This window comes from Garra rufa, chromosome 1 (assembly GCF_049309525.1).
Source record: "Garra rufa chromosome 1, GarRuf1.0, whole genome shotgun sequence".
Classification (NCBI taxonomy): domain Eukaryota; kingdom Metazoa; phylum Chordata; class Actinopteri; order Cypriniformes; family Cyprinidae; genus Garra; species Garra rufa.
Genome location: NC_133361.1, coordinates 26,787,432 through 26,931,610, shown reverse-complemented (window position 1 = coordinate 26,931,610; position 144,179 = coordinate 26,787,432). Strand labels below are relative to the sequence as shown.

Here is a 144,179-nt window from a genome sequence, read left to right as displayed (position 1 = left end):
CGTTTTAGTTTGTTTTTCGATCTCTCATCTTTCAGCTCTTTTATCGTAAGTCATGTTTTTCATGTTTTCCACATCCTAAGACCAATTCCATGCTGGCTGAGCTACCGAGCAAGCTTGTTACGTCTGGAAAGTGAAACATATGGAGCCGTAATCATAACTGTGTACAAAAATTATTACAAGTGCTCACTGTTAAACTGCATCTTGTGTTCATTTCTGTCTTCCTAGGGTAACTTTTGACTGTTATTGTATAATATAATATTGAGAACTTCTCTAATCTCCAGAGAACCATAAAGTCAATTTTGGTGGAGAAACGTTCTTTCCTGCAAATAATGATCAAAACTGTTGTGCTGATTAATATTTTTGTAGAAACTGGATACATTAAATTCTTCGATTTACATAAAATAAATAACATTATAATTGTCTTCTGTGTCGTTTTTATCAATTTAATGCAACCCAGGCTCATTGGAAATATGTGCCTCTACATACATTTTTGCAACACCGTAATACGTACCTTACTGCACATTCCTTGGCAGTTTTAAAGTGAAATGTACAAAAAGTGGCGCTGACATTGGCACGTTTTTATTACGTTGTTACAAAACTTATGCATATGAAGATATATACAGGTGCATCTCAATAAATTAGAATTTCATGGAAAAATTCATTTATTTCAGTAATTCAACTCAAATTGTGAAACTTTTGTATTAAATAAATTCAGTGCACACAGCATGAAGTAGTTTAAGTCTTTGGTTCTTTTAATTGTAATGATTTGGCTCACATTTAACAAAAACCCAACTCAACAAATTAGAATACTTCATAAGACCAGTAAAAAAGTGAATTGTTGGCCTTCTGGAAAGTAGTTAATTTACTGTATATGTACTCAATACTTGGTAGGGGCACCTTTTCCTTTAATTACTGCCTCAATTCGGCGTGGCATGGAGGTGAACAGTCTGTGCTGAGGTGGTATGGAAGCCCAGGTTTATTTGACAGTGTGCTTCAGCTCATCTGCATTTTTTGGTCTCTTGTTTCTCATTTTCCACTTGACAATACCCCATAGATTCTCTATGGGGTTCAGATCTTGTGAGTTTGCTGGCCAGTCAAGCACACCAACACCATGGTCATTTAACCAACTTTTGGTGCTTTTGGCAGTGTCCTGATGGAAAATTAAATCGGCATCTTTAAAAAGCTGGTCAGCAGAAGGAAACATGCTCTAAAATTTCTTGGTAAACGGGTGCTGTGACTTTGGTTTCAAAAAACACAGTGTACCAACACCAGCAGATGACATTGCACCCCTAATCATCACAGATTGTGGAAACTTAACACTGGACTTCAAGCAACTTGGGCTATGAGCTTCTCCACCCTTCCGTCAGACTCTAGGACCTTGGTTTCCAAATGAAATACAAAACTTGCTTTCATCTGAAAAGAGGACTTTGGAGCACTGAGCAACAGTCCATTTCTTCTTCTCCTTAGCCCAGGTAAGACGCCTCTGACATTGTCTGTGGTTCAGGAGTGGCTTAACAAGAGGAATACGACATCTGTAACCAAATTCCTTGACCCGTCTGTGTGTGGTGGCTCTTAATGCCTTGACCCCAGCCTCAGTCCATTCCTTGTGAAGTTCACCCAAATTCTTAAATCGATTTTGTTTGACAAGCCTCTCAAGGCTGCAGTTCTCTTGGTTGGTTGTGCATCTTTTTCTTCCACGCTTTTTCTCTTTTCCATCACTTTCTGTTAACATGCTTGGATGCAGCACTCTGTGAACAGCTTCTTTGGCAATGAATGTTTGTGGCTTACCCTCCTTGTGAAGGGTCTCAATGATTGTCTTCTGGACAACTGTCAGATCAGCAGTCTTCCCCATGATTGTGTAGCCTAGTGAACCAAACTGAGAAAACATTTTGAAGGCTCAGGAAACCTTTGCAGGTGTTTTGAGTTGATTAGCTGTTTGGCATTTCACCATATTCTAATTTGTTGGGGTTTTGTTAAATGTGAGCCAAAAGCTACTTCAGTCTGTGTGCGTTTAATTTAATACACGAGAATTACTGAAATAAATGTACTTTTCCACATTCCGATTTATTGAGATGCACCTGTACCTGCACTGTAAAAAGTTTTCACCAGTTCCAACTTAAAAACTTAAAAAAAAAAAAAAAGTTTAGCAGCTGCTTTAAAATGTTAAGTTAAACCAACATAAGTAATTTAAACTCACAAGTTAAATCAACTAATTTTAATTGTAATAAGTTCAAATGACTTGTAGTTTTAAGCTGATTTAACTTAAAAAACTTAAGGTAGCTGCTGAACTTTTTTAAGTTTTTTCAAGTTTTTAAGTTGAATCTGGTGAAAACTTTTTACAGTGTGTGGGAACTTTTTCACAAGACGGGAAATATGTACCGCCATTTACGTTTAATGACATATTCGATGTGAAATGTCCAATGAGTGACGCTAAAGATGGTATGTTTTATTTGACGTTGGTCTTGTATGTGTCACTGCAGTGAGGGGTTCTGTAACTCGTTTTTCGATCTCTCATCTTTCAGCTCTTTCAATGTGAGTCGTCAAATAGACATCTCAGAGATGTACATGTGCTATCAGGGGAAACATTTGGAGCTGTAATCATAACTGTGTACAAAAACTATTACAACTGCTCGCATCTAGTGTTCATTTCTGTTGGAAACTGCAGTGCTATGTACTTATCGGTATGTATTTCTTGGTAAAAGTTCCCACAGGTACGTTTTCATCTTGCGATCAGCTAGTTTGGAACAGTATTTGACATTTATAAATGTTCTGAGATAAACAAGTGTCCATAAATGTATGGTTATTTCTTCCAGAGATTGCAACCCCTCACGTGGGCATATATGCTAAATAGGTGGGGTATTATTCTCACAGGTAGGACCCACACAAATCTGCATGTGAAATGCTGTTGTCATGGAGACTAGTTACTGTCATGTGGACAGGCCGGTGGGGACTGGTGTTGGGATCAATAGGCGATCTGAAGACAGAATGTTTTCTTTCATTCCAGATCGCGTGCCAGCGTGGGGCTCTCTCTACCCCTCAATTGTGATGGAGGAACTAGGAAGAGACCGTTTTAGCTCTTACAACGGCTGAACTAGAGGAGGGAAGACATATGAGTGAGTGAGCTCTCCTGTTTTAGCAAAATTGGCTAAAATTGGTCCCCTTGAAGAGAAAGTCAAAGAGAGACGTGAAGGCACTAAAGTGGTTTTTCTCTTCTTCCTTTTTTTTCTTTTTCCGCCTCCTCCTCAGAGTGATATGTATTCACTGTAGACTGTTTCATAAACCGCTCATGGGAGCTTCAAAAGCCAACTGATTTATGCCTGTCAGCGTGTGTAGAATCTGCTATCTTTTGCTGCGTGTGATTGCATATGTGTGTGTGTGTGTGTGTGTGAGAGAGAGAGAGACTGAAGTGTTCCAGTCTAGGGAAGGTACTGACCACTCTAATTATCCTCTATTTTCTTCAAACATGGCGGAGCTTTTGTGCGGCTGTCTCCTGAGATTCGCTCCCCCTTCTCATTTTCTTTGAGATTCAATTCCACTTCATCCCTCTCTGTCTTCTACATATAAAACACCTTCTTCAATTATTCCGCTGACGTTCATATCTGTATTATTTGATGGCCAAGTCCGGTCAAAGGGGCCGTGCGGCTCGCTCTTCTGTCAGTGACTACAATCAATCTGAGAAAAAGGTCCATTTTCTGAGCATCTGTGTGTGACAGAGAGATAGAGAGAGTTAACATAAGTACAAAATGAAAAAGTAAGGGAGGGTGAGGGGGAAAGGTTGGGCAGCACCCCTGAATAAACAGCCATCTTTACGCACTATGAATCTTTGCAGCTCATCTTGTGTTGTTTCTCTGGTGCTCTACCCTTTATTAGACCTCTTTCACACCACATGCATAAGCAGCATGCAAACAGAGAAAAAGCGTACAAACAAAAGCAGGGTCGTGTCGAGATTTCAACTAACGGAATACAGAACTACAAAGAGATTGAAGTGATTTCTGTGTTACTAAATTGAGAATTCCTTTAAATAACAACTCTAAACAATAAAATCATTTTATGGGAATGGGACATTGATATTTGTTCTTCCATCAAAGATACAAATCACAAATATTCATATAAATTATATATAATATTTTACATATATATATTTAGATTAATTGCATGCAAAAATACATTTGTTTACATTCTATATGTGTATGTACTGTGTATATTTATTAGGTATATATAAATACACACACATAAATGTATATAATTTACATTATATATAAATATACATTTTGTATATATAAATCTAACATATTTTCCCTTAATACGTACATGTATGTGTGTGTATTTATAATAATTGAATTTAAATGTAATGTATGTTTTTTTTATGTTTAATTTAACTTAACCAATAATGACAATAAATAATTAAATGGTTATATGGGAGTGGGACATCGATATCTGGTAATATTTCTGTATTTAAATATAGTACATATATATATGATTAAAACTGTTCAAACTGTTCAAGTTATTGAGAATTTGTATATATGTATGTGTGTATATATATATATATATATATATATAATGAACTTAAATAAATTTTTTAATGTCTAATTTATATTTATAATATTTAAGTCAAATGTAATTTAATTCCAACAATTATCACAAGCCACAAATATTTTGTGGTTACATATCGTGAAAATTATTATTAGTGACCACTACTATATAACATTCAATTAAATTCAACATTGATTAAAATAAAATAAAATAAAATAAATACTCAATGACCAATCCCATATAACCATTTTATAATTTATGGTCATTATTGGTTAAATTAAATTAAATTAAAATTAAATATTTAAATTAGAAATAAAACATTAAACATTACATTTATAATGTTCACGATAAATTTAGATTTAATATTTATTTACATTAATGACCATGTTTTTTGTTTGTTTTACACCGTTATTAAATTACACACATTGTAAAACAAAGTGCAGCAAAAAAAATTATAATAATAAAAAAAATAAAAACGTAATAGTCTGGAGTCAGATTTACCGAAAAGACAGTGCTGTTTGTGTGCGTATTATTACTTGAGGTCAGTGTCCCGCTCCATAATTTTATATTGCCTATATTTCAACAGTTTGCGCAGCTTGTGTAGCTAGAGTGCTGCATAAGACAAAACATACAGTAGGCTCAGCAGCGATACTCTATTTATTGTACACCTATGCTTATACAGCACTGCTCACATAAACAGTTCATATGGGCACCAAAATAAATAAGCACGCTTACATGTGTGGTGTGAAACAGGCCCTAGGGATCAAATTGAGCTGTAATTATGCAGTGGATGTCTCAGTCAATAAACCAACAATAGAAAATTTCTGTCAGCGCCGTTCATGCGAGGACCTCTTGGTTCTTTCTTCATGCCTTAGGTATCTGTACGTGTGTGTGCTGCTCTCGAAACACTCAGAGACGTGTGGGCTTGAGCATGAATAAACGAACACTTGAGTCTTGGAGAGCGTTTTTCCAGAGTGAGGGTTACTGCAGTAGACCGAGGTGAGTAGATGCCAATTGCTGAGATTGAGAACAATGCTAAAGGCTGAGTCTGTCTCATTCCAGGGTCAGTTCAGAGTCAAGGAGCCTGGATCCATCTCAGGAGCCACAGGTTAGGGAGATGAAGGGATTGCGAACAGATTGTGTGTGTGCTGTTTGTGGAGGTTCGGGTCTTGTGTGTGTGTTGGCAGTTCCAGTCTGTTGGCTGACAGGCTTCCTGTTAATGAGCAGCTGTCTAGCATCACTATTCATGAGACCTGGCTGTCACACCTCTCACTCAGAGCAGCAACACATGAACCCCCTTGGCTCTTATTACTGAAGCACTTCAGCAGCAAACACTCATGCACACACCTTTACTCTACAGCAGTGTGTACCCCATTAGCTTCACACTTTTGCTACCCTTCATAAGACCCAGTTATTTACCTGGAGGATCAGAATTTCAACGTTATCAGAGTAGATCAAATATCAAATACGGTTCATATTTGTAAGTATTAGCTCTTGCTCTATAACCTAAAAAGACTGCGTTTTAAGGTATATTAAGAGGTTTTGCAGCAGCACAAAGTGAGCTTTTCAAGGTAAGCACAACTCTGTTGCCTACTAAGATGGCTTCTCTTGGTTAAACACCAAAAACATTGCAAAAAAATTGAGCTGAGTTTGGAATAGCATACTGTTCCCTTATGGGGGAAAAAGTGCACTTAACTATATTGAATGTGCCAACCCGATCTCAGGACGAAAACATGCCTGTGGGAACGTTATCACAAGATGCAAAATACGTACCGCCATGTTTGTTTCATGATGTGAGTGGCGCTAAAAGAGTGTTGGGGAAAGTTTAAAGTTACTTTTAAAAGTAATGCAATATTGTGTTACTCCCTAAAAAAAGTAACTTATTACTTTACTTAGTTACATTTTATGGAAAGTAATGCGTTAAATTACTTTTGCGTTACTTTTTATATTTGGGCAGGGCTTGCTTGTTTGTTTTTTAAATAAAATGTTTGATGCTTAGCAAATGTAAAAGTGCAGTAGAACTGTAGGAAAAGGAAGTTCAACACTCTTCAGCAATGAGAAAAATGAAATAAAAATAAAGGTAAAGGCAAATAAAGACGACCTTTTTTTGTTTAAATGGTTCCATAAAGAACCTTTAACATCTGAAGGTTCTGTGTGGTGAAAGAAGGTTCTAAAAAGGTTCTTCAGATTATAAAAAGGTGGGAAAGAGATGGTTCTTTAAAGAACCTTTGACTGAATGGTTCTTTGTGGAACTAAAAATGGTTCTTCTATGGCATCGCTGTGAAGAACCTTTTAAAGCACCTTTATTTTTAAGAGTGTAGTATGGTTGAATTGGATCAACAAAGATCAGCAGCAAAGACATTGGTTAATAAAACGGGATTAAATGCATTACTTTTTTGAAAAAGTAACTGAATATTTTCATGTAAATTAAAAAGTAATGCGTTACTTTACTAGTTACTTGAAAAGAGTAATCTGATTACGTAACTCGCGTTACTTGAAATGCGTTACCCCCAACTCTGATAGCAAGCACACTGTTTTAGCTTGTTTTTCAATCTCTCATCTTTCAGCTCTGTAATCATAACTGTCTACGAAAATTATTACAAGTGCTCGCTGTTTTACCACCTCTATTGTTCGTTTCTGTTGGAAACTGCAGTGATATGTACTTCTTGGTTACTTATTTCACGTCTTGCAAAAAAGTTCCCACAGGTGTATTTTTGTCATGACATCAGGTAGTTCTTAAAGGCAAAGTTCACCCAAAAATGAAAGTTCTGTCATTAATTACTCCCATTCATGTTTTTCCAAACCTGCAAGACTTTTGTTCATCTACGAAACACAAATTAAGATATTTTTTATTAAAAATCCGAGAGCTTTCTGTCCCTGCATAGACAGCATCGCTACTACCACGTTCAAGACCCAGGGGCCAGTTATTCAAAAAGTTTAATCTGGATCAGAATGTTCTGGATTTGGAAGTCCCATGTTTTGCTATCCAAGATCAGGTAACCCATCTTACTTTTGTGCCGGTTTTTCACAGCAAATTTGATTGGATCCCCCTGATCCAGATACATACAGTGCATTAAAGCATTAAAGGTTCACAGAAGCATTATCCATAATGGAAGATGATTGGAACAACTATGACTCTAAAAATGTCTGCCAGCTGAGGTGAAAAGGTGAGGCAAAGAATGGCAGATAATTGCCAAATGCAGATGTGCAAAGCTTGTCACCTCATACACACAAAGACTTGAGGCCATAAAGGTGCTTCAACTATGTTCTGAGTTAAGGGTATAAATACTTATGCAATGTACTTATTTCAGTGTTTTATTTTTAATAAATTTGCACAAATGTTAAAAACCAATTTTTTGCTTTGCCATTATAGAGTAGGGTGTGTAGATTGATGTTGAAAAAAGTAATTTAAAGTAGTTTAACATAAGGCAGCAACATACCAAAATGTGAAAAAAATGACGGGGTATGAATAATTTCGCAAGGCACTTTACCTTTTCAGATTTCCAAATCTGGATTACTAGTGCTCTACGGAACACCTAAAGGGACATGGTGATGGAAAAAATGGTTGGTTGCATTCTAGTTTTGCACTGGATTTACACAAATAACTACATCTGACTGGTCTATCTCCGATGATTATGCCAATGTAGTTTACAAACAGTGGTTAAAAAAACCCTTTAAATTAAATATAATATTTTTAATATTATATTTAATGTTAAAAACCAAAAAATAGGTTTTTAACATTTGTGCAAATTTATTAAAAATAAAACACTGAAATAAGTACATTGCACAAGTATTCATACCCTTAACTCAGTACATAGAAAGCTCTCGGATATTGACAGCTGTTTGGGGATATATTACATGCCAAAATGTTTTATTACATTTTTGTTCCTGAAATCCACCCTGGGGTTCAGAATAATTCATTGTTTTTGGATCAAATGCATCCCAATCTTACTAAAACATTTTGAACAACACAAACTGAGGATTAATCCAGATCAAAACCAAGATTGGATTTTGTGATCTAATCCGAATTCAGAAGATTTTTAAGATTTGATCCAATGCGATGGCCAAAATCTGATCAGATTACTTTTGAACAACTGGCCCCAGAAAGGTAGTAAGAACATTGTTAAAATCCTTAAGGTTTAACCACTTTTATGAAGCTATGAAAATACTTTTTGTGCGCAAAGAAAACAAAACGTATGCGTGTGGTGCTGCTAATGCAGGAGCCGGTGTTCTGACGTAGAACGTCTATCTCTCTTAGTTCATCATCTGTATATTCGGTTTCAAATAAGTAAGGTTGAGCAAAAAAATGCACGTCATCCTCTCGATCGAAATCTTCAGACATGTTTGCAATGCAGTTTATGTAGCGTCTTCTTCTGGTTGTAAAAAAGGCACAACGCACAACCACACACATGCATCTCGTAGCTTCATAACATTACGGTTTAACCACTGTTGTCACATGGACTATTTTAATGATGTCCTTACTGCCTTTTTGGGCCTTAAACGTGTCAGTTGCATGGCTGTCCATGCAAGATCAGAAAGCTCTTGGATTTCATCAAAAATATTTGTGTTCTGAAGTTGAACAAAGGCCTTATGAGTTTGGAACAACATGAGGGTGAGTAATTAATGGCAGAATTTTAATTTTTGAGGGAACTAACCCTTTAAGTACACTTTTAAATTTTATTTTAGTAAAATGTAGACTCATTTTGATGTATGGACTGTCTATAGCACATATGACTGATAGTTTCGACTAATTCAAATGAACAATTTTATTAAATATGTATATGTGCTATGCATTTTTAATGCTTATTAGACTATCATGTTGTAAGCACTGCAACATGCCATCAAACTCTGAATCAAAACTGAATCAATTACCAGTCATCTGTGCAATTTATGTGTGCATTTGGAATCAGTCACTTATGAGGTTCCACAATTAGGATGCTGCCTTATAAGGCAGTTACCTACTGTATGTAGGCAGTAGACAGCAGGGTTTAAAGCAGAGTGATTGTGTTTGTTTTTTAACACTATTAAAATGCAAATGGCTCAGCTGCAAAATATTACTGTGATAACATCATGCTTTTTTAAGGTACCAGTGTGAATTAGCTCATTTTGCATATTTTTTGGCTGTGGCAAACATCGAATTTATGTAAGTAAAGAATACAACACCCACAAACAATGCAAAGCTGTTATAATTATATTTCAGGTATTGCAAGTATATACTAAATCTTTTACAGTCCTTTTTTTTTCAGCTTCTATGTTGCATTGTTATTTCGTCATTTGTGCCTTGAAACAAAACGCACAGTTTTACTGACTCCACACACTATAGTAGGCCTAATACACAGGTATGCAAACATTGTTGTTGAGCTCACACAGATGTCTAATTATTAATAAGCATGTTAATCCCCCTTAAATAACATGACACCCAACACGCCGGGAGTGTTGCACACACTGATGCTGATAAAAACCAGCACTGCGTCTGCCATTCCTCTCAGGAGCTCTGCGCTTTCATCTTAAGAAGCAGACGAGCTCTAGAGACTTCACTAAAGCAATTTTTTCTGATGTCCATGAGGGGACAGATGCAAGTCTGCGTCACACCCCACAGGACAACCAGTGTATATCAGCGTCTGTGTGTGTGCGAGAGACGAAATGAGAGAGCTGTGTTAATGGCCTGAGTGCAGGCTCTGCTATAGACAGACTGATTTATGCAGGTTCATATTCAGCTCTAATTGTGTTTGTCCAAAATCCTTTAGTGTATATGACTGGCAAACTATTCGACAAAAAACTACTGTATAGCATTTTAAGGTACGTAATTGACAAAACCATTTATTATTGTCAATGTTGATGCATTTTTCTGTTGAAACAGGATGTTTGGGTGAAGCATTACAAAAGATTATCTTTTTTTTTTGTAACCACAAAGAGTATACACATGATTTGCAGTGGGACATTCTTATTCTAGAGAGCATTAGTTTGGACTAAAATCTATGATGTGCAAGATGAGTCATCAATATTTTTGGTCTGTTTTCCTGGAAGTGATTAAACTAGCAGAACACTCAATTTTTTATGTAGTGGCTGCAAATGAAGAATTACAGCAACTTACTCATTTGTTCTAACTTATTCATTTACAGTTTAGTAAGTTAAAACAAGAAAACAAATTAGTACAGCACAGCCACGTTTAACTAAAATGAAAACAAATGAATACATTACAGGAACACTTTCTTAATTCATGGCTGTTATATTTTGTTTTGTTTTGGGTTTTTTCCCTCATGTCATATGTGGAGCTCTTTAAAATAGAAAAACAAAAGCCTTCAAATAATATTGTTATCTCTTAGCTTTACAACCTCATATCAAAACAAGTTATTTCCAGCATGTTCTGTTTTTTCCAGTCATAACGGTGCAGAACAAAACACTGCAATATTGATAAATAAATTTAGCAGTGTTTTTTCTGACAACTTTTGACATTCTGTCACCATCATAATAAGTTGCTTTCAAATCAATGTACTGAATAGACACACACAAATGCTTTAAAGACAAAATGAGAGCAAAACAGAAAGGGATAAAGACAAAGTGGTCCATCATGCTTTCTTAGGAGCAGTCACAGCTATACGAAGAACAATTTATTATGTATTGTGGGGCAACATAGAATGGATTCTCATTATAAACAGATTTCTGGTAACTCGATTTTCACATTTTGAAGACAATGTCAAAGCTGCTAGCCTGTGCAAAAATTGCCACCAAGACAGTACTTGGGTATTTCACTGATTGCTATGGTGTTCTGGGTCGATGCTTACTGGTCAATGTCAGAAGGTGTCTATCCACCTTATTCTTAAATGCGGAAGTAAGCCTATGGACGAGATTTCCAGTTCATTAGCTGCTAAAGGGAAATAACGAAAATAATAAAATAATATGGTAAGACACACCAATTTGCAATATCAAGCAGCAAAACAAGCTGTTTTGTACAGCTAAAAATAGCTCGATGCAAGACCTGAAGCCAGACCTATACAATTTTAAATGGCCGTGCGCACACTTACAGGACAAATAAGGTGGCTAGGGCTTTTCACACTTTAAATAGTTAATTCTGGGTCAACATGTTTGAAAGCTCTAGCATTGCACATTATATATTGCCGACTCTACACTGTAAAAAAAAAATTCCAGAAAATTTAAAGCAGCTGTGGTTGCCAGTTTTACCGTAAAAAGTATGGTAGCAATGTGTCAGGTTTTACGTACCTTAAATTTACATTTAAATACCGTAATTTTATTAACTGATAAAATGTAATTTACCAATCTATTAAAGTACTGAAATCTGTTTTGTACCTTTGTAATACACTGATAACCACCAAAAGCAGGTGGTGATGAGGAAAGTCACATGATGTTCCAAAGCCCATCACAAGCAGCTTTTAAATAGTGACATATATAGAAGGTGCATAGTGTCATTCACACAAACACTAAACACCATCATGGTAAAACAAATGAACCTGAAATAATGCAATAAATATTATTTTAACAACATTAGATGTAACATACAACCCAAATGTACAAAACTAAGAAGAAACATTGTTATTTCAACAACAAAAACCATCAAATTTGAAATGTAACGCACAGAATTCTGAGAATGTCAATTTACGGTTATTCACTATAAATTTGACTTTCTTTTTCACTTCTAAAAATGGTATCCTACCGTAAAGTTACATGCAATGTCCAATACAGTTTTTCACCATATACTGTATAGTAGGGAAACTTTTTACTGTAGCATTTTTACAGTCTTGTACAGTTAAATTTACAGTCTTTTTTCAAGGTTTTCCTGAATGGAGTTGTAGGACTACAGTATAATTGTAAGAATAGTCTCTTCTTTGTTCAAAATCACGTGTTTTCCATTAAAATTAAAAAATTTTCCCTTCACATGCCTGAAACGCCTGTTTGTACAACTCGCTGTGTTTCCTCACGACTGTCCAATCTTTGTCTGTTCTGACCAATCGTAACGCCAAATCCACAATTTTGTCCGACAGGAGAATAGATTAACTTCGTACTTTATTTCATGCTTTAAGTAAATATGAAAAGAGGATCGGCTCACGTGCCGTTTGAACTGAGGCAATGTCACAACAGTTTGAATGATTTAAGTGACGCATTTCTAAAAGTAGTTCGCGGAGACAGAGAAAACAGAGAAATCACCCTGCTTGTTTTCTTTATTCTAAAAAAAGCACAACGTTCTGTTGCTCTTGTAAGTGTGCACAAATAAAAGTACACACTTAACAGTTTCCAATGATGTATAGCTCTAATTTGTATGACTGAAACTGAGAAACTGAGAGTATTTTTAGTGTCTTTTGCACTGATCGTACAAAAAGTAAGCTGGTCACGCCGGCGATACCGTCGACCCCAGAGAGTTAAAGAGCCACAAAATAGTATTTATTATTTGAATTTCATTTAAAAAAAAAAACAAAAAAAAAACTAAGACCTTGTTTCATACCAGAAGTAACCTGCTCTGTCTTGTCTGTCGGCATGTTGTAAATTTCTTCTTTGAAAGTCGTGACGAATTGTCAAGAATGGTGAACCAAACTTGCAATTGGTGCTCTGCATTTAACCCATCCAAGTGCACACACAGCAATGAGAAGTGAAAAAACACACACACTGGAGCAGTGGGCAGCCATTGCTCAAGCGCCCGGGGAGCAATTGGGGATTCGGTGCCTTGCTCAAGGGCACTTCAGTCATGGTATTGAAGGTGGAAAGAGTGCTGTTTATTCAAAATCCCCACCTTCAATTCCTGCCGGTGTTGGAATCGAACCGGCGACCTTTGGGTTACAATCCCAAGTCATTGGGCCATGACTGCCCCAACCCCCCAACCAATAATAACGCCGCATCCTCCATTCTGTTCAACAAATAGATCAGGCAGGAGAGTAGATTAACTTCGGTGGACTTAAACTTGAAAAATTGTGTGTATTGACATCTTTCCACGGTTGAAATAAAATACATTCTGAGGGTCATTCATGTTTTTTTCATGCTTTAAGTAAAGAAGTAAATACGATTGGTTCATGTGAAATTGATTTAATAAGACAATACAGTTATCTGTCACAACACATTAAAGAGCCACAAAACGGTATGGTTTGAAATTCTTAAAAAATGACAATATTTTTAAAGAACCCTAGGTATTAAGACTTGGCTTTATATAATGTAAGTGATGTCTCTTACTGAAATATGTAGTAGAAAACCCATGGAAGATTTACGTTATTTAAAAAATCTACAAAAGATGTAAACATGCCAATTCTTGTCATGACGCCGCAGCCACTGAAGGAGTTTCTCAGCGCGGATTTCACTTGATATCTGGGTGCATTTCGGCTATTTGTGAGAAGAATTGATGGTACAACATTTGGTTAAAATCTATGCTTATATCCATCGCTACATGTAAGCTCTTTTAGTAGCTGTGGTCAGAGTATAAGTATTTTATTTTCCAAGTTGTGTTGTGGTAGAAATAGCTTAGCTCAGTAGCGCACTGAGTGCAGCCGTTCTACGTAATTAAAATAATGGTGCTCCCCACACTGCCCTCCAAAGGCAAAGTGCAGTAACTATGCGAACACTGAAACTGAGCAAAATGCCTTTAAAGTTTTAACAACAGCTAAACATGTTGACACTCTCATTTCTCTGAACGTTTCTCTGAAACGGGACAAAATTGAACCAGGAGACTCTGCCACAAGACAAAACAGTTGTCACAAAGTCCATTTTAAGCCTTAACTCAATTTTGACCAAATGTGTAATTACTGCGCTTTGCCTTTGGAGGGCAGCATAGAAATAACCTGCTCTGTCTTGTCTTGTCGGCGTGCTGTCAGTTTCCCTTTTGCGCCGCAATGTATTTTTCATTGCGAGAACATGATGTGAAGTGTGAGAGCGACATTGTTTGTCGGACAAAGCAACAGTAACTAAGGAGGGCAGGTTTTTGCGAGGGGTCAATTGGGTGGGTTTTGTTGTAAAACCTGGCAACCCTGCTACCAGGCGTTAAAAGCGGGATTTAGAACGACGACGTCAACACAGGGTTAAGCGCAGTGTGAAAAGCCCTTGCGATGTTTTGGTCCCTAGATGGCTGGAGTCCATTTATTAGATTGTCAGGTGAACATTATGTCCAGAAAGGCACACCACATTATTTGAGATTCCATTTGTGCTTTGGTCTTGAATGATATGGGATGGGTTAAGTGCTGAAGCAAGTTCAAATACCTAGCCATAAATATCAACAACAATAACTGAGTCCAGTAGAGTCAGTAATATGAACCCTTTCCATTATATTTCACACTAATCCTGCTAAATTCATGTCGATTTTTCAATATGCATTCTTTTCCCAAACAAAGTTGAGTAAAATTAGATTTCGCTTTCAATCTACCGCTCACTGCTGCCTGGTAATAATGATGTATTACTGTAGCCATTTAGGCCAGTGTCTCTTAAGGGCCTCACAGGAATAATCCTGCAAATTACATTTTAACTTGCTCTTTTATCATGTACTGCTTGTGCGGTTAGTGGCTGGTGCAGCACTCAGTTGCATACACAAACTATCTATTTAGAGCCCTACAGTTGCAGTAATTAGTGCCAAAAACCCTTCACGTTTCTATGGTTAAAACACAGAGCGTCGTTCTGCAAGATTTCAGTACCACTATGTCAAGAAATTATTTTCTTGCCTCAGGGAAACATTCTGCAGTAGAGGGTTACCGGTATGAATTGTATTTTTTATTAAAGCCTAGCTGTACGTGTTGCGCTTTTGTAGCTGATGTTACAATTAACATGATCAGTGGAAGTGACATCAACATGCGGTTGAGCTGTGAGTCGTGACAAGCACAAGAAATCACAAAATTTGGATTGATTTATGGCCTGTTTTACAGCAAACTCTGTCCATCTTGTTCTGCCGTACTGGTGATTACAACACAGATCTCTCTGATTACAAGACTTAGAGCATGTAAAATGAAAATCAAAGGGAGGACTGTGGGTCGTTTAAATTCTTCTTTCAAGATCAGAGGTAGTCCAGCTCTACTAAGACAGTCCAGCCACCAAGTCTCTCTCTCTCTCTCTCTCTCTCTTTAAAGATTTACAGGGAGTGTCTCTGCTCTCCTAAAAGGGTACTGTGTCTGATTCTTTCTGATAGAGAACCAAGCATGTCAGCATTCATTCTGGGCGAAATTACTGGGTTTGATGCAAGATGGAGGTAAATTGGGATGTATCTACAGTTCTCTGAGGCAAGAGAAATATTCGGAGCTATTTCGAACTCTGAAGAAAATGGCTTTTCGGTGTATCCATGACATATACGTTTGCTTCTGATTAAATATATGAAGAGAAATGTCAGCTTGAAAGCCAAGGCCGTTTTCAAGGCGGCTAATCATCTGACGGCAAGAGGCACTGAATACAGCTACAGTTCATTATTGCAATTGCTGTAATCATTACATATTCTGGAGTTGCTGACAGAAAAGCTGTCAGTTAGTATTTTCATTGTTGTTCCTGTCAGAAGCGTTTATTTTTCCTCTAGCATGACTTGCACACATAGTCCTGCTTACCATCAAAAGTGTCCAAGCGTTCACGCTTTTTTGCATGAAGACTGTAAAGGCTAAATGTGGATAGCTCGAAAAAGCAGTTTACGCAAATCTGCGTGCCATATTTTATTTGTTATTTACAATCTCAATAAAACAATATGCATAGTGATTACCATACCAGACTTTTTAAAGGTGTGTTTAGTAATATTTTCTCCTGTGTTGGATAATGTGGCAGTCATCTTATATTGACATCTAGTGGTGTGACAGTTGAGGTCAAAAGTTTACATATACCTACCTTAAAATGTTAATTATTTTACATGTTATTTGTTATTTAGTACTGACCTAAATAAGACATTTCATAAAAGATGTTTACATATAGTCCACAAGAGAAAATAATAGTTAAATTTAAATTCTGTTCAAAAGTTAACATACACTTGATTCTTAATACTGTGTTGTTACCTGAATGATCCACAGCTGTTTTTTCAAGTCCCGCAAATTCTTAGTTTTTTTCAGCATTTTTGTGTATTTGAACCCTTTCCAACAATGACTGTATGATTTTGAGATCCATCTTTTCACACTGAGGGACTCATATGCAACTATTACAGAAGGTTTAAATGCTCACTGGTGCTCCAGAAGGAAAAACGATACATTAAGAGCCTGGGTGTGAAAACTTTTAAACAGAATGAAGATACATGCATTTTTCTTATTTTGCCTAAATATCACTTTTTTTTTTTCATTTAGCACTGCCCTTCAAAAGCTACAGAAGATACTTGCATGTTTCCCAGAAGACAAAATAAGTTAAATCTATCCTGATCTTCAAGTTCAAAAGTTTTCACCCTGGCTCTTAATGCATCGTGTTTCCTTCTGAAGCATCAGTAAGTGTTTGAACCTTCTGTAATAGTTGCATATGAGTCCCTCAGTTGTTCTCATGGTCAAAAGACGGATCTGAAAATCATAAAGTCATTGTTGGAAAGGGTTTTAAACCAAGGGTTCAAGCCAAAAAAACAAAAACAAAGAATCTTTGGGACCTGAAGGATTTTTCTGTAGAACAGCAGGCCGTTTAACTGTTCAGGACAAATAAGGGACTCATGAACAACTATCACTAAACAAAAAACACAGCTGTGGATCATTCAGGTAATAACACAGTATTAAGAATAATCGTATGTAAACTTGAATGGGGTCATTTTTATAAATTCAGCTATAAAGCTGTTTTACAGTTGATTGTAGCTTATGGATATTATGGCTATAGTTTCAAAAATCCTCTAGATCAATAACTCTCTAAATAACTGAACATTGTCATAGAAAAGAATTACTGCAAAATACCAAGCTACTTCCATTCCTGCGAGACTCTGAAGTGTGCATTCAATGAACACTTTACTATCCAGGAAAACATCTTAACAGAGAACAAAAAGGCTCATTTAAGAGAAAGAGATGCCTATTGAGCAAAATAACACTTTACTTTACCCAGCCTCATGTTTCCACAGACCTGCATTATGCCATTAGCAGCTAATATCAAGTTACCACAGATATATTTTATTAAAGGACAGTTTACGCAAAAATGTACATCCTGTCATGAATTACTCACTCTCATGTCGTTCCAAACCCTTAAGACCTACATTCATCTTCAGAACACAAATTAAGATATTTTTGATGAAATCTGAGAGCTTTCTGACCCTGCATAGACAGCAAACACATTCAAGACCCAGAAGATGAACTGTTGTGAAGATGAACAAAGGTCTTACAGGTTTGGAACGACATGAGGGTGAGTAATTAATGACAGAATTTTAATTTTTAAGTATTCCTTTAATGTCAGTGGTAACTCAGCAAAAATTACAGTTACTATGGTAGGTGTTTTATAAGAGTCACAATTAACTTTCTAATATGGCACGTTTTAAATTGGTCTGAGTGAAATTTGCATAACACACTCAGATTGTGGTTTGATGCTGCCACTCAGTGAAGGTGGTGTGCTCTTCGTGCTGAAGACTACATTAAATGAAAATGACAAAGCGACGCCACTCCGAGGAAAATCAAACAGAAGAGGGGGAGTGAGACAAGCGGCCGGGCCTTTCCGTCTCAGAGATAATAATTTGACACTGTCCCTGTCAGCGGTCCCGTCCACTGAGTTTACTGCAGTGCTGCTAATTCCAGCTCCATCTTCCTTTCTCTCTACAGCTCAGTCAATGTTTGCTTTATTGATAATCACATCAGATGGCCCGAAGTCAGAGAAATCGTTTCTCTCCTCCGAAGACAAGGGAATAGAGAATAAAGAAGGCGATGGGTTGAGCTCCAGTCTGCGCACACAAATGAGCGAACATACAGTATGCGTTTTTGTTCTCAGTTTGACTACTGAGTATCAAGTATGGAAATAACTTGCGGAATAGCACGTTTACATCATTTTGACAGATGGGTTGAGGCCTTCCACAGCAGCAACAGTAGCTCTGCATATAAATATGCATTGCTCTTCAGTGTCAGAAATATACTGTCCTCACACAATTGTGTGAAACAACAGCGAAAGCTCTTCTATTATTGAAGGTGACTCAGGCGTCTCTGGTTCTGGGAGGTGATGTTTCACAAAAAGTTCTGTGTTGAGTCTGGGATCACACACAATTCAGGGCTTAACAATAAGGATTTGTTTTGTAGTTGAAAGAAAAAGGCAGTTCTTGAAAAGATAATCTATATTTAAATTTTAGTGACGTACAGTGTATATTTACAATCCTGTTTTAAATGTTACATTTTTAAGGGGCATTCTGCATACCAGTGGAATCCCGCCAACTAACCTGAAATACTCTCAAAGGCAGGTTTCTCAGTATTTAGATTTTTTTGCGCACTCTGATTTCAAATAGTTGTATCTCGGCCAAATATTGTCATATCCCCACAAACAAATCAATAGAAAGCTTATTTATTCAGCTTTCAAATGACTGTGGTCCAAACTCACAAATGTATATTTTTTTCAAATCACTTCTGCTAGAATTTTTTTTAACAACCACATAAAACTTTTTGCTAAACTTTACATTTTCAAAGGTGTCCTGCATATGTGATGTACTGCTAACAAACCCAAAACTAGCTCACACAGGTTTCGTCCCAGTCTTAAAAATGTTATGAAAAATAATTTACAAAAATGTAAAGACAAAAAAATAAAAAAAAATAAAAAATAAAAATAAACATTAAAGTAGTATAAAATAGTTTTGAATTGTATTCAAATAGTTACAAATCTGTGGTAATTATTTTATAATTTTTTTTAAGAGTTTTTGAAGACATCGGCCCACTGTTAACAATTCATGAAGAACATTTTTTAACATGAACAATTCATGTGAAAAAAAAAGTCAAATTCACCCCAAAATAAAAATATGTATTTTTTTTAATTGCATAAATTAAGTCTAATTTTAGGACTATTAATATTTTTCACATTGTGAAATGATTTACTTGAAAATTAAGCAATATTTCCCCCTATCAAATTTTCATTATCAGGGCTTTTACTTTTGTGTTTTTCTTTAGTAGTCATTATTTTAATTGTCATAAATGTGCTACATTTATATAAATATATATATGTATACACACACACACACACACACACACATACTGCCGCTCAAAAGTTTAGGGTCAGTAAGAATTTTAATATATAATATATTAATAAATGTGAAATTTTATTACAGTTTAAAATAATGGTGTTCTATATTAATATCTTTAAAAATATAATTTATTCCTGTGATGCAAAGCTGAATTTTTATCAGCCATTACTTCAGTCTTAAGTGTCACATGATTCTTAAAAAATCATTCTAATATGCTAATTAATTACTGTTATTATCAATGTTGGAAACAGTTGCTTATTTTTTTTTTTTTTTGATTCTTTTTTTCAGGATTCTTGATGAATAAAAGGTTAAAAAGAGCAGCATTTATTCAAAATATAAATCTTTTCTAACAAGTCTTTGTTGTCACCTTTTATCAATTTAACACACCCTTGGTAAATAAAAGCATTAATTTCTTTCAAAAATGTACTGACCCCAAACTTTTAGATTGTAGTTTATATTGTTACAAAATAACAACTTTTTATTTGTTAAAGAATCCTGGGGGAAAAAATCACAAGTTCCAGCAAAATATTAAGCAGCACAACTGTTTTCAACATTGATAATCAGCATATTAGAATGATTTCTGAAGGATCATGTGACACTGAAGACTGTAGTAACAGCTGATGAAAATTCAGCTTTGTATCACAGGAATAAATTACATTTTAAAATATATTCATATAGAAAACACTTCTTTTAAATTTAAATAATATTACACAATATTACATTCTCTTCTGTATTTTTAATCAAATAAATGCAGCCTTGATGAGCATAAGAAACGTCTGTAAAAACCATGAAAAATCTTAGTGATCCCAAACGTTTGAGTGGCAGTAAATATGTAGTCTTACACAGGTTTCGTCCCAGTCTTAAAAAAAATTATGACAAATAAAAAAAGACAAAAATTCTAAAAAAAAAAAAAAAAAGTGTATATTTTTTCTTTAAACATTGCATTTGTACATTAAGCGATGGTCCTGCCCAGTACCCCGAAAACACTGGCCATCCTGATTGTTGAGCCCTTTAAATGCAGAAGTCTTTCCTCAGTCCATCTCTTTCTCTCTCATTAATCTGACTGTCTGTTTAATTCATTCATTTTCTCTGTGCAATGACGACACGTTCAGCCTTATTAGAATCAATGTCACACTGAAAGGTAGAGGCAGGGGACTGAGAAATTGAGTGAACATAAAGCAAAAGAAGACATAGAATGCGTGCAAGGAGAGGCTGGCGGCGAAGGAAAGGACGCGGAGAGGCTCATTACTGCTCCAGAAGAACTGTGGAGGCTGAAGCACATTAGCTGAGCTCCTATAAGGGGAATCTCCATTCACCCTCCCTGTGCATCTATCAGATCGCAGCACATCACAGAGAGGCCAGGGGATAAAAGCACGGCTCAGATGGAGAGATACAGGTAAGAGACGTGCCTGAATATCCTGATGCCTCTGAGCCAGAGGTCTCAGAACATCAGCAATGTAGAAATCTCATGCCACCCACTGATAAGAGATCAGTGTAAGGGACTGGGGCCAGCTATCAGCCTGTGCCGAAAAGTCGTGGCACTCGTACACAGGAGAGAAAATGTGTGGCTGGAAGGAGCTGCATGCGGAGAGCCACCTCCACTTCATCGCTATTCTCCGGCAGCCGCGGGGAGTGACCTTTGCAGGCAGAGAGCTTAAGATAGTTAAAATTTGATTGGATTGAGGGAAGCTAAAAGAGGAGAAAATGGAGCCTTTTTCTTTCATTGATGCTAACCTTGAGGAGAGTCCCAGTGAGGATGACCGGAATTTTTCCCTAAGAGACAAAGAGAAAGGGAGGCCAGAAAGAAGTCGGTGTTCTGCATGCGAACGATATATAAATAAATGAGAGCCTATTTGACTGCAAAATAAAAAGAATAAAATATGAAATTACAGTTTGCATAAATGAAGCCTAATTTTAGGGCCATTAATATTTTTTCACATTGGGAAAGTATTTTTATGAAAATTAAGCACTTTTTTTTTGTACCTATCAAATTCTCATTAGCATGGTGTATCTGGGCTTTTACTTTTTGTGTTTTAGTTCTCGATATCTTAATTCTCAGGTTCTCTTTAATGTGCTACATTGATTTTGTAAACTAAAATTAGCATAAAGACAGTACAAGAATAGTATGACAGGATTGTATGATGTATAAATACTACAGTTTAAACAATATGTGACCCTGGATGACAAAACCAGTCATAAGTAGCATGGGTATATTTGTAGCAATAGCCAAACATACATTGTATGGGTCAAAATTATAGATTTTTCTTTTATGCCAAAAATCATTATTAAGTAAAGATCATGTTCCGTGAAGATATTTAGTAAATTTCCTACCGTAAACATATCAAAACTTATTTTTTGATTAGTAATATAAATTGCTAAAAACTTAGTTTGGACAACTTTACAGGTGATTTTCTCAATTTTTTTTTTTTTTTTTTTGCACACTCAGTTTCCATATTTTCATATAGTTGTATCTTGGCCAAATATTGTCCTGTCCTAACAAACCAAACATGAATGAAAAGTTTATTTATTTAGCTTTCAGATGATGTATAAATCTCAATTAAAAAAAAAAAAAAACCTTCTGACTGGTTTTGTGGTCCAGGTTCACGTATATCATTGTTATATCATATTCTTCCAGTAATAAATTAATTTTGGACAGAATAAATAAACAGCTAAATGAATGAATGTAAATGAATAATATGCATTCAAATTAAATGCCAAATGTGCTTTTCGCAAGTACTCACACAGAAATGCTTGAAATGGATTGAAAGTGTCTAAAAACACAGTGCCCTCCAATAATATTGGCACCCTTGGTAAATATGAGCAAAGGCAGTGGTGAAAATAAATCTGCATTGTTTATATTTTTTATTCTTTATTTTAAAAATTCACGAAATTCTAACCTTTCATTGAAGTAAAACAATTGAAAGTGGGGGGAAAACTCACATCTGATTGGCTGAACAAACTGTTGAGCTTTACAAAATAGAAAGTGGCTGTAAGAAAAGAACTAAAGCATTGAAAATCCTCATTTTCACCATCAGGGCAATAATTAAGAAGTTCCAGTCAACTAAAGATGTTACAGATTTGCCTAAATCAGGACGTGTTTGTATCATCCTAATGCATGGTGAGGAGGAGAGTTTGAATGGCCAAAGATTCTCCAAGGATCACAGTTGGAGAATTGCAGAGATTAGTTGACTCTTGGGGTCAGAAAGCCTAAAAAAAAAAACAGTCCCTACATCGCCACATGTTGTTCACGGGGGTTTAAAAAAAATCCTTCTCGCTCATCGAAAACCAAACTCCAGGATATTCAGCTGTCAGACACGACTGGATCTTCAAACTGGCTTCGATGGTTAAATGCATCTAAAAAAGAGCTTTTTGGCAGCAAACCCACCAGATGGGTTTGGTACAAACAGTGATTAAAAAGTACCCCGTGCTGTTTAATGTTGTAGGCCTATTTTTCTGCCGGAGGTCCTGAACATCTTGTTCAGATACATGGCATCATGGATTCTATCAAATACCAACAGATAAAAAATCTAAACCTTATATGGGGCTATGGATCTTTCATCAGGACAATGATCCAAAACAAACATCAAAATCTACACAAAAATGTGTCACTGAGGAAACTTCTGCCATGGCTGTCCCAGTTCCCTGACCTGAACCCTATAGAAAATAAGTGGGGTGAACTGAAGAGAAGAAGTGCTGCATGGAGCTGGGAATCTAAATAATCTGGAGAGATTCTGCATGAAGGAATGGTCTTTGATCTCTTCTCCAAACTTACAGGAGAAAACTCAAAGCCGTTATCTTGGGAAAAGGACTTTGCGATAACTGGGTGCCAATAATTTTGGCCAACGTGATCTAGAGAAAAACATTTATTTCATAATGAGATTTCCCCCCCACTTTCAATTGTTTGACTTCAAAGGTTAGAATTTTGTGCATTTTTTGAATGAAAGATCAAAAGGATAAACAATGCAGATTTATTTTCACAGCCACCTTTGCTCATATTTACCAAGGGTGCCAATATTAGTGGAGGGCATTGTCATTTTTGAGTAGGTACAGTACTTCCTGACCAGTAAAAATAAAAAAGTAGGTTCTAAAATGAAATTGTGAATTGAAAATACACCTAATGGAAACGCGTCAATTGTGCAAAAACTCCCAAATATCGCAAAAAAGTTTTTGAGGTTGTTTTCTGGGCAATTCGGAAAAGGAATGTTTCGCAAAACTGCAATGGAAATGTTTTTTTGTTTTTTTTTTCGCATTTACAGGTCACATTCGATTAAATATAGCCAAAATACCACAAAAATTAGTTGCCATGACTTATCGCAAGAGTTTCAGTCACATAACATCGGTAAATGGAACCACTGTCATGTCGCAATACTTTTTAATCGACATCTGTAAAATAGTGCCAAAGTTTTGCGTAAATCTGTAATGGAAACGCGCCTAATTGTGCACAATCTCCCATATATTGCAAAAGGTTTTTACGCTTGCATGAGGTAGTTTTCCAGACAATTTGAAAAAGGAATATTTCGCAAAACTGCAATGGAAACGTTTTTTTCTGCATTTACAGGTCTCGTTCAATTAAATATAGCCAAAATCCCACAGAAATCCGTTGCCAAAACTTACTGCGAGAGGAAAATTGTACGTTTTAGTCGCATAACATCAGTTAATGGAAATGCTGTCATTTCGCAATACTTTTTTAAAATATCTTATTTATACAATATCGCCAAAGTTTTGCATAAATCTGTAATGGAAACGCACCTACTGTCACTTAACCTGCTGGCATTCACAAATCCTCTCCCGTGGCACCATGGGATATGTTCACTTAATATATTTTTTATGACTTTTAAAGTTTTTTCTACACTCCACACTCTTAAAAATAAAGGTTTATTGGAATCTGTGCTTCCATGAATAATCTTAAATTTTCATGGAATCTTTCTATCGCATAAAAATTTCTTTATAATTGAAAAAGGTTCTTCATGATATTAAATAATGTCCTCTTAAGAACCGCTCACTGAAAGGTTCTTTGTGCATCCAAAAATGTGCATCCAAAAACGCTGCTAGAACCGTCTGGGCTCATGTACTTGCATAGAGCGTTTCGAGCCTCAGAACTGACAGAGACATCAAATCCAGTATTTCTAGGAGAGAAGCATCTCGCGTTTGTTATTTGCAATCAGAGGTGAGAGATTGCATTTCGCTTCTGAATAACCGTTGTAGTTCAAATGCGATAATAAGGTGCTTGGAGGAGATGCGCTTGTTGTGCCAACAACATGAAGGCAATTTATTCACTTTCAAGAGGTGAGCGGGTATCTTTTACTGGTTTCAGAATGCTTCGTTTGTGTGCTTATAAATAATTGCAGAGGTTGAGAGGAGAAAAGAACAGCGCATTAGCAAAACACGCAGCAGACAGGGACAAACGAAGGGGAGGTGAGCGGGCTGGGTTGCCAATTCCCTCCCCTATTTCACTGTGTCCCTCCGCAGATATGGTTAATTCTCCTTGGCTCACTTTTTAATCCAAAGCCATTTCATTATTTACGCACACACGCACGCACAAAGGGCTGTCTGCTTCCCCTTCTCCTCGTGGTTCCTCTCCTGGGGAAGGAAACAAAAGTTAATTGAAATAAATGAACTGGGGAGTGAATCAGAGTTGATTACATCTGCGAGGTAGGAAGTGATGTTGATTACAAGTGCAGAGCGAGTGAGAGAATGTAGCTGCGGCTAATGAAGAGACATGCTTGTCTGTTGCCTTTACACAAGACATCAGAGTGCCTCTGATCCTCTCCAAAAAGACACTCGCCTCAGAACCCCGAAAAAAATTGCTTGTGCGCCCAAGACAATGAAAAGGTCTCCTTAAAAGAAAAGCATTTTTTAATTCGCTCATCACTTTTTCACAAATACAACTGTCAGGCAACAGATTAGTATTATCATTCATACTTTAGAATAACTGTACACTATGTAAAATTAGTAGCACAGACACTATACAAAGGAGGGTTCAGAGGTCAGGATGGGCAGGACTCAAGTTAGTTTAGGAATAGGGATGCTAACGATATTTTGGGATTGTCCAATTTACAAATTTGGTTGTTCCACATTATGTAGTTTCAAATCTAGCAACCCTGTCAATAGATAACAAATCATTTTGGTTTTATTTTTGCAAGTAAGTTGCAAATCTGTGCCAATTAACAGATTTGTTAGTTTATGTCAATTTATATCTGTATTTTAGTCTTGCTTCCCAGTAAAAACATCTTAACATTTTTTAATCAAGATATATTTACTTGCAATATTAAATGCGAAGCCTTGTTTTCTAGTGCTGTCAAATGATAAATGGCGATTAATTGCATTCAAAATAAAAGTTTTTGTTTACATAATATATGTGTGTACTGTCTGTATATATTATAGTATATATAAATACACACAAATGTATATATTTCAGAAAAATATGATATATTCATATATTATAAATTCTTCTGGTCCTTGAATCAGATTGGCTGATAGGAGTGCGATATTAGAGCAAGTGTCATGGCAGACGACCAAATCCATCATTTTATACACATTACTGTTTTGTGTCACAGAATGTAGTTTTAAGAGGTTTTCAGGTGAGACTGTTCTTGCTTATAGTCCAATTATGCAGTTTGTTAATAAAGATAACGTCTATTTGAAAATTTGTGTTGACGTTTTTGGACATGCAAGCTCCAGATAGTTAGCAGTTATCGTTCTGCACTCATGAACCTGCATGAGAGCACCTCACCTCAGCCAGATCTTCTAGAATTTACCACTGGCTCTGTCTGGCTATGCCTTTATAGTAATTAAACTTAAGATAGAATTAGTTTTACTAACGGGTTGTCTTTGGTCTCATTAGACTATTATTTGTTCCAGAGAAGATAGTTTTGGCAAAATCTCATCATGTTTATGTAAATTTAATGCTGTATGTTTGAGAGCTGCCTGTGTACATTTGACTGAATTGGCTAGAAACTTTTTTGATGGCTGTTGTTTGGTTGTTTATTAAATATTATTATTCAATAAATAATATTTGACATGGCAAAAACAGACTGTTTTTAACAGTCAACAGTAAAGTGTTTTATTCTGAAAAGTAAACACGATAGAAACGGAAGGTATTTTTTAGTTTTAACAACAGCTTAACGCAGCTTACAAATGCACTGGGCAGCGCTCTCATCAGAAATCACCCGTAACAGATGATATTAAGGATTTTAATGTTATGATAAAGATATCGCTTTCCTCAGCAGACATTCAAACTAATGTTTCATCGTGAATATGAAGAATGAATGCTGTATCAGATGCAGGTAATCAGTCCATCACTCTCGCATAATATTTGACTTTATATAGTGAGCTTTTAATGCAGTAATACAACAAGCTTTCAATGAAGCAGCTCAACGTTCATTAGTTTCTAGTTCTAAAGTGAAGTTTTCGAATTAGTAACAGAGGCTTGGGCACAGCTGTTAAACTGTCAAACTGAGATTTAAATTTGTGGCGGAAGGAAGCACAAAAAAAGGTTTTGAAAGACACTGTTGTTATTTTGTTTATGCATTTACACACTTGTGGCATCGAACTGTTGTATAAACGCAATAGTAGACGTGAGATAATGCTGTATAATGGCATGCTCATATAATATACACAGTATACAAACATATATTATGTAAACAAAATCTTTTATTTTGGATGCGATTAATCGCAATTAATCATTTGACAGCACTAAATTAAATTAAGTTTATGTTTAAAATAAGAAAAATATCTGCCAATGGGGTCAAAAAATTAACTTAAACAAGATTATTTTTCTTACCCCACTGACAGTTTTTTTTTAAGCAAAACTTGCTTAAAAACTAAATAAACAGACAAAACATGATATGTCATGACCTAATGGAAGCCCGTTTCCGCCACTGAATATTTTTTTTTTAAAAAGGTTATTGTGACTTATCTTATAATTATGACTTAAATTGTGATATAAAATCACAATTGCGAGTTATAAAAAAGTTATAAAAAAGTTATAAAGTCAGAAATCCCTACCAACCTATAAACTCGCAATTCTTAGAAATGAAGTCAGAATCAGAAGTGTGATATAAACTCGCATTTCTGTGAACATATCAGTCTTTTTTCTCCTCAGAACTGGACTTTATAACTCACAATTGTGAGTTTTTAGAAAAAAGTGCAAATTGCGAGATACAAAGTCGCAATTTGCAAGAGAAAACTTCAGAATTCGAGTTTATATCTTGTGATTCTCACTTTATTTCTTGAATTGTGGCCATTCCAACTTTATAACTCGCAATTGAGCATTTATATTTCACAGTTATGAAAAAAGTAAACTCACGATTACGAGAAAAAAAGTCAGAATTGTGAGATAAAAAAAAAATCGCAATTATATTTTTTATTTTTTATTCAGTAGTGGAAACAGGCTTCCATATGACCTGGAAAGTAGACCAAAAATACTGAGTGTTTTTGCAATGCATAATGGAATTGAGAAAACATTTTGTAAAACTGATCACCATTGCTCGATAAACAGATGTAAATTTTATGTGAATTTTGAATAAACATTGTGTAAAATGCATTTACTCTCAGCAATTTTCTGTATGTCTATATAATTTGCAGATATATTCTAAACATATCAGCAATACATCATCGGTGAGCCTGCTCTTTACAAATGTATTTTGCACCATATTGGCTGTATATAACAGCGCTACTTTTTTTCTGAGAGTGTTTATCTCCCTCTATTAGTATTAAGCACCACAGATGTCTTCCCTTGTCCTACCTCTGCCCCTGAGACAACAAATTATCATTACACATAGCAAAAAAACAAATCTCTTTAGCACCACAGTGGGAACAGACAACAAACAAGACATTTCAACACACGTACACCGCACACAATACTCTGAGGTTGATGATCAGGAACTTAGTAATCACAAATTCAGATATGAATGACTTTACATAAAAACAAAGCATAATTTAGTCAGTCTTCAGTGTAATGCTCGTATAACACCCCTCTCTCGATATTTTTCATTCATTACCGCAAACATATATGAAGCAATTCAGCTGTTTGGAGCAAAGGTTGATACGTAAGCACCATGGAAACATGCATCACTGACAGGCAAACATACTAGGCTGCCCGCTAACAAGACAAGCAGCTTAAGTGAGCGGACTACTTTACATATTAATAAGCAGCTGGGCTCCATTTGAGTCATGCACATAAACTGCTTTGCGTTTTGAAAAGCTCGGGCCTTATTTAACATTGTTTATGTATGAGCGTGCACTGAGTAAAGATGAGTAACACTGCAAGTTTGATGTGACAGGGAATATCCAAGCGAGGAATTACAAACAGATCGGGGTGGTATTTTCTTGTCAGACTAGTAAAGAGGTATAACTTTGCCTCAGTTGGCATCACATTGCAGTCAAGGCAGGAAAATGGGTCTCGGAAATATTTACTCTTCAATGTCGAGGCTGATCCCTCAAGTGGCAAATTAATTTCAAATCATCGCTATCAAATGAGACAAACAAATATGAGATCCCAGTCACAGGCTGTAAATTCAACATATATGCCATGGGCTAAAACGGTCTGTGGCGCAGATGACAGACAAATGATGTATTTGTTTTTCAGCCGTAGCACTTCTGGGAACTCTAGTGGGTCACGCCTCATAATTTAATCCACAGGTGAGTACAGTATAAAGACAGACAGAAAAGATGATAAAAAAAGACTTCCCTTTGATAAATGTGCTTAGTTTGTCCTGGATGGCATCCTCGCGTAGCCACCGTGGATTTGTGGGCTTTTGCAACCTATCAGATGTTCAAAAGTCATTTGGAAACATGCCACAAACCCACCGTCTACATATTAGGTAATAAATAGCACTCGTAGCCTCAGTTCTTTAGCTGGTGAATCCTGTGAAGAGGCACTTTGTGTTAGCCATTGAAACACACTGGTCCGACATGGAAGCCAAACTTCTGGTTGTTATTCCCAAAGTCTGATACTGCTACATCTATGACCGGAAGAAGCTCTGATCGCGGCGAGTCGATCTGCAGCACGGTCGTCTCTTGACCCTTGCGTGTCTGTGAAAAGAAAATTAAACGTGAGCTGAAAGAAGCTTTCTGGTTTGGACTTTTATACAGTGAGGGAAAAAATTATTTGTCCCCCGCTGATTTTGTACATTTGCCAACTGACAAAGAAATGATCAGTCTATAGTTATAATGCTGGGTTTATTTGAACAGTGAGATACAGAATAACAAAAAAACCTAAGTATTTGACTCCTTTTGCAAAACATGACTTAGTACTTGGTGGCAAAACCCTTGTTGGCAATCAGAGAGGTCATACGTTTCATGTAGATGGCCACCAGGTTAGCGTACATCCCACTCCTATTTGCAGATCCTCTCCAAGTCATTAAGGTTTCGAGGCTTATATTTGACAACTCAAACCTTCAGCTCCCTCCACAGGTTTTCTATGGGATTAGGGTCTGGAGACTAGCTAGACCACTCCAGGACCTTAATGTGCTTCTTCTTGAGCCACTCCTTTGTTGCTTTGGCTGTGTGTTTTGGGTCGTTGTCATGCTGGAATACCCATCCACAACGTATTTTCAATGCCCTGGCTGAGGGAAGGAGGTTCTTACCCTAGATTTGATGGTACATGGCCCCATCCATCGTACCTTTGATGCGGTGCAGTTGTCCTGTCCCCTTAGCAAAAAACACTACCAAAGCATAATGTTACCACCTCCATGTTTGACGGTGGGAATGGTGTTCTTGGGCAGCAAGCCAAAGAGCTTAGTTTGGTCTCATCTGACCACAAATCTTTGACCCAGTTCTCCTCTGAATCATTCAGATGTTTATTGGCAAACTTCAGACGGGCCTGTAAAGAGGGTCTTTCTTGAGTGTAGTGTGTTACCAATTGTTGACTATGGACAAAATCCTCCTGTGTAGTTCTGGGCTGATTCGTCACCTTTCTCATGATCATTGAAACTCCACGAGGTGAGCCCCAGACCGAGGGAGATTGACAGTTATTTTGTGTTTCTTTCATTTGCGAATAATCGCACCAACTGTTGTCACCTTCTCACCAAGCTGCTTGGCGATGGTCTTGTAGCCTATTCCAGCCTTGTGTAGGTCTACAATCTTGTCCCCGACATCCTTGGACAGCTCTTTGGTTTTAGCCATGGTGGAGAGTTTGGAATCTGATTGATTGATTGCTTCTGTGGTCAGGTGTCTTTTATACAGGTAACAAACTGAGATTAGGAGCACTTCCTTTAAGAGAGTGCTGCTAATCTCAGTTTGTTACCTGTATAAAAGACACCTGGAAGCCAGAAATCGTGCTTATTGATAGGGGACCAAATACTTATTTTACTCATTAAAACTTTTTTGAAATGCGTTTTTTCTGGATTTGTTTGTTGTTATTCTGTCTCTCACTGTTCAAATAAACCTACCATTAAAATTATAGACTGATCATTTCTTTGTCAGTGGGCAAATGTACAAAATCAGCAGGGATCATTTTTTTCCTTACTGTAGTGTATTTTTACTCAGGGATGAATTGCTGAGTGTATCCCTGTGAGGTTCTTCTGCTGGATAAAGCATTAAACTCCTGCTGAAATAGGCTTATTTGGGTGCTATTTTAGAATGAGCGTGTTCTGATTGTTTTCAGCTCCCTATTCTCCACTGACGGAAGGCTAATTTGGTGATTCATTAAACTCCAAGAAACTAAGTGTGGGCGTTTTTTTCCTAAGGAAGTGTTAAACTAATACTTTCCATACAGACACAATTGCTGTTTACAAACAAACACAAGGTGATGGCATTACCAGGCTCTTCATGCATCTCAGAAAAGTGCTGCTTTAGATTAACACTTCATTTAAAGTAACAAAAACATTGTTTGAGTTGTGGGCTTCTTTTGATTTCCGACATGATCAATGGATTAAGACTGTGGATTTAATTCAGGATTTGTGCACAGATGTTTTTTGTGAAAGGATATGCAGATTTAAACCTTGCAACACATGTCTGACAAATAAAATATGTTCAGGATAGTACAGGAACTATCAGAAAATATGTTAAAGGATAAAGTCAAATTTCCTGAATCCTGAATTTAATCACCCCTATGATATCCAAGGTGTTCATGTCTTTTATTTCTTCAGTCGAAAAGAAAACTTTTCAGGATGTTTTCTCCATACAGTGGACTTCAATGGGGATCAACTGTTTAAATGTCCAAATTGCAGTTTCAATGCAGCTTCAAAGGCCTCTACACAATCCCAGCCGAGGAATAAGGATCTTATCTAGCAAAATGATCAGTGATTTACTTAAAAAAGCGTGAATTCATTGCAGAGCTAGTGCCAGATGAGCATTTGTGATTAAAAAGTATATACATTTTTATTTATACATTTATTTAATTTTTTTAAATGACCGATCATTTCACTGGATAAGACCTTTTTTTCTTGAGTGGGATCATGTAGAGACTTTTGAAGCTGCATTGAAACTGCAATTTGGAACTATATTGAGAAAAATGCAGGAATATTGTCCTCAAAAACTTTAATTTCTTTTTGACTGAAGAAAGAAAGAAAGACATGAATATCTTGGATGGCATGGGGGTGAGTAAATTATCAGGAAATTTGAATTCAGGAGTGAATTAATCCTTTAAGTCTATGTCAAATTACCAATGTGATCAAATGTGTACTTGAGGAATAAAAGACGCATATTTTACATTTGCTGGGTAGTCTAATTTGTATTTTTTAGTTTTATATGGCTGATTTCTCTTTAGAAGTTGCACTTTAAGTTTTAGATGATTCATTCACCAGCTTGTGGACAAACTGGTTGCCTGACAAACTAAAACACAAAATACAGTGTTTATGCTTACCAAGGCTACTTTTTTTTTAATCAAAAATACAGTACAAACAGTAACATTGTAGTAACGTCAATACATTTTACTGTTTTCTATAATAACATTTTTAAGTGGAATTTATTCCTGTTATGGTGAAACTGATTTCTTTTAGCATCATTACTCCAGTCTTTAGTGTCACATGATTCTTCAGTAATCATTCTAATATGCTGATTTGCTGCTCAAGAAACATTTCTTATTATAATCAATGCTGAAAACAGTTGTGCTGAACAGCTTTTTTATATATATATATATATATATATATATATATTGCTAGATTTTAAATGACTTTAATGTCACTTTTGATCAATTTAAAGGAGAAATTCACTTTCAGAACAAAAAACTACAGATCATTTACTCACCCCCTTGTTGTCCAAGGAGTTCATGTCTTTCTTTCTTCAGTCTTCAGAAATTATGTTTTTTTAAGGAAAACATTTCAGGATTTTTCTCCATATAGTAGACTTCAATGGTGCCCACGAGTTTGAACTTCCAAAATGCAGTTTAAATGCAGCTTTAAAGGGCTCTAAACGATCCCAGCCGAGAAAGAAGGGTCTTATCTAGCAAAACAATTGGTTATTTTCTAAAAAGATTGACAATTTATATACTTTTTAACCTCAAATGCTCATCTTGTCTAGCTCTGTGCGAACTGTGTGTATTCCGGTTCAAGACAGTTAGGGTATGTCGAAAAACTCAGAACTCATTTCCTCTTCCAACTTCAAAATCGTCCTACATCACTGCAGAAGTACCGACCCAGTGTTTACAAAGTGAACACGCAAGGAGGGTCAAATGCCCTTCAAAAAAAAAAAAAACTGTAAAACACTGATGTAGGACAATTTTGAAGTTGGAGGGGAAAATGAGATGGGAGTTTTTCGACATACCCTAACTGTCATAAACCAAGGTTGAGGTTAAAAAGTATATATATTGTAATCTTTTTTATAAATTAACTGATTGTTTCGCTGGAAAAGACCCTTCTTCCTCAGCTGGGATTGTTTAGCTCCCTTTGACGCTGCATTTAAACTGCATTTTGGAAGTACAAACTCGGGGCACCATAGAAGTCCACTATATGGAGAACATTCCTAAAAGAAATTTTCCTCAAAAAACATAATTTCTTTACGACTGAAGAAAGAAAGGCTTGAACATCTTGGATGACAAGGGGGTAAATTATCTGTAATTTTTTGTTCTGGAAGTGAACTTTATTCCTTCTTGTGTGAGATCATGTTAATTTCATAAAGAGTATTCTCCTCACCTGACAACCATCATACAGTGCTGTGATAAAGGGTGATTTGGTTTGCGTCATCTCCTCGTCGTTGCTGCCGCGGAACCGTACGGCATGTTGATGGCTGTGGCTCGCCACGTCATACCAGCCGACTGAGTTCTGGCAGCTATATGTGAAGGTCTGTGTAGCTGTGGCACTGAGGAGCTTCAGGAAGGTCAGCTGGACCACAGGCACTGGATTTCCATCAGTGTCAATATAGGAGAACTGCAGCAAAGGGGAATCATGGGTAAGGAGCACTCAGCTTAATCAAAGACGGTTCTTTAGACACATTTATTGCGTGACATCCATACAAACTTGCTCACCCCGCCTCAATTTCATTTCTAATGAAGGCAGGAGAGAGTGACATCTGTCTGCCTTAATCTTTATAACAAGGTCAGATGTCACACCTTACCAATGAGCTCCGAGTGAAACAGGCTTCAGATGTTAGTCTCAAGCATCATTTAATGAGTCAAGACGGATGGAGGTCGCTAGCGTGCACTCCAGAGAGTTTGGCCCGAGGCGTTTCAGATAGAGCAGCATATAAATACCATCATCTTCCTTTTCTAGACCAGACATACCATTTATTTTTTTATTTTTATCAAAGACACACACTCATTGAGTGACGCATCTCAGTTGATTGTTTGACAGTTTAGAAAATATCTTTGCCATTCATTTGCGAGTACAAAGTCTATATAACAACTGGTCTATTTATTGCATCAGGCAGTGTGTTTATAACAAATTGTGGTGTTTTTGTTTAGCGACAATAAATTTGAGGCAAAAAGGTGTCTAGATTCAAACTCGGTGCTGCATACATGTTGACAGTCAGACAGTTAAAAGATGAGAGAAAAACATTTGAAGGGAAAAGCACCTGTTTGCCCTTTCTGTACTGGCTGTACCAACTGCCCGGTTTTTCTTTGTTCCAGGCGGCCAGCTTCACCTGTATTGAGAGATGAGAAGACAGATCAGACATGTTTTTCTTCAGACTCCAGAAGGCCTGTTGAACTGAGACTGCAGGAAGACGTGTGTAGTGTACGTGAGTATGGTTTGAGAGTCACCATTTCAAATCGTTTATCAGAGTGCAGACAGGTCTCCCCCTCCGCAGTGAAGTTGCAGAAAACCTTAATGGAGTCTTTGTGGCAGCCTTGGTTTGGGTCAATCCAATATTCACCTAAGAAGGGGTGGATTGCAAGATCAAGGTTTTAAATACTCATTTAACTTGAGAGAATAACAAGCAAACTCACTAAATAGTCACTTTCAATATTAAACACAAAAAGAGCACAAACACAGCTCTTTTCCATGTAAATTAGAATCATTAAAGATACTGATAGTGCTATTTGCCATGGTCATGTGGCTTCGGAATTAAGAATTCTTTTAAAATTACAATTCAATTTCTAAATTTAAAGTAGAATCTAAGTCCACATTCTGTATTTTTAAAGGATTAGTTCACTTCCAGAATCTAAATTTCCTGATAATTTACTCATCCCCATGTCATCCAAGATGTTCATGTCTTTTTTTCTTCAGTCGAAAAGAAATTAAGACTTTGGAGTGGCCTAATCAAAGTCCTGACCTAAATCCTATTGAGATGCTGTGGCATGATCTTAAAAAGGCGGTCCGTGCTCGAAAACCCTCCAATGTGGCTGAATTACAACAATTCTGCCAAGATGAGTGGGCCAAAATTCCTGCACAGCGCTGTAACAGACTCATTGCAAGTTATCGCAAATGCTTGATTGCAGTTGTTGCTGCTAAGGGTGGCCCAACCAGTTAGTACGTTTAGGGGGCAAACACTTTTTCACACAGGGCCATGTGGGTTTGGCTTTTCTTTTCCAAACTTCATTCAAAAATTGCATGTTGTGTTTACTTCTGTTATCTTTGATTAATATTTACATTTGTTTGCTGATCTGAAACATTAAAGTGTGACAAACATGCAAAAAAAAAAAAAAATCAGGAAGGGGGCCAACACTTTTTCACACCACTGTACATTCTTTTGCTTCCATTTTAAGAACATTTATTCTTTTTGCGGCACAGTTTCCATGCAAAGGATGTGCGGACCTCATCAAGTGATCTAGCACCACTGACGGAAGTGGTTGAGCGCACACAGAAAACCACGATATTCTCCATTCATTTTAACGAGTTGAAAAAACAGTGACTTTAAGACATGACTTTCTGCTTATTTTAAGAGTTCATTTGAGGCTGTTTCTGTTGCGTTATTTTATTGAGCAGAGCGCAATGTTGCACAAATCTCTTCTCTCGCAGGTGGATTCTCTTCACTCTCGCAAAACGGACATTCTTACACGTGCGCATTTTAAATTAAATAACATTTAATTTTTTCCTCGAACTTCAAAATCGCAGACATTGTTGTTTTACCTTTTTTTGTTAATGCTGTTTGACATTTATTTTTCATGTTTGTTGTGTAAACTATGAAACGCGTGCATGGTTGCAGCTGTTAATGCTTAATTACCATTTTAGATCAACAATCTGCAATACTGTATAAAATTTCTATTCTAACTGAAAGCAAAATTCTAGGCTTTTTGCTGCCATTTTTAAAGCACAATGCAAAAACATGACATTTCATTCACTAAAACGCTCTTCACTTAACGCTCTTTAATCAGAAGCGCCAAACCTGACGGGAACACGTATACTTACTTGCCGGCAACCCGCCAAAATAAAAGCTTACTCATTTAGGTTTTAAAATGATGAAAACTCACATAAAAAAAGTAAATATTATTATTTTATTTTTAGGTTTACTATAAAATATGTATATGTATTAGGGGTGGGCATAGATTAATTTTTTTAATGTAGATTAATTCCAAGATTTAATCTAGATTAAAAAAATTAATCTATGCCCACCCCTAATATATATATATATATATATATATATATTATTTTTTTTTTTTTTTTTATGACAGATCATCTCGATAGATTGGCTGAGATCATTTAGAGCCCTTTGAAGCTGCGTTAAAAACTGCTATTTGCACATTCAATCTATTGGTTCCCACTGTAGTCCACTATATGGAGAAAATCCTGAAATGTAACTTCTTAATTTCTTTTCAACTGAAGAAAGAAAGATATGAACATCTTGGATGACATGGGAGAGAATAAATTATCAGGAAATTTTATTTTGGAAGTAAACTAATCCGTTAAAAGCTGTTTCAGGTGTCTGGATCTCAGTAAAATGTAGTGATTCTATACAATTCCAGTGAAGTTTGTCAGACTGTGGTAGTCTGCAGCATCTTTTACAAACTAAGCACTCTGAACTGACTTGCATGATGGAGAATTGCACTGTTTACATTCCATTCATCTTAGATTATGCACTGTTACCTGATTTGCACAATTCCTTTAGTGAACAGACAGCATGTGCAAATAAACCAAGACAGGAACAATTAGCAGGCATTCTTAGTGAATTCCCCCCATCAAAGAAATTAATTAACTACTGGGAAATGGGTGTAAATTTCCTCACCATCTTTGTATTCTGGATGACACAACATCAGCTCCTTGCACGTGCGGGCAGGACTCTCAAAGGTCCCGAGTGGTTTTCTCATGAGCTCCACCTCTGTTTTCATTGAGTTGAGTGAGGCAAACACCTCCTCCATGCCTTCTGGGTCATCTAGAGACTCGTCTGCCTGTAGGAAGTCCTCCATGTTGAGCTGGACTGCTTCCTCCTCCTCGCTCTCTGCCCTGGCTCCGGCTCCTTGTCGGTTTGAGTGTCTCCTTCGCTTTTTACGTCCCTCTCTGAATGGCAGAGGCTCAATCATGGTGGCTGGTGGGCCCTAGAGAAACAGAGTGATGGGAGACATGAGGAGACAGGATAAAAGTAACATACAGAAAAGTAAGGAGTCATTATGATGGCTCACAGGTGGTCCAGGTGGGCCAGCGGGTCCTGTATCCCCTCTTGCACCGACAGCTCCCTTTGGGGGGAGAAAAACAGAAACAGTTTAGTCAGGCATCCCTAAAATTGGCACTTTCCTCAAAGGTCCCTGCCAACTCAGCGCTTCATATGGCGATTCTTTCAGAGGGATTATCCAAGTTAGAGCAGCAGGATACAACTCAGGCATCGACAATGTCTTTCACTCAGGTTTCATAAAAGTAGCAAAAGCTCAGATCAAAACAAACAAATACTATATAAACACAGAGAGGCTGCAAAACAAGAATGCAATGAAAAATATATACCAACCTCGTCTCCTTTAGATCCTTTCTCACCTATTGTACCCTACCAGTGAGAAAGAAAATAACAGTAATGAAAAACAGGCAATATGATTCCACAGATAAATTTAAACATAACAGGTTCCTTCAAAAGTAGTTGCCGTTCCACAATACAACTAAGAGATAATCGATCAATAGAGTGAGAAAAATGAAAAGCATATAAAATGGCAACTCACAGCCAACCCAGGGGGTCCAGGTGGACCAGTCGGACCGGGGGGACCACCAACACCCTATTATCAATAGATCAACATAATATTTTCTTTAAGACCATCATTAGTAAATGCAGTTAGGGGGGTATTTGTAACATCATTTTAAAATATTCACATTGTAACAATTTCAGTATTATAATCTAATCTTTTTCACTGGAAGCTGACAACCATGATGAAAATCTCTATGTTGGCTACTAGTTTTTATTAAACATTTCTGATAATTTTCTTAGAATGTTTGTGCATTACAGATGCCTACTCTATTTATTTATTTATACATACATTTAAATAAAAATCAGCAAAGAACAAAAATCTAATGCTACAAAAAAATCTAATATAAACTACCAGACAAATGTTTTTGAACAGTAAGATTTTGAATTTTTTTAGAATCTGCTCACCAAGCCTGCATTTATTTATTCCAAAGTACAGCAAAACTGTAAAATTGCTATTTAAAATAACTGTTTTCTATTTGAATATATTTTAAAATGTAATTCATTCCTGTGATTTCAAAGCAAAAATTTTGCCATTGTCACCCCAGTCACACGATCCTTCAGAAATCATTCTAATTTTATGATTTGCTGCTTAAAAACCATTTATTTACCCTGGAAATCCAGAGGTCTCGCAAGAGCACAATTTGAATTGTCTCTGCAAGACTCTCTGGCATCGAGCAATGATGCAGGTTACTGCAATATGTAAGCAATTGTGGGAACCAATCAAATCGGTGTATCTGATGTAGGCGGGCCAGAGGCGAGCTAAGCTGATAATGACAGCACTGGGGAGTGGCCCGAACCCAGAGTACGTTACCCCCCAATAGGAGTAGCGAGAACTCAGAGTGATGAGATGGGGTGGTGGAGGTTTACTGATAAACCATCGAGTGAATTGAGGTGAGTCAGCTGTATTTAAACCTATGGCGCTGATTGACTTGTGATGTTTACGCTAAGCATCTGATGCGCATCTGATGCGCTTCTCCCGAACTTTGTTAATGAAACATCATTTAGCTCTGCTGGTAGCTAAGCGTGTATTGTTGTGATTGGTCGTGGCGTTATCCAATTGCGTGCAGTTAGAGTCTCAAATGCATGCTTGGTGCCGCCCCTCGAGTTAGGCAGTTTTCATTGCTCGATGCCAGACCCTTAATCTTAATAGATTAGGGTCTGGATTTTTCTAGGCTACCATTTATTAATATTATGTTGAAAACAGCTGAGTAGAATTTTTTTTTCAGGTTTCTTTGATAAATAGAAGTTAAGAAGAACAGGATTTATCTGAAATAGAAATCTTTTATAACATTATATATGTATTTATCATCACTTTTGATCAATTTAAAGCATCCAAAAAAATAAACAAAAATAATAATAATAATAATAATAATAATAATAATATTATATATATATATATATATATATATATATATATATATATATATATATATATATATTCCAAGCATTTGAATGGTATAGTGTATAATGTTACAAAAGCTTTAAAAATCATTTTGACTGGCAGTGTACTATATAGTATTTATTGCTTAGAATAGCAGAGATGTATACATACACCATCTCCTTTGGGACCTTGTACACCCTGATTTCCCGGCAGTCCTCGATCTCCTTTCTCTCCCATCTCTCCTGGAGGTCCAATCAGTCCAATCAGCCCAACATGACCCTAGACAGCACAAAGAACAGCAGAGCTATACTAGTGCATTGAGCCATACCACATGCCATAATTTTGCAAACACAAAGACTTCACAATGAGCACAGTGCTGGGAAGGTATGCTTTGAGAGTTTTATGCCTGGCTTTAGTGAGAGATATAATCGTTGGTTTCAAGCTGTTCAGTTATGTTCTCAGCTCTCTCAAGCTGTATTGTTTGGGTTATGTGAAACAAGCTTATGGGAAACGAGCCCATCTATGATGCAGTCAGGTATCATACTGTGTCAAGTGTTTATGATGCTCTCATACCTTATCTCCTTTAATGCCAGGATCTCCTTTCAATCCTGGTAATCCAGCTGGACCCTATATAAAGCAAAGCCAGCCAGAAAGTTCAATTTCATTTTGAGGCAGAATTTGCTACAAAAATCATTTGTCTTCTTTTCTTAGAGCAGTATCTGATAGATCGATATGGGAGAGAATGAAGTAGTGAAAACCCTACCATAGGTCCTGGGGGTCCCGTTTGCCCTGGGGGGCCATTTAACCCTTGCTCCCCCTGAAAAGGACCAGGCAGAGTGGTAAGTTAAAGACAGATGAAGCGGTCAGAGAGTTCAGTGTGGTAGTTGTTCGATATCTATCTATAGCAGATTGATGTACTATAACATAGATGTGCTTAGACTCACAGCAGAGCCTGGAATCCCACGCAAACCCTCTGGACCAAGGTTTCCAGGGTGTCCCTGTGGTCCAACAGGCCCTGTTTTTCCCAGTGGACCCTCGGCACCAGCAGAACCCTGAAGAAAATAACGAAGACAGTTGTCATTGTGTACAAACAGGTACATGCTACATATGAGAGTTTACATGAAGAATAATTATAAAATACTCACCTTTGCCCCCTTTTTTCCCTGTTTCCCTTCTTTTCCCTCAGGACCTACATGACCCTGTGTAGAAGGAGATAAGTGATTAGTTTACAGATTAGGTTTTTTTATAGTATGGGAATCATTCAGTACACAGTCGAAACCCACCCTCCTTCCAGGTGGCCCTGGAGGGCCAGGCTCTCCTGAGGCTCCTATGGGTCCCTGTTCAAAACAGAATATTTATTTAAATTAGTTTACAAATGTATCATTACATCAATATCGTTAAGTTCTCAAATGCTCCACTTACAGCTTTACCAGGTTCGCCATTATCCCCTTTAGCTCCTGGAACACCATCAACACCCTAGAACCAAAAATTCTATTTAAATCACCATGTGAATTTACCATCTTGAAGCTTGAATTGATGCAGGTGTTGCTGCACTTACATTAACACCTGGCTCTCCAGGGGGTCCCGCGTCTCCAGGAAATCCAAGGGGACCCTGTTGAGGAAAATAGATGGTGTCAGAGTGAAAATATCTTGAGAGTCTTAACTATGGGAATAGTTACTCACTGGGTTTCCTTTGGATCCATCTGATCCAGGTGTGCCTCTGATTCCTGGGGGTCCTGAAGCTCCAGAGGGGCCAGTATCACCCTTCTCGCCCACTTCACCTTTGACTCCCTTGACAATAAAGCAACAGGGTGGTTAGTGATACATGGGCAAGGCCTAAAACTAACTTTCTGACACATTAACAATGGGGAAAAAAAGGCAGTTATTACTACTACAATGACTAAACATATTTGCAATGTTTTTCATTTGTCCTGCTGCTGGTGTCACTATTAAATGCATTTTCCCTCAATTCTACCTATTAACTATAGCCATTCAACATTACAGTATAATTGAAAGCCATTATTTTTTTACATTTAATAGGCTCTGACAATCTTTGCATAAACTATAAATTGTATACAGTATGCATAAACAATACAGATTAATCTTCATTCCAGCTACAAATGCTAATCGGCAACTACAGCAGTCGAGTGATTTCTCTTTTTCTTTTGTTGTTTGATTCAATGACAAACTTCAGCAGATTTCACTTTAAAATCAACGCTGTCTCTTTAAAACATGATGCACATGATGTGGATCTGACACATGTCCGACTTTCTCCCAACTCTTTACGGTCATTTAAGAGTACGTTTACGAGGATTATTACTGGTGTGCTGTCTGAAGCGGCTCAGTGTCAGTGTTGACAGATCTGCGGTTTTCCCATGGAATTGGGCTGCTTTTCCACTGTTGCCGCAGGTTGAAGCGACCCCAGTAACATAATATTTAACCCCTGGAATGCTCATTTTACCAGATGAAATCTCCAAAAACATGTATTTTACCCCCTCAAAATGCGATTGGGCTACTTTTGAGTAGCAATTGGGCAGGTTTTGTTATGAAAACCTGGCAAGTCTGCTCAGCATAGGCATACAGCTGAACACGCAACCTTTCAAACTATACTTCACAGCACTGTTTAGGTGGCATAACCCAAGGTATGTGTCACCACATTTTTGAGTTACAAAGAAGGGAAAAGTTAATCTTGTGAAATGAAGCAGCAATATCTTCTCAGGTTATTAGAACCGTATCTAGAGACAAGCTGGCTATCACACTGCTCTGACCTTATCAGCCCATTTGTATCCTATTACTTGATTCGCTCTTGTCGATTATGACAGAACAGCTACTCACTAATATTGTCTTCGGAAAAGATTCGTTTATTTGTCAGAATAAACTAAAGGAGTGCCCAACCCTGTTCCTGGAGATCTATTTTTCCTGCAGAGTTTAGTTCCAACCCTGATCAAATACACCTTAAACAACTAATTAGGATCTGAAGGAGCACTTGATAATTACAGACAGGTGTGTTTAATCAGAGTTGGAGCTGAATTCTGCAGGAAGGTAGATCTCCAGGAACAGGGATGAGCATCTGCATTATAAATTGGCTGTTGTTTTCACTATATTGCATTATGTTTTGTAAAAGATTTACCCGCCAACTGGGACTGACATGGTTTCATATACTCGCCAGTGCAGATTTTTACTCGCATTTGGCACTGGACGAGTGTTAATTTTAGACTAATGAGAAAAGAGGTAACAGGAAGAAATTACTTACAGGTGGGCCAGTTTCGCCAACATTTCCTGGATTCCCTGCTTCTCCATCCTCACCCTAGACAGAGACCAACAAAGAGAAGAAAGCAAAAAGAAAGAAAGCAACCATCCATCATACTTAGGCTTACATGTTTACGCAGTTACAGAGGCAGCACCCTCCAACAAATAAACACAACCTCCCCCATAAATCACGAAAACACGTGTACATATACACAGTGAGAAAGAGGCTTACCTTTTCTCCCACCATTCCTGGTTGGCCCACTCCGCCCGGCATGCCCTGAGGACCCTGGCCACACAGAACAAAACTGAGTCAGTTTCATACATAATGCATGCAAGGCTGTCTCCTCTACTTGCAGACTGTTGACATTACATTGATGAGATTACAGACTACCAAGCATGGTCTGTGTATATGCAATCATATTTTATTAAGCTAAAACGCCATACTGTTCGGCTTCCTCCTGGCTGAGGCGTTTATGGCTGCAGTGGCTGAGTATGAATATCTCGGATGAGTCTAAACTGAAGTGGCTGCCCTAGTCTCTGGAGTCGCTCTGTTGAGTGCCTTTAAGTGAGGTGCACACATGAAGCCAAATAGACGACCAGCACATGTATACAGGCCGCTTTTCATATGATGAGCCTCGGTGCACAACTCTTCTCCTCTCCAGCTCTGTGAAAGTGCCAGCGTATGGGTCACTGCTGTGTCTGTCTCTATTCTCTCACTTTTCAATTATTAACACATGGGAGATGTTCAAAGGCGGCCATTAATAGAGGTAAATATAACTCTCTCTCAGGGATGATAGTCTAATATTCCTTAATCATTCATAAAGAAGTAAATATAACTCTTGGAGAAGGATCATATCCCACTCCTAGTTAATAATTTAACGCTCAAAATCAGCAGAGGGTGGGCAGAAAGAGATATAGGGAGGATGAAAGACTGAGGAAAGAGAAATGAGGTGGCGTATGTGACCTCATAACAGCCTAGGGGGTTTCATCTGCGGTGTTGACACACAGGACGGCTCCTTTGGAGTCGTGAAACGAAGACGCCTCATTATGTCTCAGCAGTACTGGGACAACGATCCCTAATCAGCGCTAATCTACTGTCCCGCACTTGAACCCTACGGCACAGTAGGCTGATAGACAGGAAGAAAAGCACAAAGACACTTACCTCTCCCCCAACGGGTCCCTGGGGGCCTCGCGGGCCATGTTGTCCTGGAGGGCCCTGATGAGAAGCAGAAAGATTAAGCATTTCCCACATATCATTATACTTGTACTCTCTCTTTCACTCTCTCTCCTTCTCTTTTTGTACAATCAGCACCTTTCTCTGTGTCAGAGAGGTGTTTTTTTTTGTACATCTCTGACATGGTGGTGACAGGCTATTACGGGCGGGCTGATTTCCTCTCTGTGTGCTGCGTCTGGGTTTTAATGAGGACCATCTCACTTCTCCATTCTCTGGTTACACTGCATGAATTCTCAACTCCTGAGGCATACCTCTTATTGCTGCGGAGGGCGGAACACGAGCCATTAATCAAACTGACCAAAACCGTAGCTAGCACACCGCACGCGGTCTCCACCGAGAGATATTAGTGCAGCACGAGGCATCCAGCTGGATAGACTACAGCGAGGATCAACAGCAAGGCTGAGTGTGTAGTCTCAAAAATATACAATACCCCACACTCCAGAATCCATCACAGAGGCTTAACACAAACTGGTACAGGGAAAACGGGAAATTCTGTGGCTATGCATTAGGGCCTGGAAATCCCATGATCCATGGCATTCACTCACGGATGAGATGTTCCCAGTGAGGTCTTGTGGCTTTGTTTTTGCCCAGTTTTGATGCACTTCATCTAATCGCGCAAGTGTGTGGAACCGTTGAGAATCGCGTTTTGCATTCCTTCATGGTTGACGGAGCCGCAAGAAGACTGTCACAAAGGAGTGCGCTCATTAGACAGCCCAGGCTCACGGTAATCTGATTAGCAGCTGTCACGCTGCCTTCCACTTCAGAACCAGCCTCACTCTCTCTCTTCTGTCACTCTCGGCTCACACGGGCCTGACACTTATACACTTACACACATGAATGATGCCCCAGTCTCACACGGCTTCTCTCACGGTTTCCTCATCTTTCACTGTATTATAGTTCTCTGCTGACTCTCATCCTACATACACACAGTCCTGTTAAGAGAAATGCTGTGCAGGTTTGGAACGTTGGACTGAATTAATATATAACCCTGGACCACAGGACCAGTCTTAAATAGCACGTGTATATTTGTAGCAATAGCCAAAAATATGTTGTATGGATCAAAATTATCTATTTTTCTGTTATGCCAAAATCATTAGGATATTAAGTAAAGATCATGTTCCATGAAGATATTTTGTAAATTTCTTACGCGGCCCGGTGAAACATACCATAGCATTTGCAAAACCGCATTTTTTCATCTAAAAAATATATCTAAATTATGACCTGTGCTCACGATGTCAAATGCAGAAACGTTAATCCATGCGTTCATGACCTCAAGGATAGATTATTGAAATGCTTTATTGGGTGGTTGTTCTGCACACTTAATAAACAAACTCCAGCTGGTCCAAAATGCAGCAGCTAGAGTTCTTACTAGAACCAGAAAGTATGACCATATTAGCCCGGTTCTGTCAACACTGCACTGGCTCCCTAATAAACATCGTATAGATTTTAAAATCTTGCTAATTACTTATAAAGCCCTGAATGGTTTAGCTCCTCAGTACTTGAGCGAGCTCTTATCATATTATAGTCCCTCACGTCGGCTGCGTTCTCAAAATTCCAGCAATTTGATAGTACCTAGAATATCAAAATCAACTGCTTTTGTTTCTTATTCCCAGGTCACCATAACCACCAGATCCAGTCCATATCCAGATCAGATGATCACTGCAGGCCCCTGGATCCAGTCCAAACCAAGAGCAGATGGTGGATCAACACCTACAGCCGAATGTCAGCGGATACCGTGTCAACTAGATGAGCCCCAGAGACAGATCATCAAGAAAGAACTCCTACCCTAAACGGCCACTGGCCATGGGAACCAGATTAGTCCTCCCCAATTTGACTTTGTTGCAATATGGAACTCTTGCATTATTATTGACATTTTACTTTATTATTTTAATACTTTAAGGTTGCTTTGACACAACTTGTATTGTAAAAAGCGCTGTATAAATAATCTTGACTTGACTTGACTTGACCGTAAATAAAAAAATTAAAAAAAATCAGTTTTAGTAATATGCATTGCTAAGAACTTCATTTGGACAACTTTAAAGGTGATTTTCTCAATATTTAGATTTTTTTTTCACTCTCAGATTCCAGATTTTCAAATAGTTGTATCTCGGCCAAATATTGTCCTATCCTAACAAACCATACAACAACGGAAAGTTGTGGTGCTGGGTCACACATGATACTGATATCATATACTTTAAGGCATTTAAGCACAAATGAAAAAAGACATTACCTTTCTAAAAAGCATTTTTGGCAAATACAGGTAATTTGCCATAGAAATATGATGTTTTTTAAACATGTATTACTGTTATAGCAGCAGCTGTGGTCTGATCTCCCTAAAACTTTGCACGCTTGTTTAGAATAACCTGTCGCATGTGCTCACCAGGTTTCGGGAAGTTTTGAGTTTTCTTTTAGGTTTTATAGGGAACCCCGTTATTTCAACTTTTTTTTTTTTTTTTGATAAATATTGACATGGAGAGTCCAGAGAATTGTACTGTGTTTTTTCCAGATTGAGTGTAAAACCTCATTTGCAAAAGTAGTTTTTTCACATATTCTCAAGCATTTAACTGTTTGATTGACAGCAGTAGTTCTAGAGGCAAAGTTGTTTGGAACAAGGAGGTCTATTGACCTCCATTAACCTTGTCTAATAGGTGCTCAAAGTTTGTGTGTTTTTTGAGATACACAAATGTTGTCCTTATAGACGCAAGTGGCCAAGCTCTGTGATTTCATGTGGCCTCAGATTCAACTCTAACATACACGTTGTGAGTTTGGCAAAGATAATCTCATTCTGTTCAATATTGAAAGTTCAATTTTTTTTTAATTATTGATATTCACTCTTCAGAGAATCTTCCTGCACTGGTTTGCTTACGATTGGGCAAAAACCTAGGACTAGTTATCATTTTTTTTAAAAAGCAAAATACCCCAAAATTTAGCCAGGTTAACAGACAAAGGCATGTGTTTTGTCTCTACAACTTAAGGTTTGGTCAGCCCAATCAGTTTTACGTGGGATTGCTGATCCTGGGCCACTCTATTACAATAGGGTTTCAGCACTACACACTTGAACCCCAAAAAAATCCAACTCAAGAACTAAAAGACAATTTTTAATTCTGAATTTTCCCAAACTTGCTGCATGCAGTGTGTGGCATTTAGGGGTATTACAGAGGCTAAAGTATTCATATGAAGAGTTTATGATATGCACATCTTACCAGAGCTCCAACATTGCCACTCTCTCCCTTCTCCCCAGGGGGTCCTGGCATTCCCTAAATAAACACATTTAAATTTAGTGTCATACAGTTTCAGAATTAAGGTGGATTAACCCCCTCAATGAACTGTGAAAACTATGTCCCATCTGGATGAAGATGAACTAAGATTTTGCAAACAGTGTATTCATGCATGCAGTCAATAGATAAGGACATCTGGAACTAACAGAATGCTCAATATGTAACAACTCAGGGATGCGGTTTTAAAATGGCAGTCTATTTGCAAAAGTGTCCAGAAAAACCTTCTGTTGTTGTTTTTTTTAATAGTCCCAACTTCATTTAATCAGATTTGTTTGGATAGATGATCTGAAAAGTCATTTGTATGTGCCATATGCTGTACCTGCAACCCTGGTGGTCCAGTTGCCCCTTTAAACCCACGATGACCTTCGTCTCCTTTAGGGCCGTACATTCCTTGCTGTCCCCGGGGCCCTGCCTCTCCATCCAGACCCTGAAAGAGACATCAGCGCTGTACTGTGAACACACACAGAATGCCAAGCATCATCACCCTCACTTTGGGTCACGCACACCACACTCATACATACCGGTGATCCTGGCTGTCCAGGAGGTCCTTGGCTCCCAGGCGGCCCTGGGGGACCCTGTAAGATAAAATGCAGAGATATGATGTTGCATACCTCTAATGAAAGTTCATGTAATATTCAGCACTAAAGACAAGATAGAGATACTAACCCCCTCTCCCTTGTCACCTTTGCTGCCTTTCTGCCCTGGTCCTCCTGTCTCCCCCTTAAAAAACATACAGTACTCATGCCAATAAATAACAACCAGCATTAGCAACAAGCATGTGCAACTGCTGAAAAAGAACTCAAAGCTGTACCTTATCGCCGTCCTCTCCAGGTGGACCAGGTGACCCTGCAGAACCAGGTAATCCCACAGGCCCTTGTTCTCCATCTCGCCCAGCAGGACCAATTGAACCTTTCTCACCCTGAAGAGGAAAAGAGGTAATTGGTAATTACTCTTGAAGCTATTCTAGCACAATAGTAAATCTTCTCATTTCACAGAGTAAAATATCCTGTCGACACTCACCGGCTCGCCCTTCTCTCCCATTGGCCCAGGGGGGCCGACACCTCCCGTACGACCAGGCTGACCAATGGCACCTGCAGGTCCAGCAGGTCCTCTTTCTCCTGTGGCACCCTGTACAGACAAAGGAATGCAATGTTTTAGTTAGGTGAAGTATATTGAGGACAACACAAAGGTGTAGGACAATGGAAAATTCACTTACAGTTGGTCCTGCAACACCAGGGGGGCCCTCCCCACCCTTCAAACCAGCAGTACCCTAATAAAACGCAAATGTAGACAGTAGAGATGAGATATATGCCATCGCCATCTGCCTATTTGTAAAAAGCCTGCTTCCAAATTGGAACAGTTGTCGCTTATGTAAAGGCAGCAGCCATCACAGTGGGGATTATAAGAAGATATTCTCTCAGATGTGCTGAGGTACGTTACCAGAGTGCCAGGTAAGCCTCTTTCTCCTCTGAACCCACGACGCCCAGCAGGACCACTCTTCCCAGGCAGCCCTGCAGGGCCTGGATCTCCCTGGAGACCAGAGAACACAGAAAGATGGATCTCTATTTCCACAACTCTCTCACTCATTAGGAGTCATCCATCACTCTTTATAGGCACTGAGCCATGCTGGAGCTTTATTCATATTGAATGAGCAGAAACATATGGAGTGTAATGAACAATGTAACTTGTAACTAGATGAATGTGTTTGGTGTGTTATGTGACGGTGATGATTTCAATTCTGATATCTAACCTTGGCTCCCTCTTTGCCTGTGACTCCTGGCAGACCTTGCTCTCCAGGGGGTCCTGGGGCACCAGGGTGTCCCCTGTCACCAGTGGGGCCAGTCTCACCAGTTTTTCCCTGGAATATAAGACAAGTGAGACAGCTTTATTAGATCAGATCAAACATTCATAAATGTTGCATAGCTTATGAAACTAAACGAAGACCATGAAGCGGGAAGACATTGTTCATCCAAGTCTGTGTGATTGACTTACCTGTGGGCCAACCACTCCAGCAGGCCCGGGGGGGCCAGTCTTTCCTTGAAATCCCTGTATAAAAAAACTTGAATGTAAAAATGTTTTTTCCCACTGATTATAAAACAACTAATTACTCTTCAGTGTATCTAGTTATGGAAATTATTTTTAAGCCTACGATCATATTTAGGCACCACACAACCCATGCAATTGCGGAGGCCCCCACGGAACACAAATTATACCTAGGGAAAGCAATTTCTACCGAAGGGGGCTCGTCCGGGACAACTTACTGAGGGCCCCCAAAACTTTACACATGCCTCTGTCCCAAATGCTGTTCTGAGCCAACACGTTAGCGATGTGTTGATAAAAAGCACTTGTAAGTAATTAAATGACAAGTGGGACACACAGTGGTCTCACGGTCTTTGCTTATTTGTCATTTAAGGATTCAGAAGGGTGCTCACAAGTCACATCAAACGTGTCACAAATCCACATCAATCAGGCCTTTTGGGACATGACCGTGGCTACCTTTCTCTGAAATGATTCTTTTTAAAATATGAACCGACTTACTGGCTCTCCCCGTTGGCCGGGGTGACCTGGCAACCCATCCTTTCCTGGAGGGCCCTGAAAAGAAAGGATGAAAAAAGTTAGAGATATCCTTTCATTCTCTCAAAGAGGTTTCTTTCTTTACTGGTCACTTACGTTTGGTCCCCTTGGCCCGGCCTCTCCATCGCGTCCTTGTGGACCTTGAGGGCCCTGAAGCAGAGCGGAAGAAACACTGTTATTCATTTATCTCCGGCAATGAAAAGAAATGTGAAATCTCACATTAGTCTGGTAGATTGACCGTGTAATATGAGGAGAATTGTAATAGATAACACATACTCTCTCTCCTACGGCACCTTGTGTGCCATCATGTCCAGCAGAGCCCTGAGCATAAGACAAGGAAAGGGACATCACATGAATTTCAACACATACAGTACAACCTATTGAGGGGATACTTAACCCAAAAATGTCAATTCTGTCATTAATTACTTACCCTCATTTCAAAGGTCTAATGAGTTTGGAACAACATGAAGGTGAGTAATTAATGATAGAATTTTAATTTTTGGGTGAACTATTTTTTCAAAAGGGACTCTGTATAAGGATGGATTTACCTTGGCTCCAGGCTTTCCTGTTGGTCCTCTTGCTCCTCTTCCCCCACGTGAACCCTACAAACAACAGCAAGCAAACATATATAAGCTTATCAAGAATGCATGATTAAAACAATTGTTCAATCAATTATTATTGACTGTTCCCCTAATAATCTCTATATATGTTTGTAGTAAAACAACTGAGGTTTTACTTTTAATTAGCATGCTTAAGACTTACATTTGGACCTCTTTCACCATCGGGACCAGACTGTCCAGCAGAACCCTATAAAGAAAGCATATAAAAATGAGCACACACACACAATAATGAAGTCCCTCGGACAATGTACCATGGCCCCGGTCTCTTACCCTCTTTCCTTTCTCTCCTTCCACCCCAGCTGTTCCAGGAAAGCCCACTGATCCCTGTGGACCAACGTGAGGGTTAATCAATTACCACATTCCATTCATTAATCAACCTCTACATTTAATTAACCACAAATTAACCTCTGAAGTCCCATTACCATAAATAAGCCAAATAATAATTGTAGTTTCAGATAAGCTATTAATAAAACAGCCTCTAAATGGCCATTAATCATCCTCAGTATAAATGTAATATTGAAATATTAATATACCATGACAGACCTGCGGCTTTCAGATTTCGGTAAGAAAAAAATCAGGTTATTGTTATTTCAATCATAATGCTGTACCTTAGAGCCTTGCCTGCCGGGATATCCAGGCAATCCTGGAACACCAAGTTTGCCCTACAAATGGAATGAGAAGTCAGGAAAATGAAGGCAAACAAAAATAATTGGAAAGTAAGCCCATTAGACTTTTGGTATAGAAGCAGCAATTACCTTTTCTCCAGCAATGCCCGCAGGTCCAGCCTCTCCCAGGGGTCCTGACTGACCCTTCGGCCCCTCTGGTCCATCTTCACCACGGTTTCCAGGAGCCCCATTATCACCCTGAGCATGCACACACAAAAGTTACGATTAAATCTACAATATATGCCATCTATAAACAGAGATGGGTAGATTACTTACAAATTGTAATCCGTTACTGATTACAAATTACATGACAAAAATGTTAGTTAGTAACATAATCCATTACATTACACATTTTAGGTAATATAATCAGACTACTTTTAGATTACTTTTGACCTAACTAGTTTATCCCATTTATATAAATAGGATAATTGTGTACCATATTGACATATTGAATGTATTGAAAATATATTACATTTGTTGTTATTAACAACATGTTAATAAGTGCATTAAACTTTATATGTGACCCTGGACCACAAAACCAGTCATAAGGGTAATTTTTTTGAAAGTGAGATCATCTGAAAGCTGAATAAATAAGTTTCAATTGATTTATGGTTTGTTAGGACAGGCCATTATTTGTAGATACAACTATTTGATAATCTGGAATCTGAGGGTGCAAAAAAATCTAAATACTGAGAAAATCGAAAAAGTTTTGATATAGGTATGGTAGGAAATTTACAAAATATCTTTATGGAAAATGATCTTTACTTAAACTTTTTGGCATAAAAGAAAAATCGATAATTTCGACCCATACAATGTATTTTTGGCTATTGCTACAAATATACGCATGCTACTTAAGACATGTTTTGTGGTCAAGTCCAGGGTCACATATTACGTCAAGGTTTCCCAAACTAGTGTTTCTGAAGAAAATGCAGGGGGTTTATTAGTTTAATGAAAAGCTAATAATTAATTAAATAATAAAGAAGTGTTCAATTAAATATGCAATATTACTTTTTTTCTGTATTTTTGATCAAATAAATTGTAGCCTTGATGAGCATAAGAGACATCTTTAAAAAACATTACAAGTCTTACCGATCCCCAACTTTTGAGCAGTAGTGTACATTCTTACATTTTCTCAAGAAATTGAGTGGTTATCACCATTTTTTTGTATGTTTTGTGGCAAAATTCCTCAGCAAGCTGCACGATATGAAGTGTAATTTGTGTCAATAGAACAAACGGTGTGGGACCACTCAAACATCGTTGTTTAATACTTAAGGCATTGAAAAATAATGATGTTTGTTTTCACAAGCACACTATTCGGCTGAATGGAAAGACTCACTCTGTCTCCTTTGATGCCCATGTCACCCTTGGCCCCTGGGAAACCATCTTCACCCTGACACAGACAAAAAGAATTCAATTAGCCAGAAATACCTTGAAATTCCTCCACACAGATGTGCAGCATGAAAACACAGACACACACAAGAAACAGCGGAGAAAATCATACATCATGCGATGCCACTATCAGTAAAGCACTGTGCTTTATCACTCCACTGATAACTGAATGTGTCTTCTCTTCCCTTGGCTTTGTTATGAGGAAACAAGTAGATTATGTTTTTTCACTTACCTTCTCTCCCTTGCTACCCTTGAGTCCCCTCACCCCATCTGCGCCCTGTTAGAAAAGAACAAAATGTATCATTGTGTGCCGCAGGGATCTCTGCACATCTCCAAAATGCAGGTAGAGAACGTTCACCTGAAAGGCAGAATCTCAGATAGACTCTTGACATGAATACCAGCACTAGCTGTTTAAAGTAATAAAAGTCAGGGCGTGCAAAATGCTCGGAGGTAAGACATACAGCAACAAACAAAAACACCATTGTGACAGAATATAGACACAGACGATAATAATCTGGATGACACCTTCAGAGCAGATTTATGTGCTAGCAGGAGAAATCCATTTTTTATTCCTTGACCACATGCTGAAGGCATCACACACTTCCACACAAACAAGCCCAGACAGGTTTCGTTTTCCTCCTTGTTGCGTTTTCGACTGTCCATCACGAGTGCTGCGCACTGTCAAGGATTTTCCGGGGAGAATTACACTGGTCTACCTGAGCCAGTTGTCTGCCATTCACCCACAGTCAGACTGTCAATCAAAAGTCTGCCATCCCAGACCGAATGTCTTTGAGTGCCTTTGGTGCAAACCGCACAAGCTGCGATCTCAAAACTGCTCACCTTGACTCCGCGGGGCCCGGGATATCCAACTGGCCCTTGTGCTCCAGATAAACCCTGAATAGAAAAAGAGACAAAGTCTGTTTAGTGTTCAAGCAGTGAAGGGGAAAGCATTGCACTAACAATACCCTGTCATTTATCTACAATTAAACTATGTGTGCCGACGACAATACGTTAGCATGAACGCTTGGCGATGATGACGCAGCTCAAGGGTACATTGGTGAAAACGAAACAATGACCACACAATGGCGATTGCTTGATTCAAGCGTGCAATTACTGTGATAGCGCACGCATAAAAGCACGCCGCTATGCTTTGTGAATGGTGATAATTTAGCAACTGCAGCTGGAGCGAATGTAACAAAAGGCTTCAGACAGAGGGGACCACGAACAGGGCAGTGCTTTTCTGCATGGTGCCGCATTTAGACTCTTGGCTCTCTCTGTTTCCTCTTCAAATTTTCACCGCTTATTCGGGTCAGTGGAGCAGCAATGCGTATGTGTGTGCGTGTGATTGTAACCCACCTGGTGTCCCTTCTCCCCAGGGGGTCCCTCTCTTCCAGGATGACCCTGTGATTTGAACAGGATAACCAGGTGTTAGCATGACAGCAGGCTGATTAGGGGACATCCTGTTTCTGTGAGAGAGCTAATGAGCCAACACAAAAGGCCAGGCCTGGACTAAGGACTCTGCATCATCGCTTTTTCAGCATTCTGTGCATGAAAATTATGCTGTGAAGATTTATTGGGAACGTTTGTGATGGCAGATGAAATTCGCCAGTGCGCATATGTCCTTACGCACCATAGTGTCCCCTGCTGGTTGCTAGAGATACTTCATAAATAAAACAAATTAAAAGTAAGTCCTATGACAGTTTTAGAGAACAGTACTTACCAGAGGACCATCAATCCCAGGTAGGCCCTGCATTCCAGGTTTGCCCTCAGGGCCCTGTTTGAAACACACACACACACACACACACACACACACACACACGCGCGCGCGCACACGCACACACACAAACAAACAAACACACGCTCAATATTGAATCCTCTGATCCAAACCACAAACCAAAACCTTCTTTATACCCAGCATGGCCAGCTTGTTAACTGCAATCAATATCCATAATGTGCTTAGGCACATTTGAGAGGAGATGTGTGTGCGTGTGTGCATCAAGTTTCAATATTGATTATCTGTCTGGCTTCATATGGAAATCTGAATACAAGCACACACACTTAGATGCTCACTCGCCCACACTCAACGCTTCTTTTCAAATGCTCATCTACTAAGAGGTCAAGGGTCAGTGCTTGAAAACCGAAATAAAGATCTGTAGAGTTTACCTTCTCTCCTGGCATGCCTATCGGCCCCTGTGGACCTGGGAAACCCTGAAAAAGAACATAAATTTTGTTTGTTTTATTCTAACAGCGCACATTTGCATTGCTGGAATGGCTTCATTAGGCAGCGTAGATAAATGTATACCTGTGTGCCTGGGTTCCCCTGTTGACCTGGAGGTCCAGGTTCACCAGATGGTCCCTGTAAAATGGTGAAAAAAATCATCAGTTGTGCATGATGATAATCATCATTTTGTAAAGACATTAGTTTTTAGAGTTTTGCTGCCTTTAAGTCCTCCTGGGAAGTTTCTACTTAGTTTGCAAGTCTAATTACGACTAAGTGCAATCGAATTATTTAAAATGGACATGGTGGGCTATTTCGTGTTTATTTGTTGCTCTAGTACCACAAAATCAAGGGCAAAGGATGTGCATTATTGGTGCTTTAACTACATGTTTTAGCTCTCTCCAGCTGTCACTGAGAACGATGAGAAATACAGTTTTGTTGTGCAGGGCTGTCGCCTCATAAACTGGCTAAATGAGTAGTATTTTCTGTCAGGTTTTATAGCCGATTTTAATCAACAGTGCTCAAAGTGCATACAAACTAAAATGTACCGACATTCACAATAAAAATTCAACCCGCAGTTTGTAAAAACAACAAATAATATGTTGAGTGTTGCACACTGAGAATGGGAGACTTACCCATATGGGTAATGGCCAACATACCCATATACTTTCATTGTAAGTGCATTTCTGTCAACACATTTCTTTTTAAAAACTGTGGAGCGAGTCCAAATTTTCTGTGGTGAGCCACAGATGTTGTCAATAAAGCTTAAGTTGTTTTTAACCCAGGAACACTTCTTTAATTATAACTAATATCAGTTAGCTTCTCTTGTGATTCTTTAATTGACACGCCCCCAACTCTGAAAATTGGGGCTCAAAGAAAACTAGTAATTAAACCATTGTGGTGTCATTCATTTGCAATCATCTTGTAAACACTATCAATCCAATATGACTTAACGGCAGCATATGTCAGTTGAAAAGATGCAGGCTTGAGGTAACTTTGCTCTACAGTTCTCAAGAGATTTGTTACCCTGTCTAGTGCAACAGACCCTCTACGGGTTATTTCTCAGTGGTTATATGTGACATGTTGGTTCGACTAAACCTCCCCCTGGAATTGATTTGTCTGCAGACATTGTCTAATACAGTGGTTCTTACTATTTTTTTTTTCATGAGAGCCACACTTGTAGGACAAAGTCAATAGGAGAGCCACTTTTACTGCAAAGTATCAAAACTTACATCCATTCACAAATAGCATGTCTGCTTCTCAATCTGTCATCCTTGAACATACAATATGCAATGCAATACAAAGGGGGTTACTTTAGTTCTTTTTAAAAGTTATTTATTTAAAGTTATTTGCTTCTACATTACTCTATCATATATCTAACCATCCAATAGCATATTCAGCGTTAAGAGCTGGAAAGATTGACAGAACAACTCTGCAGTTAGTCTATGTCATGGACGTAAGGGCAGAGCTAGTTTAAATATGCTTCTAGTCTATATTTCCATTTTGTAATTACACTGTTTTGGGTAGTTTTTAAATATAAATTATTTGTAATTGAACAGACACTGACTGTTCATGTATTTATGTCCTCATTTAGCGAGACAACAGACGCTAAAAACTCTGCAAACTTCATGCGCACTTCAGCATGTGTTTAGTAAACGAAACTTTGCGTCTGTGCCATTCATTTATAATGACACATGCAGGATTCATATTTGAATGGTCCATATCATGATTTGATTTAAGTGTAATGACTTGATTTATTCATCCAAACTTTGACAAATTCCTTGACATTCCACATTATACAGTAAAATCTGTTTTTATGACTTGATTCAAATCATAAAGCCCTAATTATTATGGGTTCAATTGTCTTTTGTCATCCGGTGTAGATATGGTGTGAGTTTTTTAATGGGTTATTTTATAGCCCTCCTTGTTTTTAATGTTTTAATGAAATCTCTGTATTGATCATATCATTGTGTTATTTACTGTCATGCGAGCCACAAATTAAAGCTTGGTGAGCCGCACAATGAGTAACACTGGTCTAATACATTCATGGAAAACTTCATAGTAGACCCACCATGTTGCCCTTTGGCCCTTGAACACCATCGACGCCTTGAATTCCCTAAAAGCAAAACACAAGATTTAGTTTCACAAAACTGCAGCAGTTGAACATCTTAAGCACCTCTATTCATGCCATGCACGAAAACTAGCTATTATGTAAATATGATGGATGAGCATTTGTCTTACCTGCTGCCCAGGTGGACCAGGTGGCCCTCTTGGCCCCACAAGTCCTCTTAGCCCCTGTAAAGAAAAACATTCAGAAACTCATCAAAAACTCCCATTAACTTTATGAAGGTCAAGTGTGTTAATGATCGAACAGTATATCATAGTTAGCATATGCACAAGGGTGTTTATGCACATCTGTGCTGATGTGTATATGAACGTGTGTACACCTCATCTTTCCTCTAGTGTGTGTGTGTGTGTGTGTGTGTGTGTGTGTGTGTTGCTGGCGTGTGTGTTTTGTTTTTGTCAGTCTTGGTCTTTGTACACCGGCCAAGCCACCTGTTCCAGAGCCACATCTGTGATCTCCAGGGAGGTGATTGATATGGAAATATAATCATGCAGGCCAGGATTTCATCTCTTCCCTTCACCAATCTCCCAGCCCATCTATCTCCATCCCCGCATTTATCTCCACAGAATCTCCCTCTCTCGGCAGGCACCGCGCTGTAATGGTGCTCAAGTCCCTTACTACTCTGGGTGATCCATTTAAACAGCCGGAGCCCCAATGGATCACAGCTCACCTGCCGAGACTTAAATGGCGCTTGAGCCACTGTTAATCAGCCTGTGCCAAGCAGGAACACGGGGCTGCCCATGGGATGTCAGAAACGTGTGTGTTTATGCACCCATGTGCATGTGTATCTGTCTGTGGGTTGGGTCGTGTCACTTACAGGTTCTCCCGGTTGCCCTCTTGGTCCAACAGGTCCATCTGAACCCTGTAATTGTAATGTCAATCAACAATTCAGACAAGTTTGCCAACATCTTCAATGTGGTAGAAAAAAATAAGCAAGATGCAGACTTTAGTCTTTGAGGAGGGATGTCGGAAGGGTTATGTATGCAAAAATATTCCCATTCTTGAAAGCTGTGATCAATGTGAATCGCTGCTGCATACATTTTTCAACTTTGCATAATGAGAACATCCCACACAGTGCACGGCTTGTCTCTTTCATGCGATTTGTGAGTACACACCTGGGGCAGTGCAGGGGATCTTTAAACGGATTATTAGTAATCTGATAAAAGACTCATTTGGGGGGTTGCACAAAGCTCTGGAAAACAGGATTGAAGGAAAAGCAAATTGGTATTACCTTATGACCGGGCTCTCCGGGTGGACCGTGGGGTCCAGGTTTCCCCCTGTCTCCCTGAGGAATGTTCACATTTGAGATTCGGCACACAATATGAATTCTATATTAGATCTATTAAAAGTGAAGCAGAGCGTTTAGACACAGCTAAGAGCCACTCTTGGCTGAGCAGTAAACAGACTGTGTGATTTGATTAAGCAATTCGGTGTTCTCTATACGCACTCTATGTCCTTTGTTCCCTGGAAGACCAGGTAGTCCATCAAAGCCCCTGTCACCCTGCAAAAAAGACAGAGATCCATGAGCAAGATCGACAAACAGTCTTTTCAAACACACACTCCAGCAGCACACTTCATTAGCTGAACAGAACTTGTGTTCTTTCGCAATGTCATATGTTTTGCTTCGAACACACGAGCGCGTAGACGCGAGCTGTGACTATGGGGCAGAGGTGTGTGTGGCATGTGGCAGGGTTTGACAGGCCGCCTCAGAGGAACCTTCCCATCTGCTGCGATTCTCAGCCCGCATCCGGTGCTGGGACTCAGAGAGCTGCGGGAGCACCTCACACTTCCTCATCAAACACGCTGCTGTTGTGCTAAATAGCTCTGCGTGATTTATTTACTGACGGGTCCTGCAGCTGGACAGGGCTGAATGCTTGCTATTGTCAGCACACACAATAAAACACAGCTCCCAATAGCAAACGGTTTCGTCAATGACCAGAACTATTAGGGTCAAATTAAAGTTTCCGGTGTTCCCGTTTAGCTCTGGCAGCTGAACCTACAATTTGAGCACACAGACACAAGCTAATCACAGACAAAAATTGGAAATTTGTGGTGGTTGCCCATGCAAATCTCGCCAACGTATGGAGAGCTGCAGGAATGAGTCCTAAAAGCCAGAAATTACAATTTTTGCAATTCTGGTTATACTGGCCCAAAATCAGTTGGGTTTTTATGCTCAGTGGTTCACACAAGCTTAAAAGATGTTCATGCACTACAACATAAAATACTTACATAGTAATACCTCTCTCTTGATTTTTAGGCTTTTACTGTAAGTGTTTCAAAAAAATTGCAATTGCTAAAAAGTGACTAAATGAGAGTGCAGAAGTTGTCGAGAACATTAAACATCACACAAAATAGGAAGACTTATCTACTCACCAGTCCATTTTTTTTTTGTTTAGAACTGTGAACTATTCCAACTCAAACTTTCCAACTTGTAGCTTTTAAATAAAGATTTCAAGGATTAGTGTGCTTCCAGAAAAAATGTCCTGATAATTTACTCAAACCCCCATGTCATCCAAGATGTTCATGTCTGTCTTTCTTCAGTCGAAAAGAAATCAAGGTTTTTGAGGAAAACAGTCTTTCTCCATATATTGGACTTCAATGGGTATTAACAGTTGAAAGTCCAAATTGCAGTTTCAATGCAGCTTAACAGGGCTCTACTGAAAAATAAGGGTCTTTTCTAGCGAAAATGTATATATTTTTAACCACAAACCCTTGTCTAGCACAACTTCACGCATTACGTAATCACATTGGAAAGTTCGCGCACGGTTAGTACCTCTTCTGTGTACTCCAGTTCGAAAAGGTATTGTAGGGTGAAAAAACTCCATCAAATTTTTCCTCCAACTTCAAAATCGTCCGGTATCATTGTAACTTTTTTTTTTTAAAGAACTTGACTTTCTTTGCACATTCGCAAAGAAAGGGCTGAGTAAATTATCAGAAATTATTCTGGAAGTGAACTAATCCTTTAAAGAGTTGTGCGAAGCTTAGTGATAGTTCTATATAGTTCAAGTAATTTGACTGTATATTAGTCTTATATAAGTTGTGTTCATATGTGAAGATTACCTCGATGAACATAATGTTTAAGAATCAACTTTTGTTGGTCACAGAGCTTATTTTTTCTTTTTTATAATAATCCAAATTCCAAAGGAAAAATCCAACTTGCTTTCTTTTGAGGAAACCAAAGTGATTCTAACTTTTGATTGGCCAACAAAAATACATCATCCCTGCAGAACTCGTTTTTGGTTGGTTGCTAGGGCATTGCTATGCAGTTGCTAAGGAGTTTCTTGCTTCTTTAGCATTGGTTGTTCAAATCCCTAACCTAAGTATGAGCAATATTAGTAGTGACTGCCTAATTATCATAGGTTAAAGTCAGATGTGTAAACACAGAGAAGAAACTTGAATTGCAGGGAAAGCTGATATAAATGGTGGAATACAGCCACAGCCCTTATTACTGTGCATGGCCTGTCCTAATGGGACTACTGTATATGGTGAATCACCTTTGCTCCTGTCTCTCCAGGAGCCCCTCGACCTCCATCTGCCCCCGATCGGCCCTGCAAGGTGAAACACGGAATACCACTTCGTCATCATATTCTGTGCACCGCCATGCACTGCTTTATGCAATATTCATGAAGCAAAAAACACAGCACATCAATATAGAAACTGTTATCGCCCAATTCATATTCATGATGAGGTTAATTAAATGGATCAGACTTGAACTTTGATCACTCTTCCATTGATTTTTTTTTTTATGCTGTGTGTGAGATGTTCAGTCTTACCCTCTTCCCTGGTTTCCCATTAATACCAGCAGGACCTGGCAACCCACGTGGCCCCTTTAAAGAGAGGAATAAGAAACAGACTAAGGGATGATTTTAAAGCCTACTGAATGTAAAAAGGGTATATAAAAGGAATTGTCCTCACCGCAGGCCCAGGCTCTCCACTGTCCCCTTTTAGTCCACTGGGACCTGGAAGACCCTGGAACAAACATATATTTTCAAAGACACAAAGTATCCACTGAACCCAATAAACCCTAAAAACAATCTGAATTTGAAGTAGATCGTATAGGATGTGCTAAAAAAAAAGTCTACAATAAACTGGAAAAGAAATTACGAAGATTTCTTACCATTGGGCCTGGCCTCCCTGTGAGACCTAATGGACCTGGAGGGCCCTTCAACGATAGCTAGAAGCAAAACAAAAACAAACAGAAAAAGTTTTAAATTTCTTCTCATCCTTATCCTGAATTTGTAACTTTTCCATATTGTCCATAAATCAAACTTGGCTTTCAGCTGAGTATAGATTATAAACACCTACTTATTGGGATAATACTCTGTTACACCATTTAGTATTACACAACATCTAGATTTAAAAGTAAAGCTAGGGTGTTGTAGGTTGTTGTAAAAAAAAAAAAAATAATAATAATAATAATAATAATAATAAATAAAATAAAAGAGTTGGTTTCTTGTGAAGTAATTTCTATAAATAAATCAATCAAGTATTTTAACTTAATGAAGTCAGGTCAGTTCTGTCATATTAAATCAACTGCATTTCAGTTCAAAAGTTTTTGGTCAGTATGTTTTTTGTTGTTTTGTAAAAAAAAATATACTTTTATAGAGCAAACACACACTGATTTATCAAAAGTGATGGTGAAGACACTTAAATTCTTACAAAACAATGTTATTTTCAAGTTTCTATTCATTAAAGGCTGTCATGGTTTAAAAACAGTAAGCAAAATATTTAATGTTTTCAACACTGATAATAAAAAGAAATGTTTCTTGAGCGGCAAATCAGAATGTTAGAATGATTTCTGAAAAAAACTATATGACACTGGAGACTGGAGTAATGCTGAATATTAAAATAATAAATTAAAATATTATTTTACAATGTAAAAATATTTTACAATACTGTAATAATATTCAAAATATGTACTGTTTTACTCTATTTTACTGTATATTTTATTAAATTATTGCAGCCTTGAGAAACCCAGCCAGCTTTTTTGAGAAACCCCAAAAAATAAGTGCAAATTAATTGGATTCTTCCACCTATATAGCAAAATATCACAAATCTGAGATAAGGGTCAATTTTTACAAATCATCTGAAAGCTGAATAAATAAGCATTCCATGATGTATGGCTTGTTAGGATACGACAACATTTGGCCCGAGATCTGAGGATGCAAAAAAATCGAAATATTAAGAAAATCGCCTTTAAAGTTGTCCAAATGAAGTTCTTAGCAATGCATAGTACTAATCAAAAATTAAGTTTGATATATTTATGGTAGGAAATTTACAACATATCTTCATGGAACATGATCTTTACTTAATATCCTAATGATATTTGGCATAAAATAAAAATTGACCATTTTGACTCATACAATGTCTTTTTGGCTATTGCTACAAATATACCTGTGTTACTTAAGACTGACAAAGACAGACTGGTGTGGGTGTCTTACTTTGGTCTGTTGTAAGATGGCTTGAGCCTGCGCCTCTTGAGCAGATACCACAGGTCCCTTCTGAGAGTCTCCTCCATACTGGAACTGAGTGCAAAATAGAGATTACTAACTAAATAAATCATGCACATTAAGTAACTCACTATTAAAGAAATATTTTAACATGCTTAGAACACAAATAAATGGAAATATACTGGATGCCAGTTAGTCTGATTATATCACAGCTCCACCATGTGGCCAAAATATGCTATTGAGGTCCAGGCCTCATGCATTGGGATGTAAAATTTTAATTATTGTCCTCTGGCAAACAACTCCTGCTAATGAGATGCAAGTGGTTTAAATGCGTTACTGAAGAAATGACTTCATCTTACGGGCAACATAAGCAAAGTGCCTGGAGGACCCGGTATCCCATCAGCGCCAGGCAGTCCTGGACGTCCCTCAGGACCCTTGTGGGAGGAGAGACAATTAACTTAATTAATTGATGGAGCATTTCTGTACATGCATGTGTGCACAATTGTGTCAGCAGTACTTACTTGACAAAACAATTGCATGAGTAACAGCGTTTTCTGTTCGCTCTGTTCCCTATCCATTGGCTTGTTTCCTGAACGCAGTCTAACACCTAATGATTTTTTCTTTTTTAACGTGTTGCCTGTATCAAAGCCTACTGTGCTCATTTGCCTGGTGTAAAACATTTAAGAGCTCAGCTAATCAAAGCTGTCAGTCACCAGTCCTCTGCCAACAACACAGAACTTCAACCTTCAAAAGAGAAGATAAAACCTGCGGCTGGAATATTTTTCTTTGCCTTTCAGTCAATGCTATAAGACCTCTAGATATAAAAAGCCAAAAAGAGCGAACGCACTTTCTCAGCCTAGTCTGATGTTTTTACTAAAACTCAACGCTTTTGTGAAGTTGACACCCCAGAGAAGTTGATTCACAACCGGCCAGAGGCGCTAAACTGAGCAGAGACAAAAGAATAATCTATCTTCATCCGTACTGTCAGAGGTAAATGATGAATTCAGACTCTTTACTGCAGTTGGAAGTCTGCAGTCTGTCTTGCCCTGCTAAGGGATCGTGTGTAAAGAGTGAGTCACGCTACAAGAACAGACACACTGTCCAGCGCAAATTAGGTCAGATTATCAGATGAGTCATGGCTCCCTAAAGCCTAAGGTCTCGATAGAGGTTGGTGGTCCCTTTGAGGGACTCTGAGTCATCTGTGAGGTTTGTTCCATCTGCACAAGTCCAATCATCCCCCGGATGTGTCCTGTGTGTCCTAGACTTGAGGTTCATGCTGGGTCAGGTGATTATGAGGACACTCACCACATCACCTGGGTCTCCACTGGGTCCCGGGGGGCCTGTGATGCCAGGAATTCCTGGAAGACCCTGGGGAATAAGCAGACACACAAATTGTTGGATACCACTTCAAGACCATCTGAATTCACTTATTGGATGTCATTTTTTCCCTTTTTTTTCAAATTATTCTCAAAAACTGTTTTATTAAATCTTAATAGTATTATTACTTACTTCTGGTCCTGGTGGGCCTGGAGGTCCTTGAAAATATGTGCCCTAGTTAGTGTATACACAAGGAGATTAGAATTAGATTGCATTAGCCAACATAAATCAGTTTGTGTACAGTACGTGTGTGTGTGTATGTACGTGTGGTCTGGTATTCATCACGTTGTGGGGACCAAATGTCCCCATAAGGATAGGAATACCAGTAGATTTTGACCTTGTGGGGACATTTCTCAGGTCCCCATGAGGAAACAGGCTTATAAATCATGCACAATGAGTTTTTTTGAGGAAGTAAAAGTTTGCACAATCTCCTGTGAGGGCTAGGTTTAGGTGTAGGGTAGGGTTAGGGCGATAGAAAATACGGTTTGTACAGTATAAAAACCATTACGCCTATGGAATGTCCCCATAAAACATGTAAACCAGTGTGTGTGTGTGTGTGTGTGTGTGTGTGTAACTTCACACTCCAGTACTCACTGGTTCAACAACAGCTGGCTCTCCCTTCTGTCCTTTCTCAAATTGCCTGCCCTGAAAGAGAAAGAACAGGTGAAAGATGGGATTTTGGTCACAACTGGTTGAGATAGGAGTTGTACAATAACTTTCAAAGTAGTAATCTCATGAGTACTGATATCAATTTTCATACTATGCAAAAACAAATTTGCTAATGAAACATAAACATTTATTTAGAAAGTGAAATAATTAAATAAATGAATGAACTAACTAATAGAAAGTGGACATTTATTTAAAAGGTTAAATATTTGTGCTGTCAAATGATTAATCGCGAATAATCAGATCCAAAATAAACATTTTTGTTTACTTAATATATCTGTGTGTAATTATTATGTACATATAATAGAAGAATTGATGTTTATATATGAAATATATTTATATATAATATTATTATATGAATAAAAATATATACATGTAAATATTTTCAAAATATATACTGCATGTATGTACTAATAAATATACACATTACACACACATACATTATGTAAACAAAAACTTATTTTGGATGTGATTAATCATGATTAATTGCGATTAATTTTGATTAATCATTTGACAGCACAATTAAATATCAATAAAAAAATTCTTAACATGAATTAAATTAAAACAAGCTTTGATTATGCCACACTCGACCACTTCCGCTCTTTCCAGTCATGCGTATATGGTGTAAAGCAGATCTGTTTTATCATACTAGATACATTTGAGTGTGTTGAAAGTTGTATTAATGCTACTCTGTGTGTTCGTCATCTATCTAATATTATATTGTATAACAATATTAAAGCATCTTTGGTATCTCCATGTTTTCTAGGGGGGAAAAAGCGAAAATCGAAGGTGTAGGGGAGAGTGGGGACAGTTGAAACGTGTGGCAGTTGCAATATTGCTTATTTCTTCAAGCAGGAATAAGATACAGTGATAATATTCATACTAGACATGCTTTATTGGCCCTTCATACTTCCTGGAAGAAATCAGTCACATGTGATCATTCCTTCTACCCAAAATCATTTTCTTGGTAAAAAAGTAATTTTTTTAAAGATTAGATTTTTGATCATAGTGTCTAAGTTGTTTGTGTGACGAAATGTAAAAACATAACATTTTAATCTGTGCGTTCTTAGTTTCTAATAGGCATAGCTAGCATGTGCCAATGATATGTTGTCAAGCTAATATACCCATTTTTATCATGGCTATCACTGTAGGGACAGTTGCAACACATCCCAACATGCTGTCCCTTACCACAATATTGATTTAAAAGCTTGCCATAACATTACATAATTGTAATTTTATAATGATAATACCAATGAACCCCTTTAATAGTAAGTTATCTCTCCTTTTTTTAAGTGAATACGTAAAAAATCTACTTGACTTAATGTTTTTAATTTACTATTCTTTTTTTTTTTTCTTTTTTTTTTTTACAGCCAATTTACCTTTTTTGAAGACCGTGACTGTGAACAAATGAAATAAAGAAATTTTATTTAAAAATTATATTTAAGAATGATTTCATTACATTTTATTGTGGGGACGGTTGCAACATTTTACTTTGTCTATTTAAGTGTAAAGTGTACGTATATTATAATATGTACACATGTTGCAGCAATATGGGTGAGTAGCTGACAGATGCGGCTTTATTGTATAAAAAATTTTGGCTTTCTAATACAAACAGTCTCTGAGAAACTAAAGGAAATGTAAAAAGTGTTGCAACCGTCCCCACTCTCCCCTATAACATGGCAAGAGACGCAATGAGCAGGGACGAGCCACTAGTTAAAATTGTTATTTCTCTTGATTTAAACATTCTTGGAAACATTTGGGATAATATAAGTACACAAGTCAGCAAAATATAAAACACTGTTCTAGCAGTGAAAAAAATCTTACATATTGTGCTTTTTAGCAAACTTCTGATAAATCTGATACTGTATAAAAACTACTATTCCTGCATATCCTCAGTGCTCAAATACACACAGTAGTCCAAATGTTTATCGTATCGAGTATCTCACGTAAATACAGTCAGTTATGGCTTAAGTGAACATAAACAGGCGGGTAAAACGAATTAAATACCTATTTGTGTCATTAATGGTAACCAATAAAAGATGTTAAATAAATTTCTGTCTACACTGCTGCTGCTGTTGGTTATTGCTGTAGTTGTAGATTATTGCTGCTGCTGCTGCAAGCAAGTACAGAACTTGCTACTGCCAAAGCATATGGCGATATGGTGCTCTGAGTATTTAAGACATACTGCTGCAGCACAAATAGCATAAAATAACTTATAGCAGATCTATACTGCTACAGCTGGGGAAGGTGGAGGGTTTTAGAGGAACTCTGAAAGCGCACTGCGAAATGCCCAAGTGGATGCTACCAGCCATTTAAATAGCTGCAAGCTCATTGGTTGCGTATGCAACATGAACCATGAATCAGCTTGTGCGAAGTTGTATAACTCAGTGATATCATCAGTTACGTTAACAACCCGTCAGTCTGCGTCATCTAGAATTTCATGGCAGAACTAGGAACCTACTGTATCTGAAAAAAGTATTTAAATTGTGTCTCTACCCAGAAATGAAAACTGTCATCATTTATTTTAGTTTTTCCTAAATTCAATCCTTGATTGAAATTACTTACTAAGCTTAATTGATTTAGTATCTATAGTTTGAAAACTATAGATCCTAAAATAAATGTTGGTATCTGCTGTTTGACTAAAAGTAATGACTAAAAGTTGACAAAAATGCAATGACTTTTCATCGACTAAAACTATGAAAGACTCAAGTGACTAAAATGTGACTAAGACTATTAGGCATTTTCATCTCAAGATAAAGACTAAGACTAAATCAAAAATGCCTGTCAAATTTAACACTGGTTCCAAAGTACCAGTACTTTGGGCATGCCTAATTTGGATAAAGAGGAAATTCATATTACCTGTGTGTTTTCAGTTCATTTTTTATAGAAATGCAAAACTTTACCTCTCCATCCCATGTGACCGGTTTCTCCCTCTGCGCTGGGTCAAATCGGTCTTCATAAACCTCGTATTCCTCATACTCCTGTTCAAAGCTGTTTGAGTCGTTTTTAAACCCATCATACTCCAAGATCTATGAATTCAGAAAATGACAGCACACAGACAGGGTTATCACCTCAAACATGCTTGCAATCTTCGGAAAAGCCCAGAAACCAGGTCACATACCTCATAGTCTGTAATATTGGGCCCGACCGTCACTGTGGAGACCAAGAGCTCATTGTGCTCATCGCCATAAAGGTCATCACTAAACTCCTCAACCTCTGGTGTTTTAATCGGCCTCTCTTCCTGCACACCAACAAAGCAGAATCAGAAGCAGCACAGCCATGGCAACCGCAACCATGGAGATACTGAGCACACTCAACATTAGTTTGGGTTCAATGGCATCTGAGCTTTAGAGACACGTAAGGCCTGAAATATAGTCGACACAAGTACATGATTGCAAGTTGCAGTTTCAGCGTAGCCACATGGGGGTGCTATACAGTGAGTGTTAGCAAAAATTGTCTTCCCCACCTTCAAAGTTAACTACTGTCATGGCTGAGCGACAGTAAGATGAAAATCTTGCTTGGGGTTACAGCGTTGAAGAGTAACAGATGTTTGCTTGCAACTCTTTCGCCCCCTTGAGTACCGACTACCGAGATTTGTTTGTAATGCAAGAGCGCATATTAAGTATGTACAACATGACTGTGCGCTTGCAATGTGCTGGCCAAGCATTCGCGTACTTGCTTAAAGTATGTTTCTGGCCCAACTGTGCTTCAGATCTCCAGGTCACTGTTGGCTAATTAAAATGTTAGCGCAGTTCACAGAAACGTTTTGGTTACGAAGGCATAAATACTGCTGAGCTGGTTAATGTGGGGTAGGTGGTTTTATTAACAACAGGAGATTGTCAGCACAAAAGCTGTATGTTGTGGTGGCAGCCAAAACAACATGAAAGGAAAGGTGAGCAAACTTGGCACACTGATATTGGCGTCTGAGTTTTACCTCAGCAGAGCTTGATTCATACAGTAAAAACTACATCTATCAGAGCTGTCGGAGGTAAACGTATCAAAAAGATGCATGAAAATGGATTTATGTTAGACACAGTCCTATTTTTCATTCTGTCTCGGTGCGCATCTTTCGGTTTCAATCTATAAAGCATGCCAAGTCAACAAATAAAAGTGTAACTCTATGCCAGAACCTGAATAAAATATGCATCATGTCTCATACTCAACTTGCGACACACATCAAAGTGTCACTGTTGCGATGAGCCATAATCCATATGCATTTTGAGTCAACACATCTCACTAAAACTACAAACTATGACTACAGTTCCTTAATGAGCCTGGGAAGAAGAGTTTTGGTGCTGTTATTGGGGAGGTTAGAATGGCAGAGGCTGGTTAGTACGATGGACAACTGGTGGTTAAAATGTGTGAGGGGGAGTCAATGAGGGCAACCACACTGGCACTTTAGGTTCTACCTCCACCTCCACCTTTGGAGACTCAGAAATGGTTGTTGCCAATACAGATTGGTCCTCAAGATCCATCACAGGCTTTGTAGTTGCTATGGTGAGTTCCTCCTGAAAGGTGTCAGGTTCGTGCGTAGGCATGTCGGGTATGGAGTCCAACAGATCGACCATTGTTGTTGGAGATTCTACTGGTGACTTGGGCTGCTCCGTCGCAGGTGGATTCGGCTGTTTTGTTGCAGCTGGTGAAGTTTCTCGATGAGGTTCTTGAGCCAAATACTCGGGCATCTTAGAGGACACCTCAAGGAAACCTTCTTCTAAAGCTTCGGCCTCTTTTTTCTTCTTACGAGATTCTTTTTTGCCTTTCCGATCTCTGTTTTTCTTGTTCTTTTTGCCTTTGCGGTCTTTTTTGGAGCGTTTCTTTTGTTCCACAGGCTCATCTCCTTGCATGATGTCATCAAGGTTATGGATGGGTTTGGTCTTTATAGATGCCGCAAGGGGTCAGAGGTTGGGTATAGGTGAAGAGAATTAAAATTGTTACAAAGTTCAAGACAGCAGGACAACACAACCTGTAAAACTGACATTAGAGTTGGGTGATTTCTGCCAAACTGGCATCTGGCGATGTCTACAGTGAAATGTCATGGGGGTGGGGGTACATAACAGATTCAGAAAGGCACAGAAAATGAATAATGCGGAGCCACTAAATTCTTGTAATTTTATTTTATTCCCAAAACATTTTGATTTGTTCTCAAAAAAGTTTGACTTTATTCTTTAAACAGTTTGACTTTATTCGCTAAACATTTAAACTTCAATATCAAAATTTGAAATACTTCGACTTTATTTTTATAATTTCGATTTCTTGTAATTCTTGTAATATATTGGCTTTATTCTCGTAATAATTAAGACGTGATTAGCCGCTTGCTAGTGGTAGTCTGTTATATTACAGAACAAAAAATTTCACTTACCACATGAGCAGAGTAAGGCATGACCGGGTTTTAGTGCCACATTAAAAAAAATTACAAAATATCAGATTATGAGATTAAAGTCATAATTTTTTGAGAATAAAAAATCATTTAAAATAATTTAATTATTTTTCAAAATATTATGAGAATAAAGTCAAAATTTCAAGAATCAAGTCTAAATGTTTCGAGAATAAAGAATTTTAAGAATAAAGTCGAGAATAAAACTTTTGAGAATAAAACTGAATAAAAATGAAATATTATGAGAATAGGGTTAAATCGAAATTATGAGAGCAAAGTCAAAATAGTTCGAGAAGAAAGTCGAAATTACGAGAAAAATGTCCAAATGTTTTGAGAATAAAGTTGAAATTTCCAGAATAAAGTTGAGATGTTTCGAGAATAAAGCCGAAATATTACATGAATAAAGTCAAAATTATGAGACTAAAGTTAAAATATTTAGAGAATAAAGTCAAATTTACGAGAATAAAGTCGAAACGTTTTGAGAATAAATTAAAAATGTTTCAAGAATAAAATTGAAATTACAAGACTAAAATCAAACTACACGAATAAATTTAAAATGTTTTGAGAATAAATCCGAAATATTTAGAGAATAAAGTAAAAATTACGAGAATAAGTCGAAATATTCAGAGAATAAAGATAAACTTTTAAGAATAAAGTCGAAATGTTTTGAGAATAAAGTTGACATGTTTCAAGAATAAAGTTGACATGTTTCGAGAATAAAGTCGAAATGCTTTGAGAATAAAGTCGACAGGTTTTGAGAATAAAGACGAAATGTTTTAAGAGTAAAATCTAAATTATGAGAATAAATTCAATATGTTTTGAGAATAAATCCAAAATATTACGAGAATAAAGTCAAAACTACAAGAATAAGTCGAAATGTTTTGAGAATAAAGTTGAAATTTTAAGAATAAAGGCGAAATGTTTTGAGAATAAATTCAATTAATTCAATGCCCCACATATTACTAGAAGCTCCCTGATGCCAAGAGAAAGCACTGAAATATATTTTTTCCTCCCATCTTGTATTTATTCCCTTTAGGGGGGGGTTCCATAGTACACGCCATTTCCTTTCCAAATATGGTATTTGTATACGGCACTGACCGATTAATAATGGTGTGATTAATAAAGATGTTTTTTTTGTGGGCAGGTTGCATCATGATATCTGTCAGCCATTGGTGATGGACGGTTGTATTGTATATCGGCCCAACTCTAACTGACATTAGGGGTGTAAATATTAATCGATTCGTATCGATACATCAATTATGCAGCCGACAATTCAATGCATCGATTCGTCCGCAAGAGTATCGATTAATGTGTTTATTTTGCCGCCTGTTTGTTCACTTGTCTATTTTTAGAATCCATTCCGACCTTTCTTTTACTGTCTATGGCTCCGACGTAAGCGTACTACCTACTCCTGAGCTGCGGGTGGCGCTAACCTCATTATTGTCTTCTACTTCACACGCGTTACTTTCGTTTCACAGTCCATCTATGATGTTGTTCATGTTCACACACCTCACGTTGTTGTCTGACTTTCAAAAGCGATGATTTTGAACTGATTTTGTGGAGTAGTGTTCTATTTGCAGTTCATCTACTGCAAAGGATGTGTGACCATTACCTCTTAATAAGATGCAAATTGTATTTTCAAAATGTAACCAATTTTGTATAAATGAAACTTTTTAAAACAGTGAATAGGCTGATTGGCCATAGTAGACCTGCACTATAAGCATTAGCCTTTTTTTTTTTTTCTTATTACAATTTATCTGATTGCACTTTGTAGATGCAGTAACTTATATTTGCTGTTCTATTTGCAGTGCATTGAGCACAACTGCTTTAGTGTAACATACGCATTATGTGAATAGAATACTGTTTCTGTATTCTCAATAAAAGGCAAATTATTTACTATTTTTGTTGATTTATTTGAAACTTAATAGATATCATGTAAAAATATCTAGTATTGAATCGAATCGGATCGAATCGCATCGTATCACAGGGAATTCTGAAGAATCGAAAATAATCGAATCGTTGGCTTAAGAAATCGGTATCGTATCGAATAGTCTTGAAGGCTCCGATTTACACCCCTAACTGACATGTACATGACTGGCTCTCTACATAATTTAATCTAAAATGAAGGTAGCTGACTCATTTCGCTCTACAATGTATTATTCTCTTTGCAAATTAGGTCAAAGTTTAACTTGTTTTCAATTCAGAAATGCGCTACATTATCAGCCCACAATTCAAGGGGTCGGAGTTGAGCTGCTTACAGGCTATTATGAGAAGCCCTTTCTGAATAGGCTTGATGAGGCCTGTCGGGGGGCGATTATATGAATAATGTGAGAACCAAAGCGAGGTGTTGAGATGCCAAGTCGGCCAGGATAGAATCGGATCAGTGTGAGCTCTGGTAATAGGTCAGTAATGTGAGCAATGCTGATGAATCTCGCCATTAGTCCCTCTTCTCTCAGCTGTTGTGGGAACTGAAAGCCAACTGGCTCTACCTCTGAACGGCTGCCGATAGACACTTTTCCTTGAGCCAACTTGGAGAGAGACATAGCAGACATTTACATTCAGCACACTTGCACAAAATTGGGCGTGGGAGCCGTGAGGAGAAATGAATGTACGATGACCTTAAGCGTTCCTCCCAGAAGGCCGCAGAGAAACGCTAACCCACTGACATGATTACTCACTGGGCTGACTCACCCACACGTGCATGTTCACAACAAACACAAATCATCACAATTGAAAAAACATGTTCAAAATGTCCATGTTAAAAAAATATCACATTATGAATACAAATATGGGCCAGGTTGTTTATTTGAAAGACAAAGAAGTGTTCTTGCATCATGTAGTTTAAAAAGTCTCAAAAGTGTCCTGTTGCCTAGGCTGTGTGATAATTAAGAAAATGAATTACGTGATTATTAAAATGTCATCTATTCCAATCATCTGAGCCATAAATTCCTTGGTATGTGTATATACTCTATTATTGAAAAGTTTGGGGTAAGTATGATTTTGGAAGAAGTCACTTATGCTCACTAAGGCTGCATTTATTTAATCAAAAATACAGTGAAAACAGTAATAATGTGAAATATTATTACAAATTATTTAAACGAATATTTTTTTAAATATAATTTATTTCTGTGATGCTAAGATGAATTTTCAGCATCATTGCTATCAGTCTTCAGAAATCATTCTAATATACTGATTTGCTGCTCAAAAAAACAACACAACCTGTAAATCATACTGACATTACTGTAAAACATTTCATCTTTATTCTCACAATATCGACTTTATTCTCGAAATAATTAAGACATGATTAGCTGCTTGCTAGTGGTATAAAAAAAATTATTAGATTACGAGACTAAAGTAATAATAATTTTTCGATAATAAAGTCAAAATTTTGAGAATAAAGTCAAAATATTACAAAAATAAAGTCGAAATGTTTCAAGAATTAAGTCAAAATGTTTCAAGAATAAAGTTGAAATGTTTTGAAAATAAAGATGAAATTCCGAAAATAAAGTCAAAATGTTTTGAGAATAAATTTGAAATATTTTGAAAATAAAGTCGAAATGTTTTGAGAACAAAGTCGAAATGTCGAAATGTTTCGAGAATAAAATTGAAATGTTTCAAGAATAAAGTCAAAATGTTTTGAGAATAAAGTTGAAATTTTGAGAATAAAGTCAAAATGTTTGAGAATAAAGTCATAACGTTTTGAGAAGTGTAAATTTAGAGAATAAAGTCGAAATATTTTGAGAATAAAGTCAAAATTACAAGAATAGTCTGGTGTGCATCTTGAGACAAAACAAAGACACCGATATATTTTAAGATCAGTCAGTGCAAGTTTCTTTCAGGTCAAACAGCTCAGACTTACATTTTAGTCTAGGACTAGGCTTAAGCCTTGTCTGTGAAACCGGGCCGAAATGTTTTGAGAATAAAGCCTAAATGTTTTGAGAATAAAATCGAAACTACGAGAATACAGTTGAAATGTTTCAAGAATAAAGTCAAAATGTATGATTAGCCGTTTGCTAGTGGTAGCCTGTTATATTACAGTACATAAAATTACACTTACCACATGAGCCCAGTAAGGCATAACAGCGTTTTAGTGCCACATTAACAAAAAAAAATTATCCGATTCCTAGATTAAATTCATAGTTTTTCAAGTATAAAGTCTAAATTACAAGAATAAAGTAGAAATATTACAAGAATAAAGTCTAAATTTCTAGAAAAAACTCTAAATATTTCAAGAAATAAGTCAAAATGTTTTGAAAATAAAGTCAAAATTATGAGAAAAAAAACGTCAAAATGTTTTAAGAATAAAGTCTGAATGTTTAGAGAATAAACTTAAATAAAGCGAGGATAAAAATGAGAATAAAACATTTCCTTTTGTTATCAGTGTTGAAAACTGTTGTGCTGCTTAATATTTTTGTGGAAATCATAGATTTTTTTTTATTTGTAAAAAAGAACAACACTTATTTGAAATAGAAATCTTTTGTAAGATTATAAATATCTTTACTGTTATTTCGAATCAATTTAATGCATCCTTGCTGAATAAACGTAGAATTTTCTTTATAAAATAAAATCTTATTGGTACCAAACTTTTAAACAGAAGTGTATTTATTTGTGTATATATTATACTGTATTATTTAATATGTAATTATTATTGTGTCAAAAAGCATAAATACACAAGCATTTATGCACATCTGTAGGTGTAAATTTAAACAACAAAAATATTTGTCATACAAAAAATATATATTGCTCAGTTCCCATTGCTAACAGTGTGTTGATGCTTCTGCACTAAGCGACAAGCAATTTTATTCATGTGCATGCCTGTGCTGTTTATTGGCTGGCTCAGATGAGTGCTCTGGGAGCCGAGCCCAGAAGCCAGAACAGTGAAAAGTGCAAACAGATAAATGTAAATGTGGAATTGAGAAGCCAAGGCAGCTCAACCAGTCAAGGAAAGTTTTGACAGGGCTCCTCCAAAAAGAGGAAGACATTTTTGGCTAGGCTGGAACAAATTATGTCTTCATACAGTTTTGCAATTTTCTGGAAAACTGTGAGCCTGGTTGCTCAAAGTTCATTTGGAAAACAAGTGTCTCTTTCTCTGTTCGCACATGATACTTAAATGCTAAAACATAAGGAGTCTGGAGAGGAACTGAATGGACCAATAAATCTGGGTGGAAAAACAGGACGTCATATAGTGTAAAATAAATCAGATGGAAATAACAAGAAAAGAAGACAATGAGCTTTTTTGACTATGCGAGGAGCCAAACTGACAGGGAAATAGCTAACCTCTTCAGGAGCCAGGCTCTGGGTACTGTAGGGCAAAGGGCTGTCACAATCGGGAATGTAATCTTGGCAGTAGTCAGCCGCAGCCTGAGGATCATCCACGAGCAAGAGCTGCTGGATCTCACCCTGTAACACACACATTGATTCGGTAATATTCACTGTACTGGTGTAATTCTCATGATCAAAGAGAAATAAAACCCCGCTTAACACTGTATAACCGGAGAACATGCTGATGTAAAGCAGAAAAGTCATTTAAGAAGAAAAACAACTTGTGTAACACTGATGAAATTGGGGTAAAACTTGTCGAATGTATTTTATTTGCATATAGCATTTGGCATTTGGGAAGCACACTGCAAATGAAAATTTATGCTACAGAAAAAGCAATCTTCATTTTAATATATTTTCACACTTTTTAGACTCTAAAGAGTTCATAAATTCGCTCTATATTGATATTATACGGCTTCAGACTATGACTATGTATTTGACTACAGTCTCTGTCACTAAATTCTGGCCCACTAAAAAATGAAAGCAGTAGTAGTCGGGTTTCCATCCTTACGCGCATAAGTAGAATATAACATAAAACATTTGCGAAAAAGTTTCCATTCAACGTGTCAAAGAGAACAAAATCATCACTTCCTGATAAACTAACACTAAATATTACTAAAAAAAAAAAAAGGAGAAACCACTAAATATACTTATTTTCATATATAATAAATTAATTCAGAATGAGCAGACGAAACACAATACACAAAAAATGCGGTCATTGTTTTTGGACGTGAATGCCTGCTGTTTGGGAACGCAGTCGTGTAAGACAGTTCTGGGAGGCAATTATACAGAAATACTTTGGCAGTTCAGAATGACCATAACAACATTTCACATGCTGTGCAACGAGATCGGTCCGCTGGTTAGTAAGGTCATGTCGTTTTTTGATGCGCATGGAGGAATTTATTTGCAAAATGCCTTTTTATCTCTTTATTTGCATTCGCAAGTCAAAAACCACCTCAAGCAAGCATAAAAATATATATATTTTTTTTTGGAATTTGGCATTTCCATCAGTCGCTTTTAATGCGATACTTAAAAATGCGCATAAAAACAGAGTGATGGAAACATAGCTAGTGTAATAAGCAGCAATGTAGAACTAGTCCCAGGCTCCCAGCACAGAGGAGACACATGTCAAAAAAGACTACACATCTCTGACTATGTTGCACTCAAGATTGAAATCACACTGCAAACAAATGCTTTTCTTACTTAGATTTTTTGTCGTATTTCCAGCCAAAATATCTAAAAATTCTTAAATCAGCAAGCATTTTCTAGACAAGTAAAAAATATTGTCAAAATAAGTGAGTTTTTGCTTACACAGTGTCTACACCGGACGCAAGCGGCGCGACGGGACAAAAACCAATAGAACCTATTATGCTGTCTACACTGGATGCGGGGCGGCAATCCCCGACAGTAATCTGCTGGCGCGTTCTATTTATGACGTGCTCGCACAAAGTTTAAATGATTTGCAAAGGTCGCTTTGCCACGTCCAGTGTAGACAGACTTTAGCTGTTGCGGCGCGGTGCGACAATTGTCACGTCCGGTGCAGACATGGTGTTAGACCAAGCAAAATAATCTGCCAATGGGTTAAGCAAATAAATCTTATTTCAAACAGAAAAAAAAGATTATTTTTCTTCACCCATTATTGGCAGATTATTCAGTTGTTTCAAGCAAAATTCACTTAATTTTGACAAAAAATTTTTACTCATCTAGAAAATTATTCTTGATTTAGGATTTTCTAGATATTTTGACTGGAAACAAGACAAAAAAATCCAAGCAAGAAAAGCATTTTTCATAGTGCAAGCCCTAACCAAGTGATAAGTGCTATAACCACAATAAACACTGAAGTGGGCATGTCTCCTCTTAATAATAAGATATGGTCAAATTGACCATCTCACTGTTGTTAGAATGGCAAAACGTTATATATGTGAGGGTGGTCTGGCCCAGCAGTCCCATTAATTTCAAAATAACTGAGATGGCCAAACATGAGCATGAATTCCAATAAAATCCTTGAGTTTTATCGGTGAAAGATTTTAAGGTAAGAAGTATTTAAAAATTCTAATATTTGACAACTGTTTTAAGATGCAAATGTTAAACGACTGACAGAAACATCCTGTAGCGTAAAGTATTTTTGTCAAATTCTGCTGTTTTGAATGGAAAAAACCTACATCGTTCATGTGATTCATGTAATTCATAACTGAATGTGACTAGGCATGAAACATTAGTGGAGCCATTTTCAACATATTAAGCATATGAATAAGAGTGAGTATGTGCATATTTTAAATTAAAAATCTATATGCAAACAGCTCAAATGCAATATTTTTAAAATCTTTTCTAGTTCTATTTCTGTTTTTATCTTTATTCTCTATATTTCTTTAAAAAGCAAATAAATCACTTTATTCTCTTAATCTACTAATTTCTTTAAATAAAAAATCCAGCTTTTTCCGTTCAAAAAGTAGCCTTAAAAATGTATACTGACAAAAAAAGTGCTGCAAGCAACATCTATAATATACTTTTAATTAATTATATTACAGTAAAGTTTGTGTATTGTAGGACACTTGGTATAAGAACTGTGAAATCTCTTTGGAGGAACAGATATATGTAAATAACACAATACACTGGCATTCGAAAGTTTGAGATCAGTACAATTTTATATGTATTTTTAAAGAAGTCTTTTCTGCTCATCAAGGCTGTGTTTATTCGATTAAAAATACAGAAAAACAGCAATATTATGAAATATTATCCTAATTTAAAATAGTGGTTTTCTATTTGAATACACTTTAAAATATAATTTATTCCTGTGATCCAAAGCTGAATTTTCAGCATCATTCCTCCAGTCTTCAGTGTCACATGATCCTTCAGAATTCATTCCAATATGCTGATTTATTATCAATGTTGGAAACAGTTGTGCTGCTTTATATTTTTTGGAACCTGTGATATTCTTTTAGGAATATTTGAAGAAAAAAACATAAAAAAGCAGAATTTATTTAAAACAGAAATCTTTTGTAACAATATACACTCTTAAAAATAAAGGTTCTTTATTGGCATCAATGATACTACACTCTTAAAAATAAAGGTGCTTCACGATGCCATAGAAGAACCTTTTTGTCTAAATGGTTCCATGAGGAACCTTTAACATCTGAAGAACCTTTCTGTTTCACAAAAAAGGTTCTTCAGATTCTAAAAAGGTGAGAAAGAGATGGTTCTTTAAAGAACCTTTGACTGAATGGTTTGTGTGGAACCAAAAATGGTTATTCTATGGCATCGCTGTGAAGAACCTTTTAAAGCACCTTTATTTTTAAGAGTGTGTGAAGAACCTTGAACATCCATGAAACCTTTCAAATGTAGAGAAGGTTCTTTATAGTGGAAAGGATTTTTAACTTGCTCTTCAAATGGTTCTTTTAGGAACTGTTCACTAATAATTTCTAATATTTTCTATAATTATTTTTAAGAGTGTAAAGCACCATTCAAAGTTTGGGGTCAGTATTTTTTTCTTCTTCTTTGAAAGAAATGAATACTTTTATTCAGCAAGGATGTGTTAAATTGATAAAAAGTAAAGACTATCAAGGAATCCTGAAAGTATCACAGGTTCCAAAAAATATTAAGCAGCACAACTGTTTCCAACATTGATAATAAATCAGCATATTAGAATGATTTCTGAAGAATCTTTGACACTGAAAACTGTACTAATGGCTGATGAAAATCAACATTGCATCACAGAAATAGTCACAGAAAGTACAATAATATTTCATAATATTACCTTTTTCTGTATTTTTGATCAAATAAATGACATTTTGATGAGCATAAGAGACTTCTTTAAAAAAAAAAAACATCAAAAATCTTACTGATCGCAACATTTTTGAATGGCAATGTACATGTAAAATAGCTGATTTACTGTACACACGAGTTGTTATATGATACATGCATTGAAAATGTTTGTAAAGGTTCAAATCTATCCTGAATTCTTAACTAAAAATATCTTTAAGACCTACTGCATATTTGAAATCAAGATGCAATACCATAGGAGAGAACGCCCCCTACTGAAAGGCAGCCATAATTCCACTAAATAATTTAGACTTCTTGAACAGCCTAGTTTTCAGACATTAGCAGAGAATGCATATATATTCACAATAAAGAGATCTTTCATCATAAGGCCAATGGAGAATCTTTGACTCATTGCTGGGGTCCTGCCAGTACATCAGTGGGTGGAAGAACAAGAGGTCAAAAACTGGCAATACCCAAGACACCACACAAACTCATTCGGCAGTCCAGTGCAGCCAAACCACAAGATTTCTCACACTAATCTGACATATGTTGGATCTTAAAAGGAAAATAAATCAGTGTACCTAGCCAACTAATTACACTCCGCTGATCTTCCCTTCTATCTATTTGTCGGCTGAAATTAGAGTCTCACGCTTGACAACTCAAGGACTCAACAAGCCAGTTAACAAACTTTTGTTTCTGCGTGTTTAAAACTAACCATTTCGAATTAGTGGACCAGACATGAACTTGATATTATGGATCGTATCTGCAGCAGAAACACAACAAAAAAATCTTAGAAATAACTTAAGATGTGGATAATTAGCTGTTTGTTTTTGTGTGTGTGTATTCTAGTGCACTTCTCTAGTTCAGAAAGTCCCTCAGCTCTTTAGCAATTTGTAAGAATCTGGAAGTAATAGACGCATTAGCTCTGACCATAGTCCCCAGGCTCCCAAGCAGCTCTCCCACGCTGAGAGATTTGGACCGGAATATAAACCCTCTGGATTCCCCCTCAATCCAGGGCCTGGGAACTGCCTTCAGATTGGGACAAACTCACACATCCCCCAGTACCAGCCTCACCCAGATCACACTGACCCCATGACACAGATGCAGCTCTATTGGAAGCATTACAATGAATAGGGAGTGGACCCCAAGAGGAAGAAAAATGAGAGGAATTAGTCATCATTCATCACGGCTGTTTTGAAAAGCACAACGAAGAAGGATGAGATTTTGTTCTTTTCTTTAAAAGCACAAAACGTGGTGCAGATTCTTAATCATGGCACAAATAGAGATGTTATGCTGCAAAAGTGACTGAAACTAAAGCCTTGCTGCCTAGACAGTCAATGACTTGACATATTTATTAAAATATATGTCTTCGGGCCATTGTGAATATTTTTAGTCATTAAAGTGAATATTTAATAACTAAAATATTTTTCCCACTAGGAAATGAATCATCAGGTTGGAATAAATGAACCTAATGAACATTAAATTAATTTTTTTTTAAAAAGTCAAATGATTCATTTGTTTTCTACGATGGCGTTTCAGTGCCAAGTTAAAAAATAACAAAACATTTTTTTATGATTATGAGATTAAATTTATAATATTTTGAGAATAAAGTTGAAATTACGAGAATAAAGTAGAAATATTACGGGAATAAAGTTAAAATACTACAAGAATAAAATCTAAATATTTCAAGAATAAAGTCAAAATATTACGTGAATAAAGTCGAAATTTGACGAGAATAAAGTTGAAATATTAGAAGAATAAAGTCAAAATATTTAGAAAATAAAGTCAAACTGTTTTGAGAATAAAGTCTAAATATTACAATAATAAAGTCGAAATACTACAAGAATAAAGTCTAAATATTTCAAGAATAAAGTCTAAATATTACGTAAATAAAGTTGAAATTTTACAAGAATAAAGTTAAAATATTTTGAGAATAAAGTCGAACTGTTTTGAGAATAAAGTCTAAATATTACAATAATAAAGTCGAAAAATACTACAAGAATAAAGTCTAAATATTTCAAGAATAAAGTCTAAATATTACGTAAATAAAGTTGAAATTTTACAAGAATAAAGTTAAAATATCTAGAGAATAAAGTCAAAATGTTTTGAGAATAAAGTCAAAATTACAATAATTAGTTTTTAGCTATTACAAGATTAAAGTTATAATATTTTGAGAGTATATTAAATCATTAAATTGTTCATTTGTTTCCTATGAATTAATTTTGTAATATATAAGGTTGAAATTATGAGAATAAAGTCGAAATATTTTGAGAATAAAGTCGAAATTTTACGAGAATAAAGTTGAAATATTACAATCATAAAGTCTAAATATTTCGAGAATAAAGTTAAAATGTTTCGAGAATAAAGCCAAATGTTTCGAGAACAAAGTCAAATTATTTTGAGAATAAAGTCAAAATTACGAGAATTCATTTGTAGCAATTACGAGATTAAAGTTATAATATTTTGAGAGTATATTAAATCATCAAATTATTAATTTGTTTCCTACAATGGCGTTTTAGTGCCACGTAAACAAAATCTAAGATTACGGTATTAAATTCTAAATATTTTGAGAATAAAGTTGAAATTAGGAGAATAAAGTCGAAATATTTCCAGAATAAAGTCGAAATTTTACAGAAATAAAGTTGAAATATTACGACAATAAAATCGAAATATGACAAGAATAAAGTTGAAATATTTTGAGAATAAAGTCAAAATGTTTTGAGAATAAAGTTTAAATGTTTCAAGAATAAAGACAAAATATTTTGAGAATAAAGTCAAAATGTTTTGAGAATAAAGTTGAAATGTTTCAAGAATAAAGTCAAAATATTTTGAGAATAAAGTCAAAATGTTTTGAGAATAAAGTTGAAATGTTTCAAGAATAAAGTCAAAATATTTCGAGAATAAAGTCAAAATGATTGAATTTTGAATTTATTCCTGAAATATTACAATTTTAAACTCGTAATCTTGGATTTTATTGAAAAAAAAAAAAGAATGTGGCACTAAAACGCAGTTGTACAGTAGTTTTCAACAATTTAAAATGTTATTTTTATTAACTAACCAGCAAACCACACACACAAGATTTTGGGATATTACAAACAGTGAATGAAACATCAACGCTGCCATTAAAAATCAACCAGATGGAGACAACTTAGCAGACAGGATGTCTCACAAACATTGAATTGGGACACGCCATGATGACTCTTTGCCTGAAAAGACACAACCATAGTGATAGAAGCTCTTAACAGGATTTGTTAACAATGGGACATTTTGGGACGTATGGATTGGAATGGGATGGACTTTGTGTTTCTCTGGGTGGTGTTTCGGCCAAAACAGCTAAAGGCAAACAGCGGTATTGGATGGGTGGAGTTGGGGAGGTAAAGTTATTGCAGTGGGCGGCTGGAGGACATGTGCCGTGTGCTACATTGGACCTAAAGAAACATCTGTTTTCTTGTGGTGGAAGAAGATAGAGGACCCTTAAATGTCCATTAGACTGACAATAGCAGAGTATTTTTGTGGCCTAAAATACATAAATCCACACTGGCTAAAATGTTAGTTGACATCCTGAGGGTGCTTTTGGAGTGCAAGCCCTCCTCGTGCCAGAAGTCCAGTATACAGTATACATCCAAAAGCAGTGATAGGACTTCAAGTCTAATGATCTACATCTAGCGAGAACTATCAAGCACAAAAAACAAGAGATTAAAGAGAGTAGTCCATGCATGTTCGAACGCATCAACTTATTCATCTTAATGTTATATGAACATTGAGAGAGTCATATAGGCAGATATGAACCCAAACACACTGCACAAAGCAAAAACCAAATACCTAACGTTTATCAAAACTCCAAAATTTTGAGAAGACGCCCTTTGGCCCTTTGCAGTGACGATAATGGAGATTAGCAGCGTAGTGGAATTAGTTATCCAAAAAATGCTGTCATCATTTTCTTACCCTTATGCCTTTCCAAACTTCCTATGACCGTTCCTATGATCTTTCAAACTGACAGCTCTTGGCTTAAAAGAGACTTGTTTATCTTACACTGTTAACCACTAGCTTTTAACTACTTCAACTGAAATAGTAGAATCATTCAAGTTTTATGAACTGCTTCAACCATAATGTGATTTGTTTTGGAAGAATCTGACATGGTTAGTTCTTTCATGATCTTTATTAAAGGGATAGTTCATGAAAATTCTGTCATTAATTACTTACCCTCATGTCATTCCAAACCCATAAGACCTTCGTTCATCTTTGAAACAGAAGATTTTACATGTTGTTTGAACATTAATGTGTGTTGGCAGTTTGTGTACACAACCACCCTACAATGATAAAAATCCACCCATTGGATTTTTTTTTTTTTTAATCTTTAAAAGTAATATCCCCTTTCAAAATCAGGTCATTCTCAGCTTCTTGTCGTTGTGACGAAACACAGTTGATTGACATGAGCGCCTTACCTTAGACCCGCCCTCACCGAGCTGAAACAGTCCGAATACGATAGCCACTGTCAGGTGCAGAGGAAGACTCTAATTGAGCGATTGAGTTGTTCTGTTGTTGGATGTAATAATTAAGAGGCAGAGGACAACATTACTTTCATTTTTAAAAAGAAAGTGCCGATCCTAATCTACATATGCATCTAAACTCGTGTGAATCATTTGTGATGCAGCTTCACCCACAGCAGAAATGAGAATAAGGGTTTTTTATGCATCTTTGCAAATGGCCTTTCTTAATAATGTGCTTGTTGGCAAGTTTCGCAGATAAACGTGGCTAAATGCAGCTAAACACGGCTAAAGTAAACATTACAGCTCGTAATCCCTCAGCAGAGAGGGGCGGGGCAAGCAGAGCTCATTTGCATTTAAAGGGCCCATGCAATAAAATGAGCTGATATTTTGCAGAGCTGATTTTGACAAGGTAAAAGGGTGTTTTTTATATTACTATTGGGAATTTTTAACCAAAGTATATTAAAGACTTTTCATTAAGACCCTAAAGAATCATATGAACTTGTGGACATCCGATGACCCCTTTAAGATATTTCTTTGTACACAAAAAGTATTCTTGTGGTTGAACCACCGATGTTTCTTACTATGTTCCTTACTATGTTTCTGTGTCTTGAATGTGGTAGTACTGCTGCTGTCTATGCAGGCTCAGAAAGTGCTTGGATTTCACCAAAAATGTCTTAATTTGTGTTCTGAAGATGAACGAAGTTCTTACGGGTTTGGAAGGACATGAGGGTGAGTAATTAATGACAGAATTTTCATTTTTGGATGAACTGTCCCTTTAATAACAACTTAAATTTAGGTTACAGCACAACTTTAGAACTTTAATGACATGGTGTCTGTTTGTTTAGTCATTTTGTCACTTTCATTATATTGAAAAACAATGGCCATGTTATTCAACATTTTATCTTTGTGTTCTATTATGTAAAGAAAGTCATAGTAGTTTTGACTGATGTGGGGGTGAGTAAAACATAACAAAATCTAAACTATCCCTTTAAGGTGTGTTCATGCTTGGAAAAACAATTCCAATTCTCATTAAAACACTCTTCAGCAACAGTTTTTATTGCATTAAAGGAATATTTCACCCAAAACAAAAGAAAATTAATTAAATGTTTACTCACTCTCAGGTGAGTAATCTCTCCAAACCAGTAACACCTTCGTTATCTTCAGTGCAAAAATTAAGATATTTTTGATGAAATTTTTGCTTTCTTTGCACACAAAAAGTATTCTCGTAGCTTCATAAAATTACGACTGTACCACTGATGTCACATGGACTTTTTTAATGATGTCCTTACTACCTTTCTGGGCCTTGAAATTGGTAGTTGAGTTGTTGTCCATGCAGGGTCTGAAAGCTCTTGGATTTCATCAAAATTATCTTAATTTGTGCTCTAAAGATGAACAAAAGTCTTGTGGGTTTGGAACGACATAAGGCCGAGTAATTAATGACAGAATTTTTGATTTTCCGAATTTATGGGTGAACTATCCCTTTAAATGAAATATCTAAAACTGCCCAAATCTGGACACAAGTAGAAAGGGTAAAAGGTCATGTAAAGAAAACAAATATTAGTGAATGTGTGCTCAATCAGGCCGCACTAATTCAAAGGTGAGCTAGGTGGCACTTCCAGGTATTCTCTAGAATTGGAAACAAGCCTGAACAGCACCTATTTATTCCTCTCTGTGGAGACAAGACCCTAATTTAAGCAGCCCAGACAACTGCCTCTGATCCACTCTATTTCAAACTATTCAATTAAACATAAAACAAACAGACTGCCATGGCTTATTTCATTAAAGCAAAGGCAGAGGCATAAATATATATGAATTTTGTATGAACTCAAATTACGCTGATCTGAGATTCCCTGTCACCTCTCAAGAGAAATATCTTGTTTGCTGTTTGTTTGAGAGTCACAGGGGAGCATGATGAGCAAATACTGCAGCATTTATAAAGAAGTTGAAGAGAAGAGGATTGGGGGAATATGAAACTGCAGCACAGAGAATGTGTTAATAAGCACAAGAAAGCCTATTAAGCACACATAGCCAGTACAGAACATCTCTGGGTCATATTTCACCCCAGCCCAAGCACAAATGATATTTGTAAAGCAACAAATAATGATGTAAATGAATAAATACAGGTTACTTACATTGGAAAATATTTTACAGCATTATATTATTATGTATTTAATTTATAATTACAATAATTTATAATTATTACATTAATAAGAATGTGATGAGAATCATTGTTTTAAATAAAAATGACAAATATTACAAAAGTAAAATTTTTAAATAGGGCTGCGTTATTGTTAAAATTGTCATAACAGTATATTCATAAAAATGACCCCATTCAAAAGTTTTCATACACTTAATTCTTAACACTGTGTTGTAAGCTGAATGATGCACAGCTGTGTTTATTTGTTTAGTGGTAGTTGTTAATGAGTCCCTTGTTTGTCCTGAACAGTTAAAATATTTAACTGTTCATTAAGAGCCAGGGGCTATTCTTTTGAACAGAATGAAGATGGGTACATTTAGCTTATTTTGCTTAAATACCATATTTGTTTTTATTTAGTACTGCCCTTAAGAAGCTACAGAAGATACTTTCTAAAAAAAAAAAGTTTTGTATGATCCCTCTTATTTTGGTAAAATAATTCATATTTTCCAGATTCTGCAAGGTGTATGTAAACTTTTGACTTCAACTATAAATTATATAAATTTGGTACATTTTGGACTACAGGCCAAGTTAAACATTAATTAGTTACATTTTACTCTCTTAACCTGTGGTGTCTTGCATTAAGAAAACCTTAACCTGCCCTAATTGGACTATTTGTGCAATAAATATTCTTGTATTCCATTTCATACCTCAAATACTTCCTCATCTAGCAAGCGCGTCCCAAACACAATGACTCCATCCGTGCTGACCACAGGGTTGTCTCCACGCATCAATTCCAGCATCTGCACCTTCTTACAGTCCAGGTACAGCGTAACAGACCTGCCCTCCACGCTGTAGGCTATCCGATGCCATCTGAGAAGAGATGACAGCAGGGTTAATCAGTGTCAACAACAGCAGAGCTTTATCACAGTACTAACCCAGGGCTAAAAGTGATATTTACTGCTGTTCCAGGAGCATGGCTATTAGAAATGGATTATGGGTCGCTTAAATGAGAAAGAACATTCTATAAATGGACACTGTGATGCTGTGCTACCATAGCCAGATGAGGAGCCTAGCTGAAAATTTTATTTTTATTCTGCAAGAGCCATTTTAAAATAGCTCTCATCCTCCAACAATTATACATGTTGGAATCCGTCTACTCACAATAATTTATTAATGAATGCAAGGCATGATTCATAGTGCATAACAGAGCGGATACTAAGTATATCCAACTGGGGAATACTAAGTATTTTCCTACATGATCTCATGACAAAAAAGTACCTGTGGGAACTTATTCGCAAGATGTACCAATAAGTACATATCACTGCAGTTTCCAACAGAAATGAACACTAGAGGCGGTAAAACAGTGAGCACTTGTAATTGTTTTCATACACAGTTATGATTACAGCTCCATATGTTTCACTTTCCAGACATAACAAGCTTGCTCGGTAGATCAGCCGGCACAGAATTGGACTTAGGATGCGGAATCCTTGGGTACAAATCCCATGAAAAACATGACTCATGATGAAAAAGCTGAAAGATGAGACAGTGTATGCTTGCGATTGCATATTTACGCATGGTCACTTTTGTTATGTGTAGTGCAGAGCATTAGAGTTATAGCGCCACTCAACAGACATTTCAAGTCAGAACTGCGGTGACATAAAAAAAAACGACGTCACATAAAACGTACCATTTGTACTTGTTTAGTGCCACTCAGTGGACATATCACATCGAATATGTCACAAAATGTAAATTTCGCATCTTGCAAAAAAGTTCCCACGAGTACGTTTTATGTCATGAGATCATTCTGTATCCTGTTCCACTATGAAATACATCAGATTATAGAAGTAAAATGGGTTGTGAGCTGCAAATCTCATCGTTTACAAACAAAGAAAACTTCAGGGCACTTCAGGGCTACAAAGACTGCATGAAAACACTCACTTCATTTTAAAATAGCTCTCATCCTCCAACAATTATACATGCTGGAATCCGTCTACTCGCAATAATGTATTAATGAATGCAAGGCATGATTCATACTGCATAATAGAGCGGATACTAAGTATATACAACTGGGGAATGCTAAGTATTTTCCTACCTGATCTCATAACAAAAACGTATCTGTGGGAACTTATTCACAAGATGTACCAGTAAGTACATATCACTGCAGTTTCCAACAGAAATGATCACTAGAGATGGTAAAAGAGTGAGCACTTGTAATTGTTTTCATACACAGTTATGATTACAGCTCTATATGTTTCGCTTTCTGGACGTAACAAGCTTGCTCGGTAGCTCAGCCGGCACAGAGTTGGACTTAGGATGCGGAATCCTTGGGTACAAATCCCATGAAAAACATGACTTATGATGAAAAAGCTGAAAGATGAGAAATAGAAAAACAAGCTAAAACAACATGCTTGCGCTTGCATATTTATGCCACAGTCACTTTTATTTCTACTATCGGGTAAGATTAGGTGTAGTGCAGAGCATTAGAGTTATAGCACCACTCAACGGAAATTTCAAGTCAGAACTGCGGTAATGTGTAAAAATCAACGTCACATAAAATGTACCATTTGTACTCGTTTAGTGCCACTCAGTGGACATTTCACATCGAATATGTCACGAAATGTACATGGCGGTATGTATTTCACATCTAAAGTAAATAAGTACATATCACTGCAGTTTCCGACAGATATGAACACAAGAGGCGGTAAAACAGTGAGTACTTGTAATCGTTTTCATACACAGTTATGATTACAGCTCCATATGTTTCGCTTTCCGGACGTTACAAGCTTGCTCGGTAGCTCAGCCGGCACAGAATTGGACTTAGGATGCGAAATCCTTGGGTACAAATCTCATGAAAAACATGACTTATGATCCAAGAGCTGAAAGATGAGAAGTAGAAAAACAAGCTAAAACAGTATGCTTGCAATTGCATATTTACGCCACAGTCACTTTTGTTTATACTATCGGGTGGGATTAGGTGTAGTTCAGAACATTAGAGTTATAGCGCCTCTCAATGGACATTTCAAGTCAGAACTGCGGTGACGCGTAATAAACCAACATCACATAAAATCATAACGTATCATTTGTACTCATTTAGTGCCACTCAGTGGACATTTCACATCGAATATGTCACAAAATGTACAGTGGCACAGAATTGGACTTAAGATGAGGAATCCTTGGGTACAAATCCCATGAAAAACATAACTCACGATGAATGAGTTGAATAATGAGACATCGAAAAACAAGCTAAACCAGTATGCTTGCAATTGCATATTTATGCCACGGTCGCCTTTGTTCATACTGTCGGGTAGGATTAGGTGTAGTGCAGAGCATTAGCGTTATAGTGCCCCTCAGTGGACATTTTACATCGAATATGCCACGAAACGTACATAACGGTACGTATTTTGCATCTTGTGAAAAAGTTCCCACAAGTAAGTTTTCGTCATGAGCTCATCCTGTATCCTGTTTTGATATTAAATACATCAGATTATAGAAGTAAAATGGGTTGTGAGCTGCAAATCTCATCATTTATAAACAAAGAAAACTTCAGGGATACTAAGACTGAATGAAAACACTCACTTCCCGTCAGCCAGATTGATTTTCTTAAAAATGGGGTAGAGATCTGGAGCTGGCTGGCCTTGGTGATCTTCATAGAGGAATACGGGCGATCGGCCCATCTCCAGCCCCAGCTGTTGGACTCCCTGCTCATCATACAAAGACACCAAGAAGAACTGAGAGTTCTTCTTAGCCTTGACCGTGGTCATCAGAGAGAAGTTCTCGGGGAAGGCAGAATCTATAAAGAAAACAGTAAAGTGTTGTTCACATATAATATATTGCTCTTCAGAAAAAAAATCCATGGCCTTATATGCTGGTAGGGTTGTCAAAGTGCATTTCAAAGAGTCCATACCTGGAAAGAACTGTTTTGTTGGGGCGCTGAGTTGAATCTTTTTGTCTATCCTATACGCAATGTCTGTTTCTGATGTGTCCTTTCTCTCGGTGCAAAGGCCGGCCTCTGCTGATACTCCCTCCATGTCTTCAGACAGCTCCAGTACCCGTAATACATCGATCAGATTAGCTGTACACAAAGGAGAAAAAAAAATGTAGTTTAATTTATAGGCTGCTGCATCAGCAGCATCAAACACATACATTGTGGTACATCTTTGCGCACAGAAAGTATTCTCGTAACTTCATTAAATTACGGTTGATGTCACTTGGACTGTTTTAACAACGTCCTTACTACCTTTCTAGGCCTTAAACGTGCCAGTTGCATTGCTGTCTATACACTTCAGAAAACTCTCGGATTTCATTAAAAATATCTCAGTTTGTGTTCCAAAGATGAATGAAGGTCTTTACGGGTTTGGAACAACATAAGGGTGAGTAATTAATGGCTGGGTTTACATTTTTGGATCAACTATCCCTTTAAGTTTTGTGCTATGACGCTATTCGATGTTGCATGCATCAGTATCAAAAGTTAGGAATACTACAAGGAATGCAAAGTACAAACTAGAGCCTGATGGCCCTGCAGCTGCATTATTCGCTAGGCCAATCCCCTTTGGGTCACAGCAAGATCGAACAACAAGCTGGGAGTTTGGCTGCCGTTAGTTTGCTGATTTGCAGCCAGCTTAAAGTGTGTCGATCTACTTGGAAGCTTCAAGATGCAGTCACGTTCAAATCAAGGCCACAGCTGGTTACTGGATGAGGTGTCATTATGGGATAGAGTTATGACACATAGTCTAGCCTGAGATAGTTAAACACACACCTGACAGGTGACACCTGCCAGCGCCTCTTTTCAAAAAATGTCTCCCTGACTTCCACTATCTAATGTTTATGATCACTTGAAATGCATTCACAGGAAAGTTGTAAGTTGTAACACTTTATAGCATTTTTAAATAACTGCTGTTGATGTTTTATTGAATTACAGTTTTAATGAATCTGTAATTGCACAGGTTAATCTAACGAGGCTAACCGTAGTGGCTTCTTTTGACTAAACAAAATCTTTGGCATGTGTGTCAGCTGAAACAAGCATCCTAAATTTAAATTGCCCTCCTGTTTCCATGGCCCTCCTTTCTTTCCTCTGTTAATTAAACATGTGGGAAGAATTTGTCCATGCCAGCCAACTGCCTGCCTGAAAAAAATAGTGCTGCATTTTATGGCATTATTTATTTGTTTAGCAGATGCCTTTATATTGGGTTGGCTCAAAGCATGGCAACAGACTTGTAAAAAGGCAGTGCTAAAATCCGGGCGAGCCTCAAACACAATGGAAAACATCAGGTATTCATTTAACGGTACTTCAGACAGGGTTGTGTCAATATGTTGCGCCATATATTACATTACACAGGCCTTGAAAATAAAGTTTTCGGCTCAATGCCCATTGTCTCACAAACACGCATAAACGTGCCACCCAACTCAGCCACATCTGTTAATGTTCAATGGTTTAAGTTCATCAGTCTGGGGTGAAATGTATTTGACAGTTCAGTAAATCTGTCTGTGTTACTAAGTGGGAAATGGATGATTGGAAAAATCCAGCCACTTTGAGAGAACCAGTGTCTGTTTATTTTCTTCCTATACACTGTTCTTATGCCTTCATTTTAATAAACATGTAAACATGCATTTGTAGACACATATGCATAAGTGCATGCAGAAACAGGTCAGAAAGTCAGTGGTGTTTATGTGTCTGAGCAGCCATGTAATCTGCATCAGAACAGGCCCAATTATCCGGGGACTCTAGTAGGGTTCAGCCTTGCAAATGTCAGACATCTAGACTCGACATCTCAGCCAAAACCATAATTCTGACTGCTGCCTAATCCAAAAGCAGTCAATTGTGAAGTCTAACAAAACAAGGAATTTCCCCTGGCAATGCCTTTGAAATCTATATGTACACAACCATTCAAAAGGTTGAAAGAAAATAACGCTATTTTTTAAATAAATCTTGTTTTTTTAAATAAATCTTTTGAACCAAATAATCCTGAAAAATCAATTACAGTTTGCAAAAAACATACTGCCATCCAAAAGTTTAGGATCAGTAAGACATGTAATGTTTATTAAAGATGTTTGATCAAAACAATAATATTGCAAAATGTTATTACTATATAAAAGAATGGTTTCTATTTGAATATACATTAAATATTTTTTATTCTTATAATGCAAAGCTATATTTTCATCAGTCATTACTTCAGTATTTAGTGTAACATGAATCTTCAGAAATTCTAATATACTGATTTATTATTAGAATTATCAATGTTGGCAACAGTTGTGCTACCAAATATTTTTTTGAAACCTACTTTTTTCATGATTTTTTAATGAATAAAAAGTTACAAAACAGCATTTATTCAAAATATAAATCTTTTCTAACAATATGTCTTTGCTATCACTTTTTATCAATTTGACAAATTTTTTGCTGAATAAAAGTATTAATTTCTTTCAAATAAAGAAAGAACAAAAATTTACTGACCATAAACTTTTGAACAGTAGTGTATATTGTTAGAAAAGATTTCTATTTCAAATAAATGCCGTTCTTTTTAACTTTTTATTCATCAAAGAATCCTGAAAAAACCACGTTCCAAAAAAAATATTAAGTACCACAACTATTTCCAGCACTGATAATAAATCAGCATATTAGAATGAATTCTGAAGGATCATGTGACGCCGAATAAAATTCACAGAATAAAATTCTTTGATCACAGAAATAAATTTGATTTTTAATGTATACTAAAATAGAAACCATTATTTTATACACTAATAATATTTTGCAATATTATATTTTTTTCTGTATTTTTGATCAAATAAATGTGGTATTGATGAGCATTAGAAACTTATTTAAAATACATTAAAAATTTTACTGATCCCAAAATTTTGTCCAGCACTGTATTAAGCACCACAATTTTTTCAACATTGATAATAATGAGACTTTTTTAACAGCAAATCAGCATATTAGAATGATTTCGGAAGGATCATGTGACACTGAAGACTGGAGTAATGGTGCTGAAAATTCAGCTTTGCATCACAGGAATGAATTACATTTGAAAATATATTCAAATAGAAAACAGTTGTTTTAAATTGTAATAATATTTCACAATATTGTTTTTACTGTATTTTATCAAACAAATGTAGCGCTATAAAATCTTACCAAACCCAAACTTTTGAACAGTTGTGTGTTTGTGCATGTGTATATATTTCTTTAAACCAGTCACCATTTTCTTCTTTTAAAAAATAAACCTTTTAGCTTTTTGTACTTTTATTTTATAATTCTGCTATTTGACAAATGCATTTCCATTTTCTGTTAATACCTCAAAAACTGTACACATTAAAATAATAAATTATAAAATGATGATCTGTAGTGTCGATTTGAAAACTTCATATCTACCCACCTACAGTTGAGATAATACCTTGTGCTCAGAGTGACAATATAAGTTGTTTACCAAATAGTTGGAATGAAATTCTAGAGGGAATAGGTGAAACAAAGCACCGTTAAATATCTGCCCTCTGACCTGAGAGAAATTCACATGACAGTAATAACAGTGGTCTAATGGTTTGAGAACAGGAGGAGAAATGCCTCCTCTGAGTGAGAATTCTTCCAACACATTCCCAAGATACCCACCAACTCATAGTGAACATTTTCCAGAATGCTCTCCTAACAAAGCATCCCTGACACAGGCCGTCATGTTACTTTTAAAAGAAATGCACTTAAAGGTGCATCAACATTTATGACATTAAACCATAACATTTCAAACTAACTGAAATATTCAGTGAAGTAAGCAAAAATGGGAAACCAGACAATAATGCCAAATGACCTTAAATGGTCACAAAGCGTTTACAAAGACATCAGCAGGATATCAAATGAAAAAAGCATTCCTAACATGCCCAACATAAACCCTGGTTAACAAATCATTTACAAAATAGGTTCTTCTCTACTGAGATCTCCTTAGGTCTAGGGAATGTTCCTCCCCCCCAGCATCATGAAGAGGCCTGGGGCAGGTGGCTGGACGCCATGTTGGATATCCGGAGCCAGTCCAGAAGCAACATGCTGATGCTCTGCATATCCGCCAAGAGCCAAACCCGAGCCAAGTCTACAAATCACTTTCATCAGAGGTTGTGAAACCCAAGGCGGTGCACCACCTGTCTGTTTTATTCACCTGTACGCTTCAGCCAAGTGCTGCTCTCACAGATCTACCTGTAGCTATGTCACCTACACCTGTCTGGCACATCTCAAAATGCTTCGTCTGGGGGAGATGGCTTTCCAGCATCACCTCAAATAACTGCTAAACGAATGTAAGATTTATGTGAGCTGAACACAAATTTGTAGCAAATGCAAATAACCTAGAATTTTTGATGAGTGAACCTACTTAACCCATAAACACATTTATGTGTGTATCCAGCCAAAACGGTGTGAATTTCTTTCTTATGCTGAATACAAAAGAAGACATTTTTAAAAATGTGGGTAACCACATTGGGGGAAAAATACTAAGGAAGTCAATGGAGACCAGTCACAAGAAGATATAATGGACGCCAATGGTGCCCCCAAGTTTGAATTTCCAAAATGCATTTTAAATGCAGCTTCAAATGGCTCTAAATAATCCCAGCCAAGGAAAAAGGGTCTTATCTAGCAAAAGATCCGTCGATTTCAAAACAAATTGACAATTTATATACTTTTTAACCTCAAATGCTGGTGTTTTCTAAGTCTGCGTAAACTCTGTTATTTTCCGGTTGAATACAGTTAGGGTATGTCAAAAAATTCCCATCTAGGTTTCTTCCCCAACTTAAAAATCGTCCCAAATCGCTGCAGAAGTACCAAACCAGTGTTTACAAAGGGAACATGCAAAGTAGATCAAACGCCCTTTACAAAAAAAGATAAAAGAGCAGTGTAGGACAATTTTGACGTTAAAGAAGAAAATGAGACAGGAGTTTTTGGACATACCCCAACTCTAATGACGGGGAAAAAAACTGAGTTCTCGCAGACTTAGACAAGTTGAGCATTTGAGGTTAAAAAGCATATAAATTATCAATTTGTTTAGAAAAAGACCGATTGTTTCGCTAGATAAGACCCTTCTTCATTGGCTGGGAACGTTTAGAGCCATTTGAAGCTGCTTTTAAACTGCATTTTGGAAGTTCAAACTTGGGGGCACCATTAAAGTCCATTGACAGCGGACAGTGATGTGGAAAGGTGAAGAAACTGTTAATAAAGTCATTAGTTTTGTTTTCTTTGAGCACAAAATATTCTCATAGCTTTGTAAAAGTATGGTTGAACCACTGATGTCACATGGACTTTTTTAAGAATGTCCTCACTATGTGGAAAATTTACATTGATGTCTATGGAGGTCGGAAAGCTCTCAGATTTCATCAAAAATATCTTACTTTGTGTTTCGAGATGGGTCTTATGGGTTTGGAACGATGTGGAGGTGAGTAATTAAAAGAGAAGTTCACTTCCAGAACAAAAATTTACAGATAATTTACTCACCTCCTTGTCATCCAAGGTGATCATGTCTTTCTTTCTTCAGTCAATAAGAAATTATGTTTCTTGAGGAAAAAAAAATCAGGAATTATCTCCATATAATGGACGTCAATGGTTCCCCCCAAGTTTGTACTTCCAAAATGCAGTTTAAATGCAGCTTCAAATGGCTCTAAATGATCCCAGCTGAGGAAGAAGGGTCTTATCTAGCAAAAGATTGGCCGTTTGTGAAACAAATTGATGATTTATATACTTTTTAATCTCAAACACTCATCTTGTCTAAGTCTGCGTGATCTCCGGTTCAATACGTCCAATACAGTTAGGGTATGTCGGAAAAACTTCCATCTAGTTTTCTTCCCCAACTTCAAAATTGTCTTAAATTGCTGCAGAAGTACCAAACCAGTGTTTACAAAGTGAACATGCAAAGTAGATCAAATAGTCTTTACAAAAAAAGGTAAAACAGAGATTTAGGATGAGTTTGACATTGAAGAAGAAAACGAGACGGTAGTTTTTCGACATACCCTAACTGTATTGACCGGGGGAAAAAAACAGACTTCACGCAGACTAAGACAAGATGAGCATTTGAGGTTAAAAAGAATATAAATTGTCAATTTGTTTAGAAAATAACAGATCGTTTTGCTAAATAAGACCCTTCTTCATCGGCTGGGATCGTTTAGAGCGATTTGAAGCTGCATTTAAACTGCATTTTGGAAGTTCAAACTTGGGGGCACCATAGAAGTCCATTATATGGAGAATTTTTCTGAAATGTTTTCCTCAAGAAACATTATTTCTTATCGACTGAAGAAAGAAAGACATGATATATATATATATATATATATATATATAGAGAGAGAGAGAGAGAGAGAGAGAGAGAGAGAGAGAGAGATAGATATAGATATATATATATAGATATAGATATATACACTTTTACATTTAATTGCAATTAACATGCAGTTAAGTTTCTAAAAACTTTACCTTCAGTTCACACTTAAGCATATAATTTTACACTAAAGTGTGCTTCTTTTTTACAACTTTATCACTTTAATAGATATCTCTCATTGAGTTTGTCACATTACATCCCTCTTTCACTAAGCTGTAGAGGAAAAAACAAAACCACGAACCAACTCAAACACTGCAAATACTATTTTTAGAAATTATATGATTACAATTCTAATCGATCTAATTCAACTCTGAATGAACCAGTGAAGTGCTTTGGTTAAAGTCTATTAAAACATTATGTTACTGATCTAATGTTTGCACAATACGTACTATTATCTGCAACATGATACATTGTGGTTTATACTGGCTGCCCTCGCCATGAACATCCTTTGAGCATCAACCTTGTGTTTCTGCCGTCTCCGCAGTTCTCATATTGTCCTGCGTCTTTATTTACTGAAAGCGGTTCGCTTGGGATAGGAGTCTTGGCTAAATGATTAGCTGTAAAATAAACTATAATTTGAGGGAACTCCCTTTAGTGTTTATCAGTCAGTATATATCCTCCCACACTAACTCGAGACCACAGGAATATTAACCACACCATGAGAATGACTCCAGTGGTCTGGAGTTTCACTCCACAGCTTTTTAAAACATAATACCACAAATACATATTTATTTTTAATGAAACTTATTATGAAACATTATTGTAATTTTACATACAACTAGAGATATCAGTGCTATATCTGTGCAAAACAACATTTAACACCCTTCTGAGGCTGAATATAACTGAATAACTGGTTTTGACCCCTGACCTCAAGGGGCCTGGAGCCAAACCCTGTAGACAGCAGAAGCAATGAAGCGAGAAGAGATGGGACAATGCAGCTCAGACACGTCCCAAAGGCACTCCAAAAAACGCTATCCCAGCTCACCACCCCTTCAGCCTTGGTCAATCTCTAGTTACTCACACTTTAACACTCTTTCCACATTTCCACAAACAAAAAAATGCAGTTCAAATCTCAAATTTCCTTCTGTGCGGTGTCAGATCATATTTCACTTAGTTTGTCTTTCAACATACTCTTTCATTTGTTCATACTTTTCCAAGAAAGCGTAGGATGGTGGTTATATGAGTGGAACTAATCAGCTAAGATCTTCCCAATGGGCTAGCGCTAAATGAAACAGATGGACAAACTGCTCTACAAAAATTTTGAGAGCTTGGAGCACAAACGTGATTGAGATTTGAGCCCGGGTCTGTTTCATGTTATCGCCAAATTTTGGAAGTCGCTCAGAATGGTGGCTGGATGCTGTTAGGGAAAACCTGGAATCTGCCTCACCGCAGCAGCGAAACTCTTTCCCTCTAGGAGTCACACTCCACTAAACTCACAGTTTGGACAGAACCAGATTGTTTAGCACCATCCCATCTTGCACAACATGCAACCAGATTCCCAGCTGAAAATAAAGAAACAGGGAGTTTGGCTTCTCAGCTGCGGAATGGTCCATTTCTCTAGTGTGTTGAGAGTTTGATGGCAGTGGGAGCAGTATGTGGGCTTAGAGACGGCACTGTGGAGCACTGTGGGATACAGTATCCAGCGTACTTAGAGTCTGAGAACTGCTGAGTGGACGGCACTATTGTGCCAGGGAGCTGAGCATCATTACACATCAGTTTCACATTCCTCTGCCTGTAAAGTTTGTTCTGTGATATTTGCTCACTGTGAGACATCCAGCAAGGCCCACTGTAACCGGGGTTCACAAAGGAAACACCTGCATCTCCTCTGTTTCTCGCTGAACACTGCTGTCCCCCACAGCAATATACACATTAAACACACAAACCATTCCAGTCTAAGATAAACCTGACAGAGCTTTGCATTATGCAGTTACTGAGCTATAAATAATGTATGGCAACTTTAAGTAAAGGTAAGATCACATTTATCATTGTTCAGCAGTTTTATAAGCGAAATCCAGTCATTTCAATAAGAATCTACATAATCTAGAATTCCTTGAGAGGGTGAAAAGTTGAAGTTTGATCATGCCTTGTGGACCAAGAGTGATTTCTGTTGCTGGGATTCAATCCAAAGTTGTGAATTTATCTTATGTGCAGTATTGGAATAAACATTTTTGCATAAACATTTGCGAATAAGCAGTGTTTCCATCCAACAAGTCAAAGAGAACAAAACAATCACTTCCTGATAAACTGGCACTGAATATCACTAAGAAACGTAGGAGAAGCCACTGAATATAATAATTGTATAATTTTATAATAAATTACTTGCGCCTAAAAGTGAGCAGACGAAACACAATATATACAGTCATTGATTTCGGAGGTGGATGCCTGCTTTTTGGGAACGCAGTCGTGTAAGAGAGTTCTGGAAGGGAATTATACAAAAATACTTTGGCGACAGACCTTGCTCAGGCATTTAAGAATGATCATAACAACATTTCAGATCCTGTGCAATGAGATCGATCTGTTTGTTAGTCAGATTATGCCGTTCCATAATGCTAAGTCACATGACTTTCTCTACCTGATCTCATGACGAAAACGTACCTGTGGGAACTTTTTTGCAGTATGCGAAATACATACCAATAAGGACATACCACTGCTAAAATATTGAGCACTTGTAATCGTTTTAGTACACAGTTATGACAGATCCATATGTTTCGCTTTCTGGACATAAGTTTTCTCAGTAGCTCAGTCGGCATGGAATTGGACTTAGGATGCGGTATCCTTGGGTATGAATCTCGTGAGAAACATGACTCACAATGAAAGAGCTGAAAGATCAACAAACAAGCTAAAACGGCATGCTTACGATTGCGTTTTTACTTCACATCCACTTTTGTTCATACTACCAAGTAGGTTTAGGTGTAATGCAGATGTTTAAAGCGTCATGGAGCATTAGTCTTATAGCGTCACTCAACGGACATTTCAAGTCAGAACTGCGGTGACACGTACAAAACCAACGTCACAGAAACACACCATAAATACGTTCATCTCTTCAAGGGGAAAAAACTAACATTCTTTGGACCACTCAGTGGACATTTCACATCGAATATGTTACGAAATGTACATGGCGGTACGTATTCCTCGCCTTGCGGAAAAGTTCCCACAAGTACGTTTTAGTCATGAGATCAGGTTGGACTTTTTTGATGCACATGATATTCGGCAAATGCGTTTCCATCTCTCTTTTTTTTGCATTAATGCGTTTTTGCGAAAACCACCTCAAGCGAGCGTGAAAACTTTTTTGCAAAATAAGGGATTTTTTTTCGGAAATTTGGTGTTTCCATCACACGTTTGTGAAATGTGCATAAAAACGGTGATAGAAACAGCATGTATGAGCTGTGCTTCATACAGCCATGCTATGCTATTAAAAATAGACAAGAAATATTTACATTTTGCTAATGTGATGTTTTCAAAGATCCTAAAAACTGTGGCTGTGTGCTGTATTCAATATTGCTTTTGTTTAAGTGGCTCAACACTGACTCAACCAATGGTGTGATTCCAGGTGGAGGCAATACATTTGACCGAACATCAAACATGTAAGACTAGAGTTTGGAGTGTTTGGGAATTTTGCAGCTCCCTTTGGTGTCACTAGTTGTGCGGAAATCTTGTTTGATTATCTACTTGATCTATGATAGGCCGATAGCAATCGCTTTGATTACAATGTTTTTTTATCTAATTAAATTTCATAATCAGATCAAACAGGGTATCACTATTGTTGCTTAAAAGAGTGAAAATGAGAGGAAAGAGTTATTATTGGTCCCAAGAACCAACTGCAAGTTACTTTACTCTAGAACAAGGGTGTCCAATTCTGCTACTGGAGGGCCAATGTCCTGCAGAGTTTAGCTTCAGCCAACTCCAACACACTTTCCTGGAAGTTTCTAGTGAGTCTAAAGAGCTTGGTTAGCTGGTTTTAGGTGTGTTTATTTGGGATTGGAGCTAAACTTTGCAGGACAGTGGCCCTCCAGGAACAGGTTTGGACAACCCTGCTCTAGAACGAGCATTTACTGGAATAGCTTCTGAACATTAATTACCATTGTTTTTAGATTTTATTTCTGACTTGAAATATGTGACCCTGGACCATAAAACCAGTCCTAAATAGCACAGGTATATTTGTAGCAATAGCCAAAAATACATTGTATGGGTGAAAAGTATCGATTTTTCTTTTGTGCCAAAACTCATTAGGTTATTAAGTGTTTCATGTTTCATGAAGATATTTTGTAAATTTCCTACCATAAATACATCAAAACTTAATTTTTGATTAGTAACATGCATTGCTAAGAACTTCATTTGGACAACTTTAAAAGCCTATAGATTCCAAATTTTCAAATAGCTGTTTCTCTGCCAATTCCTTGGCATATCCTAACAAACCATCAATGTAAAGCTTATTTATTCAGCTTTCAGATGATGTATAAATCTCAGTTTCAAAAAACTGACCCTTATGACTGGTTTTGTGGTCCAGGGTCACATATGCTATTGAAGCGTAATCTTGACAAACATTCTTCCCCCATTCAAACAGATAGGAGCTGCACTTCCATGACTAGAAATAGTTTCCCAGGTAGTTACAAATATGCTTACAGAGTAACTATCTTGGGGACTTTGGTGGAAAGCAGCAGGGGAGAAGAGGTTTACATGCTCCTCTTGAAAGATCACAAGGCCTTTGATGCAAAATACAGTATATGGCCATATAGAAAATAGGATGGAGCTCTGCTTCTGTGAGCCAGATGTTTGTATTGTTTCTGGATGGAGGACACATTTCACACAGCAGCACTGATGGCCCAAGTTCCTCAGCAGCAGGGAGGCATGTCTGTTTATAGAAAGAAAGGGCTCTTTTGAATGGAATCTCCCATCCTCATTGGCCTCTTGTCTTCAGATATTCTCATCCATACTGTTTCATATATTTGTTTGTGCAGTGGGATCAAAAAGAACATGCATGGCTGCTCTGCTCCAGGAGTTCCCAAACAGGCCGTGTGAATGGTGAGGATTGAGCATGGACCAGGCACACGTGATAACCATAAAGTGAAGAAGTAACATTAGAAAGAGTCCTCCCACAGTTCTCAGAACTCAAAGCCTTTGAAGAAGATGGGACAGATAGACTGGATATAAATATGGGGAGGAAGAAGGACCAAAGAATCACAAACAGAAAAAAAATTCCTTTGTTCGTCATGTCAGACACCACAACACACTGTGGCTACAAAGTCCTGCAGTTAAACACATGAAACTAACGCCAGACTTTCTTGAGGCGGTCATGGAGATACCCGACAGCTGACTCAACTAACCACATCCTGCTCTGTCATATCAGAATCCACTGCTGTACCAGACAGGAGTGATACCACTGCAACTGCAACTGCATCTGCGCAGATGCCCATCATACTTAAAAGGAAGTCTGACTTCTCCGACCTGATCAACATATACAAGAAATTCATTGCAAATATAAAACCTACTAATTTATCTGTATCTAATTTACTTCAGTGGCATCAGCACTCAAGAACTGCACAAGTTTGTAAAACCTGATGGTTTTGTTCTTCAGCATCTTGAGATTTAATGAAAGCAACAACATCTGAATGTCTGTGCAAGAAGTCATATGATCTAACGTCACTTTGCTTAGTTCAATAGTGATCTAAAAAATAATAAACTTGCTTAAGTTTAGAAAATTCTAAAACTTTATTTGTAGGTTTACAGCCTGCGTGCCTCACTTAAAGGGACATGTGAGCATCAGTAACTTAAAAGCATTGTTATTTTAGTATCATTGAGTTGCTATTATAGTTTCATTAATATTTGAATCAGGTTTTAATTTTATATTTTCCATTTTAATTTAAGTTATTTTTTTAGTAATTTCGTTGTTTTTGTAATTTGTGACCCTGGTCCACAAAACCAATCTTAAAGGGTATATTTGTCAAAATTATAGATTTTTCTTTTATGCCAAAAATCATTAGGATATTAAGTAAAGATTATGTTCCATGAAGATATTTTGTAAATTTCCTACCGTAAATATATCAAAACTTAATTTTCAATTAGTAATATGCATTACTAGAACATCTTTTAGACAATTTTAAAGATGATTTTCTCAATATTTTGATTTTTTTTTTTTTTGCACCCTCAGATTCAAGATTTTCAAATCGTTGTATGTCAGCTAAACATTGTTCTATACTAACAAACCATACATCAATGGAAAGCTTATTTATTCATCTATAAATTTTAAAAACATTGGTTACATTTTAGCCAAATAAAAAGTTGTATGTTTTATCTGTTAACTGGTTTTAATTATAGTTTCAGTTTTAGTTTTAGTGTACTATAATAACCCTGCACTAAACAGTGCTCAGAAAAGGCAGTGATCATATGCTGTCTATATATAATCACTATAAACATGCCACTGACCTTTTCACACTAAACATAGCAGCATGAATATGTAATGCATTGCTTAATACTTTTCATGCATGTCACATACATTAAAGACCACCCCATTTTTGCACAATTAACAAATTACTGCGCAGGGTACATTAATACTGCTGACATCGAAGTTTTTACTTGAAACTACCTACATCTATACAGGCTGGTCTGGGTTATAGTGTTGACATGTATACTAGCATTTGTTCAATAGCAGATTTGGCTAACTGCCCAAGAGGAATTTTAATCTACTGGAGTAGGTCAGTAAGCACTCATTCACCTACATCTCAAGCCAACGTTAAACTGTTTCACAGCAAACTGACATGGGTCACAAGTAAACTCAAACATGACAGTCTGCTGGAGAATTTCATCCTTGACTATTTCAACTATGTGAGTCAGGTAACTACACCTGATCAATGATTAGAACCTAATAAAGCATACCAAAGACAAAAGAGTTATGAAAGCAATTAAAATGGGTATAAAGGAAAAACAGAGGACCATTGGAAGCGTTGTGAATTGTTACACCATCAGTTTAAGCTATTAGAGGGGGTGAAATCACTGTCACACATGACCATCACCCTCCTGAGGTGACAACTAATGTATTGCTTTGTTCAAGGTAATGGATGTTAAATGACAGAACTATATCAAGTATAATTTGAAATCAAACCAAAAGTTTAAAAAAAAATAATTTCTATTGTCTGGATACAGAAATATTGAGCAGACAGTGCATAGACTGACATTTTTTACACAATAAAGGGACTGAGTAACAAACTCAAAAAGTAAAAACTTTTTAAATGAAAAGAGGGTGGGGTTAAATAGGGTCGTGATGGGGTTTACAAACATTTTAGAACATGTAAATTTGATTATAACAAAAAAAAAAAAATAAACAAAACCCACCAAACTCAGTTCAAAGAAGTAACTTTCATTATAAGAAATACTATTCGAAAGCTATAGCCTATAAATTGTTTTAAATAAACTGAATCTATGTTTAAACACTAAACACAGCTGGCAAAGCACCGAATAAATCACGGGAAATAAACATGCAGTCTAAACTAAAGTAGAGTGTTTTGGAAACCGGCCATTTAGGAAACTTAAAAGCGTATTAGTGGCTGTCAGTCATTCTGAAAGTCTCTGAACAAGTTCAAACCGGTGGAACATATAGAACAGTTATCTCCAGCTTGCCCCACATTAATAAAAGCTCGATATAAATGATTAGGGTGAAAAACACGACCGCAAATTCACACAGTAACAAAACATTTTGCGCAACATCTGCAACAAGTGCACAGGAAATAAGTATGCGCCAAGGTTTCAAATTCTGAAAAGGATATTTGTTTGAGAATAAAAAGCACTGTTGAAAACTATTGTTTAAGTTTAAATTTAAGCTACTTTACCTGCATGCGTCGTTGTGGTGCACAGAGAGAGAAGCAGCGGCACTATCGCGCACACCGCAGTCTCCTTCAGCCGCCTCATGTTCAGGACCCGTTACCTCCACTCAAGCGCTTTATCACACAACCGGGAGATTACGACTGAGAAAGCCCAGAAGCCATAAGCGTAAAGAGAGAGAGAGAGAAGCAAGTGCTGCTGCGGTCCCGGTCTGTAGTTGCACAAGATGGAGAGGCTTTTTTTCTGTGAGTATCCTCCTCTCCTCCAAGACCGCTAAGCTCTGTCCCTCTCATTCAGTTTCTGCCTCCTCTCACTCCTTTCCAAACTTTCTCCCCCGTCCCCTCCTCTCCCTCCAATGATGCGTTTATCTCCGATGGTTAACGATGCCTCCAGAGGACACGTGTCAGAAACTAGATGTGTTGTGACGTTGCTGTAATGTGTATATATATATATATTTATATATATATATATATATATATATGTATATATATATAAAATGTAGCCTGTAAAATACATAGAGAGAGTACTGTTCTAAGGCTGAACTAAAGACTAGTTTTGAAGAACTAGGCCTACTTTCCAACTAGTCAGAGACTATATTTCACCCAGCGTAAACAAGCTCAGATCAATATGTACTCAATATTTACTCAAACATTCTAAAGAATATATGTGACCCTGGACCACAAAACCAGTCATAAGGTAAAATTTTACAAAACTGAGATGTATACAACATATGAAAGCTCAATAAATAAGCTTTCTATTGATATATGGTTTGTTACGATAGGACAATATTTGGCCGAGATACATCTATTTGAAAATCTGGAATCTGAGGGTGCAAAAAAATCAAAATACTGAGAAAATCACCTTTAAAGTTGTCCAAATTAAGTTCTTAACAATCCATATTACTAATCAAAAATTACATTTTGATACATTTATAGTAGGAATTTTACAAAAAATCTTCATGGAACATGATCTTTACTTAATTTCCCAATGATTTTTGGCATAAAAGAAAAATCTATAATTTTGACCCATACTATGTATTTTTGGCTATTGCTACAAATATACCCCAGCGACTTAAGACTGGTTTTGTAGTCCAGGGTCACATATATTGAAGTTGTTTTTTTTATTATGTAAGACGGGTGTAAACACGTTTTACTTGACGTTTCTTAAAAATTCAAAATAATGAATGAATAAATGACATACAAGTCAAAAGTTTACATACACCTTGTAGAATCTGCAAAATGTTAATTATTTTACCAAAATAGGAGGAATCATGTTATTTTTTTATTCAGTATTCACCTAAATAAGATATTTCGCACAAAAGAGATTTACATACAGTCCACAAGAGAAAATAATAGCTGAATTTATAAAAAATGACCCCGTACAAAAGTCAAAAGCATTAAGAGCCGGGGGGTAAAAACTTTTTATTTTACTTATTTTGTCTTCTGAGTAACATGTGAGTATCTTTTGTCGCTTCTGAAAGGCAGTACTAGATGAAAAAAATATATTTAGGCAAAATAAGAAAAATATACACATCTTTATTGCGTTCAAAAGTTTTCACCCCTGGCTCTTAATGCATTGTGTTTCCTTCTGGAGCATCAGTGAGCGTTTGACCCTTTTATAATAGTTGCATATGAGTCCCTCAGTTGTCCTCAGTGTGAAAAGATGGATCTCAAAATCATACAGTCATTGCTGGAAAGGGTTCAAATACACAAAAATACTGAAAAACACAGAATTTCTAGGACTTGATGGATTTTTCTGAAGAAAAGCAGGCAGGTTAACTTTTCAGGACAATCAAGGGACTTATGAACAACTATCACTAAACAAAAAAAACAGCTGTGGGACATTCAGGTAACAACACAGAATTAAGAATCAAGTGTATGTAAAGTTTTGAAGAGGGGTAATTTTAAAAAAATGTAACTATTATTTTCTCTTGTGGATTATATGTAAAAGTCTTTTATGTCAAATATCGTATTCAGGTCAGTACTAAACAAAAAATAACATGCATTTTGTATCATCCCACATTTTTTGGGCTTAAAATATGTAACATTTTGCAGATTCTGCAAGCTGTATGTAAACTTTTGACTTCAACTGTAGGTGATCAAGCCTTGAACTTCATAGTAATAAAAGAATGAGAACTTGAACACCTTTGGTCAGTTAATGAAGCGTAGTGGGAACAGTGGAAAGGTTATCGGCTGATCTCTCTCCTCTCAGACTAACAATGCACCCCCAGCAACTCCTGCAACAAGATCATGTCTCCATGATCACTAACAAGGTGGACAGCAGCCCCGGGCCCCTCCAAACGACACTAGTATTTATCCTGACACATCATTAGATATCAGTGTTAAAATGCATATCAAAAGTCCACATGGCAGATCATGTCTTAGCATGACACTGTGCTTTTTTGCATGGCAAGGCTGAGATGCTTTGCATATAAAAAAGGGAAAGCCCACCAGGGCCTACTTTCTTGACACAAATATCCTTTTTATACTCCCTGTAAAGTTTGCAGGGCTGCTGAAGCACTACGGCCAAAAATTCTACTGCGGCTTTGGTTTGGACTCGCAGACTGACAAGCCTTTACGAGATAGATTCCTCTAATTGACAGTAATTAATGGAGCTGACATCACCATAACCCAGGCTATGACAGACCTTTGTGGATGAGCCAGCGCTCATAAAATTCGAAGAGAAATAGAAGAAAGTAAGAAAAGTGATGCTCTTGATCCTCCTTGGGGGAAAAACACTGAAAACAAGATTGGGGGAAGCATATGGGACACCCTATGAAACATAACAAGCTCTCTTTTCTTCATTCGCTCTCTGTTGTATCCTGCAGCCCACTCACAGCATGGCCTTGTACATATTTGTCTTTTCACAGGAAATGCATGTTGCTCTCAGGTCACTTTGCATATGTATCTTTCTGATTAATACATGTTATTCGTGTTGAATATTATAAACGTCCATCAACAGTGTGTGGTTTCTGGGGAACTGAACAAAATTAAAACCTCTGTGCAATACAAAGAGATTAATGAGCCTTTCTTAGATTCATAAAAACAATCTAGTCACAGTGATAATCCACCCTGTGGGTGTGAAGATAAACATGGGATGGATTTGGGAAGTGCACAAAGGGAACAAAAGACATAAGAGCTTCTGAGATATTCAGATATCTTTACAGATCTCAGCTGATCCTTTGCGTAAACTCTATACTCTCGCACAGACGTTCACCTCAATTTAGTCCGGCTCTCATAAGTCAGACCTGCATTCCTTGTGGTTTTAGCAGGCAGTTACTAAGAATGAAGTTGGACATTTAAGCAGAATGTGAGACATTCCAAATTCTAGCAGTGAGTTTCAGTCAGACTGATTTAGATGCTGGACAGTCTCAAGATGGATACTTTCATCCCTTATTCTCTTTCCTTATTCACACCGAAACCTCATGCCCATATAAACTAATGCACATTCCTCCTCAGATTTGCACCAAGTGGATTCTGAATGCTACTTCTCAAAAATAATGCATCTTTGATCATTATTTTGCATGATTACTGATACAGAAAGGGTTTGTCTAAACGTTTGCAGCAGAAAGCACTCATTCACATGTCGAAATTCCATCTGTCCAATTGAGTCACACATATTTTGCTTTAAACTGAGAAGTCTGTCATCATCTATTCTCAAGTTGCTCAAAGGTCATATGACCTTTTTCCCAGAAGAAGAGCTTATTTTAGTGCAAAAGCTCTTTTCCACACAACGAAAAAAAAGCGCAGTCAACTAGATAAATAAAAGCAAATAAACACTAGACTATAATGCTGTAATTAATTGAATGCTTACATGAATGTGCACTTTATATCATACAAATATATTTAAAAAAAATGATGAAATGTGCACTATATAATGTCAAATTAACCCCCGGTTTGACAGACAAGGCTTAAGCCAAGTCCTAGACTAAAATGTAAGTCTGAGCTGTGTTTTAAGATGCACACCAGTAATGTTTTTTTCTAAGCACAATTATAAAATTTACTTAAATGTCCTATTTGAACCATGGCCTAATTCTGTTTTAGTTTAAGCCCTGTCTGTGAAACCAGGCCTAAAAGTACTGTACTTTAAAGTACATTTCAAATCATTGTTTTTTAATCTTTCATCATGCTTGCTTCGTGATTAAATATATATTTTCCTCCATGTGAGAGCTACTGAAATGAGCCGCTCTATGAAACAGCCAATCAGAGCAGAGCTCATCATTATTATTCATGAACCTTCCATATAAGGTAATAACAGACCATTTTATTCTAGGGACATATCCTAGGGTTGTAAATGGACCTGTAAAACCATTTCTGGAGAATGTTTGCCCTTTCCTATGCCATATACCTTCTATGTAGATATCAGACAACAATTTAAAATTTTGCATCAATGCATTCTATGGCACCTTTAATATAGTAACTAACATTAACTAATAGCACCTTACTGAAAAGTGTTACGCATTTTTTTTTTTACATACAAAGTTTTAGTAGAAATGATACTGAAGTATATTTCAGTTTGCTGGTATATTCATATAACATATTTCAAAGACAACACAAATTATTATTACTTTAAAGATGTGCTCTTAAGTCCTACTTAAGTGGTTCAAAAACATTGTAAAGTTCAGCAAATTGCAATTAACATACAATTAAATATCTGAAAGCATTGCATATAGTTCAAACAGAATTCTTTCTGAAATACTTCTTTTGAAAGTATTATAAAGTGTACTTCTTTTTTACAAGGTGCACACTGAATACTAATGTTCTTCTGCTATTTTTCTTTCCTTCTGGCTTTAAAAACTCAGTGAAACAAGCTTTACTTCTCTCTTTTCATGAGACCCACTCCATTGGCCAAAAGCAGTCTCTGAATTTGAAAACGACCTCAGCTCTGACAAGAAGAATCACTTTATACTCAATCCCTATTCACTGCCCAAATGGGAATGTTTCTCATTTCTAAGGAACACGTATATATACTGTATGCAGCAATGACTTTGAAACTGCTGTTTATATAAATGCATTACTCAAATTTGAGTAATTGTCTGGAAACTTAAAGTCATCAAAACCAATGACTCTTCAAGCCATATGTTAAGGATTAAGTTGTGAAAAGACCTTGCTGAGAGTAAGAGTGTCGATCAACACATAATTCATGCACTAAAGGCCTGTAAGTTCTCTCATTTCAAAAATAGAGAGCTTTGCATTTATATTGTGTTTATAGGCTTCATGTTGCGTTTGGCACTTTCTCTGTTTGCATAAATCATTGAAATGCGACCGCCTCTGTTTTCTCTTAGGGTTCATGGACCATATGGCACACCACGCAGTTACATTAAAGCACATCTGTGATTTGACACAAATTAGTCTCGTGTAGCACTTCAGAAACTTACAGCAGATATAAGAGCTGGCAGGGAATGAAACCAGTCGAGATATCCTTGAAGAGGAACAACAGAACAGCCACCCAGAGAGTGTGATAAAGAACCTCAGAGGTCTCCATGTTGGCTCCACTGCTCTGTTTTTTACGTCTTGAGGTCATATCAGAGACGGGGACTTGAGTAAAGTGTTTTTGCGTATCTGTTGTATTCATCTACACTCGTCCCTTCCTGCAGAGTCTCCATGAGTTAGTGATGGCACAGATTGGAGACTTTCATTTTAGAGAACCTCAGATAAGAGAAGAACTTGCGGAATGACGCAGGTGAGATACTCCTGCCTGTGAGCCGGGAATAACAAAATAGAGGTTAATATAATCATCAGTCACAGAAATAGAAAGCAAGGGTGATCCAAACTTCTTGGAATAACAACTGTTTTCTTTAATGCTTCACAAAAGTGTAACATGCTGGGACAGGTCAGCAAACCTGTCCAAAAAAGGAAAATATGCATCTGATGTTTCAAAGTAATAAAGCGACTGAGTCTCCACTGCTGCCAAAACATAATTTGAGGGATTTCGAGGTGAAAAAATGTCTTTGATATTAATCTTTTCTCGATGGGAGTCTTGTCACCCGTTGAGAACTTAATCCTGTTATATAATTCACTGCACTCAGATGTAAATAGTAATACGTGTTTGTAATTTTAAAGAATGTATTGATAAATTACTTAAATTAAGCAAATATAGCAACCATAAAGTGCAGTATGTAATATTGACTGCTAGTGGTTGAAATGGGTATTGCAGTCCGAACACTCACATGGGTTGCCAGATTGGGGACACGCATAGGGAAACGAGAGCGATTGACAATGGAAGGCGACGAGCCTTACACACTGTAAGTTGTAAGTAAAGATGATTTATCCGTGTTTTATTATGTCTTGGTCATAAAGTGTTTTAGATAGATGCTGAGGCTTTTTTAGGTGTCTTGCCCAATTTTTTGCTGGCTTCCAGGGCTGCAACATGTTGTGTTTTTTGCCAACTGGCAACCTGGGGTGTCAAAATACTATTGGTTTCAAAGTAGATTAACTGGCTGTAGCATTGTTTTTCTGAGAAAAACCTAAATATCTGCAAATACATTGATGTTTTTATGCTTAAGTAAAGTCAAACATGTACATACAGCACCTTCAGGAACCTGAGGGTGCAAAATAATCTAAATATTAAGATTATCGCTTTTAAAGTTGTCCAAATTAAGAATCAAAACTTAACCAAAAATTAAGTTTTGATATATTTACTGTAGGAAATTTACAAAATATCTTAATGGAACATGATCTTTACTTAATATCCTCATGATTTTGGCCATAAAAGAAAAATTGATCATTATGACCTATACAATGTATTGTTGGCTATTGCTGCAAATATACCCATGCTATTTATGACTGATTTTGTGGTCCAGGGTCACATTTATGTTTCCAAAAAAACAACACTACCTCAAATTGATTTCTCAACCAATCACATAAGTGCTGATTTGACAAGCATGCCCAGTGTCCTTGAAGGCAGAGCTGTCAAAGGTACTGTATTGAGCTGTAGATGTATGACAGACATTCTGTGCACTCCCACTGTTACATATCTGCTTTATATGCATGATGTGAGGAAAGATCAATGAGAGGGAGCTAGCTAAGAGAAACACTCCTGGATATGTCTACAGTCAGCTCTATATGACCAATGATTTACTGACTGGCACCCATGGTAACGTATGATCCACATCAGATTCCCTCCAGCACTGCAGACTCGGAGATCTCTCACTGCCTGCCTAACTCCCTCATGCATGCTCCTATCAGATTAAATCACAAATAAAACGCCTAATTTGTTTCATCTTATATTTTACAGCTGTCTCTGACAGACACTCTACCATCAAATGTTGCATCTACCTTATTGTTTAACGCAGAAGTAAACCTATGGCTGAGACTTCTGGTTCCTTAGCCACTATAATATGTTTTCATGACAATTGGCCAAACTGCCAGCACTGAACGTACACAATGCCACTGAACTGAAATGAAACTCGCATATTTTGTTGATTATTGTTGGTGAAAACTTCAATTATTGTTATGTTTTGGGCTGGACTAATCAGTCTGACCAGTAAAAACTACTAGACTGCCAAAAGTTACAACAAATCAAAGAGAAGTGTGCAAAAAACTGGGTAAGGAAATAATTTGTGTTTGTGGTTGGCCAAACTAAACCAGGATTTTCAGGGCAAGTATCTTGACAACAATAGTGTTTGTTCTTATCATTTCCGGTCAGGTAGGTAAAATATTAGGCTAATATCCTAAATTAATACTGCTTGTACGGATCTTTACCACCTATTAACTTTAGCTTGTCAAAATATTGTGCCCTTTCCTGCTTACTAAGTCCTTCTCTATATGATTTAGCAGCTTCTACATGTTTTTTTGTTCGTGGTTTAGACAGCGTAAATTAGCAGTGCAATGTATTCAGTAGTACATTAACCGTGCAATCTATGCTGTTGTTTACATCCGAGTATCGCCAATATGGCCACGTATCCCAGTAACTGACCAAACCGTAACGTAAATGCAAACCCTCTTTCAACCTTCTATTTGAAAGTGGGCGAGACTTCTAGTTCATTAGCCAATATAGGGAAATTAGAAGAATAGCAATGTGCAGTAAATGGTAAAACAGTTTGCACTACAAACCAGTGTGTTCATAATTAAGATCATACATTAAAATAATATGATAAGACACACTAATTTGCAATATCAAGCAGCAAAACAAGTTGTTTTGTACAGCTAAAAATAGCAGGATGAAATTTACAAACGCCCACATCCACTCTTACGGGAAGAAAAAGATGGATACACTACAAGACTTAACAGATCTTAAAATAACCAGCATCATACACTTGCCGACTTTGTAATAAGTCACAGAGCAAAACGACTGAGGATCATACACTACCAGACTTTAACAGACTTTTAAAACTCACAATATCCTCCAACTGGATGAAATCATAGTCTGAAGCAAAAAAAAAATCTGAGTCTGTGGCCATCGTATATCACAATTTGCGTAGTGTATTCCAGTCTTTAATCTTACTGCAAATTGTTTTCACATAAGATAATTAAACAAGCAAACAAATGAACAAATAAAATATTTCATGCATTTATTTGGTAAGCATTATTTTGATCATTCTACAATAGACACACTGCAATAAATGCTTTTCGTACTTAGATTTTTTGTCTTGTTTTCAGCCAAGATATCTAAAAATTCTTAAATCAAGAAGGATTTTCTAGACAAGTAAAAATTAACGTCTTCTTTTCAGAAAAAAGCAAGTCAAAATGAAATGAGTTTTTGCTTAGAACAAGCTAAATAATCTTATTTCAAACAGAAAACAACATTATTTTGCTTACCACAATGGCAGATTATTTTGCTTGTTTCAAGTAAAAACTCTTTTTTCTGAAAACAAGACAATACTTTATACTTGTCTAGAAACTCTTCCTTGATTTAGGAATTTTTAGATATCTGAGCTGGAAACAAGACAAAAAAAAAATCAAAGAAAGAAAAGCATTTTTTGCTTTAAAAGTGAACCCCAGGTATTAAGACTTGTATGGCTTAATATATTGTAAATGATGTCTCTTACTAAAATATATAGTAAAAACCCATGCAAGTTGTACATTATTTTAAAAATCCACATCATTTTATACATATTTTGGATTTTGGGGGGCGCCATTATTTCGATGACATGAAATGGTTGCACTCAGTGAGCTATTTTTTACCACAACACAATTTGGAAAATAAATTACTACTACGATGCCATATTGTGCAGCTTTTGGTTGTAATTTACAGTTGAAGGGCAACAAGAGAAGCGATGTAAGTCTTCACTGCATTCCTTTTTTTTGTGTGTGTGTGGCACAATCTGAATAATCTGCCACTGAATACAAAATTTAAAAAGGTTATTGTGACTTTTTGTCTCACCATTCTGACCTTTTTAATCAGAATTGTATGATACAAACCTGCAACTGCGAGTTAAAAAGCCAGAACCGTTAGTTCTGGCAACTTCACTGCATTCCTAGCGATAAGAAGAGGAGAAAAAAAACCTGTGAATGAATAAAACTAAAATAAAAAAATAAAAAAGAGTCTTTGTTCTCTCCACTTTAGCCATGATGCCTTTGAGGCTTTTAGTAGACCACAGTTACTAAAAGAGCTTACAAACGGCAGAGAGAAGAAACGCTAGATGCCATCCTGGCAGGAAGTAAACATGTGCCGCTTGTCATGATACCACAGCCACTAGAAGAGTTTCTCAGAGCTGATTTCACTCGATATCCGAGTGCGTTTAGACTCCTTGTGAAGAAAAATCGATAAGTCTACGCTTATATCCATCACCACCTGTAAACTCTTTTAGTAGCTGTGGTCATCGTATCAGTATTTTATTTTCCGAATTGCGATAAAAATAGCAATAGGTAGCGCCAGTAGCACAAAGTGCAACCATTTTACATCATCAAAATAAGGGTGCCCCCCCATACACTATTATTAAACTTTATTATTAAATAAAGGTTCTTTATTAGCATCAATGGTTCTTTTAAGAACCATGAAAATCCATGGAACCTTTTTAAAATGCAGAAAAGGTTCTTTATAGTTGAAAAAGGTTCTTCAAATTTAAAAAATCTGAAGAAATCAAAATGGTTCTTTTAGGAACTGTTAACTGAAAGGTTCTTTGGGGAACCAAAAATGGTTCTTCTATGGCATCACTGCAAAAAAAACACCCTTTTGGAACCTTTATTTTTAAGAGTGTAGTCCAAAATATGTATAAAACAATGTGGATCTTTTACAATAACGTCAATCTGGGTTTCTACCATATATTTCAGTAAGAGACAATATTTACATTATATTAATATAATTAAGCCATACAAGTCTTAATACCTGGGGCTCCCTTTTAATTATTTTAATTATTAACTATTTGTAAACAACCATCAAAGTCCTTCCTAACTCCTGGGTAAGTTCTCAGACAGATTTTCTCACGATCATTCGTCAAGTGTCGGAGAAAAAAATGTCACAGCTATTGAGGGGTCATCTTTAGGATGAAGGGTGGGTGTGTGTGTGTGTGTGTGTGTGTGTGTGTGTGTGTGTGTGTGTGTGTGTGTGTGTGTGTGTGTGTGTGCAAGGAGGTGGTCTGGATTGTGCTGAGGCAACTCTACATAAGTGTAGATTTGATTAGAATACTGTAAACGACTTACAAGCCTAGAAAACACCTGAAATTGCAGTTAACTTCTTTAATTTCATTAGTTTTATTTTCCGACAGTTCAAGCACCAAAGGCTCAAAGGCGGGCAATTATAAACTACTTAATGCAGGGGGAAAAAACAGGCCCAGCCCCTCACTTTAATTGCACTGACCTCATAAAAAAACACTTAATACCTCTTAAAAAAGACGAAAACATTCAATTGTTAAGGAAGAGAGGACTAGACTTCCTGTAATGAAGCACAGCCCGTTCTTAATGTGGAAAATGCTTGCTGTAGAAACACAACAGCTTTTTCCACCTCACTTTGGGTCCGTTCGAGGGAGGAGTTCTCAGTGTGGTGTTTATTTTGATGATTACCAGTGCGGCTGTGCCTGAAATCATTAGCGCGCAGGATCAATTTTTTTAATGAGCCGGTAAATCAATGAACACTTCCAGACTCAAATGCGGACTCTTCCCTTCACCTCATCTGTCTGCCCACTTCCTACAACTTTCCATTCTCTTTCGTTCTTCTGTCTTTCTCTGTGAGCTCGCCTCCTTTTATTAAAAGGCACATATTCTTTTTCTTTCTCGTCGTCCTTCCCTTTTCTTTCCCCTGCTTTTGTGAAGTTTGCATTCCACACCTCCTCAGCAGACAGCAAACAAAAGAGCAGAAAGCAGCACTCTTGACCTGCAGCAAACATTCTTGTGAATGTGTCTCTAACTCGCCTCCAGCTGCCCAGACAGAAACAGCCTGCAGCCTTGTGTGCTGTTATATACAGTGGACACATCAGAACTATTTCTCACTCTAAGAACAATTTCACATAATTGGATAGAAAACCACCTGCGAAAAGTAAACATTTTAATGCTATAGTAAACATTTCATTCATGGTACGCAAATGGAGATAATACTAAAATTATTCACTGACAAAATAAAAACAACAACAACAACCATTTGGCCTTTGGATACCTTTGCAAATAGATAATTTAATAGTTTAATTAACAATAATTTAATTAATTTTTTTATTTGTAATTATTTAGTTTATTTATTTTTATGTTTTATATTTTTTATTCCATAATTTTATTTTATTTTATTTTAGAATTAAGATGAATGATTTAGGTAAAAAAAAAAAAAAAAAAAAAAGAAGTGCTTTAGTAAAACACTGTAGCCAACATGATTCCATCAACAGATCATGTAACTGAATTGAATTGAATTTAACATTAAATGTTGTTTTAATTAATTTTATTTACTTTTATTTTTGATATATTTTATATTTTATTTTCATTTTTATATGCAATTTCTAAAAACTTTTATTTGGATCTTTTACAATTAAAATGATTCAGTTAGTTACAGACCATGTATTTTACATTAATTCAATTTAATTTTACTTTATTTTTTTGTTTTATATTACATTACGTTTTGTTTTAATTTATTTAGTTAACTTTCATTTTTTATATTTTTTTATTTCATACATTTTTATTTTATTATTTTATGCAATTTATAAAAAAAACTTATATTTGTATCTTTTACAATTAAAATGGCTTGAAAAAAATCTTTTTTTATTTTATTTTATTTTATTTTCAAAAAAAATTATTTTGGATTTCTTACAATTAAGATGGATGATTTAGGTTTTTTATTTTTTATTTACATGTTAATTTACATTTTATTTTAATTTAAGTTTACTTTTTTTGTTGTACTTTTATATTACATTTAGTTTTTATTTATTTAATAAACTTTTATTTTTTCTATTTTTTTATTTCACAAAATCGTAGTTTTTTTTTTTTTTACTTTACTTCTTTGTTTTACTTTTATATTACATTTTGTTTTCATTTATTTAATTAACTTTTTTTTATATTTCCCATTCCATACATTTATTTTATTTTAATTTCATTTCATTTCACTTTTTTGATTTACTTTTATATTACATTTAATTTAATTTTTTTTTATTAATGTTTATATACATTTCATATATACATTTTTATGTTTTTATTTTATTTTATATTAAAAAAAAACATTTACAAATAAAATGGAGTGCTTGACTAAAACACTGTGGCTATACAGCATGTATTTTACATTAATTTAATTAAATTTAACTTTATTTTTTTGTTTCACTTTTATATTACAATAAGTTTTAATTGATTTAATTTACTTTTATTTTTTACTCCATAAATTTATTTGATTTGTTTTTATGCAATTTCTATTTGGCTATTTCAACAATTAAAATTGATGATTTAGGTTAAAAAAAAATGCTTGACTAAAACAATGTGGCCAAAATGATAAAAATGATTCCATCTAGAGATCATGTATTTTAATTTAATTTAATTTAATTTTTTGTTTTACATTTATATTACATTTTGTTTTAATGTAAGTGTTTGACTAAAACACTGTTGCCAAAAAGATTCCATTTACAAATCATGTACTATAAACGTAATTTTAAAAAATAAAGTGCAACAAATCTGTCACCATCTACCAACTATTATGTTACTCAAAACCTTCTTTCCCTCTGGAACAAAAAAAAGCAATTAAGCAATTATCATAAATAATTATGTCAAAAATGTTCGTTTCCACACAATAAAAAAGCACTAGCTGTTCAATTGCAAAACCAGAATAGCCACTAAACTCAACTGGAGTGCAGTCACAGGCAGTAGATGAGGGGTCAAAGGTCACATCCAGATATGATAACAGTCAAACAAAGCAAAAAATAATGCATTCTAAATATAAATTGTGCATGAAGCTGACGTGGACATAAAGTGAGAATATGAAATATGCACATGAATGCAGCCAGAAAGAGAGAGCGTGGTTATAGGACGACAGCAAGCAGAGGCCTGTACTGCTGCTTATTTATTCAACACACACTCTCCTTTTCTCTTTATCCCTCTCTAAACCTGTGTAAGATGCCAGAGTGATAGCTTAGAGGCTAAAATTCCCTCCCCGGCACTCAGCCCCATCCATTTAGTCCTTTTACCGAAAACACACACACACTCATACACACCTGTCTACTTTCTCCTAACGCAGAGGAAAGGCACAGCAGGAAACCTCATACATAGCCATCCTCTCATCTATCCATTTCCCTTATTCAAATTCAGATGCGACTGATTAAATCGGAGCAAGGAGAATTTAAAAGCTAAATTCACCGAAACACCTTGTAATTTTAACTAGAAGAATTATTCACGCACCAATAAAACCCATGTTGATGGGCTGTATCAACCTCTGAAATGAGTAGCGTTGCATTTTATTCAGTTGGATTAACTGTATAATGAGGAATAAACTTTACCACTTATCATATGATATTTTATTATGAATATTATTCCATCCTAATTCGTTTTCAGAAGAGAAAATGACCACAAATGTAGCCTAATTTTTTTTTTTTTTATACATTGGAACGAAAAAAGTGTAGAAACATTTTTATTTAGAAATTTCTAGTACGTTTCACAAATAAATAACACATACCACATTTAACAAATTGAATTCAAAAATTTAATTTTGAAGTAGAAAGACTGAAATTGTATTTTCTTATAAAACAAACATATTACAGTAATCTGTTTTATTTACAACTTTGAGAAATTATTTATTTATTATTGTATTTTTATTATTTTGAATTAGATTTGAATTATATTTTCAGTTTACATTTACATGTAATTAGTTTTATTATATTTAAGTGCTTTTTTTCATTTTATTAGACTTTTTCCTTTATATTTTTACATAGCTTAAATTAATTTTCATTTAAGTTTTAATAGTTTAAGTTCTTCGTCAAAAACATTTGTATTTTCTTATAAAACATATTACAGAAAATAAAAGTTTTTTATATTTTGAATTTGATTTTCAATTATATTTTTAGTTTTATTACATTTGTTAAATAGTTAAAAATACATCTCGAATTAATTAGTATTTTCTTATAAAAGATATTAAAGTAATCTATTTACAACTTTTTTAATACTTTGAATTCAATTTGAATTATATTTTAAGTTTTCATTTAAGTTTAAGTTTTAGTTGAAGTTTTATTACATTTGGTAAGTGCTTTTGTTACTTTATTAGTCTATTTCTATATAACTTAATGTTAAATGTTCATTTATGTTTCAGTAAGTTATTTAAAAATAAAAAAAATCATTAAAAAAACAAATAATATAGAAAAATAATTGATTTTTATAGATAAATATAGATAGATTTATAGATACATTTAAATTATATTTTATTTTTGTTTATTTTTATTTTTGTTTTGTTTTAGTTTTTTTGATTAGTTTAAGTTTTATTACATTTAAGTGATTTTGTCACTTTAGTTTATTCTTTTATTACTTCTATATAGTTTAAATTAATTTTCATTTAAGTTTTAGTAAATTAAATTTAAATATATATATATTTTAATCCTTAAAACAATAAATAAAATAGTTAAAAATATTTACATTTTAGTTTTAGTTTAGGTTTTATTACATTAAGTGCTTTTGTCATTTTAAGTCTTTTTCTTGTATTATTTCTATGTATCTTAAATACATTTTCATTTAAGTTTTAGTAGTTTAAGTTAAAGCATAAATAAATTATTTTGAAAAATGTACATATTTATAGACTGAAATAGTATTTTCTTTAAAAAAATACAGTAATCCATTTTATTTACAACTTCAAAAAAACATTTATCTAATATAGTATTTTTAATGTTTTGAATTACATTTTATATTTTCATCTTGTATTATAGTTTTAATTTATGTTTTATTTCAATACTTAAGTGCTTTTGTCGTTTTTTCTTTTATTATTTGTCTACCATTTAAATGAATTTTAGTTTTAGTAGTTTAAGTTAATCAAAAAAACTTTATTTCAGACCTTAAAACTATAAATTAAACAGTCTTTAAAAAAAAAAAAACTTATTTCAGCACTTAAAACCATAAATAAAAAAATAGAGAGAGAGAGAGAGAGAGAGAGAGAGAGAGAGAGAGAGAGAGAGAGAGAGAGAGAGAGAGACTGAAATTGTATTTTCTTATAAAACGTATTACAATAATCTGTTTTATTTACAATAATTTATTTTTATTTTATTTATTTTTTTAATTATATTTTCAGTTTTTATTTTTGGTTTAGTTTAAATTTTATTACATTTGTTAAGTGATTTTGTCACTTCATTCGTTTTTTCTTTTATTACTTCTATATAGCCTACATTCATTTTAGTAAATTAAGCTCTTCAAAAAAAACTTCATTTCAGTCCTTAAAACCATAATTAAAATAGTAAAAAAATATATAATAATGTAATTAAGTTTCAATAGTTTCAATACTTGAAAAAAAAACTTTATTTCGGTCCTTAAAACCATAATTAAAATAGTAAAAAAATATATAATAATGTAATTAAGTTTCAATAGTTTCAATACTTGAAAAAAAAACTTCATTTCGGTCCTTAAAACCATAATTAAAATAGTAAAAAATATATAATAATGTAATTAAGTTTCAATAGTTTCAATACTTGAAAAAAAAACTTTATTTCAGTCCTTAAAACCATAAATTAAGTAGAACAAAAAACAAAACAAAAAAAAAACAACTTAAGTTAGCTGCCATGGTAACATTTATAATTTTTAAGTTTTTCATCTAATATTTATATTTTATTTATATCAGCTTCAATAACCAAAAACAATGTTTAGTAGTTTTAGTTAACAATAGCAAGACTGCTGTCAACTGGCAAAACAAGGTCACAGTAATTGACTAGTAGCATATTTCTGTTTACATGTGAAAGTAGGACAGTTCACAACAAAGTTTGTTCCAGTAAATGCAGTGTGGTCTAAAATATGAATTCTGATTTATTTCTCCTTTCGCTGAACTTCTCCATTCTCCATTTTGTCATGAACTTGTGGCTTTTGTGGCTGCACGGCTAAACTTGTGTCCAGTGTCTGACTCTGTCACTATGTAGGATGAGGACTGATCCTGAGAGGGCTGGAGCAGGCCAGGAATGCATGCTGGAAAAACCATGCCTCCCTCCAGGAAGAAACTTTAAAAGGCCTGACGGAAATCAATAACTACAAACAGTGAGGCCTGTGGCGTATCAGATCATTCTGTAAACAAACTGAGCCACCACAGAGCAGATATGCAAAGCATCAAACTTGATCCTCCCCATCAAACCAAGCTAATCTGTTTTCCTAAATATCATAAACTGCGGAACAGATCTTTTTCAGTCCTGCCTGCGTGACTGGTTCAAGCTAAAGATTTTACTTTAGGACTTTTTTTTACTTTAAAATTAAAAACTTAGTATGTTTCTTCACTTACAAACCTGCTTTACAGCCTTGCAGCTGTGGTCACAACATAGTCAACGTGCCCAAACATGTGTGACCTCTGCATTAGCGCTTTTCATTGCTATCATCTGCACTTTGACACCTCTCAGTGACATCCAAAATCTGACTCACCTGACATCTAATCCCCTTGCCAAAGAATCACTTAAAAGGACATTTTTTACTATACTTGTGACATGTAATCAGGACCACTGACTGACTGAACCACTGATGTCACATGGACTATTTTAACAATGTCATTACCATCTTTCTGGGCTTTGAACGTGTCAGTTGCGTAGCTGTCTATGCAGGGTCAGAAAGCTCTCGGATTTCATCAAAATATCTTCATTTGTGTTCTGAAGATGAACAAAGGTCTTACAGGTTTGGAACAACATGAAGGTGAATAATCAATGATAGAACGTTCATTTTTGGGTGAACTATCCCTTTAACTGAAAACTGATTGTAATGTTTTGGGGCAATTAAAATGTATTCAAGTTTAGAGTAGGACTTTTAATATGTTTTTTTGTGTTTGTTGTCTTTGAAATATGGTTGAATTGTATTGAAGGGAACAACTAAAGTATGAAACACATGACTATTCAGAGGTAGAATGTGATTTCCAAATGATGGGTTATGCATTATGTAAATTAAGTAAACCAGATGAAACTAAACTAGACTCCTACAGTGACTACGATTTACCAAGTATGGCCTGGATCAATATCTTTCGTTTGTCCTGGGGAACAACAAACCTTTTACAAAGTAATACCAGTAAATTGCCATAAAATTACCGGAACTACTTTACTGGTAAATACAAAAATGCGCTGTTCATACAAGCGACGACGTTCTGTCTTTTTTACCAGTAAAGCACCATTCATACATCACTTTCAAAATACCAGTAAATTCTGACATCATTAACCAGAAATGACCTCTTAAAGGCTGCGTCTCCCAGTATTGTGTTTGTAAACATGGAGGAGTAAATGCTCACAAGGTTCACATTCATGCAGCTCTAGCATTTGTCCCAGAGACATCGTATTAGATGACTTTAAAGCAAACTACACAGTGCGGAGTAAATGCGCCATCTGTGTCAGAATGTTATGATTGGCCCAGAGTAGACGTCATACCTGTATTTTTTAAAGGTCCTGTTTACACATGATCTCTTATTGGTAATTTACCAGTGAAGACTGTGTGTTTGAAAGTACTATTAAATACTTTATAATCAGAGTGAAATGTTCATGTTTCCGAAGGCCCAATACTAAAGCTAACCCTAAAATCTGACCATTTGATTGGATTGTTGGACCTACAGTTGAAGTCAAAAGTTTACATACACCTTGCAGATCTGCAAAACGTTAATTATTTTACCTAAACAAGAGGGATCATACAAAATGCATGTTATTTTTTTATTTAGTACTGACCAGAATAAGATATTTCACATAAAAGACATTGAATTTATTAAAATGACCCTGTTGCAAAGTTTACATACACCTGATTCTTAATACTGTGTTGTTACCTAAATGATGCACAGCAGTTTTGTGTGTGTGAGAAAGAGAGTTGTCCTGTAGAAATTCTTCAGGTCCCATAAATTCTTCAATTTTATTTTTTATTTTGTTTTTTATTTTTTGCATTTTTGCGTTTTTGAACCCTTTCCAACAATGACTGTATGACTTTGAGATCCATCTTTTCACACAGAGGACAACTGAGGGACTCATATGCAACTATTACAGAAGGTTCAAATGTTCACTGGTGCTCCAGAAGGAAACACCATGCATTTAGAGCCGGGGGTGAAAACCTTTTGAATTTGAAAATCAGGATAAATTTAACTTATTTTGTCTTCTGGGAAATATGTAAGTAGCAGTACTTAATAGGCAAAATAGGAAAAATGTGTGTCTTTTCAAAAGTTTTCACCCCTGGCTCTTAATGGATCGTGTTTCCTTCTGGAGCATCAGTGAGCGTTTGAACCTTCTGTAACAGTTGCATATGAGTCCCTCGGTTGTCCTCAGTGTGAAAAGATGGATCTCAAAACCATGCAGTCATTGTTAGAAAGGATTCAAATACACAAAAATGCTGAAAAACCCAAAGATTTGTGGGACCTGAAGGATTTTTCTGAAGAACAGCGGGCGGTTTATCTGTTCAGGACAAACATAGGAACTCATGAACAACTATCACAAAACAAAAAAATCAATCAGGTAACAACAGTATTAAGAATCAAGTGTATGTACAGTTTTGAACAATTTTCTCTTGTGGACTATATGTAAATGCCTTTTATGTAAAATATCTTATTCAGGTCAGTAATAAATAAAAAAATAACATGCATTTTGGGTATAACAATTAACATTTTGCAGGAGTAAATACACTTTTGACTTTAACTCTATATGCTTTAGCTGATAATAGTAGAAAGTGTACAGGTACTGTACATACACTTTTGAAGCTAATATTTTGCCAACGCTTTAAGCACTATTTTGTTTACTTGTAAGAAAAAAACGCAAACGTAAAGTAAAGTAAAGCTGCAAAAAAATTACTAGGATCATATAAACAGGTTGAAATCCTGCTTGTAAAGCAGGACAACAAGGAGGTTAAGGAGATGATCATAGATTAGTCATCAAACATCAGGGAGAAGACTGCGGTGGAGAGCATCACACCACTGGTCATCACATGGCTACTATGGTGCAAAAAATCTAACTGTCTCATATGTCACAGACAATTTCCTCAAGAGCATCCTGATTGCATCACCTGGTGTGGGAGCTGCTGTGGCCTGAAGTGCTGTGCTGAACAATGCAATCAAGTCAGCGGAGGTTATTACTATGAGCTGCCGGAACATTCAAGACTTTAGTTAGATGCCCTAAGCAGACCAGATCTATTCCTAAAGACCCTAGTCATAGACTGATTTCGCTTGCACCCTCTGGCAAATGGTAGAATATTCAATCAAGGACCAACAGATATAAAAAGCAACCTCTATGTGGAGGTAATGAGGCCACTAAATAGCTGCAGTCACCCATCCCTGATACATATCCATAAACGTTGACATGTAATTTTGCCCACAAAGTTATGGACATAATTGATGCCTAAGATCACACAACTTGTCTATTAGGTTTCTAAATGACTCTTGTCCAGTGAATGAAAAATGCTAAGCCATAGTCTTTAACCAATAAGCAAACTTCTACAGTAACAACAGTAGCCCCTTTTTTGTCAAATTATCTTTTATGAATGCATTTTTTTTTGTTTTGCCATATTCTAAAATTATGAAAATGCATTATAAAAATATGAATTATTGCATCATTGCATTTAAAGCGATTATAGATACACTGTCGTTCAAAAGTTGGGGATCAGTATAATGTGTTTTCGAGCATGAAGTCTCATGCTCATCTAGGCATTTATTTGATCAAAAATACAGAAAAAAATACAGTAGTATTGTGAAATGTTATTACTCTATAAAACAATGGTTTCTATATTAATATTCTTTCAAATATAATTTATTCCTGTGATGCAAAGATAAATTTTCATCAGCCATTACTCCAGTCTTAAGTCTCATATTATCCTTCAGAAATCATTCTAATATGCCGATTTATTATTAGAATTATCAAAGTAGGAAACATTGCTGCCAAATATTTTTTGCAACCTTTTTTCAGGATTCTTTGATGAATAAAATGTAAAAAGAAAAAAACAGCATTTATTCAAAATATTATTTTTTTCTAACCATTTAAGTCTCTATCCCTTTTTATCAGTTTAACACATCCTTGCTAAATAAAAATATTAATTTCTTTAAAAAAAAAAAAGAACGAAAGAATAAAAATGTACTGACCCCAAACTTTTGAATGATAGTGTATATTGTTAGAAAAGATTTAATATAAATGCTGTTCTTTTTAACTTTTTATTCAAAGTATCCTGAAAAAAAATTAAGCTGAAACTGTTTCCAACATTGATAATAAATCAGCATATTAGAATGACTTCTGAAGCATCAAGTGATCACTAATTACTGCAGTAATGATGCTGAAAATTCAGCTCTGACCACAGGAATAAATTAGATTTTCATGTATATTAAAATAGACATTTTACATCATAGTAATACTTCACAATATAATTTTTTTTCTGTATTTCTGATCAAATAAACGCAGCCTTGATGCATAAGAAACGTCTTTAAAAACGTTAAATATCTTACTTCTCCCAAACTTTTGAAGGATAGATAGATAGATAGATAGATAGATAGATAGATAGATAGATAGATAGATAGATAGATAGATAGATAGATAGATAGATAGATAGATAGATAGATAGATAGATAGATAGATAGATAGATAGATAGATAGATATTCCCAAAAACCATATGATTCTTGGCATCATTTCCAAACAAAACATTTTCTAGTCGTCTTGAAAAAAAGTCGATAAAATCCGTCACTCATCGTCTTCATGTGGATTATTAAAACTGAATGTGTTGTATTAAGTTTTACCAGCAGGTGGCAGTGCAGACTAATGTAATTACTGTGAAGCTTTACTAACGTGAGTGTAGAAAATGTTTATGGTCATTATATTTACTCTTAGATAATATAAAAAAAATAATCTGCTAAAAAAAAAAAAAAAAAAAAAAAAAAAAAAACAGCCGCCATTTGTGCCAAAATGCAGTTCGATATCAACCAATACCCGCCTGTGTTTTACAACACAGTCAATTGTTTGATATTGAGATTTATACATCATCAAAGCTGAATACATAAGCTTGTTAGGATAGGACAATATTTGGCCGAGATACAACTATTTGAAAATCTGGGATCTAAGGGTGCAAAAAAGGAGAAAAGTTCTTAGCAATGCATATTACTTATCAAAAATTAAGTTTGGATATATTTACAGTAGGAAATTTACCAGATATATTCATGGAACATGATCTTTACTGAATATCCTAAGGTTTTTTGGCCAAAAAATAAATAAAAATTTATTATTTTGACCCATATTGTTGGCTATTGCTACAAATACACCTGTGGGTCAAACATACAAACTATTAACTTTAATTACTACCATAAATAAAATAGAATATTATGTATAAAATAAATAATATAATTTCCTGTTAATATGTAAGTTGTACAATCACTGCAGCATTTTAAAAGGCGTGCAACTGAGATGTAATTAACAATTAATATTAATTGAATTAAACTAGTTTACTTTGAAATGTAGGTTGTTTCACTTATTTAATTTATTTTCTCTCGCCTCAGACCCCCGCCCCCTCCCCAAACACACGCTCTCTCACACACACCTCTCTCCCCTTTGCACCCACAGTTCGGGCAATGCATCTGACTGCGTTAATCTGTTTGTTTTTCAAAGCAGTACAGTAAACGCTGATGCTCACGTAAGTAAGCATGCGTGTTTACGTCCTCCTTTAACTAATCGATTCTGTCTGCCATGTGACTGCATAACCCGCTCACATGAGCCTTGCCGAGTTGCGTGATCCGCTTTAAGTTTTTTAAAGTCCGCTGATACAGCTCGCAGCTGAGACAGGAGTTGCCATGGCGAGTGGCGGCGAGCAGAAAGTGGTGCTGATCACCGGCTGCTCCTCTGGGATCGGACTGCGGATCGCCGTGCTGCTGGCCAGAGACGAACAGAAGCGTTACCATGGTAAACGCGCTCATTTGCGTTCTAATTCCTCCAGCGCTCAAACGTTCGGTTAGAATATTTTAGAACGTTCTAAATTGTAGATTCTAGAAGTTCACACGTTTACAGTCGGTATTAATCGATAGCATACAAGTCTAATTTGTAACGCAACTGTTGGATGTTTTTATTACATAACGCGTTGTATATTGGAGAATTCGTTTGTCTCTTCATCCCAACCGCGAGATTATACATTCACTTTTTCTCTAGTTGAACCCAAAGGCTCTTTATTATCATGTGAAAGCGCAGTTTCCAGGGTACGGCTCCGCAAGGATACCGCTTGCCAGGCGGAGATCATAAAGAGACTGCCAGTTCTCTTTCAAGTGACTTCTCCAGTACAAAGCTCCCTTTATGGCTGTGAATTGTAGACCGCTGCCCTGGTTTAGTGCCGTGTCTAATGCGCCCATAGTTCACACACTGGAATGAGTGTTGGGAGAGGGACAAAGTTTGAGACCTGTACAAGTGAGGGCTCTAAAGCGAGGGTCGTCTGAAGACTTCATCTGCACTCTGAGCAGGGCAAACCCATTGGACATTTGTTATCTCCCACTCAGCTACATCCAGAGACTCATTAATGTCAATCAAATTCAATGCGTTTGATATACACCAGGGGTCTGAGATCTTTTTCAGGCCGTTGGTGGATTGAGAGATTAGTCTGACATGCGCATTATGTATTTACTTCTATATTACACTTGATTTTTTGTCTTGGTTAAACAAACATTACTTACACTATCAGAAAAAGAAAAACATAATCTCGGTAAATATAGAGGGTTTGCATTTACGTCACGGTTTGGTCAGTTACCCAGATGCACAGCCATATTGGAAATACTCGGATGTAAACAACAGCAACAATTTGTTGTTCTGCTAAATTATGCTGTCTAAACCTAGGGGAAGAAAACACGTGGAAGCAGCAAAATCATATAGAGAAGGACTTCAATTCAGGATGCAATATTTTGACAAACTAGTTAATAGGTGATAAAGTTATTAAGCAGTATTAATTAGGATATTAGCCTAATATTTCACATACCTACCGGGAATTATAAAAACAAGATTCTTGCCCTGGAAATCCTGGTTTAGTTTGGCCAACTACAAATGCTTTTTGTTTCCTCAGACAGTTTTTTTGCACTGTTCTCCTTGATTTGTTTTAACTTTTGGCAGTCTATAGTACTCCAAATGTTTTTTCTGGTCCAAACGATTAGTACAGCCCAAAACATGACAATAATTGACCACTTTCAGTGGGAATATTGAGCAAAATATGCAAGTTTTGTTCAGTTCAGTGGCATTGTTTACAATCAGTGCTGCCGATATGGCCAACTGATGATGCGTTGTGAAAGCCCTCTATTGGTCACAGACATAAAGATTTACTTTAAACTTCACCAAGCTGATTACTCACTAAAAACTTCCATAAATGATGTTTTCATGTCAGTTTAAGTCTTACTTTGACATAAGAAAGTTTTTATATCTAAGTTATTTACTTACTTTTTTAAATTAGTCTTTCATTTAATGCCATTATATTGTTCGCTCAAACTGATTTGTGAACGCAAGAGGCTGGATTTATCACATGAACCAATCACAGCCGAACATAACCAGTTATATCCAATAATATCGCAGTGGAGGCATTGCCTCCTCTCACATGACTTTCCCCCATTCATTCTCAATTATCCCCCACCAAACTCACCGCATGCTTTAGGTAGTCTGTTAAAACCTATGGGCTCAGGGGAGGCGAGAGAGACGTGGACTTCCGCTGTAACTTTACCTGCTAGTCTCACTAATGGGCAATGTTTCTTTAGAAAAACTAGTGATTTATATGTAATTTTGGTGTTATTTTATTTTTGTAGTACAAATTTTTTCTCATCCAATATTTTGAAGTGACACTGAACACCCTCCTGAATTTTACCTAATGTGTTTTAATTATAGCTTTCATAAATAGCTTCTATAGCTTGAGTTAGATAACATACTATAATTATCTACCTAAACTCATGACGAAAATGTACCTGTGGGAACTTTTTTTTTTTTTTTTTTGTAATCGTTTTGTACACAGTTGACTTACAGCTCCATATGTTTTGTTTTCCGGACGTAACAAGTTTGTTCGGTAGCTCAGCCTGCACGGATGCTAAATCGTTAGGGTACAAATCCTGTGAAAAACATGACACAATGAAAGAGCTGAAAGATGAGAGATGGAAAAACGATCTAAAACGGCATGCTTTCGATTGCGTTTTTACGTCACATCTGCTTTTGTTCATGCTATTGGTTATGTTTAGATGTAGTACAGATGGTACTTTATTTGAAAACGCACAGAGCATTAGAGTTATAGCGCCCCTCTATGGACATTTAAATCAAAACTGCGGTGACAAGCACAAAACCAACGTCACATAAAACGTACCATATGTACATTCATCTGTTCCGGGGGGAAAAAAACGAACACTCTTTTAGTGCCACTCAGTGGACATTTCTGTTGGAAACTTTAGTGTTATGTACTAATTGGTACGTATTTCACGTCTCACGGAAAAGTTCCCATAGGTACGTTTTTGACATGACATCAGAAACATATGGCAGACCCCCTGTTGAAGTCCCCTTATTTTACTAGACGAAAGGAACGCTTTTAAGAAAGTTAAAACGAAGAAGTTAAAATAAAACCCTATCAGTATAGGAACTTTTCCATCCACACATTTCTTTCATTCTTTTTCATCTTTTAAAATTAATTCCGTTTGAACTTTGTTCTCATTGGAAGAGTATTGCAACAGTGGACTTTTTCAGAAAAACAAAATCCTCTGAGATTAAACATTTCATTGGTTCTGGATATAATGAGGAGCAGTGATATATGCCAACTTCAAAGAAGCCAAAAAAAATCCAATTAGAAGAGAGAGCGGCTCATTCAAGAATGTTTAATCTGCCTCAAGTCTTACTCTAAAACAACAGCTTTAACAATGAGGCGCTTGTTCTCACAAACACGTTTATGTTGTGGCCTAGTTTGACCACACAGGCTTTGTGTGTCGTAAGAATTAATTTCTGCTTTCATCAAATACAGCTTATGCTTGATATGCACAAGTGAAATCTAGTTTAAGAAGACTGGAATGCAGATTTCCTAGCAGCTGCGTCTCTATCATCACCTTACAAATGCATTACAGTCTCCTCATGCTTACTGGCACTTGTCAACAGCAGCTGGGGCTGTGACTGATCATGGATGCTCTCTGTTGACAGACTGCAATAATCTGCCGAATGAATGACGCTTCAACACATTTATCCCCTACGGAGGCTTATCTGTAAAATCAGAGACGTTTAATCAGCAAATCAAACATCAGTATACTCAAGGTGTGCTAGTGTCTCAGAGACAGACACTGCAAAAAAAATTCCTGTCAGTGTCTAAGAAGCAAAGTAAGCCTATGATATAAATGTTGAAGCTCAAACTGAATGATGTCTTCATTTATTTAGCAGACACTTTTATCCAAAGTGAGGAATCCAACAAAGTGATTCATGCTAAGGAGGCAGTAACATGACAAGTGCTGTAATACAAAGTAATACAGACTAGAAAGGAGATGAGTAAAAAGAATACATAGTTTAAATGTTTTCTATTGATATGTTTTAAAATGTTTTTATTCATGTGATGCAAAGCTGATTTTTCAGAATCATTACTCCAGTCTTCAGTGTCACATGATCCTTCAGAAATCATTCTAATATACTGATTTGCTGCTTAAAAAGCATTTCTTCTTATCAATGTTGAAAACAGTTATGAAAACCAAGATGAGTTTGTCCTTTTGTAACACTGTAAATATCTTTACTGTCACTTTTGATCAATTTTGCATCCGTGCTGACAGTGCATGTCTTTATAATAGTTGGCATGGCATTACAGCTGATTACTGATATCACACTGTTAACTGGATTTCTAATGCTTTTATAAGGATAACACTGATTACTCCAAATCCAACAACAATTATATGAATGATGTTCAGCAAGTGTATTATTACATCTGGGATGGGCGCTTAGGTCATTAGATTTAGGTTAGTGTCCCCTCAGGTGTTCAAAGTGCAAAGTGCATCAAAATCTTAATCTCTTCAGCTTATCTTTCTGCCATAGTTTAATTAAGCAAGACTTACCACTGATTAGATGTGCTTTGTTTGGGTCAGCATATATGTCAGCGCTAAAAAAAGATGAAAGAGATCAAATTAAATCAAATTGCAATCTCCTGCGGGGATTTTAGGACAATGCGTCTTGGAGTCAACTCAAGTCATCTTTATTTATATACTGTAGTACTTTAAACAATACAGATTGTTTCTTAAAGTGGCGTCACAGTAATAGATAGGACAGATTCAATGATGCAAACATTTTTAAATTCAGCTCTATATAAAACCTGCGTGTAAATATTAGTCTTTCATTTCATACTCATACTCATTCATATTTATTCTTGCTTTGTTAATGACCAAATGATTCTCTGTCACTTGTCTTAAAGTTATTGCCACTATGAGAGACCTGAGAAAGAAGGACCGGCTGGTGGAAGCGGCGGGTGACACATATGGAAAGACCTTGACACTGCTGTCTCTGGATATATGCAGTGATGACTCAGTCAGGCAGTGTATTGACAGTGTCAAGGACCGCCACATCGACATTCTCAGTGAGTGCACAATGCCTTCGACCTCATATAGGCTTTATTTATACTGCAGGGGAAATAGGATTTTTTAGATGGGCTGTTGAAAAAAGATGGGCTTGTACAGAAAAAACACCGGTTGCAATAGCACTATGCAAAACCGCATAGTTTTACGTTGCAAGAATTTAGCAAGGGATGTTTTGCCATTGATTATGTTTCTCTAATAATTAGTTATAAACAATAAAATATACTGACATTGCAGGTACCGAAAAATTTAGTTCTGTCATTTACTCACCCTCAAGTTTAGATTTCATTCTTCTGTTGAACACAACAGAAGATTTTTTTGAAAAATGTTGGTAACCAAACATTTGTTGGTTCTTTATTGACTTCTGTAGTATGAAAAAAAACCACTATGGTAGATTGGGACCAGAAACTCCTCTTAAAAATATCTTCTTTTGTATTAAGGAGAACATAGAAATTTGCATAGGTTTGAAACAACTTGAGGGTGAGTAAATGATGACAGAATTTTTTATTTTTAAGTGTACTGTCACTTTAAGAGAGCAATGTGGACTAAAAGCAGTGACTAATGGGATTGTGTAAGTTAACTGTCCTTGGCTTCCTGAAATCAAACTCATTTGACATGCTCTCTGGCCTTTTACATCCTAAACTTGTCCTCATACCGTATGTCCACATATTCCCTTGTGAAAAAGAAGTACCATTTAGGATAGTTTTAAATCAGAATACTTATTAAAATATTAAAACAATTAACCTTAAATTTGAAATCTACCTTTAATACTCGAAATTATTAGAAATTGTACTTTTGAAAAGTACATAATTGTTAAACAATAAAAGTGTACTCTCTTTACTTTAAATATATATTGAAGGTATATATATATATATATAATATGTGACCCTGAACCACAAAACCAGTCATAATGGTCAATAAACATCACCTGAAAGCTGAATAAATATGCTTTCCATTGATGTATGACTGTTAGGATAGGGCAATATTTGGCAGAGATACAACTATTTGAAAATCTGATAGAATCTGAGGGTGCAAAAAAATCAAAACACTGAGAAAATCGCCTTTAAAGTTGTCAAAATGAAGTTCCTAGCAATGCAAATAACTAATTAAAAATTAAGTTGTGTTATATTTTCGGTAGGACATTTACAAAATATCTTCATGAAACATGAACTTAATATCCTAATGATTTTTGGCATAAAAGAAAAATAGATTATTTAGACCCATACAATGTATTGTTGGCTATTGCTTCAAATATACCCGTGCTACTTACGACTGGTTTTGTGGTCCAGGGCCATATATACTTTTTAGATTTGAAGTAAACTCCAAGTCCACGTCCACCTTATTCACTGGGGTTCACTATCTATTCGATTCACATTTATTTGTTTTGCGCTTTCCACAATACACATTGTTTTAAAGCCTTTTTTAAAATAATGTCCTCATAGTGTACAAACCCTGCAGTTAGTTAACAATGAACACATTAATGCAATCATTAAATGATGTGATTACAGCGGTCACATAATGACCACCTGTTGTTTTTCTTCTTTACGAAACACCTATTGTATTAACCCGTCACATGACGAATAAAATAGACACACAAATCCTATTTGACCGTTCAGACTCGAACGCATTAACAAAAAACTTTAATAGGATTTCAAACAAGTCGTAGTTCGAAGGCTTGCATTAGGCTTATACAAATTGGATTTTCATGTGTTTTTAGCCTGTTCAGACTACAAAAAGAGGTGCAAACTGTAACACAGACATGAGATTAATAGAAACTAGAACAAGCATGTGCTGACTGATATTAATTGAACAATATATGGTCACCATAGATCAATACTAGCCTTTTGCCTCAGGGGACAGTCAAGGCCATAACCACCCATGTTTCCTGTCTGATTTTCCAGTTAATAATGCAGGCGTGGGTTTGCTGGGCCCTGTGGAGAGCATCAGCATGGATGACATGAAGAAAGTGTTTGAGACCAACTTCTTCGGAACTGTGCGCATGATAAAAGAGGTCATGCCGGACATGAAGAAGCGACGAGCCGGCCACATTATTGTCATGAGCAGCGTAATGGGCCTGCAGGGTAAGACGGACAAACCAGGCTTTAGAGTGCTGACTGAAACCTTCTGTCACACAGCTGAATGCTTGACAGTCAGAGGAACAATAGAGCCATTCAGAGCTATGCACTTGCTGTAGAGCAGTATGACAGCTAGATATGGCACATATGGTTTGGGCCACTTTGAGAGGGCAGCAGAACAATGACATGATGACTGAATATGTCTCTGTTGAACTCATCTGCAGGTGTGGTATTCAATGATGTCTACACGGCCTCTAAGTTCGCCATAGAGGGCTTCTGTGAGAGTATGGCTGTGCAGCTGCTGAAGTTTAATGTCAAGTAAGTGATCCAAAGTCTTTGAATTGTTAGCATGAAAAACATGAAGAACAAGGTTTAAATATATCAATTAAATATCAAATTGCAAAACGATCTGTGATGATAAATGCCAAGTTCTGCCATGAAACTCTAGATGGCGCAGGCTGACAGGTCGATAATGCAAATTAATGATATTCATAGTGTTAAACTGTTTGGCACTAGCTGATTGTCTCATGTTGCGTATGTAGCCAATGAGCTTGCTGCTTTACATTAAAATGGCTGCTTAGCATTTACTAGAGCAGTTCTTAAACCCTCCACCTCCCCAGCTCCACCTTTATAGATCTGCTACAGATTATTATATATGCAATTTGTGCGACAGCAGTATGTCTTAGATACTCACAGCAGCGTATCAGCATATGTATTGGCAGTTGCAAGTTCGTGTACTTGCTTTTCAGCAACAGCAGCAGCAATAACTAACAGCAATTCAGCAGCGTAGCAGATCTATTCCGCCAAGACCAAATACATTAACTATGTCATATCAATTACCTTGCTAAAATCTTCTGAGAGTTGTCATAATAGAACTGTGAATTTATAATGTCGTTTTTAGTAAATTACAAAAATTCTGCATCAGACTAAAGTAGTTTGGTTTGATATTTTTGTAAAAATGTATGTGACCCTGGACCACAAAGCCTGTCGTAAGTAGCATGGGTATATTTGTAGTAATAACCAAAAATACATTGTATGGGTCAAAATGATTGATTTTTCTTTTATGCCAAAAATAATTAGGATGTTAAGTAAAGATCATATTCCATGAAGATATTTTGTAAATTTTCTACCGTAAATATATCAAAACTTAATTTTTGATTAGTAATATGCATTGCTAAGACAACTTTAAAGGCGATTTTCTCAATATTTAGATTTTTTTGCACCCTGAGATTCCAGATTTTCAAACCATACATAATACATACTATCATATCCTAACAAACCTTACATCAACAAAAAAGTTTATTTATTCAGCTTTCAGATGATGTATAAATATCAATTTCAAAGATTTTACCCTTATGAGTGATTTTGTGGTCCAGGGTCACATATTATACTTGTGTCATTTATTTACATTTACAACACTGGTTTACTACCATGTGCCATTGAGAATAATCTCATAATCCTCACAAATCTTCATCAGTGAATTTCAAGCCACAGAATGAGTAAACTATATCAAGATGTGAAATTAACATTAAGAATAGTTTTAAGAACATACAGTTCTTAAAACTATTTGAATCACAAAATATGTCATAGTTATTTAAATATCACTACTCACAGTTTCTGTTCATTAATAAAGATTAAAACAAGCAGCTTTGCCATAATTACAGCTGAAATACGGGAAATATCTCTCAATTACATAAAAAAAAAATCACTACGTAATCTAAGTAAATCACTAAGTAAATTCATTACATAGAAAAAGCAAGTCACACATTGAATTAAATATAAAAAATTTAAAATAGACTGAAACAGTATTTTCAGTGTATATACAGTTGAATTCAAAAGTACACCTTGCAGAATCTGCCAAATGTTATTTTACCAAAATAAGAGGGATCATACAAAATACATGTTATTTTTGATTTAGTATTAACCTGAATAAGATATTTTACATAAAATACATTTACATATAGTCCCACAAGAGAAAATAACAGTTGAATTTTTTAAAATGACACCGTTCAAAAGTTTACATCCCCTTGATTCTTAATACTGTGTTGTTACCTGAATGATCCACAGCTGTTTTTTGTTTTGTTTTATTTTTGTTTTGTTTAGTGATAGTTGTTCATGAGTCCCTTGTTTGTCCTGAGCAGTTAAACTGCCTGCTGTTCTTCAGAAAAATCCTTCAGGTCCGACCAATTATTTGGTTTTCCAGCATTTTTGTGTATTTGAACCAACTGAGGGACTCATATGCAGAAGGAAAATCATGCATTAAAAGTCAGGGGTGAAAGGATGAGGGTAAATTTAACTAATTTTGTCTTCTGACAAACATCTTACTCTCTTCTGTAGCTTCTGAAGGGCAGTACTAAATGAAAAAAATATGATATTTAGGTAAAATAAGAAAAATGTACACATCTCCATTCTGTTCAAAAGTTTTTACCCCCCCCCCCAGCTCTTAATACATAGTTTCTCCTTCTGAAGCATCAGTGAGCATCTGAACCTTCTGTAATAGTTGCATATGAGTCCCTCAGTGTGATCAAATGGATCTCAAAATCATACAGCCATCGTTGGAAAGTGTTCAAATACACAAGAATGCTGAAAAACCAAAGAATTTGTGGGACCTAAAGGATTTGGTTTTTATAATCCATTTTACTGGCATTAAAGAGTGCTATTGTGCTAAAGAAGCATTCCCTCTATACTCCTAGACTATCTCTGATTGAGCCAGGCCCAGTACATACAGAGTTTGAAACAAAGATGATGGAAGATGTGGCCAAGATGGAATATCCTGGAGCAGATGCAGACACAGTCAGATACTTCAAGGATGTGTACATACCATCATCCATCGATATCTTTGAGGCATTAGGACAAACCCCTGATGACATTGCTAAAGTATGTACCACCGTTTGACTGCAAACATTGCACTGAAAACAAACACATGTTTTTGTTTATAATCTCTTTCTAATTACCCTCAATCCAGTGCACCAAGAAAGTGATTGAATCTAGCCGACCCCGATTCCGGAATCTGACCAACAGCCTCTACACACCCATTGTGGCCATGAAATACGCGGACGAGACTGGAGGACTCTCAGTGCACACTTTCTACAACCTGCTATTTAACTTCGGCTCACTTATGCACATTACAATGAGCATCCTCAAATGCCTGACATGCAGCTGCCTGCGCAGACGCACCATTTCTCCTGACTGAAGAGGGCAGCAGTGAGACACACACTTCCCAGTTCCCTCAGTTTACAGCAGAACAGGAGACAACTCAGTGCAACAAACAGAATACAATAATCAAACAGACATTGTTTTACAAAAGCAAGTTGGTTTAAGTTATTACCATGATTGTGTGCACCAGTGGTTCTCAATCCTGGTCCTGGGGACCCCTGCTCTGCACATTTTGCATGTCTCCCTTATTTAACACACCTGATTGAGATCATCAGCTTATTAGGAGAGAGATCCATGAACTGAACTAACAAGCTGATGATCTCAATCAGGTGTGTTAAATAAGGGAGACATGCAAAATGTGCAGAGCAGGGGTCCCCCAGGACTAGGATTGAGAACCACTGGTGTACACCATAACAAACCATTACCAAAAGCTAATTGTGATGCTTATGATGGTCATGATTGAAAAAGAAAAAAATCACGTAGCTGCCTTTATTTGTACTAATGATTTACGTGTAAATGTCTGTTTAACTATTTCCCTGAATTTTCAATCATTGACGGACTTTTCCAGCTCTCCGTGTTTTCGCTGTCATACAATGGGAGGCGCTATTACACATCTTCTGAAAGAGTTCTGAACGTCTGGATAAACACGGTGACTGGCAGAGACTCCAAAGCTCGGAGAGTATTGCAGTTGCCGGACGTTTTTTATTTTTTTGAGGACTGACTACTGAGGAGTCAAAATATAACGACAAACTGAAAGAAGACTGAAGACTGTGAAGTTTAGGTATTCTGAATATAATAAATGTAAGTAATGCTCGGAACTTGGACCAAAGGCCTGTACAGAACGATATTCCCACAAAGTTCCTTGCAAACCTAGAAAAAATGTCAGGGAAAGAGACACACAGTAAGAGTAACAGTATGAGTTGCAGTGAGGAAGTTAAGAGGAGAATAATGAATGGGAAAGTGTGGGAAAGAGAGATGGGAAAAGGCCAGCAAAGGAAGAAAAATGAAACATCCAGAATCGGAAAGTCAGATAGTGAAGAGAGAGAGAAAAGCACTGAGAAGAGTAAAATGAACGTAGTTAGACCTGATTAAATTAACAAAAATCATTAAAGGACAGGTCGGAGAAGTGAAATGTGCAAGGATTCTAGAAGATGTGAACTTGCTAATTGAATGCAATAATAAAGTCCAAATGGAAAAGGATGGAATTGGCAAATGTTGGAGTAGTTAAGGTGGTTAGAGATGGGGAAAAGAATCTGTGGATGCAAGGTGTGGTGATCTATGATCCCATTAATGTTAATGTAAGGGAACTAGTGGAAAACTTAAAATGGAGAAATGGTACAGGGAAGAGTAAAGAGAAGGATGAAAGGAGTAGAGAAAAGGAAACAGAATCTGTACTAATTTAATTTGATGGGAAAAGATCTACCTAAGGCGGAGCTCTGTTTTTAAAGGTCTATTAAAATGCTTATTGTAAAATGAATATTTGTTGTGCTTATTTATTTGATTCTTAATTAAAACAACAATACACAGCAATAATACAGTCAATGCAACATCTCTGGTATTATTTTATCTGGAAAGACAAAGGTTAACAATGACAGTCAACTGAGAGCTTAGTTATCACTTATATAAAGCTTAAATGATTGGGATCGGATGATTATGATGACAAGAAATTATATCGGCTGTAGAAATCCTTTACAACTAGCATTCCTAGTTGTAACTGTGGAGGAAAGTGTAACTTACTGGGGATGTAAAGTACTTTAAAATATTGGCTTTCCATGGATGTATGGTTTGTTAGGATAGGACAATATTTGGTCGAGATACAACTATTCAAAAATCTGGAATATGAGGGTGCAAAAAAATCAAAATAGTGACAAAATCACATTTAAAGTTGCCCAAATGAAGTTCTAAGCAATGCATTATACTAATCTAAAATTATTTGTTCATATATTTACAGTAGGAAATTTACAAAACATGATCTTTACCTAACATCCTTATGATTTTCCTAATGGCATGATAAAAAAGCAATAATTTTGCCCCTATTACTACAAATATACCTGTGCTACTTAAGACTGGTTTTGTGGTCCAGGGTAACATATGAGAGATTTCATATGTAGGATGATAATATAAATAATGCATTTGAATACAAAAAGTTTAATAGCTAATGGTCAAGACTTCAAGCTATTTGTTGCTAGTAGGAGAGAAAAACCTGAGTTTTTATGTTTTCAAGAGACTTTGTTACATCCTCAGTTAGATTTTGTTTTGTATGATTATGGCAGATTTAATCGAGTATACTGTATATCATTAAACATGATGGAAAATAAACTTGGGATTATTACAGTCCCATGTGGTATCCTGTTTTCAACTGTATAATCCTTTCATTTAAGAAATCCATGATCCAACTGTACATTTTCTCTCCAATTCTCATTAAATGCAGTTTGGATAAAAAGCCTTTTCCCTCCACAAAGTAGACAAAAACAAAAGCTGTGATTATTACAAATAAAAAAGAAGGGCAGGAAGAGCAAGTTGGAAATATACAGAACCATCTTAGAGAAAGTAGAGTGATTCTGATTCTTTGATGCAAAAGTTACATGGAGAGAACATAAAAAGCACAGAGTTAATAAATGTAGTGCTTAAAGTGATAAGCTGTCTTGCGGGACAGGAACGGGGAGCAAGTTTAACAGCTTTCAAATATATCTATACTGCTTTGACAAGGTCTAAATTAGATTATGGTTAGACTAAGTGATGAATGCCAGGAGGAGGAGACAATTAGGCAAGTCTTTATGTCAGCAAGAGCTGAAGAATCAGCTACAGGAAATAAGTGCATTGCAAAAAAAGGCTTATCTTACTTTAGTATATTAAGATGAATTAAGCAAATTAGTAATATAAATTAAGATGCATTTACTAGCGAAGCAAAAGAACATAAGATATTTAGTCTTGTTTTAAGCAAAATGCACTTAATTTAGTTTATTTAGCCGTGTCAATCAACTATCGTGGGAGCGGCCTTGGTCTGTGTGACGTCACACAGACAAGATGCTGAGAATGGCTTGATTTGAAAAAGGGGATTTTACTTATAAAGACTAAGAAAATAACACTGGGTAGATTTTTATCATTATAAGGTGGTTGTGTACACACACTGTAAACACACGTTTATGTTCAAACAGCATGTAAAAGTGAGTTTTGCATCCGATGACCCCCTTTAAAGTCAAACCTGGAGGCAAATTTAAAGTGTAGTTTGACATTTTTGCATATTTTTCTTGCTCTAATTACTATCTATGTTTTATGTGCATCATTCATTTTCCTTAATTCTGCTTCTTTAATCAGCCATTGAGCTTAAAACCGACACCGACTACAACGCTTAAAACACACTTGAGGCCATCTAAACATTAGCAGAGGCAGACTGCCAGAAATTCTCACTTCAAGCAGCAGAGGGCGACATAGTACATTAGCAGAGTAAAGAAACAGCATACCATTAGTGCTGTATAACTGGATGGCTGTATCCTAGTGAGGTTGTGTCCCTCCTAGTCCAGTCCATCAAAGACTCCTCCTCAGGGGTGAACACTAGAATAAGACACAGTCTAGTAAGTGTGCATGGCTACGTCATAAAAGTTTCAGCCCCCTTACTTGAGGTGAATACTTCATATTAAATGTTTCTTCATGAACTGAATATAAAGTGACTATTATGGGTGATTGTAGGACACATGAAATAGCCTACATTTGAAGCATCCTTCAAAAAATGCTGAATGAAGGACAAGAAATAAAGGCTGCCTTCCAAGGAGCATTCAAATTATGACAGATATGCAGCCTTACTAGGATGTGGCCTAGCCTTCCAACTGAGAAACACCATATGGCTGCCTCCAAAAACGCATATCTACATTCTATATAGTAGGCAAAAAAACTATGTGAAAAGGCCAGTACAGTTGAGGTCAAAAGTTTACATACACCTTGCAGAATCTGTTCTTGCAGAATCTGAGTCTTAATACTGTGTTGTTACCTGAACGATCCACAGCTGTGTTTGTTTTTTTGTTCAGTGATAGTTGTTTATGAGTCCCTCATGCCCGCTGTTCTTCAGAAAAATCCTTCAGGTCCCACAAATTCTTTGGTTTTTTAGCATTTTTGTGTATTTGAACCCTTTCCAACAATGATTGTATGATTTTGAGATCCATCTTTTCACACCGAGGAAAACTGAGGCACTCATATGCAACTATTACAGAAGGTCTAAACACTCACTGATGCTCCAGAAGGAAAAACAAGCCATTAAGAGCCGGGGATGAAAACTTTTGAACAGAATGAAGGTGTGTACATTTTTCTAGTTTTGCCTAAAAATCATAGTTTGTTTAATTTAGTACTTCCTTTCAGACGCTACAGAAGATAACTATATGTTCCCAGAAGATAAAATAAGTTCAATTTAACCTGATTATCAAATTCTAAACATTTTCTCCCCCAGTTCTTAATGCATCGTTTTTCCTTCTGAAGCTTCTATATTAGTTGCATATGAGTTGTCCAAAATGTGGAAAGATAGATCTCAAAATCATAAAGTCATTGTTGTAAAGGGCTCAAATACGCAAAAAAAAAAGCTGAAAAACCAAAGTGGGACCTGAAGGATTTTTTTGAAGAACAGCAGGCAGTTTAACTGTTTAGGACAAACAACTATCACTAAACAAAAAAAGATCAACTGTGGATCATACAAGTAACAACACAGTAATAAGAATCAAGTGTATGTAAACTTTTGAACAGGGTCATATCTATAAACTCAACTATTATTTTCTCTGGTGGACTATATGTAAACAACTTATTCAGGTCAGTACTAAATAAAAAAATAACATGCATTTTGCATGATGCCTCTTATTTTGGTAAAATAATTAACATTTTGCAGTATTCACAGTATTCATAAAACAGTAGACACAAAGTACCTCACTAGTGGATGCTTTTTTATCCCATGAGGCCAGGAGAAAATTTGTGAATGGCAGTGAAGCGATGCATCTGACACTGTAGGTCACATGACGAATGTAGTACATCCGTTTTAGACATATTCATACTACATAGAACCTACTTATTTTAACAGTCACTTATTCAAAAGAAGTACCTACTTACAGAGTACTAGATTTCAGACACAAACAGTGTGTATTGGATTGAAGGGGATCAAACTAGGCCATTATGAAAGTGTTGAAATTCCTAAATAACTGTTTATCACTGACCACATGTTGTTTGCACTAAAAAAAAGGTACTTTTGCATGATTATAGAAAGTAGATTATAGAAAGAGGGAAAAAATGGGAATAACCAAAGCCAGAACCGGAAACAGACAGAAAGTGAGCAAAAAGTGGTGGAAATACAATGATTACAACAGCAAGCAGAGAGACACCAAAAGCAAGAGGGGCAAAATGAGCGCACAAGTACATTCCGACGCATTGCAGATTGGACAGCGCACACCCGGCCAATGATATGTTGATGGATATAAAGAGGTCATGGCCTAGTCCCCATCCGCCACCCTCCCTCGGCACCCCCAGCCCTCTCACACACACACTGCTTTGTGCGGAGTGAGAGAATGTGACCTGGTTCCCATCCCTGAGGAGCTGTGTTAATGACAAACTCTTCAGACAACATTGAGCATCCCTTTCGCCTCCCCCACCAGCTGTCCCTCTCAGCCGCACCACCTCAGCACACTGCAGCTTGCAGACGGGCCGCGTAGAGTCCATCCGGCCGGCCTACATCCGGCAACACGTAACCATTCACCTTCCTTGCTTTCTAAACAGCTGAAAGGTACCCATCGCGAACGCATTCACGTGGCAGACCTTTCCGTCTGCCGCAACAAGTCCAAGGTGCGCAAGCGTGAGCGTGTGTGTCTTCATCAGAGGCGACAGCTCAGTACAATGGGACAAAGAATCTGTCAATCACAATCAAAAGGGAAATGGAAGGCAGTCAAGTGGGGGAGGAAGGGGCCGCTGGGTGTCCCGAATCTTTGGACGGGATGTGGGCCACGGAGCGCAGGGGGTTGGGGAGTGGAGTGGGATGTGGCTGATTTGGGAAACGAGGGCTGAGGTTCCCTGCATTCAATAGGGGACCTCTTTACTAATTGAGCGATCGCAGGAGTTACAAATCTCATTAAACAAGACCATTATTCTTATCAGGCCATTGTGGTGGCACAAAGCAGTTATGACATAATCAGCCGCAGTATTGTCTTCCATAGGTTTCGACTGTGTTATGGGAACATCCATCACCAGGGAAAGCAGAAATTTCAATGCAAGTTGCTTTGGATAAAAGCGTGTGCAAAAACAACTTCAAAGGGAAACGTTGCCAAGTAGGCGTAGACTGGCTCTGCGAGACGTACGTTCAAGAGTTAGAACAGTAAAAGTGCGTAGGCTTCCAGCATTATCTTTGGCATGCTGGTTGTCTGACACATTCCTGCAACATCTGGTCCGTCCACAGCTTGGGTCATCTCTGGTTCAGCCCTTCACAGTCTGAAACAACCTCTGCCTGCAGCGCAGAGGCAGGACATTAAAGATCATCAATAGGACGTCCTCAAGACCCAGGCCTCGGGAGCTTTCCAAGAGCAGCAGTCGTCTAGACGCTCTCTTCATTCTCGTCTCAGAAGCAAATGGACAAGAGCTTTTCTTTAGAAGTGCTGCTGGAGAAATTAAGTGCAATCAGTGGTGGTTTTGGGTGAGATGATTAGTGGCTGGGCCCAAATGCCTACAGATAAATAATCAATTCCTTATGTTTTCATTCAAGCTTTCTCAAGGTGGTTTCCTGACTCGTGCTGCTTCACTAACTGTCGTTTAGTTTAATCAATTTCGCCTTCTAGTAGGCTACAGTCGGAGTAAGGTAGGATGGTAGGATTTCTTCATAAAAGATTTGAAAACATTTTTTCCCATCACAATTTACTGTATACTCTCAGAATAACAGTTTGAAAAAAAAGTTAAATTAAAAGATTAACACAAATGTCAGAAGTTTGTCTAAAAGATGGCATCTTGAGATTCAAAGACGTTCAACAGATTTTCAAATATGTCACAAATTTGATTTACAATCTATAATTAGTCTCAAATAGCACGTGTATATTTGTAGCAATAGCCAACGATACATTGTATGGGTCAAAATCATCAATTTTTCTTTCATGACAAAATCATGAGGATATTAAGTAAAGTTCTTGCTCGATGAAGATATTTTATAAATTTCCTGTCGTAAATATTTCAAAACTCAATTTTAATTAGTAATATGCATTACTAAAAATTTCATTTTGACAACTTTATAGGCGATTTTCTCATTATTTAGATTTTTTTGCACCCTCAGATTCCAGATTTTCAAATAGTTGTATCTCAGCCAAATATTGTCCTATCCTAACAAGTCATACATCAATGGAAAGCTTATTTGAGCTTTCATATGATTTATAAATGTCAAGTTTAAAAAAAAAAAAATCACACTAATGACTGGTTAGTTTTGCAGGTTATAATGACCAAAAAGGCTATTGTCCTATTGTATTAAACTAAGACCGTGAAAAATAATTACAGGAAATTTTAGGGTGTTACCTCAAACTGTAGGTTATAACAAAGAGTCTCGCAACACACACATAAAAAAAAAAAAACGGAATTATAATATTTAATCATATAATAATACATTTCCTTATATATTCTGAGTTAAAATATCTAAACATCCTTAAAACAAGAAACATTACCTTGAAAGACAAAATCACATACAATATTAAAAGAATAGTTAGGCCAAAAATGAAAACTAAAAATGTCAGAATTTACTCACCCACTTGTTGTTCCAAGCCCATTAAACTTTCTTTAACAGGAAAGAAGATATTTTGAAGAATGTTTTTGCCCTTGATAAAAGCATTGAAAAATTGGTTAAGTCAGACAACATTAGACACAGTGACTTACATTTTATGGACAAAATATATACAGTATGCACTACCAGTCAAAAGTTTTTGAACAGTAAGATTTTTAATGTTTTTTTTTTACAGAACTCTCTTCTGCTCACCAAGCCTGCACTTAATTGATCTAAAGTACAGCAAAAACAGTAAAATTTTGAAATGTTTTTACTATTTAAAATAATGTTTTCTATTTGAATATATTTTAAAACAGAATTTATTCCTGTGATTTCAAAGCTGAATTTTTAGCATTATTACTCCAGTCACATGATCCTTCAGAAATCATTCTAATACCTTGATTTCCTGCTCAAGAAACAAACTTCAAAAAATTATTATTACATTATTATGTTGAAAACATAATAATACATAATAAAACAGGTTTCTTTTATCAATAAAAAGTTCAGAAGAACAGCATTTATCTGAAATAGAAATCTTTTGTAACATTTTTTTTTTTTTTTCAAAAAATTTAAAGCCTCGCTAAATAAAAGTATACATTTCTATACTTTCTTTCTTTAGAATGATTTCTGAAGGATCATGTG

The 144,179-nt window shown here is 36.3% G+C and overlaps 2 protein-coding genes across 2 annotated transcripts; one reads left to right on the top strand and one right to left on the bottom strand.

The window, feature by feature from the left end:
* Positions 1-26,618: 26,618 nt before the first annotated feature.
* col5a3a (collagen, type V, alpha 3a) lies at positions 26,619-103,666 on the bottom strand. The gene is made up of 67 exons (XM_073838159.1): positions 103,528-103,666; positions 89,287-89,454; positions 88,959-89,172; positions 86,090-86,252; positions 74,955-75,077; positions 68,725-69,177; positions 67,425-67,544; positions 67,207-67,332; positions 64,232-64,282; positions 63,770-63,811; positions 63,566-63,628; positions 62,620-62,694; positions 62,252-62,335; positions 60,928-60,984; positions 60,726-60,779; positions 60,584-60,637; positions 60,305-60,358; positions 58,258-58,311; positions 58,042-58,095; positions 57,628-57,672; positions 56,927-56,980; positions 56,757-56,801; positions 54,770-54,823; positions 54,631-54,675; positions 54,188-54,241; positions 53,824-53,868; positions 53,308-53,361; positions 52,700-52,744; positions 52,415-52,468; positions 51,169-51,276; positions 51,022-51,075; positions 50,684-50,737; positions 50,556-50,600; positions 50,342-50,395; positions 50,070-50,114; positions 49,890-49,943; positions 49,758-49,811; positions 49,212-49,265; positions 48,970-49,077; positions 48,660-48,749; positions 48,436-48,489; positions 48,240-48,347; positions 48,031-48,138; positions 47,886-47,939; positions 47,741-47,794; positions 47,539-47,646; positions 47,145-47,198; positions 43,870-43,923; positions 42,940-42,993; positions 42,712-42,765; positions 41,142-41,249; positions 41,017-41,070; positions 40,881-40,934; positions 40,742-40,795; positions 40,604-40,657; positions 40,403-40,510; positions 40,222-40,275; positions 40,032-40,085; positions 39,630-39,737; positions 38,055-38,108; positions 37,850-37,885; positions 37,530-37,583; positions 37,136-37,445; positions 34,734-34,846; positions 34,547-34,615; positions 33,670-33,903; positions 26,619-29,629 (listed from the first exon to the last, which is right to left on the bottom strand). The coding sequence occupies exons 1-67, from the start codon at positions 103,604-103,606 to the stop codon at positions 29,483-29,485; spliced, it is 5,670 nt and encodes a 1,889-aa protein (XP_073694260.1). The 5' UTR covers positions 103,607-103,666; the 3' UTR covers positions 26,619-29,482.
* A 21,954-nt stretch (positions 103,667-125,620) lies between these two features.
* Positions 125,621-137,315, top strand: rdh8a (retinol dehydrogenase 8a). Its single transcript, XM_073838147.1, has 6 exons — positions 125,621-125,910; positions 130,388-130,549; positions 132,449-132,628; positions 132,847-132,940; positions 135,316-135,499; positions 135,588-137,315. Exons 1-6 carry the CDS (start codon positions 125,802-125,804, stop codon positions 135,813-135,815), a joined length of 957 nt encoding a protein of 318 aa, XP_073694248.1. The 5' UTR covers positions 125,621-125,801; the 3' UTR covers positions 135,816-137,315.
* Positions 137,316-144,179: the final 6,864 nt, after the last annotated feature.

Coding starts and splice junctions, on each gene's coding strand:
- col5a3a (XM_073838159.1), bottom strand. CDS start 103,606: ATGAGGCGGCTGAAGGAGACTGCGGTGTGCGCGATAGTGCCGCTGCTT. Junction 63,629..63,769: donor CAGGCCCACCAGGACCAGAA/GTAAGTAATAAT, acceptor CTTATTCCCCAG/GGTCTTCCAGGAATTCCTGG. Junction 51,277..52,414: donor TGGGCATCAAAGGAGACAGA/GTGAGTCTTTCC, acceptor GTGCATGCTCAG/GGTGATAATGGGGCTCCTGG.
- rdh8a (XM_073838147.1), top strand. CDS start 125,802: ATGGCGAGTGGCGGCGAGCAGAAAGTGGTGCTGATCACCGGCTGCTCC. Junction 132,629..132,846: donor CAGCGTAATGGGCCTGCAGG/GTAAGACGGACA, acceptor ACTCATCTGCAG/GTGTGGTATTCAATGATGTC. Junction 135,500..135,587: donor CCCCTGATGACATTGCTAAA/GTATGTACCACC, acceptor CCCTCAATCCAG/TGCACCAAGAAAGTGATTGA.